At 34.1% G+C, this 144,179-nt stretch overlaps 8 protein-coding genes and 1 pseudogene across 8 annotated transcripts; 8 read left to right on the top strand and 1 right to left on the bottom strand.

Annotated features, from left to right (window-relative positions):
- The first annotated feature begins 14,549 nt into the window (after positions 1 to 14,549).
- On the top strand, positions 14,550 to 15,678 carry LOC100619374 (olfactory receptor 8K3-like). The gene has a single exon (XM_056801752.1). The coding sequence runs from the start codon at positions 14,550 to 14,552 to the stop codon at positions 15,498 to 15,500; it is 951 nt and encodes a 316-aa protein (XP_056657730.1). The 3' UTR covers positions 15,501 to 15,678.
- A 3,037-nt stretch (positions 15,679 to 18,715) lies between these two features.
- Positions 18,716 to 19,436, bottom strand: LOC100619410 (transcription initiation factor IIA subunit 2-like; annotated as a pseudogene).
- Positions 19,437 to 39,366: 19,930 nt separating this feature from the next.
- Positions 39,367 to 40,317, top strand: LOC100023288 (olfactory receptor 8K3-like). The gene has a single exon (XM_001374838.4). The coding sequence runs from the start codon at positions 39,367 to 39,369 to the stop codon at positions 40,315 to 40,317; it is 951 nt and encodes a 316-aa protein (XP_001374875.4).
- Positions 40,318 to 56,883: 16,566 nt separating this feature from the next.
- LOC100619499 (olfactory receptor 8K3-like) lies at positions 56,884 to 60,010 on the top strand. Its single transcript, XM_056803692.1, has one exon. The coding sequence runs from the start codon at positions 57,040 to 57,042 to the stop codon at positions 57,988 to 57,990; it is 951 nt and encodes a 316-aa protein (XP_056659670.1). The 5' UTR covers positions 56,884 to 57,039; the 3' UTR covers positions 57,991 to 60,010.
- Positions 60,011 to 74,880: 14,870 nt separating this feature from the next.
- Positions 74,881 to 90,458, top strand: LOC100619532 (olfactory receptor 8J2-like). The gene is made up of 3 exons (XM_056803759.1): positions 74,881 to 75,819; positions 76,616 to 76,648; positions 90,360 to 90,458. Exons 1-3 carry the CDS (start codon positions 74,881 to 74,883, stop codon positions 90,456 to 90,458), a joined length of 1,071 nt encoding a protein of 356 aa, XP_056659737.1.
- A 2,009-nt stretch (positions 90,459 to 92,467) lies between these two features.
- LOC100023370 (olfactory receptor 8K3-like) lies at positions 92,468 to 93,418 on the top strand. Its single transcript, XM_001374897.3, has one exon. It carries the CDS (start codon positions 92,468 to 92,470, stop codon positions 93,416 to 93,418), a length of 951 nt encoding a protein of 316 aa, XP_001374934.3.
- A 12,882-nt stretch (positions 93,419 to 106,300) lies between these two features.
- Positions 106,301 to 107,501, top strand: LOC100023396 (olfactory receptor 8K3-like). Its single transcript, XM_001374916.3, has one exon. It carries the CDS (start codon positions 106,527 to 106,529, stop codon positions 107,499 to 107,501), a length of 975 nt encoding a protein of 324 aa, XP_001374953.2. The 5' UTR covers positions 106,301 to 106,526.
- A 16,902-nt stretch (positions 107,502 to 124,403) lies between these two features.
- On the top strand, positions 124,404 to 125,351 carry LOC100023423 (olfactory receptor 8K3-like). The gene has a single exon (XM_016423634.2). It carries the CDS (start codon positions 124,404 to 124,406, stop codon positions 125,349 to 125,351), a length of 948 nt encoding a protein of 315 aa, XP_016279120.2.
- Positions 125,352 to 140,670: 15,319 nt separating this feature from the next.
- Positions 140,671 to 141,612, top strand: LOC100020154 (olfactory receptor 8K3-like). The gene has a single exon (XM_056803690.1). It carries the CDS (start codon positions 140,674 to 140,676, stop codon positions 141,610 to 141,612), a length of 939 nt encoding a protein of 312 aa, XP_056659668.1. The 5' UTR covers positions 140,671 to 140,673.
- The last annotated feature ends 2,567 nt before the right edge of the window (positions 141,613 to 144,179 follow it).

Below are 144,179 nucleotides of genomic sequence, written 5' to 3'. Positions count from 1 at the left end.
TTACAGAACAATGATGTTTTAATTTCACTCATAGCACTCTATTTTCTTTTCCCTAGCAAAGAATCTCATGTAATTCTTAATGTTGGTGACATTTACCATGATATTTTATTGGAAACTGGGACTTCCAGGTGTGTCTTAGGGAGCAAACCTGATTATGAATGTACCTTCATCTGGTCTTTAATAATACTTGGAGTGTCAGGAGAACCTCAGAATGTCTATGAGATTTCTCTTTACCTCATGTCCTTTGGGCCTTTGATAGTAGAACACTTATTCTTCCTAAAGCCTGAATCTTCTATGAATCCCTTAAGAAGAGATCTCTTGTGTAGACCAAGAGCCATAATATCTTGTTCTCATGATGCCTCCTTGTCTCTACAATTGCCTCTACAATAGAGAATATTTTTCACTCTCAGTTCCTAAAGCTTATTCCTGAACCCCACCCTCCACAGTTGATAGAATCATTAAAAAGGAAATAATTGCTCCATATCAATCTTGATATAATACACCCATTCATCCCGTAAAAAAGCCAGTTCCAAATAGGAAGTGTGTTTATCATTTTGTGTAGAATTTTTGTGCAATTAATTCAAATGAAACACCTAGGCATCACTTGTTGCCAAACCCTGCAATTAACATCTCCTCAGTCCCTAGTGAGGCTACACATTTTATAGCCATGAATCTCTTCTCTGCTTTCTTTTCTATCCCTGTCCATATAAATTCTAAGAAAATATTTTCTTTCACCTAGAAAGGTGTTCAAAGTGGGCATGGACTAATCTGACTCAGGGGCATATACAGAGCTCAACTTTATTCTCTTCACCTCTACAGTGGGACTTAGCTATAATCTTAAAAGTGCAATTTTAGCTCAATAGGTAGATAGTCTGCTTTTCATAGCAGAGACATTCCAAGAAGACAGTATATATTCTCTTACAGCACCACCAGAAATGCCATTAGTCTCTATCCAAAGGTATAGTGGTGCCATCTACAGGGAAAATATTTTGGTTTTATTTTAGCTTCTGTAACCTGCTCCATTTCTGACAAATTCATGTTGTTCAGCAATTGTCTGTTTCCTTCTCAAAGAACCAGGTTAGCAAAATTCTGGGAGTCACTGGAGCTACTGGATTCTATAGACAATGGATCTTTGACTATAGGGAGAAAATATGTTCCTTGTAGATATGACTAATATTTTAGCCTCTGAACCTCTTAACATGTGTCAGCTCTCACAAAACTGAAACATGGCATTCTTTCTTTTCCTGCTCTAGAAATTTCAAATTTCAGAGTTATTCACAATGTATGTTCATATACATAGGAGGGTGGCTTCTGGAGGCCTTTGGGACCCACACACAATCCCCTGTAACCTACTATTCTGTACAGCTAAAAAGTGTGGATGCTGGAGTACCACACTGCCTGTGTCAGCCAGAACACCCTTAGAAGAGAAGGCATATGATATACATTTGGATTCTTTAACTGTACACTGTCCCCCATGTGGTTAAGGTATTTCTATTCCAACACAGGTCACAGGCTTTTGCAGGTCAAAGATTTGCCAGATATGAAGGTAACATTTTTTAGGAAATAATAGCACTACCTTTAACTATTTTTCAGTTCTTAATTCTGCAACATCAGTTTCTGATTACTGATTCACAAGAGAATAACTATATGACTTTATATCTATAGTGTACATGAGTGAAAAGTTCCATGGTGTTCTCTCTTGTTTCCTTTTAGAATACTCTGTTTTCATTTTCTACAATTAAGGCTCTTCTTGTATGAGAGAAAGCACACAGACACATTAATGTTGCTATGGTTTCAGACCATGACATCATCTGAGTGAGTTCATTAATCTTCAACTTTTAATGTCCAGGAGGCTGAAATGATGACACTAAAAAAAAAAGCATAAAACCTAGCTAAAGGATAAAAAGGAACAACTTACAAAGAGTCAAGGTTTACTTTGGGAGTCTGTCACATTGTTCAGATGTTCTGGATGCAGGAGAGTTTCCATGCTTCTGTTGGCATGACATTGAAATCAGAGAGATTATTAAAGAACTTCTAACTGCTCTTAAAAACCCTTTAGACTTGGTTATGATTAATTGATCTGCTCATACAGGTGGAACTGATCCTCTATATAGGAGAAATCAGTGGACAGGTACTGCAGCCAATCTTGTGCAAGTCAGCGAGGTAATTTTTATTCAAACATCTAATGATGAACTAGATTTTACTGTCTCCTGTGATGAAAAGGAATTTTAAAAGGGGAAGCAGATGTTTTAAGCAAAACAAATTAATGAGGTTTACATGTATTCAGAATGAAAAACCCTACTTCCCTGGAATTTCTACAACCAGATTTACCTAACTTCACAGGAATGGTCACTTTGGTCCTCAGCAAATTTTAGATTCTATTACAAGAGTTTGGATAGCCCCAGTCATTATCAAAATAGCCAATCATGTGTGTGCATCTTATCTTACCTGCCAAGCCTGTAATCATCATGCTTTCTTTGTCAAAGGTGAGCAGCCCCTGGATTATATGCCATTTGAACATTAACAAAATGATTTCATCAATATGCTTAATTTTGGAAATAATAAAATTTGTATTTTTATACTAGATTGACTTACTAGATGGATAGAAGCTTTCCCTGGTACTTGTGCCACTGAAGCTTTTGTTGATAAAATGCTATAGTGATAGAGATTGTTCCCAATTTTCCCACCAACACAGTGAATCAGATAAGAATATTTTTATTACAGATTCTTTTTTATTAAACATTTTTACTCTTTGGAATTTTTTCCAAATTCCATACAACCTGCAATCCTGAGAGTTAAAACAAGTGGAAGACATGAATAAAGAACTTAAACACATAATTGGCAAAAGTATTCACTGACATTTTTAAGTTTCCTGAAATTATCCCCTCAGTCTTATTCTGTCTTTGCATCCAAATCAGGGAGAAATATACACATTTATATATTTAAAATGCTTCTTAAACATCCCACTGCTCTGGCCTTTTGGCTTATACATACATCATTTTATCAAAATTTGCACTATTACATGAAAGAGTTGTTAGAGACAAAACAAAGAATTATACAATATTCACAAGAGATAGAAAAGCGTGATATAGAGCAATACAGGAAAAGTGTGCCATAATCTCTGAGTTTTGCAGAGAGAATACGTGATCTAGAAGCACTGATTGATTATAGAGCAAGGAAAAGGAAATGACATTCAATTATTCTGTCCCTCATCTTATTCAAATTCTAATCTATCTTTCTTCACTGGGTGGTGGTGGTTTTCTTATAATTGTTTTAATAAATAATCTAAACACTTTGTACTCAGACTGGACCAGTGGCTTTATGTCTGCTCACAGTGATATACATCATTAATTCAAAGAGTTACCTCTGTTGTTTCCTACATACAAGAATTAGAGTCTTGATTATGTAAACTTGACAAATCTGGTGCAGGACTACAGGTGACAGGATCCTTGGACTTCTCATTTCATGATCAATACCCAGGAGACAAGTTATATTTAAAGAACTTTTGGTGAACTAGGGGGACCCCACTTGCCTGGGAAGGCCTCTTCCAAGTGTTCATGACAACTGCCATCCAAGTTGGGGAAAAGGATTCTTTGAATTCATTGCTTTCATGTACAATCAGGATAATATATTGTCTTTGGATAACATATCTTGTCATAATAAATTCTATGCCCAGATTTCACTGAGAGAAAAACTTAAGTTTATGTGTACTTATAATAATAATGATACTACAGATCTAGTAGATTTAACATTTAATCTATATCTTTAAAATACAATGGTTTAACTGTTACTTTGTCTAAAGGACTTGGGAAATTATTTTTCTAAATAATTTGTTTAATGTTAATTTAAAATATGATTCTTGATTTGAGTTTATGGCTTTTTATCTGGTATTTGGTACTGAAAGATCAGTTGATAATGACTAAAAACCCTGATAATTTTGCATACCCCCAAACTTAGATGATTGAATACTTCCATATGTGATTATCTCTTATGGGACTGTAACTGATGTTCTTTGAGTCTGATTTCAGATATAATAACAAGAGACTGCTATAAATTGATGATTACAAATGCCATCATCCCCTGGGGTATGAAATATATAAGTGCCAAGGTGGCAAGAACTCTCTTAGAGAAAATCAGTAGAGTGATTTTAGCAAATTCTAAGATGGGCTTTTTATAACTTAATTTTCCAGGTAGGACATCTCCTCTGGAAGGGGAATTTTGTCACCTACTTCTGTCTCCAGCTTGCTATTCCTATGACTTTCAAATGGAGTTGACATCAAATTAGGTATTAGACTAGTGGATCAGGTTCCCTTTTTCATATTCCTGTCCATCTTTTTCTTTGTGATGTCAACTTTATATAGTTATGGAATATTATAGGTAATTTCAATATGGTTCCTTGCTTATAGGATATAAGCCACTTACACGAGAAAGTGAATAAGTACAAATGACTTGCTATAATTTTTATATATTCTTATTTTATTTTGATGATTTATTTAATTCATTGTTAAATATTTCACCCAATCATATGTAGATCTTGTGCCAAATCTACTGTAAAATATTTTATGCTTTTTGAGAACATTCTTCTATGTTACCCTCAAATGTAAATATATGGGTCCCTGTTTATAACAAATGTTGTTAGCTATTGAATTAGGTGCTCAGCAGTATCTTACCCTTCTGAAGATGAAATGAGATGCTATCTTAAAGGTTATATTCTCATAATTTTTTTGTAATAAGATCTATTTTTAAAATAAATTTTAGAGAAAGAAGTGACCTGGGACAGAAGAAAGCAGATCTAACAGAGAAACTACTCTAAAGATTAGTATGATTCCAAAGGTCCTAAAAACATGACAATATTAGAAGCTGTACAATGGGAACAAAAATAATACATACTGAAACCCTGTGCAAGGCCCTGGATATAATAATCTGAACCATGGATGTTGAATCACACATCTCTTTCCCATGCACTATTTTGTTTTCAATGTAAATTTTTGCCAAATGGACAATGCCCACTAATGGGTCCCTGTCAATGCATATGCCACTCACTTTTACATTTATTTCTTAAGTTTAATTATTTTTTAAACAATTACATGTAATAAATTCCACATAAGTTTTCTTAAGTTATTTGATACAAATTGTCTTTCTCCCTTAATTCCCTCAAATGTCTCAGAGCTGGAAAGCAATTTGATCTGGGTTTTACCAAAATCATCATATAAATTATTTTTAATATCATATTAATGAGCAACAAGTACAGTTAGATCCTCTGTGAAATATATATTTGGAATATTATCTTAGAGAAGCAATCCTGAAATAGATAGATTAATTTTGAATTGGTTTGGTTTTGTAAAATTTTATCTTTAGATCACTAAGTAACCCTTTTTGATTAGAGAGTTATAGTCTCTCCCTCCAGGCTGTGAATCTGGCTTGGGTTCTCCTATTTTTGTTTTTTAATAGATATAGATAAAGATATGGGCATAGATATGTATATTTAGGATAATTGGTTCAAGGGTGTCTTACTAAGCTAGTTTTGGTTACTGGCAAGGTGTACAAAAAGAACTCTCTTTGATGTTAGTCAGCTCCAGATGCCAGGTTGGAAACTATGGTGGTTCAACCACATAACAAAGAGGAATATGTATGCTGGTACCCTTTAGAGACCTGTGTCTTTCTGTGATGAAGTGGTGAAGGAATGATTGAGGTCTTTTAGGCTATGTTCATTCTCACTATTTTCCATGAGAGATGTCCTAGGTTAGGATTGGATAATGATGTCACAAGGGGTATATAAGGCATTGGTTTTGCTTTTTCTGTCTTCTATTTCCCTCTCATCTCTAACTATTGTAGTTTCCTCTTAGAAGGTGAAATTTTGTATGCACCTGTAGATAGCAGATTTTAGAGATACAAGATGATTATGTTAAATGATTAGTTGGGGAGACTAGTATCTCAATCATCATCAGGGGGAGTGTGAAATTGATATTAACTCCACCATACTTATTCTTTAGAATTTTAGACACCAAGAATGTAGACACCCCACTTAAGGATTAAGTGTGTGGGAGGAAGGTCTATGACCCATGTGTGCTAGCAAATGACAAATCAGAAACAAGTGACAGCCTGCTGGGCAAGGCAAAGCCAAGATTAAGCCACCATTGGTACATGTAAGACACAGGAAGTGACACAACAAACTATCTTTAAATTTTGTAGTCACTTCCTGTGAGGAGGCTTCTCTTTGGAACTTGACAGTGGAAGATCTCAGGCTTGAGATCTCAGATTGATTCCCTTTGGACTGCCACATGGTAAGGGAAAATGCTGACTCCCTTTTCTAGGCTTTTTCTGGAGGCACCAGTCTCTGAAGAGGTCCATCGACTTGGGATTCCTTTTCCCTTTGCTTTCTGGAGGCACTAACTTCTGGATAGGCTCCTCATCTTGGAGGAGTCCTCCATGCTAGAAGCCATGTTAAATTTATTCCTCTGCCCCCATCCCCCTTGCTGGGGCCTCTGAAGTCCTCCCTGGTTCCAACCAGGTTGGAGAAGCTATCTCTCTTTCTTTCTCTCTCCAATTTCCTTAATTTCTTCTCTCTATTTGTAAATAAAATACCATAAAAGCCATTCTGATATCAGTAATTCATTGCAATTTAGTAATTAAATCTCTGTAAACTAACTCTCAAATATTCAGTCCAACCATGACTTTTACCTTTTACAATGTGCCCAAGAAATTTGTGCTCTTTTGCCCCTCACTTCTGGACACATTCTCACTCTTTCTTGGCTAGCCTAGCTGCATAGCTGCTCACTCTTATATCTCTCTCTTTGGCACAGATTTCTTGAGCAGTTGTACATATTCCTTTGGTTTCTTCTAGGACTATGGAGGAAGTGCTCTGGCTAGTTAGATTTTTCTTGAGTGGCCAATAACAAATATTTTGAAATTATATACATTATATATATATATGTATATATATACATACATATATATATATAACCACTGGAGAATTCGATTCATTACAAAAGTTTGAGAAAATTAATAGTTTCACACAGAAATATTGATAATATATAATACAAATCAACATTAATTTTCTTCAATCCACTGTGAGGAGTAGAATGTAAGGGGTTAATATAAAAATTTGCACTGGATTACTTAAGAATAAATTCACCAGGAATATAGTTAAATTTCCAAAGAGATTTATTTTAACTCTTTAGTTATAAAATATAGAAAGTGTGAAAGTAAGAAAATTAGAGAGAGCATGGCATAAGCTATCTGGCCTACACACTAAGTATTTTTCTCTCTAAGGAGGGAAGGGGGTTAATATTTAAAGGGTTGGACTTGGTTATTTAAGAGTTTGGTCACCAGGAATTTAATTAATTCCAAAGATAATTTATTTATTATTTCATTATAAAACGTAGAAAGAGTAAAGCAAGAAATCAGATAAAGGATATGGTAAGGAATCTAATCTAAACACTAAATAATTTGTCTCTAGTAACACCCCTTTCCCCCAGGCAGGGAGAATTAGTTTCAGCCAACCTAGGATAAGCCGAGGACCCAGGAAGTATCTCTCAAAAGTAGGTCTCTCCTGAGGATAGTTTTTCAGAAAATCCAGCAGTTAACAGTCAGCTTTTCTCTCACCATGTGTAAGTTCACTCAGCAGATTCTTTTTCCCTTCCTTACCAGACTCAACTCGAAAGCATGAAAAATTGAATTCTCACAGGAAGTAACAGCTCCATTTAAAGATGTTTTCTCTTGTGTCACTTCCTGTGCCTTCCCCTAATTCTGCATTTACCAATCACAGTTGACCCTCTGTTCTAGGCAGGGCTAATTAACCCTTAGTCAGAGGTGCATCAGCCTTGAGCTGGGGCCTCTCTTAAAAGGGTAGGTCTCACCTGAGGTTATTCCCTTTAGAAAATCAAGGAAAGGAGTCAACCTTTTTCACTCACCCACATGGTACTTTGAAGGAAAGCAGAACAAGGTAAAATGTCTTCACAGGAAGTTCTTGGCATTTTAAAGACCACTCTTTTTTATCACTTCCTGTGACTTCCTTCCATTTTATATGTACCAATTACAGCTAAAGTTTTGTTTAGGACTGCCCAGGGAGAAATCAAAAAATTCTGATTTGTCACCCACTATCACATACGTGTGTCACATACCTGCCCTCACTCAAGTATAAATGGGGTGTATATGCTTCTGGTGATTAAATCTAAAAATGATCAGGGGAGAGTTAATTTAATCTTTACACCACACTATATTTCTGCAATACATAATCTCTTTTTCTTTGTCATATTTTTTTTAAACATTATTTTATTTGGTCGTTTTCATACATTATTCACTGGAAACAAAGATCATTTTCTTTTCCTCCCATACCCCCCCCCCCCCCCCCGCCTTTCCCTCTCCCATAGCCGACGCATGATTCCACTGGTTATCACATGTGTTCTTGACTCGAACCCATTTCCCTGTTGTTGGAATTTGCATTAGAGTGTTCATTTAGAGTCTCTCCTCAGTCTTATCCCCTCCAACCCTGTAGTCAAGCAGTTGCTTTTCATCGGTGTTTTTACTCCCACAGTTTATCCTCTGCTTGTGGGTAGTATTTTTTTTAGATCCCTGCAGATTGTTCAGGGAAATTGCATTGATACTAATGGAGAAATCCATCACCTTCGATTGTACCACAATGTATCAGTCTCTGTGTATAATGTTTTCCTGGTTCTGCTCCTTTCGCTCTGCATCACTTCCTGGAGGTTGTTCCAGTCTCCATGGAACTTCTCCACTTTATTATTCCTTTGAGCACAATACTATTCCATCACCAACATATACCACAATTTGTTCAGCCATTCCCCAATTGAAGGGCATCCCCTCGTTTTCCAATTTTTGGCCACCACAAAGAGCGCAGCTATGAATATTCTTGTACAAGTCTTTTTGTCTCTTTGGGGTACAAGCCCAGCAGTGCTATGGCTGGATCAAAGGGTAGACATTCTTTTATCGCCCTTTGGGCATAGTTCCAAATTGCCCTCCAGAATGGTTGGATCAATTCACAACTCCACCAGCAATGAATAAATGTCCCCACGTTGCCACATCCCCTCCAGCATTCGTTACTTTCCTTTTCTGTCATGTTGGCCAATCTGCTAGGTGTGAGGTGATACCTCAGAGTTGTTTTGATTTGCATCTCTCTGATTATAAGAGATGTAGAGCACTTTTTCATGTGCTTATTAATAGTTTTGATTTCTTTGGCTGAGAACTGCCTGTTCATGTCCCTTGCCCATTTGTCAATTGGAGAATGGCTTGATTTTTTGTACAATTGATTTAGTTCTTTATAAATTTGAGTAATTAAACCTTTGTCAGAGGTTTTTATGAAGATTGTTTCCCAATTTGTTGCTACCCTTCTGATTTTGGTTACATTGGTTTTGTTTGTAAAAAGACTTTTTAATTTGATGTAATCCAGATTATTTATTTTGCATTTTGTAACTCTTTCTAATTCTTGCTTTGTTTTGAAGTATTTCCCTTCCCAAAGGTCTGACATGTATACTATTCTGTGTTCGCCTAATTTTCTAATAGTTTCCTTCTTTATATTCAAGTCATTCACCCATTTTGAATTAATCTTGGTGTAGGGTGTGAGGTGTTGATCTAAGCCTAATCTTTCCAACACTGTCTTCCAATTTTCCCAGCAGTTTTTATGAAATAGTGGATTTTTGTCCCAAAAGCTGGGATCTTTGGGTTTGTCATATACTGTCTTGCTGAGATTACTTGCCCCCAGTCTATTCCACTGATCCTCCTTTCTGTCTCTTAGCCAGTACCAAATTGTTTTGATGACCTCTGCTTTGTAATATAGTCTGAGATCTGGGACTGCAAGACCCCCTTCCTTTGTATTTTTTTTTTTCATTATTTCCCTGGATATCCTTAATCTTTTGTTCTTCCAAATGAACTTTGTTATGTTTTTTTCTAAATCAGTAAAAAACATTTTTGGAAGTTCCATCGGTATGGCACTAAATAGATAGATGACTTTGGGTAGGATGGTCATTTTTATTATATTGGCTCGTCCTACACATGGGCAGTTAATGTTCTTCCAATTGTTCAAGTCTATTTTTAGTTGTGTGGAAAGTGTTTTGTAGTTGTGTTCATGTAGATCCTGTGTTTGTCTCGGGAGATAGATTCCTAAGTATTTTATTTTGTCTAGGGTAATTTTGAATGGGATTTCTCTTTCTAGTTCTTGCTGCTGAGCTGTGTTGGAATTATATAGAAATGCTGATGACATATGTGGGATTATTTTGTATCCTGCAACTTTGCTAAAGTTGTTGATTATTTCGATTAGCTTTTTGGTTGAATCTCTAGGATTCTTTAAGTAGACCATCATGTCATCTGCAAAGAGCGATAATTTGGTCTCCTCCTTGCCTATTTTAATGCCTTCAATTTCTTTTTCTTCTCTAATTGCTACTGCTAGTGTTTCTAATACAATGTCAAATAATAGAGGTGATAATGGGCATCCTTGTTTCACTCCTGATCTTAATGGGAATGGATTTAATTTATCCCCATTGCAGATGATATTAGCTGATGGTTTTAGATATATACTGTTTATTGTTTTTAGGAATGACCCTTCTATTCCTATGCTTTCTAGTGTTTTTAGTAGGAATGGTTGTTGTATTTTATCAAAGGCTTTTTCTGCATCTATTGAGATAATCATGTGGTTCTTGTTGGTTTGCTTGTTGATGTGGTCAATTATGTGGATAGCTTTCCTAATGTTGAACCAGCCCTGCATCCCTGGTATAAATCCTATTGATCATGGTGGATGACCCTTCTAATCACTTGCTGGAGTCTTTTTGCTAGTATCCTATTTAAGATTTTTGCATCTATATTCATTAGGGAGATTGGCCTATAATTTTCTTTCTCTGTTTTTGGCCTGCCTGGTTTTGGAATCAGTACCATGCTTGTGTCATAAAAGGAGTTTGGTAGAACTCCCTCTTTGCTTATTATGTCAAATAGTTTGTATAGTATTGGGATTAACTGTTCTCTGAATGTTTGATAGAATTCACTGGTGAATCCATCAGGCCCTGGGGATTTTTTCTTAGGAAGTTCTTTGATGGCCTGTTGGATTTCTTTTTCTGATATGGGATTATTTAAGAAAACTATTTCTTCTTCTGTTAGTCTAGGCAATTTATATTTTTGTAAATATTCATCCATATCACCTAGGTTGGTATATTTGTTGCCATATAGTTGGGCAAAGTAGTTTTTAATGATTGCATTAATTTCCTCTTCATTGGAGGTGAGATCCCCCTTTTCATCCTTGATGCTGTTAATTTGCCTTTCTTCTTTCCTTTTTTAAATTAGATTAACCAGTACTTTGTCTATTTTGTCTGTTTTTTCAAAGTACCAGCTTCTAGTCTTGTTTATTAGCTTAATAGTTCTGTCACTTTCTATTTTATTAATTTCTCCCTTAATTTTTAGGATATCTAGTATGGTTTTCTTCTGGGGGTTTTTAATTTGTTCATTCTCAAGTTTTTTTGATTTGCATTTCCAATTCCTTGGTCACTGTCCTCCCTAATTTGTTAATATATGCACTCAGGGATATGAATTGTCCTCTAAGTACTGCCTTGGCTGCATCCCATAAGGTTTGAAAGGATATTTTGCCATTGTCATTTTCTTCAACAATATTGTTAATTGTTTCTATGATTTCTTCTCTAACTATCCAATTTTGGAGTATCATGTTATTTAATTTCCAATTAATTTTTGATTTGGGTCTCCATGTACCCTTGCTGATCAATATTTTAATTGCCTTGTGATCTGAAAAGGCTGCTGTTATTATTTCTGCTCTTCTGCATTTGAGTGCCATGTTTCTATGACCTAGTGTATGATCTATTTTTGTGAATGTGCCATGTGGTGCTGAAAAGAAGGTGTATTCTTTTTTGTCCCTATTTATTTTTCTCCATATGTCTATTAACTCTAATTTTTCTAAGATTTTATTCACCTCTTTTACCTCTTTCTTGTTTATTTTTTGGTTTGATTTATCTAAATTTGATAGTGGTTGGTTCAAGTCTCCCACTAATATGGTTTCACTGTCTATTTCCTCCTTCAATTCTCTTAGTTTCTCTATTAAAAATTTGGATGCTATACCATTTGGTGCATACATGTTGATTAGTTATATTTCCTCATTGTCTATACTCCCTTTTAGCAGAATATATTTACCTTCCCTATCCCTTTTGATCAGGTCTATTTGTGCTTTGGCTTTTCAGATATCATGATTGCAACTCCTGCCTTCTTTCTATCAGTTGAGGCCCAAAAGGTCTTACTCCAACCTTTAATTCTAACCTTGTGAGTGTCAACCCATCTCATATGTGTTTCTTGAAGACAACATATGGTAGGGTTTGGGGTTCTAATCCAATCTGCTATTCATCTACATTTTATGGGTGAGTTCATCCTATTCACGTTCAAAGTTATGATTGTCATTTGTGGACTCCCTGGCATTTTGATAGCCTTCCCTAATTCTAACCTTTTCTTCTTCGGCTCTTCCTTTTAGTCCAGTGATTTCATTTCCAAACATTATTCCAAACATTATTCATTGGAAACAAAAATCATTTTCTTTTCTTCCCCCCCCTCCCACCACCTCTCCCATAGCTGGCGCATGATTTCACTGTGTATCACATGTGTTCTTGACTTGAACCCATTTCGGTGTTGTTGGTATTTGCTCTAGAGTGTTCATTTAGAGTCTCTCCTCAGTCATGTAATCAACCTCTCAACCCCTGTAGTCAGGCGCTTGCTTTTCTTTGGTGTTTTTACTCTCACTGTTTATCCTCTTCTTGTGGATAGTATTTTTTAGATCCCTGCAGATTTTTCAGGGACATTGCACTGTCCCTAATGGGGAAGTCCATTACCTTCAATTGTACCACAGTGTATCAGTCTTGTGTATAATGATTTCCTGGTTCTGCTCCTTTCCCTCTGCATCACTTCCTGGAGGTTGTTCCAGACTCCATGGAATTTCTCCACTTTATTATTCCTTTTAGCACAATAGTATTCCATCACCAACATATACCACAATTTGTTCAGCCATTCCCCAATTGAAGGGCATCCCCTCGTTTTCCAATTTTTGGCCACCACAAAGAGCGCAGCTATGAATATTCTTGCACAAGTCTTTTTGTCCATTATCTCTTTGGGGTACAAGCCCAGCAGTGCTGTGGCTGGATCAAAGGGCAGAGAGTCTTTTATCGCCCTTTGGACATTGTTCCAAATTGCCCTCCAGAATGGTTGGATCATTTCACTACTCCACCAGCAATGAATTAATGACCCAATTTTGCCACATCCCCTCCAGCATTCACTGATTTCCTCTGCTGTCATGTTGGCCAATCTGCTAAGTGTGAGGTGATACCTCAGAGTTGTTTTGATTTGCATCTCTCTGATTTTTATACCTCATTTCTTAACATTTACTCCAATCCTGTGACACTGGTCTTCTGGTTGTTCCATGACAAAGATACACTATCTTTTATTTCCTGGTACTTTCTCTGATTCTTTCTCATGCCTTGAATGCTCTCCATCTCTACTCTAACTAGTTACCTCCATGAATCCTTTTAAGTTTAAAAAATAAATTTCCATCTTCTACAGGAAACTTTTCCAACTCAGTTTCAAAAATTTGCTTTTTAAATTATTTTCCTATTTATTGTTTTTGTAGATTACATTTATGTATTTTTTGCATGTTGTCTCCTCCATTAAATTGTAAAACTCCCTCAGAGCAGAGACTATTTGCTTTTAAAAAAAAAATCAAATAATTAGCATAGTGCCTAGCACATTGTAAGAACTTAACAAATGTTCATTGAATTTAAGTTAGCATAAACTTCGTGTTGCTGTTTCAACCATGCTCAGCTCTTTGTGATCCCAATTGGAGTTTCTGGGCAAAGATATTAGAGCTGTTGGCAATTTCCTTCTCTAGCTGATTTACAGATTTTACAGATGAATAACTGAGGCAAACAGAATGAAATGACTTGCCCAGGATAACACAGTCATTACATGTCTAAGGCCAAATTGGAACTCCAGAAATAGAGCATTGCTGAGTTCAGTCCATACTAAACTAAATAGATGCTCTTAAGCTTCATGGATAAGTCCATTAATATGCCTAAATAGGACAAGAATAGAAAATACCTAGACTGTCAATACCTGAAACTTCATAGTTTAACCAGGAAAGGATTCTGTCAGTGATAGGAAAAACCAAGAGGAGAAGATGTAATGAATATGGAGGTCCTCATTTTTTTTAATGTCACACTGAAAGGCTTCAGATAAACCCCAAATAAGTAACCTCCCCCTCATCCAATGTAAGCACTTACACTCAAAAGAACTTATTTATATTTTAGCCCTACTCTATTTTCTTCATAAATGATTCCATAATTAACCAATTATATTTACTATAAAATTTCTGTGCTCAAACACTGTTTTTTTTGTTTGGATTAAAGAGAGCTGCTGTAATATCCTGGAATTTGTTAGAAGAATCAGTGTTCACTTTCTGGACAGCAATATCACATGCTAACAACCCCTGTCGGTGGTGGAAACAATTTTAAGAAAGAGCTTGTGTTCTCTTTCCAAGGTAGAATCCCTACATAGAAGAAATGGACAGAGGGAACGAAACCACAGTCATCCAGATTACTGAATTTATTCTTGTGGGGCTCACAGACAAGTCAGAACTACAAGCCCCGCTCTTTCTGTTGTTCCTCCTCATCTACACTGTGACTGTGGTGAGAAACTTGGGCATGATCATCCTAACCAAGATTGATTCCCATCTGCAAACTCCCTTGTACTTTTTCCTCAGGCACCTGGCACTTACTGATCTTGGTTATTCCACCTCTATTGGTCCAAAAATGTTGGTCAATTTCGTAGTAGAAAAAAATATCATCTCCTACAACTGGTGTGCAACCCAGCTCTTTGTCTTTATGACATTCATGATCAGTGAATTTTTCATTCTGTCTGCCATGGCATATGACCGCTATGTAGCTATCTGTAAGCCCCTACTCTATATGGTCATTATGTCAGATATTGTGTGTTTGGCCTTGGTGGCCATCCCTTACATTTATAGCATCTTTGTGTCATTGCTCATCGTAGTTAAAATTTTTACTTTATCCTTTTGTGATTCAAATGTAATCAAGCATTTCTACTGTGACACTCTTCCCATATTGTCCCTTCTATGCTCGGACACACAAGAAATAGAATTAATTGTATTTATTTTTTGTGCTTTAAATTTGCTTTCCTCTCTCATGATTGTTCTCATATCCTACATTCTCATCCTTGTGGCCATCCTCAGGATGAATTCTGCTGCGGGCAGGCACAAAGCTTTTTCCACCTGTTTCTCCCATCTCACTGTCGTGGTTGTGTTCTATGGGACTCTTCTCTTTATGTACTTGCAGCCACAATCCAGCCACTCCTTTGAAACGGACCAAATGGCTTCTGTGTTTTATACCTTGGTCATTCCTATGCTTAACCCTTTGATCTACAGCTTGAGGAACAAAGAGGTGAAAAATGCCCTTAAAAGAACCATAGAAAATCAATGCAAATTCATTCTGTAATATACCAAGAAGAAAAAAAAGATCTTGCAGTTTAAAATAGGCAAGCACACCTCTCCCATCTCCTTTTAAGCAACTTATGTGTCTGAGGGGGAAAATTCTCATCATTTTCTCCTGAATCAAATAGAATATCATTAGTTATAATTAGTAACTCATTTGCTTGAATGTTTTTGCACAAATTGTGAGTTCATACATTATCAAATTTAAGAGGGACCTCAAAGACTATGTAGTTCACACTATTGCTTTGAACACAAGTCCTTTCTACTATGATGCACTTGAAAAAATGACTCTCAACCATTTGTTGGAACCTCAAAGGAAATCAAAATAAAACAAAACATTATTGTGTACTACAGCAATTCTTTCTGTTGTTCATAATTTTAATGTTGGGGAGTGTTCCTGGATACAATGAGTTATTTCCCTTATTGAGTTCCTCTTGTTGCTACTAATTCTGCCTTTGGGAACCAGAGAAAGTAAATCTATTTTCATTTTTTTTGTGACATCCATAAAATCATCTGGATCGTTTTCATACCTGCCATTTTACTGCAGCTCAAAACCTTGATATTGCTCTCACCAGGTTAACTCACCAGATTCAATACTTTCAACCAGTCTTCCTATGGTAGAAAATCTTTCCCAATAGAATTGACCTATCTTTGCTTTCTATCTAATCCTTGTCCACAAAATGTGAAACTTAGGAGGAAATACATATATTTAAGTGAATCATCTGACATGGTACTTATTGATTTGAATCACTAGTCTAGGAGATGGTATATCTCTTAAAGCAAACTAAGATCAAATTAGTTTGAATTACTGATACTTCAAAATGTTCATATTAATAATAATTAATAAAACTTATACAATGCCTTGTTTTATAAAATGTTTTACATGTTATCTTATGTAATCCTCAAGGTAAGATTATGTAAGGTTATGGTAAGGTTAGTGCTATTAGTGATCCCATTTTGTTGATGAGAAAACTGTGGTCAAGAAAAATGACATGTCCTGGCCATGGTCAAGCATGCCTGATATAAGATTTTAAAATAAGTATTTTGATCTCTAATCCAATTTTCAATCCACTTTGTCCCCTCTTTGTGTATAATATGAATGTAATCATGTACATCTATGTCCAGAACTTATTTCAAAATAACTACCAAGTCATCTTAGACTAGTGAAACTATAAGTTTTCACCCAAGCTTAGGGCTTTAATATATCAGTGAATTTTCATCACATTAGCCTTTTATCTTTTTAAAGATAATTAGCATCTTTGTTCTGCAGTGAATAGACCTTACAAGTTGGGTACTGGAAGACCTGCAGTCAATTCCTACTCTGACATTTTTTTATATGTCCTAACTAACCAAGTCACATCACTGTCCTCCCTCACCGTTTCTTCATTGTACAATGGGATTTTAACAGCACCAAACAAGATTGTTCTGAGGATGAAGGATGTACCAAGATCTGAAAAAAGCTAAAGCATTTTACATTTTCATAGAAAAAAACTTCGGTAAAACTTTAGTAATATTGCATGTGGATGAGGAAGGTTGGAGGGAGACAGAGATATAGACAAATATAGATAGACAAAGCCAGATGCAGAGAAAGGCAGGGGAAACAGAGAATGCGTGTCTTGGTATGTCATACAGAGAGTTTGGAAAAGTTCTGTCTTTAAGACTAATCATTCCATGCCTGTTATTAAAAAGAAATAACATATTAAAATCTGTACTAATACTCATACTCATTTTTTATCTTTATATATATTTATTACGGCATGGAAATAGACAAAAATAGCATATTGGAGTGATGGCAAACCTTTTAGAGATTATGTGCTGTACCCCACAAGACACCAGGTTCTATGCCCCCCTAGATGCTGTACCACACACTCTACGTGCCTCCCCACCTTAACCCAGACAAAGGAAGAAGCACTCCCATTGGACTGCTGAGCAGAGGGGCTGGTGAAGTAAGGACATTCATAGACAGGGAGAAGGGAGTGACCTAAGTGCTCCACTCCCCTTCAGTCCTACCATATGAACTGCCCACCTTAACCCATAGGGGAGTGAGTTAGCACTCCCATGGGGATGCTGGGCAGAGGGACAGGTAAAGTGAAAAAATGTCCTCATGTCCAGTGGAGAGGGGAAAGATTACAGATCCACCAAATAGCTATGCCTTTCTGGCAATGAACTTTAGCAGGTGACAGTTCACATGCCCACAGAGAGAGCTCTGCATGTCCTATGCACATGTGCAATAGGCTTGCCACCAAGGGTATATAACATTCAAGAATAACTGCTCCTCCATGGTTACTTGGTTATATAGTTCTTCCCAAATACTTTTAGAAAGGGAATTCTTAAAGTTAGATATTGTGTTTGCATGTATTTGAACATCCAGAATTTAGCAGAATAAATTTAATAAGTTTTTTTTTATCATCCATTCATTTATTTTTTTTTCAGAATTTCTAAATCAAAGGAATTCATAAGCAATAAAATCTAACTCTGTATCAATATTTAGGCTTAACAACCAGAATAACTTTGGAAATAATGATTCAGGTTATAATGGGGGACTTGAATGACTCATACTTCCACTTTGTTTATTAATTACTTATGTTTCTGTGTCAGAGACCATATTTGGGGACAACTTGACCTGAAACAAGATAAGGATCTTTGGGAAACTGAACAAACAAGTTACCTCCTGAAAACAGGCGTCGCTAAGACCAACGGCCACAAACCATAACAATAACCATTCTTCATGTTCCCTCCTGGTACAAACCTTCTTTAATCACCACCACCCCCCTTTTACCTCAAGCATATATTTTCTTGCCTTGCACCTGCAATAAAAGGAGCCTTGACACTATCAGACTGACTCTGTCTCTCTATTATGTGCTTGGTCTCCCCTCTCTCCCACTATGGTCTTTTTTTAGGTGGCTTCTTCCCGGACCCCACCGTTGCATTCCGGCAGGCACGGATATTTCTGACTTGTATTTCACCTATACATGTCAGTGAGGGGGTGCTATACTGGAAGTCTCTCAGTCCCTTTTCAATTATCAGGTCAAGAAATACAAAAGGTCAGAGTCGGGCATAATTGCATCGACATACTAATGATGGAAAAATTATATGACTTTTGAACTGGGCTTATAATGATCACATCCGCTACAAATTATCTAGTCTTCATTTCATTACTGTCCCTGTCCATTAGCTCTTAGAGGCATCTTCTTTTTTTTTTTGAGTTTTTAAATAAGTTTATTAAAGAATGTTCATAAGAAGGCAACAACTTTTGATTTGTCATTTAAAAAAGGTATTTTTTCATGCTTTATAATAAAGGTGATGTAAAACACTACAGAAATATGCTTTCTACTAGCATTCTCAGAGATAGTATAGCACAGTGTATCGTATATCTGCATTGCTAGAATAAATTAAACAGTCTCTTCCTTGCTTCTCTTCACAAGTGCTGCATATTAACAGAAAATGGCAGACAATCCATTTTTCTATTCATTCTGCAGTACTGGAACCAGTGTTTTTACCATCACAGGCGACAATTTTCACTTTATCCACTTTAATAAGCTCTGTCACCTCAATGAATTCAACATCATTCAATACAAAAGTCCATACATTATCGCAGAATCTGTACATATTTAGAGAGCCCCTGAAATTGACTCTCTTCCTGACTCACTGAGCCAACGCTGAATTTATAGCCTTGTCAAACTGAAGTAGGACTTGAAGGGCAAGCTGGGGGGTGATCTGTTGAGACTGTATAAGCTCATTTAGGCTTTCCTGAAGGCTATTTCCCAAAGTGGTATTTCTATATAATTGATATGCCATGGTTTAAGAAGAATTCAAATTTTCTTATCATCCAGCTATGAAACTGCCCACAGATTTCAGGTTTTCATGGATATCCTGCGGGAAAATTGCCTTCCGCCGCTGAGCGCTGAGAGCCGAAGAGGCGTAGAAACCCTGTCAGGTACCTCCACTTGTCCCTGCTACCTTTCCGCCTCCCCAATCATCAGAAACCAAAGCGCGCGACCTGGATGTGCTCATGGACCCCAGAGGCATCTTCTTAACCTTCATGAGCTCATATACTGCTTAATTCAATTTAACAATTGTTTTCAAGGAATGAGATCTTATAATTCCAGGTTTAAAAACATAAGAATAAAGTCTGGAAGTACATAAGGTATATACTGAAATAGCAGTAAAGTTGCATCTAGTATTTAATAGAATTTACCAGTTGTACGAGGGAAATGGTCTGCTAATTTCAGAATTTAAATTCAGAATAGGTTTCAATTTTGCCTGTGTAGTCTCAAGTTCCAATAGACAAGAAAATGCAACTAATATTTAAATGATTAATCTTTCCAAAGGTGAGGAAAAATAATTATTTATTAATCATTTCCTAGGTACTGGGCACTGTTCCAAGGGTTGAGGGTACAAATTCAAGAGTCAAGAGATATAGTTCTTACCCTCAAGGAGAGTCTATTGTAAAAATATAATTTACAAAAAGGAACATAAAAGCAAAGATGATAGGAGAAAAGATACTCACTGGGATGGGGAAAAGGAGCCAGGTAAAATAGTTGAGAAATCCTAAGAATCCTAAGTAAATATCTGAGAATAAAACTTCATCATCTTTCACCCTTTTATAAATGGCTTTCTAGATAGGGACTAACTTTTATCCTTAAAAAATAAAAAAAAATGATACAATGATTGAAGGAAATAACTTCCAGGTAATTAAAAAGACATCAAACCTGCACATGTATCCTATCATAGCTAAAGTGAAGTTTCATTCACTAAATTAGATGAAAACCAAGGCAAAGCACATTGATTCTTTTTTTTTAAACATTATTTTACTTGGTCATTTCCAAACATTATTCATTGGAAACAAAGATAATTTTCTTTTCCTCCCCCCCAACACCTCTCCCATAGCCGACGAATGATTCCACTGGGTATCACATGTTCTTGTTTTGAACCCATTACCATGTTGTTAGTATTTGCATTAGAGTGTTCGTTTAGAGTCTCTCCTCAGTCATATCCCCTCCACCCCTGTAGTCAAGCAGTTGCTTTTCCTCAGTGTTTTTACTCCCACAGTTTATCCTCTGCTTGTAGATAGTGTTTTTTAGATCCCTATAGATTGTTCAGGGACATTGCATTGACCCTAATGGAGAAGTCCATTACCTTCCATTGTACCAGAGTGTATCAGTCTCTGTGTATAACGATTTCCTGGTTCTGCTCCTTTCGCTCTGCATCACTTCCTAGAAGTTGTTTTCTGTTTTCGTCTCCATGGAATTCCTCCACTTTATTATTCCTTTTAGCACAATAGTATTCCATCACCAATATATACCACAATTTGTTCAGCCATTCCCCAATTGAAGGGCATCCCCTCATTTTCCAATTTTTGGCCACCACAAAGAGCGCAGCTATGAATATTCTTGTATAAGTCTTTTTACTTATTGTTTCTTTGGGATACAAACCCAGCAGTGCTATAGCTGGAACAAAGGGCAGACAGTCTTTTATCGCCCTTTGGGCATAGTTCCAAATGGCCCTCCAGAATGGTTGGATCAATTCAAAATTCCACCAGCAATGAATAAATGTCCCCACGTTGCCACATCCCCTCCAGCATTCGTTACTTTCCATAACTCTTATGTTAGCCAATCTGCTAGGTGTGAGGTGATACCTCAGAGTTGTTTTGATTTGCATCTCTCTGATTATAAGAGATGTAGAGCACTTCTTCATGTGCTTGTTAATAGTTTTGATTTCTTTATCTGAGAACTGCCTATCCATGTCCCTTGCCCATTTATCAATTGGAGAGTGGGTTGATTTTTTGTATAATTGATTTAGCTCTTTGTAAATTTGAGTAATTAAACCTTTGTCTTAGGTTTTTATGAAGATAGCTTCACAATTTGTTGCTTCCCTTCTGATTTTAGTTATATTGGTTTCGTTTGTACAAAAACTTTTTAATTTGATATATTCCAGATTATTTATTTTTACATTTTGTGACTCTTTCTAAGTCTTCCTTGGTTTTAAAGTCTTTCCCTTCCCACAGGTCTGACATGTATACTATTCTGTGTTCACCTAATATACTTATAGTTTCCTTCTTTATGTTCAAGTCATTCACCCATTCTGAGTTTATCTTGGTGTAGGGTGTGAGGTGTTGATCCAAACCTAATCTCTCCCACACTGTCCTTCAATTTTCCCAGCAGTTTTTATCAAATAGTGGGTTTTTGTCCTAAAAGCTGGGTTCTCTGGGTTTGTCGTATACCGTCCTGCTGAGGTCACTGATCCTGAGTCTATTCCTCTGATCCTCCTTTCTGTCTCTTAGCCAGTACCAAATTATTTTGATGACTGCTGCTTTGTAATATAGTCTGAGATCTGGGACTGTAAGGCCCCCTTCCTTTGTATTTTTTTTTCATGATTTCCCTGGATATCCTTGATCCTTTGTTCTTCCAAATGAACTTTGTTATGTTTTTTTCTAGATTGATGAAAATTTTTTGGAAGTTCAATGGGTATGGCATTAAATATATAAATATGTTGGGGAAGGATGGTAATTTATATTATATTGGCTCATCCTACCCATGAGCAGTTAATGTTTTTTTTTTTTTCCAATGCTCAAGTCTAGTTTTAGTTGTGTGGAAAGTGTTTTGTAGTTGTGTTCATGTAGTTCCTGTATTTGTCTCTGGAGATAGATTCCTAAGTATTTTATTTTGTCTAAGGTGATTTTGAATGGAATTTCTCTTTCTAATTTTAGCTGCTGAGCTGTGTTGGAAATATATAGAAATGCTGATGACATATGCGGGTTTATTTTGTATCCTGCAACTTTGCTAAAGTTGTTGATTATTTTGACTAGCTTTTTGGTTGATTCTCTAGGATTCTTTAAGTAGACCATCATGTCATCTGCAAAGAGCGATAATTTGGTCTCCTCCTTGCCTATATTAATGCCTTCAATTTCTTTTTCTTCTCTAATTGCTACTGCTAGTGTTTCTAGTACAATGTCAAATAATAGAGATGATAATGGGCATCCTTGTTTCACTCCTGATCTTATTGTGAATGCATCTAGTTTGTCCCCATTGCAGATGATGTTTGCTGATGGTTTTAGATATATACAGTTTATTATTTTTAGGAACGACCCTTCTATTCCTATACTTTCAAGTGTTTTTAATAGGAATGGGTAGTGTATTTTATCAAAGGCTTTTTCTGCATCTATTGAGATAATCATGTGATTTTTGTTAGTTTGCTCATTGATATGGTCAATATGTGGATGGTATTTCTAATATTGAACCAACCCTGCATCCCTGGTAAAAATCTTACTTGATCATGGTGAATGACTCTTCTGATCACTTGCTGGAGTCTTTTTGCTAGTATCCTATTTAAGATTTTTGCATCTATATTCATTAGGGAGATTGGTCTATAATTTTCTTTCTCTGTTTTTGGCCTGCCTGGCTTTTGAATGAGTACAATGTTTGTGTCTTAAAAGGAATTAGGTAGAACTCCTTCTTTGCTAATTATGTCAAATAGTTTGTATAGTATTGGCATTAGCTTTTCTTTGAATAGTTGATCAAATTCACTGGTGAATCCATCAGGCCCTGGGGATTTTTTCTTAGGAAGTTCTTTGATGGCCTGTTGGATTTCTTTTTCTGATATGGGATTATTTAAGAAATCTATTTCTTCTTCTGTTAATCTAGGCAATTTATATTTTTGTAAATATTCATCCATATCACCTAGGTTGGTATATTTTTTGCCATATATTAGGGCAAAATAGTTTTTAATGATTGCCTTAATTTCCTCTTCATTGGAGGAGAGGTCCCCCTTTTCATCCTTGATGCTATTAATTTGCCTTTCTTCTTTCCTTTTTTAAATTAGATTGACCAGTACTTTGTCTATTTTGTCTGTTTTTTCAAAGTACCAGCTTCTAGTCTTGTTTATTAGTGCAATAGTTCTATCACTTTCAATTTTATTGATTTCTCCCTTAATTTTTAGGATCTCTAGTTTGGTTTTCTTCTGGGGGTTTTTAATTTGTTCGTTCATTAGTTTTTTGATTTGCATTTCCAATTCATTGATCTCTGCCCTCCCTAATTTGTTAATATATGCACTCGTGGATATGAATTTTCTTCTAAATACTGCTTTGGCTGCATCCCATAAGGTTTGAAAGGATCTCACCATTGTCATTTTCCTCAATGAAATCATTTATTTTTTCTATGATTCCTTCTCTAACTAACTGATTTTGGAGTATCATATTATTTAATTTCCAATTAGTTTTTGATTTGGCTCTCCATGTACCATTACTGATCGTTATTTTTATTCCTTTAGGATCTGATAAAGTTGCATTTATTATTTCTGCTTTTCAGCATTTGAGTGCCATATTTATGATCTATTTTTGTGAATGTGTCATGTGGTGCTGAGAAGGTATATTCCTTTTTGTCCCTATTTATTTTTCTCGATTTGTCTATTAACTCTAATTTTTCTAAGATTTCATTCACCTCTTTTACCTCTTTCTTATTTATTTTTTGGTTTGATTTATCTAAATTTGATAATAGTTGGTTCAAGTCTCCCACCAATATGGTTTTACTGTCTATTTCCTCCTTAAATTCTCCTAGATTCTCCATTAGAAATTTGGATGCTATACCATTTGGTGCATACATGTTCATTAGTGATATTTCCTCATTGTCTAAACTCCCTTTTAATAGAATATATTTACCTTACCTGTCCCTTTTAATCAGGTCTATTTTTGCTTTGGCTTTGTCAGATATCATGATTGCAATTCCTGCCTTCTTTCTATCAGTTGAGGCCCCAAAGTACTTATTCCATCCTTTAATTCTAACCTTGTGAGTATCAACCCACCTAATATGTGTTTCTTGAAGCAACATATGGTAGGGTTTGGGGTTCTAATCCAGTCTGCTATTTGTCGAAATTTTATGGGTGAGTTCATCCCATTCACGTTCAGTTATGATTGTCACTTGTGGCTTCTCTGGCATTTTGATATCTTCCCCTAGTTCTGACCTTTCTTCTTTAGCTATATCCTTTTAAACTAGTGATTTACTTTAGGTCAGCCCCCTTATCCCCTCCATTGATATGCTTCCCTTTCTAGCCCCTTCCTTTTTATGCTACTTTCCCCACCCCTTCTCCTTCCCTCTCTTTTTATACTCCCTCCCCTCCCCCTACTTAATTTTCCTTTCTTTCTTACCCTGTTGGATAAAATAGAATTCAGGATCCCACTGGATCTAGATGTTCTTACCTCTCAGAGTGGATTTCACTTAGAGTAAGGTTTAAGTAATACCACTTCACTCTCTCTTTCTCTCCTTCTCATATGAGAGTTCTTCTCCTCCCCTTCCTATGTGTATCTTTGTATGGGAAAGATTATTCTATGTAGTCAGCCCCCCCATTTCTTGAAGTAAATCTTAGTACCATCGACGATATTCCCCCTCCCTTTTTCTTTCTTTGCTCCACCTTTCACCAAATCTTCTTGATGCCCCAATCTTTCCCTATGCATGATTCTTCTAACTACTCTTATGATGCATACAATTTTTGAGAGTTACACAATACATTTCCCCCACATATTAATATATATAATTTGATGTAAATGTAGTCCTTATAGGACTGCATTTGATTTAAAGAAAAAGATGAGATTTTCCCCCTTTTCCCTTTTTTCATATTTACCTTTTCATGTTTCTCTTTCTTTCTGTGATTGGATATGAAATTTTCCACTAAGTTCTGGTCTTTTCTTAGTAAATGCTTGGAAATCTTCTATTTTGCTGAATGCCCATACTTTCCTCTGGAAGTATATAGTCAGTTTTGCTGGGTAGTTGATTCTTGGTTGGAGACCCAGCTCTCTTGCCTTTCTAAATATTGTGTTCCATGCTTTGCAGTCTCTTAGTGTGTTAGCTGCTAAGTCATGTGTGATCCTTATGGGAGTCACCCTATATCTGAAGCTCCTCTTTTTGGCTTCTTGTAAGATTTTCTCCTTTTCTTGGAAGCTATTGAATTTGGTGAATACATTCCTGGGAGTTGTCTTTTGGGGATTTAGTATAGAGGGTGTTCTATGAATCCTTTCTATTTCTATTTTGCCTCCTTGTTCCAGAACATGTGTCAATTTTCTTCTATAATCTCCAGTAGTATAGCATCGAGGTTTTTGTTTATCTTTGATTTTTCGAGTGGACCAATAATTCTCACGTTGTCTCTTCCTCTGTTTTCCTGGTCTGTGGCCTTTTCAGTGAGATATTTTATGTTTTCTTCTAATTCATTAATTTTTTGGCTTTGCTTTATTAATTCTTGCTGTTTTACAACCTCACTGTCTTCCAGTTGCTTAATTCTGGTCTTTAGGGACTGGTTTTGTTTTTCAACTTTGTCTGCCCTTCTATTAGATGCTTCCAGCTCTTTCTCCAATTGTGAAGTCTTGTTTATCAAACTGCTAATCAATTTCTCCCATTTTTTCTTTCCAGAAGGTTTCCATCTTTTGGATGAGCTCCAATTTGAGTTCATCCAGAGCTTGTGGATAATTTCCATTTTGTGAGGCATGTTTTGATTTTGTTTGGGTTTCCTCTTCTTTCTCTTATTTTCCTTGGGTACTCCCTCCATAAAAGTTTTCAATAGTCACTTTTATCCCTTTCTTCTTGGAGGCTTGAGCTTTGATGCACAAGTGTCTTTGTACAAAGAAAGACAATCATCATCCTTGGTTACCAAGAGACTACTACTATTGTAATCAATCCTTCTAGCTATGACAATTTCACCCTTAAACCTGTTGTCCATTTATTTATAATTGAAATATTTTGATGATTTCTTCTTTAAACTCAATCTCCTCTCTCCTCATCTTTATTCTTACTTGCTACTACTTAAGTAAATCCTAAGGATGGACTCTACACCCAATAGTATTTTTTGCACTAAATCACAGAGCTTTCTGTATGCCCATATCACACAGTTTTGACTGGGTGTTCATTCTTGTGCAATATATATTCTGAGTGAAGTGAACAACAAAACTGAGAGCTAAAATTTTTCTCAAATTCTCATATTATCTTAAAAATCTCTAAAACAGCAATTATGCACAGATAAGCAATTTAAGTTAGCTAAAGGAAATAGAACACCCAGACAGCAAACATGCTGCAAACCAAATGATAAAACAACAGAGAAGAATCTTTATCAGCAACATCCCATCCCTCCCCACCCATCATGTTCTAGGCAGCAGGGAGCCATCATACAAACAATATATTTGCAATAGAACTCATTATATCTTCACCCTCTTTCTATTTCTCTTCTGTTGAGATCTAAAAAATAGATATTTCTTCAATCTCTGATATTACTAAGTCTAAGGGAAAGGTTTCCCTGTAATGATAGATGCTATTCTGACCCTATCAATAGCCATTTGGTATAAGATAGAGTAGGATGGATTATAAAGAATTGAGACTAAAGGAAAACCATCATTCAAGGTGAGAAACACACAATATGAGGAAGAGGGATTCTCTTCCCTCTCAGAGTTGATTTCACTGAGAGTAAGGTTTAAGTAAAAACTTGCTTCCTCTCCTTCTTATTGGAGAATTCTTCCCCTCACCTTCCTAGGTGTATCTTTCTGTGAGAAATAATATTCTATTTAGTTTTTTTTTTCTATTTAATGGAGTATATCTTAGTACCATTAATGATTCTCCCCCTTCCCTTTATCTTTCTATCCCCTCACTTTCTCCATATCATCTCGTTGCCCCAAACTTTCCCTATGTGTGATTCTTCTTACTACTCTAATGATGCATACAATTTTTGAGAGTTACACATTACATTTTCCCCACATATTAATATATATATATACATATATAATTTGATATAAATGTAGTCCTTATAGAAGAGAGTTTGATAAAAGAAAAAGATAACATTTTTCTCCTTTTCCCTTTCCTTCATATTTACCTTTCCATGTTTCTCTTGCTCTTTGTGTTGGGATGTCGAACTTTCCACACAGCTCTGGTCTTTTCTTTACAAATACTTGGAAATCTTGTATTTTCTTGAATGCCTATACTTTCCCCTGGAAGTATGTGACAAGGAAATCACATTAAAAGACTGATATATATTAATTTAAGGTTGCCAAGGAATTCAGCTATGTAATTCCTAAATGATACTCAAGTCAGCAGTCAACCTTTTATGGAGTTTTTAATTACAAACAGGAGGAAGAAAGGTATTAGAGATAGAGAGAGAGAGAGAAAGGGGAGAGAAAGGAATAGGGCTTAAATACCCCCCTCTGTTTAGGCTGGGCCAAAAGGCCCAATCCCTTAGATAGCTGAGGCAAAGAAAAGAGATCAGTCCCTATCACTCACGTGACCAAAATGGAGAAACAGTCTCAGGGGCCTCCACCTCCAGCTTCCTTCAGAGCAAGCTTCTCAGAGCACAACCTCTCAGAGCAAAACCTCTCCAACCTCCTCAGAGCCACCTTGCTCAGAGCAAAACTTCCTCCCCTCTCTCCTCAGACCCTGCTATCTTTAAGGAAACCATTTAAGTTCCCTCCCCTTAGGTCTCACATCTACCAATCTCTGTCCATGTCTCCCCTGTTCCAATGGTGGTTCTAGTTTAACCCAGGACCGCCCAGAGGTCTGTGGCTTTGCACATGTCTGTTGAAGGTCATATTCTCAAATAATTAAATCTTGATCCTTTGCTGCAGCCCTTCCTAAATCCTGTTACTCTAAGTAGGGTAGAAATTGTATTTTCCAAGACCTGGTTCTGTCATTCCAAGTATCTCTATTGTATCAATTCTAAAATCAATCATGACTCAAAGAACTTCCTGTTCTATGCTTAAGCATAGGTCAAAGCACTTCCCATTCTTTAGCAAAATGTTTCTGTCCTAAAGTGGTCTTAGTTAGAGAAGAGAAGGACCCTCCCTACCTAATGTTGGAATTGGGGAAATTTCCAACATTCGTAAGTCTAAGAAATTTTAAGGTTTACAAGTATATAGTCAGTTTTGATGGATAGCTGATTCTTGGTTGAAGACCCAGCTCTCTTGCCTTTCTGAATATCATATTCCATGCATTATGATCATTCAGAGTGGATATTGCTAGGTCCTGTGTGACCCTGATTGATGTTCCTTTATATCTAAATTGTCTTTTTCTGGCTCCTTATAAGATATTTTCTTTTGCGTGGAAGCTTTGGAATTTGGCAATTACATTCCTTGGATTTGTCTTTTGTGGCTTTAGTGTAGAGGGTGTTCTGTGAACTCTTTCAATGTATATTTGGTATTGTTGTTCTAAAATCTCTGGGCAGTTTTCTTTGATGATATCATGTATTATGATATTAAGATTACTGTTTATTTCTGGCTTTTCTGGTAGACAAATGATTCTAACATTGTCTCTCCTTCCTCCATTTTCCAGGTCTGTCATCTTTTCAGTGAGATGTTTTATGTTATCTTCTAATTCTTTAGTCTTTTTTCTTTGTTTTATTAATTCTTGCACTTTTGCAACATTGTTATCTTCCAGTTGCCTGATTCTGACCATTAAATACTGGTTTTCCTTTTCAGTTTGGTCTGACCTGTTTTTTGAGGCTTTGAGCTGTTTCTGCATTTGCATATTTTGGTCCCTCAGAGTGCTGAGTTTCATTTGCATTGTTTCCATTTTTCCTGCCAGAAGGCTTCCATCTTTTTGATAATTTCCAATTTAATTCTTCAAGAGCTTGTGGAGAATTTCCATTTCTTTTGGAGCATTTATTTGTTTCCTCTTCTATATCCTCTGTATTTTTTATTTTTGGTCCATAAAATGTGTCCAAAGCCACCTCCTTCATTTTACTTTTCTTGGTGTTTGGAGGCTTTTGCACCTCTGTACTATTTGCCATCTCCAGGAATTAAAGCATGATGAAGAGTTCTAAAGAAATTTTAAAAGAAGTTTAACTAGTGGGAAAGGTGAAGAAAAATGGATGAGACCTCTCTTTCTATAGAAGCTCAACCTCCAGTAAGAATATCTAATTATATGGACAGGGGATACTGAGATTGGAATACCAGGCAGATTCTATTTTACAGAATAATGGGATTTTCTGAGTTTCCTAAGCAAGAAAAGTATAATAGAGAGGTCCACATAAAGGAAATATAATTTATGATGAATATTGAAGACAATTAGGTTTGGAAAGAAATTGATAAGGAAGGAAACCATTCCATGCATAAGGTTATAGACAATAGGAAGTGGGGAAAAAACCTAATGGATAATATGTGTTTCATATAGAAAGATGGGTTAGAAAAATGAGTTTTTAAGGATTTAAAAAATAATGAAGTTTGAATGTTAATAATTAGACACTAAACCAAATTTATTTTTTTGTCTTTTAATCTCTACTTTTTAAAAATTTAAAATCATTGACCCCATTTGTCAATCTAGTAAAACCTATAAATTTCTTCTAATACTGTTAGAAAAATATAATACTATATTGTGGAATGTTAATGGGCAGGAAGTAGAAAAACTTATTTTTACTAAAATTACATGTTTTATTTTAAATTATGACTGAAAGATTTATGTTATGTGTTGATATTCCCTGTCCTTAGCCTTTCCTTTTTCAAGAGTGGGTATGGGAAACAGAAATTTATTTTTTTGATTTCTGTTTTTAATTATTAATTTAACTTTCATTAAAATGTGATTTTCTTAAACATGGAGAACAAGAGAAAGCCATATGAAATTAACTTTTAATATGCATATTTTCTTTTTTAAAGTGTTTTTTTTCAACTTTAACAGGAGACTTTTTATACATTTCCTAATTTGTCCTTGTCATATTCTGAGCCTATTATTTTTGTTTAGATTTTATTCTTTATAAAATGTATATTTTATTGTTGTCTACTGCTTTTTAAATACCTATCCCTTCATAAAGTCTACCTTAATCAAAAGAAAAATGTTCTCTTAGAACAAATGGAGTGGATTACTTTAACATAATCTTCAAAGAAAAGATTACGTTTTTCATTGTTATTTGTCAGAGGTTTTAGAGGAAATGCAAACTTTTGTCAGTTATTTTCAGAGAAAGAAACTGAACCATGGAATGGAGGTAGGCAGTGGGCATGGCAAGAGTTTACATAAAAATGGCAAATTCATACATAGGCTATTTCTATTGCATGTAGGAGGGATCCTAAAAGCAAGACCAAGGAGGATTAACAGTAGCACTAACAAATCAGTCCTTGATGAGGTCCTGAATCAAGCTAAAGCAATTCTGAACCACACTTGGTTCCTGAATTGAAGTGATCAATACTTTCAGGGGATTGCAGAGGCATGGAGAAAGTGAGTCAGCAAAGAGGGTTAATCTCATATCCAGAAAAGGAGTTGAAACCCATCTATGATATTGAGATTGTCTTGAATGAATTAAAGTTTCTCTTCTCCTTGCAGCATTATGAGGACCAAGTCCCATTTCTTTTTTTATTGAAAATTGTATTCAGTTAATCTAGAATATTATTCTCTGATTACAAGAATCATATTCTTTCCCTACCCTACCCCTAACCCCTTCCTGTAGCCCATGCACAATTCCACTGGGTTTTACATGTGTCCTTGATCAAAACCTATTTTCATGTTGTTGGTGTTTGCACTAGGATGATCATTTAGAGTTTACATCCCCAATCATATGCCCTGGACCCATGTAATCAAGCAGTTGTTTTTTTTTCTGTTTTTCTACTCCCACAGTTTTTCCTCTGAATGTGGATGGTGTCTTTCTTGTGAATCCCTCTGAGTTGTTCAGTATCACTGCATTGCCACTAATGGAGAAGTCCATTACATTTGATTATACCACAGTTTATCAGTTTCTGTATATAATGTTCTCCTTGTTTTACTCCTCTCACTCTGCAACAATTCCTGTAGATCATTCCAGTACACATGGAATTCTTCCAGTTCATTATTCCTTTGATCATAATAGAATACTATCACCTACATATTCCACAATTTGTTCAGCCATTCCACAATTGGAGGGCATCCCCTCATTTTCCAATTTTTTGCTGCCACAAAGAGTGCAGCTATGAATAGTCTTGTACACGTTTTTTTCCCCTTATTTTCTCTTTGGGGTACAAACCCAACATTGCTTTGATGGATCAAAGGGCAGACAGCCTTTTTGTGTCCTTTGGTCATAGTTCCAAATTGCCCTCCAGAATGTTTGGATCAATTCACAACTCCATCAGCAATGCATTAATATCCCAATTTTGCCACATCATCTCCAACATTTATTACTTCCCTTTCCTGTAATATTAGCCAGTCTGATAGGTGTGAGGTGATATGTCAGAGTTGTTTTGATTTGTAACTCACTGATCATAAGAGATTTAAAACACTTTTTCATGTGGTAGAGTTTTGATTTCTTTATCTGAAAATTGTCTATTAATGTGCCTTGCCCATTTATCAAATGGAGAATGGCTTGATTTTTTGTACAATTGATTTAGCTCTTCACAAATTGGAGTAATTAGACCTTGGTCAGAGTTTTTTTTATTATGAACATTGTTTCCCAATTTGTTACTTCCCTTTGAATTTTGGTTGCATTGGTTTTGTTTGGATAAAAAATTCTTAATTTAATGTAATAAAAATTATTTACTTTACATTTTGTGATTTTTTCTAACTCTTGGTTGGTCTTAAAATCTTTCCTTTCCCATATATCTGACATGTATACTACTCTGTATTCACCTAATTTACTTAGTTTCCTTTTATATATTAAAGTCCCATTCTGAGTTTATCTTGCTATAGAGTGTGAGATGTTGATCCAAACCCAAATCTTCCCAGTACTGTCTTCCAATTTTCCCAGCAGTTATTTTTATCAAATAGAGGATTTTTGTACCAAAAGCTGTGATATTTGTGCTTATCATAGACTGTTGTGCTGAGGTTACTTACCCCAAGTCTATTCCACTGATCCTCCTTTCTTTCTCTTGGTCAGTACCATATTCTTTTGATGAGCACTGCTTTATAGTATAGTTTGAGTCCATTCATTTCTATATGTTATATTGCAATAAATATATTTGTAATTCAAATGTTATAGATCAGTTATTCATAATACTTTGTGTCAGGACCTTGGTGGTCTGGTGAAGTCTATGGATACCTTCTGGGAAAGATGATTTAAAATGGAACACAAGAGAGTAAGATTTACAAAGAATACCAATCCTATTGAAATATTAAATGGAATAAATATCATGAAACACAGGTTAACATCTCTGCCCTAGACACAACCTAATTTTATGTTTCCATATAAAGACCATAATAGGGGGCATCTGGGTGGCTCAGTGGATTGAGAACCAGACCTAGAGACGGGAAGTCCTAGGTTCAAATCTGGCCTCGTTCACTTCCTATCTGTGTGACACTGGGCAAGTCACTTGACCCCCATTGCCTAGCCCTTACCACTCATCTGCCTTGGAGACAATAAAGGTTTTTTAAAAAAATAAAGACCATAATAGCCATGCATAATATTTTTCACATCAACAATTTTCATTAAATATATATAAAAACATGCATGTATATTATATTTATATCTTTAAATATATATTGTTTTGTATATTGTAAAAATAAATAAAAAATAATATAGAGCTACACAAAATTTAGATTGAAAAAATTTTAAAGCTTTTTGGATACTTTTGATAAAGATAATCAAAAGTATCCTCACTGTTGAAGTGAAGCACAAAAGGGTAACTTCCCTTTAGGGCCAGCCAAAAGGATGCTTAGGAGAGTCTCATTAAAATAAAGTATATATTGAAATATAACAGTAATATTGGGTAAAACTATTTTAATACCAATCTGAATTTATAAAAGGAAAGGCTATACTTAGCTCCCTTGAGCAGATATTGATGATTAGTATCATCAGTACACAACTATTAAAAGATGCTTTCTGAACACATGAATGAGTAGCTGCATTACACTACCCCATTGGAGTATAATTTCCTTAGTTAACAATAGAGTTTGTCTCCTTTGTACTTATATTCCTCTCACCCAGAATAGAATTTAGCACATGGAATGCACTTAAGTACTTGTTGGCAGTGGACTGATACGTAATTGCTTTGCGTATTACACATATGTCACATGAATATCTTACTTAAAAGATATCCTTGAAGGTAGGGAAATACTGAATAGATTCTCAATTCACAAATATTAATTTACTAAATGATGATAAATTTCAAGTGAAGAAGTGAAAGAGACATATCAGGAAGGAAAGGGAAGTTAGAGAAATAGGAATAAATGAGTAATAAAGAGGATGAGATCAACCAGAAAAGGTCCTGGGAAGTCTCATATTGGCCCATGGGGTCAAATTTCCTCTATGTGTTAAAAATAAACCCTGACAATAATCCAATGAAAAAAAAAACAAAAACATTTGTTCAAACAATAACATTAATCCCTCAAATCATTTATATATTCATTTGGGAATCAGGAAGATATGGAAAGAGTATTCAGTAATGAGTCTCTAATATGATCTTGTGCTCCTGGGGAAAGGGACTATTTTGGACATTTTTAATGAATTATATGAGACTAAATATGTGTGATTTCTTACTTAACAGAGACCTTCAGTTGTTAAAACCCTGACAAGATTCATGGGGCTACACCATATGTGCTCAGGGTACACATTTTCTCCTCAACAAGTAAGTTGCCCTATTCCCCTATTCTTTTTGATTTGCTTTCATCACAGCAGACCAATGTGATCAAAAACATAATAACATTTAATCAAGTGGTCATTATGTTGCATAGAAAATCATCTTTCTAGGGGGCAGCTAGGTAGCTCAGTGGATTGAGAGCAAGGCCTACAGAAACTATGTCCAAGGTTCAAAGCCATGCTCAGACACCTCCCAGCGGTGTGACCTTGGGTAAGACACTTGACCCCCATTTCCTAGCTCTTACCACTTTTCTGCCTCAGAGCTAAAACACAGTATTGAATCCAAGATGGAAGGTAAGGGTTTTAAAAAAGAAAGAAAATAATCTTTCCATAGGCATGAATATTAGTTGTCTCTTTGGAGATAAGATAAGCCCATGGATGGAGCACGGGTTCAAACTGCTTTTCAAAGAGGCAAGTTATGGGTCTAACATAAGGGAAACTGCTTTTGAGATTTTCTCATTTCCATCTTGAGTGTTTTGCATTTTTCCCCAAAGCACTCTTTTCAGTTACCCTTCATATAACCAAAATGTTTATTTAAACTCTTAAACTCTAGGATATTAAGAGATAAAACAATTTGAGTTGGATCATAGAGTTAGTCAATGGTAGGAAAAGACTGTTTAGGGAGGAATTCTCAGCTTTGTGATAGCTTAATAGTAAGTTACAGTGTGACTCTGACTGAATTCATTTCTGTCATAGCATCTCTCAGATTAAAGCAAACAAGAAAGGAAATAAGGAATTAGTAACAATTCTTGACTACCTGGACTAAAGTACTGTAACTCAAGAAATCTAATAATTTCAACCAAATTTTGACTTCATGGATTTTCAATTTGGCTCCCAGTTACATTTTGCCTTTGAAGTTGTCACCATGGTACTGCTTTCTTTGAGTACAATGAATGTGATATATTATGTTTGTGTTCAGGAAGAGAAGAATTAAGAGTATCTGAAGAAGAAAAAAATGTATTTAAAGTTCAAGCAGGGAAATGCAAGTTGAATGTAGGTAAATGTAGCTAATACTAGAGGTTTAAAGAAGTATGTGTAGACTCCTGAGAATGAAGATTATATAGTGGCATAAAGATGATAGCATTCCCAAGATGCACTTTACTAGAGAACACGCTCTGTTGCTTTTTTAATTTTTATTTGGCCTGTGTTATAAATAAAAATTGATCTAGCAGCTTATTACCAGATTTACAAGCATTTAGTAGTAAAGAGAGAGGGATTGATGGAGATAGAGAGCTCTCAGTCTTTCTAAATTAAGATAAAATCAGTCCCTGGATTTCAGTACAGTGTGGTCCCCTCCATGGTTCACTGTTACATTGTGATAAGATAAGAGGCCTGAGCCCAGGGATTCAGTTAATGAGTGGAAGAAAAAATCCCACTGGCCTTCACATGATTGCCTTTGAAACCCCAATTAGCTCCTCTCTCTGTGAACATGCTGCAGTGACTCTGTTGCTCTGAACCTCCCACTGATGCCAGGAGATGTCAACATCAGGCTATCAGATAGTATAACCCATTTCTCTGTGACTCCTCTGTCCCAACATTGGGGTACTTGGGATAAAAGCTGGAATGGGGTTCTTCTAGATGTTTTACTTCACTCAATTCCCCTTCTGATTGTTTGGGAGACCATCATGTTAGGTCTCTCTACTCTTGGTTTTTCAGATCATCTGGGAGATTAACATGCCCATCTCCCCAAGGAAACATTCCACATATGGAGTCTATGAATTTAGGATTTTCTCACTAGTGGACATGTATGTTAGGCTTTAAAATGTATTTGTACTCTCCTGAGACTTAAGATTATATAATGGAGGTAAAGTATATATATATATATATACATATATATATGTGTGTGTGTATATAAGAAAATATATTTTACATTTCATGGGAGTTACAACAATTTGGAGGTAAAATAAAAGGAAAGAAAAATGATTGATGGGCTCATTTACAATTGACTCTTAGTGGTACTTTCTCCTTTTTACATAAATGTTTACCTTCAGAATAAATGGAGGACTCAACACCCCCTCAGTTCAATTCATTATATCCAAAAATTCACCCCAATTCTCCTGTTGTACTTTTGGTTTCTGCTAGCAACCTTATAGTATCTTCTTCAGAAGATCTGCTTTCCTGGTCCAGGAAATTGATCATTATCTTTTCCTATATTTACTTTAAAAGATCTTGGACTTTGAATTTAGGATAATTATGCAATCCCACCTCAGAAATATATACTAAGATTGGAATTGACACAGGATACTTGGATACATGTTTAAATTATAAGGTATATGAATCTATTCTCCTCAAAACAAGAGGAGAGAGAAAAATTAAATTAAAATATTTTAAAATCATCTATGTGTATAAAAGAGAATAAATTAACATTATAACAGGTCCTTGATTCACCATCAAGATCCAACTGAGGTAGCTTGCATCTTACAAACATGCATGACAGGTGCAACAATACTTATGTTACCCAACATACACCAGGACTACAGATATGGCACTTTACTTTGTGACACTTATGTCACATCTTCGGAATATTTGGGATCAAAGATGAATGGAGGTACTCAAGATATTTTACTTTACATATATGGAAATGGAATCAGTAATGTGCTGGGAAATGTTTAATAATTGATTCTCTGAAATGGAAATATACACATAATACATTTAAAAATTCAATTTATATTATTAATATTTCCCATCACTTTTACAAGTGTAAATAATCAACAAAACAATAAAATGGCTTTTAAATTGCCAATTTCCAAAGTGTGATGATTACAAAGAAAATTTAGCCATTTAAATGAGCAGTAGAGGAAGGTTTCATCAGATTTTCTTGTCAAATTTTCTCAGTTCACCATTATGTTGCTAATATATTGTGCCCACAAATAAAACAAAGTTAAGATATGATCAATACAGAAGTCACTATGATTCCTGCTCTAAGTAATTTCAAATATAATGTTTTCATCAATTTAGTCTTATTTTCTTCACTTTTGGAAGCATTCACATAACTATTATATTCTCATGTCAAGCATGAATTGAATAAAGTTTACGGGTATTTTTCTCCTATAGTAATTATTGTCTTGACAAATAAGAACACTAAAATATAAAATTGATTTATTTCCTAAGAAAAGAGTAATTTGTCAATCAAATGGTCAATAAACATTGACTAAGAGTTGTGTCAAAATCATTGCAATTTTGCTGGGGATAAAAAGAGAGGCAAAAGACACTGCCTGTTCTCAAAACAGCAAGGTCTCATCAGGGAAACAACAATAAAAATGATTATATAAACAAGGAATAAATAGGATGAATTGTATATGAGAGGAAGGGTATTAGAATTAGTGGGACTCAGACCTATTTTCAGACAGACTGAGTTATCGACCTCAGATGACGGCTCTTAGACCTTTGCCTTAGATGAACTCTCAGTTACCAACCTCTAATAGATTTGTCAATAAATATTTACTAAGTATTAATTATGTGTTAAATATTCATTTCTATGTTCAAGGTACTGTGTATATATGACATCACACAGATATATCAGATGTATATACTATGGATATATTTATATGGAAGCATATGTAAATATGTATATATTTATATGTGATATGTCTCTACATGAGATAGAGATAAGATTAGTCTCTTGAAAGTTTTGAATAGTCAGGACACTCGGGTTGACAGAAAGTAAAAAGCAACTGCTCCAAATGTCCAAAGTTATTTATATAAATGAAGAACAAAAAAATCATTCATGTTGGGGTCTTCAATTGGGAATAATATCATCTTTGAGTATCAGTGCATCTCTGCATGGGATGAGAATGATTAATCAGCAAAAGAAATGATCTAAAATGTCAGGTAAATGCATTGATTCCAAATAATTCAGGCAACCTCTCTAATGACAATAGGTTATTTGTAAAGATTCTCAGTGTTTTTTTTTTCCAGTTATGCCATAAATTTTAGAATTGGGGACAGCTGGGATGTTTTTAAGAATAAAAACAGTTATTAAAATGAGATAAATATTACAGACACCCAAGGAAGAAAAGTTTATCAGTTTTATTATTCGGTCAGTGCAAAAGGCATTTTGGAAGTTGTATGGCAAAGTCTATGGAGGGGAAGTTCAATGTGTCAGTTAAATTTCCTCCCTCATCATCCATCCTTTTGAAGGTCCAAGTGATAACCTTCATTTCTGAGTCTTAACTTTATCCATCTCAATCTTATACATAATCTAATGAACAAAAATGTTGAACTGACTTCAAAAGATTGTCATTGAAATGTATAATAGCTGCCACTTAGGGAATAAGAACCCATTTCATAGAAGGTGAGATTGAGTGACCTTTCCATAATCCATCTAATTTGCATGTCTGAACACTAATCATTCTCTTGTGTTATGAGGCTTTCTGAGATAGATTTATGTTGACAGTAATGATGATGAGAAAAACTTGCAGGTACATGTGTGGACCTTTAATATTTCTTTCCCTACATAATCTCATTTGATTCTCTCAATCACACTGTGAGTCAGTTGATAAAATTATCTTCTTTTTCAAAGTTATTAAACAGATTGAAAAGGGTTAATGACTTATTTATGGTTACATAACATGTAAATAATTTACAAAATGCCAACATTGAGAGTTATTTAAATACATCAATCTAATTAAATATAAGAATAGAGGGAGACTATTTTAAGGAATTTTAATTAAAGGAGATGATTCTTTAGGCAAACTGCTTAGACACCTTTATACCTAAGACTATATTCCTCTCCAAATACTTACAGTTGTCATAGTATTGATTAGACTCCATTGAGCTGGTAATCCAGAATATACGAGCCACTCCAAGTTCTGAAACTAGGATCTTTGGGCATATTTCAGATTATAAGACAATTGAACTGATAAGGGATCTTTCTTGAGTCCACTTCTTACACAAATAAATTTAGAACATTGTTAAACCTTTCCATTTCTCAGAGATGGAATTCTAGGCCTGATAGCTGTCACTCCAATAGCTGAAGTTACAATAAATTATATCGAACCTCTGTGAGAATAACACAATTTTATCAATTTCTTAAATGGTGACAAAAGGTTATTTTTGTTTCCATGACATATGAAGGCTACTGTAAAACATATTAGCCATAAATAGTTTGATATCTATCATTGAAGAGAGATAGAAATGGGAAATAGTCATGAAATATATCTAAATTTTGCCCAGAGACACCAAAGAAATCTGTCTCTGGTGCAGATAATAAGGAGACATGCTGGGAAGTATGGAGATCTTTGCTGAATTCCTCAACTTCATACATAAAGTCAGAAAATATTCACAAATATCATACACACAGAAATTCCTATGAGAGATGCACCTAGACTCAAAATAATTTTCTCTTTTCCTTCTCAGACTGATTTCCCTGGATGGAAGAAATGGATAAGTGGAATGAAACTAAATGGACTCAAGTAACTGAATTCATTCTCAGGGACATCACAGATCTTCCTGAACTGCAGATTCCCCTCTTTATTTTATTTCTCATCATCTACACAATCACAGCTCTGGGTAATCTGGGCCTGATTATCTTGACCAAGATTGATTCTCATCTGAAAACTCCTATGTACTTTTTCCTCAGGAATCTGGCATTTATTGATCTTGGGTACTCCACTGCTATTGGACCAAAAATGTTGGGTAATTTTGTAGTAGAGAGAAATACAATCTCCTATGTTGGCTGTGCAACCCAGGTAGTTCTCTTTATAACATTCATTATAAGTGAACTTTTTATGCTTTCTGTGATGGCTTATGACCGCTACGTAGCCATCTGTAACCCTCTGCTCTACATGGTCGTCATGTCAGACAGATTGTGCTGTCTTTTGGTGGCCATCCCATATCTCTACAGTTCCTCTGTAGCACTGGTGATCACAATTAAGATTTTTAATTCGTCTTCTTGGAAATCTAATGTCATTAGTCATTTCTACTGTGATAGTATCTCCCTATTAAGTATTTTATGGAATGATGCAAAAGATTTGGAATTAATGATTCTTAGCATTTCTGTGTTTAATTTAATCTCCTCACTGCCAGCTATTCTTCTTTCATATGCTCTCATTCTTGTGGCCATTCTCAGGATGAACTCTGCTGAAGGCAGACGCAAAGCTTTCTCTACCTGTGGCTCCCATCTCACAGTGGTGGTTGTATTCTATGCAACACTAACTTTTATGTACTTGCAGCCCAAGTCTAGTCACTCTTTTGACACAGATAAGATGGCTTCTGTCTTTTATACTCTAGTCATTCCCATGCTCAACCCTTTGATTTATAGCTTGAGAAATAAGGAGGTAAAGGGGGCCTTGAAGAAAGCTCTAGAAAATCGATTCAAATGTGTTCTTTAATATGCCAGGTTTATTAAGATACCACTTGGTTATTGGAAGCAAACAAGTCTTCCTCTAGCATGTTCAGCCAACTTTGGCCCAAGTCTCTTCTTTTCAAAATGCAATCCTTCTTCTTTCATTTTTTCTCTTTTTTTTCAGAAATTTTCATATTCATATTTATGATGTTGATGTTAAGGCAAAATCTCTCAACCATGGAGTTTACTATTGAGGATATGAACACAAACCTATTTATAATTAAAATTTCTATGAATGGCATATATAATCTTATTAAAATTTTAATAGTGTTCTCTACAAAGACCAGAAGTTCCTGAGAATGTCCACTTTACTTTGGAATAGCTTTAATTCTTAGAAAGTTGTAGTTTATCATTGTTTTTTAGTTGTTCCATTACTACAACTTAAACATTTCCGTTTCAATTCTCTCCATTTATTCTAATTTCTGTCCTCTGTAGTGAATCAGAATAAAAATTTCCCATTCAATGGTTGTCTTGTATATAAATGAAAACCACTATTGTCTCACATACACAAATTCACATTTCTCTTCTCTTGACTAAAAACCAGAAGTATCTACATCTATCTTCATAAAATACTTTCACAAATTCTGATTATGGTAAAGGAAAAATTCCTATTGTATTTATGTCAAACTTAAAAAATCCTGCCTAAGGAGGTAAATATTTTCCCTCATTGAAAAGCTTGAAGAAAAATTTTTCTGAGAATGATTCGATATATCCTTGATGGGATCATGTTCATGAAAGGGTTTATCTTTATTTTAATTTGATATAATTTGAAATAAAGATACAGAATCTACCAAGTTATGTTTTATTGAACAAAGGATTTAAAAGTCTTTCTTTTGTAGATCTCAATTTTATTTTGTTCACCTTTACCTCCTTTTCTTCAGTAGAAATATGTATTCTACTCTAAAACTGGTAATGTTGAGTGTCAGATACCACACATTTGTCAGTGTTTAACTCTTTTAGAAATCCCTTCCTACCCTCTGAAAGTTGATGGGGAAGTGATATGATGAGAAGTAATTGAAGAGCTAATGGACTGAAACAAAATGTATGGTAACTCATGTAAGATGGATTGATGAGTAAACATAAAGTGCTAAGAAGATATCTGCTGGGTATTATGCTGCTGAGGTCATTGTTATTTTTAACCACTATGTTCCTCAACTCCTCTGGCACAGGTTATACCCCCTTTTGTCAACACCTCATTTTCTTTGGGTTTTTGAAAAATAATTATTTCTGCTAACTTGTAGATAATGATTTCCAATGTTCAGAAATGATGACTTCTATCATGAAATGCATGACTTCTATTCTGCTTTTGTTTCTGTCAACAAACTTTATTTAATAACTCTCTCATCAGCAGTTTTGATCCCCAGAAACAAATGCATAGGGCACATTAATGGTATTCACATTAGAAACTATCCTGTTTTATTCATATTTGTAAATTGAGTTCACTAAACAGAAAAATAAAAGCAATATAAACAGAAGGGTTATACTCTCCTGTCCTATATTACCTCATAATCATGAGGATTTGGATATAGACTAGTTTGAATTCACTAATTTATATTTTCTCTTTCCTGTCTGCCAATATCTACCTCATTTATTTCATTGATGTTCACTTCTGTATCAAAATGAAGGTATTTTTCTTTCTATGATTTTAAAGTTTTTCGTCAAAGGTGACTATAGCATTTCTCATGAAATTTTAGGAGAAAATGATATTTTTCTTTTAAAAATGCTAAATTATGGAACCCCCATTAAAAATCTTTCTCAAGATTCCCTTTCCCAGTTTAGCACGTTATTTTTCCTCCCTATAGTTGTTCCTCAATATACCTCAAGATCTAGAATGATTTGAGAAAGAGAGAACTGAAGAGATGAGGTGATTTCCTGTCCTAATCTTTGGGAGGTTACATTATATAGCATTTCAGAAGAGGGTATAAGAATACTTGCCTGATCAGAGAGTATGAAATCCTCAAGAGAAGGGTAGTTTGAAATGTATATCAGCAGGTGAGTCATTCTATTTGGGGGAACTGAAAAAAATAGGCTTTAAATAAATTGAGTATAAAGAGCAGCTAAGCAATAGAGATTTTGATCTCACTAAAACTACTAATGCACATGTCATAAGCAATCATTTCCTGTCCCAATTCTCCCTAAAAATAAGACACTCTTTTTCCTAGCTTCATCCAGACTTGGCTCTTATGGATGTAGAACAGTTGAAATGTATAGCTGTAACTATTTATATATTTTTGAAGTGTTGTAAAAAAAGGAAAAGGAAAAAGATGAAAAAGAGAATTAAAAAAATTAAATGAGACAGGGATATGGAAACATATTTCCTGGCTTCTATTTTGACATCTACTGCTTGAGATCTTATAGCTACATTACAAGAAATTCCTAGGATTCTAACTCAAAGAACTAATAACACCCCAATCCTAGAGGATCAAAATGTTGTTGTGGTTGTTCTGTGAAAGATCATATAGCAATGGAGTGAAATAGAAAGAATCAGTGGTTTAGAAACAGAAGCTAGAATAATAATTGAGGTTCTCTCACAGTTGGTATTTCTCCTATTTATGAACATAGAGGTCCTCAGGGGAATTGCAGAAATTGCAAAGGATGCGACAGGAATCATGATTTATCATGGTGTGAGAAGAAGATAGGAGTTTGGGATCTGAGTGTAATGACTTTTCTTTACAGGACAATGATGTTTTAATTCCACTTATTCCAGTCTAATTTCTTCCCCCTAGCAAAGAACCCCATGTAATGCTTTATGTTGGAGACATGTACCATGATATTTTATTGGACACTGGGACTTCCACGTGTGTCTTAGGGAGCAAAATTGATTATGAATGTACCTTCATCTGGTCTTTAAAAAATGCTTGGAGTGACAGGAAAGCCTCAGAATGTCTATGAGATTTCTCTTTACCTTGTGCTTTGGGTCTTTGACAGTAGAACACTTATTCTTCCTAAAGCCTGAATCCTCTATGAATCCCTTAAGGAGAGATCTCTTGTGTAGACTGAGAGCCACAATAGCTTGTTCTCATGATGACTCCTTGTCTCTAAAATTGCCTCAACAATGAAGAAGATTTTGACTCTCCATTCCTAAATCTTATTCCTGAACCCCACCCTCCACAGTTGATAGAATCATTAAAAAGAGAAAAATTACGCCATATCAATCTATATAATTCTCCCATTCTTCCAGTAAAAAAGCCAGATCCAAATAGGAAGTGTGTTTATTGCTTTGTGCAGAATTTCTGTGCAATTAATTCAAATGTAACACCTAGGCATCAAGTGGTGACAAACCCTACAATTATCATCTCCTCAGTCCCTAGTAAGGCTGTTATGGGGTTTGGATGAGTACCCCTGGGGTTTGGGAAGGATACCTTTTGCAAGAAGGCAAGACTCCAAAATTTAGCTTAAAAACAGAAAGAAAAATTTATTAGTTTAGGGAGTAATGTTGAGAATGGCCAGGAGGATAGCAAGGTGGAACAGCAAGATGGGGAGCAGTTCCTTGGGAGGACAGCATGAAAGGAAAGACTGTTCCTACATGGGGACAGCATGGATGGAGAGGCTGTCCCCCAGACAACATCAGTTTGGGGGATTTTATACTCTTTACAATAGATGTTATGTCATGGTGTGGACATGACCTATAGAGTGTTAGTCCCTCAGGCATTTGGTGGAGTGGGGTGGTCATCTGACTGGGGTTTGCCTGGAGGCATAAAGATTCATTTCTTTGTCCATCTAAATTCTAGAGGACAATCAAAGAGGATAAACATCTCAGGATCCTGGGGGGGGGGTCATTGGGTGTTTCTAAGTTCAGAGTCATGAGGACTCAAAGGCAAGGGAGATTCCCTGATAATAGTTTGCCTGGGTTTCTGGGGGTACAATGCCCATGTTTTTTTAGAGCCGTTGGCTCTGCTTTCTTTTCTATCCTTGTCCATATGAATTCCAAGAAAATATTTTCTTTTACCTAGTAAGGTGTTCAAAGTGGGTATGGACTAACTTGCCTCAGGGGCTATACAGAGCTCAACTTTATTCTCTTCAACTCTACAGTGGGACTTAACTATCATTTTAAAGGTATGATTTTAGCTCAATAGGTAGATAATCTGCTTTTAATAGCAAAGACATGCCAAGAAGACAGTGTATATATATATATATATATATATATATATATTCTTTTATAACTCCACCAGAAATGCCATTAGGCTCTAATCAAAGGTATAGTGATGCCATCTATAGGGAAAATATTTAGGTTTTATTTTGGCTTCTGGAACCTGCTCCATTTCTGACAAATTCATGTTCTTCAGTAATTATCTGTTTCCTCTTGAAAGAACCAGGTTAGAGCAACTCCGGGAGCCACTGGAACCACTGGATTCTGTAGACAATGGATCTTTGACTATAGAGAGAATCCCTTGTAGATATGATTAACATTTTAGCTTCTGAAGTTCTTCAATTAGATTCCTAACATATGTTAGTTCTCACAGAAGTGAAACATGGCATTCTTTCTTTTTCTGGTAAAGAAATTTCAAAATTCAGACTTATTCACAATGTATGTTCATATATATAGGAGGCTGGCTTCTGGAGGCCTTGGGACCCACACACAATACCCAGTAATCTACTCTTCTGTACAGCTAAAAAGTGTGGATTCTGGAGTACCACACTGCCTGTGGCAGCCAGGACCCCTTTAGAAGAGAAAGCATATGATATACATATATACATATATATGATATATATATATATATATTGTGAATCTTGAAATTTCTCAGACTTATGAATGTTAAAAAATTCCCCATTGGGGAATTCTTCATTGGGACAATTCCCTATTGGGACCATTCCCCATTTGGACAGTGAGAACTCTACTTAGATCAGAAATGTGAAGACCTCTACTCCACCCATACTTAAGCCTACTTTAGGGGAAAAAACTCCTTGCTGAACAATGAAAAGTACTTAAACCCATAATTAAGCCATGCCTATTTTTAGAATTAATACAAAAGTTTGCTAAGTACCCATAAAGGACAAGCAACTTGTGAATTTACAAGGAACAAAAAAATTGGAAACTTAATCAGAGCTTTCCTGGTGTGAATTACTCAAAAATCCACACCTTCTTAGGTGTGGACTAAGAATGGTCTATCCTTTGAAAAATGTCTACTGTTATTGGTAGATGTAAGAATTTAGGGGAGGTGACAAAGGAAAAATTTCCCTTTATAAGGAAAGGAAAAGCTGAAAAACAGCATCTCTCAAAGACAGACTCTAAGGAGGTTGTTGAGAGAAGGACAATCTCTAAGGAGGTCTCTCAAGAGAGGCTGCCTCTGGCTGGAACTCCCTCTGGGGAGACTCTGTCCCTCTGAATCCTTGCTTGAACAGATCTTATGGTGAGTGATTAAGATATAAGGACTGACTGATCTTTTCTTTTAGGGCTTAGGCCTGGGTCGGCCTATTCTTTTCTCATTTATTTCCTCTCTCTCTCTCTCTCATTCTTTGATTCCTCATTGTATTATTAATTAAATCTCTATAAAACCAGTTGACTTGGGTATATTCATAATTGGGAATATTTCCCTGGTGACCACCTTATATTTGATTTAAAACAAGTCACTGTGGTGAAAACATATTTCCTGTGGTCACAATTTACTCACCCAGTCTTATATCTACAACAATTTAGGACTTGCACTATTTTAACTCTTACAGTTTATGGCCTTCAACCATTTTAATTCTTACAGTTTATGTCTCCCCCTCTTTTAAATATAACAATATGATATACATGGGGTCAAAGTATTTCTTTTCCAACACAGATCACAGCCATCTGCAAGTCAAAGATTTGCTAGGTATGAAAGTAACATTTTTTTAGGAAATAATGGCACCACCTTTAAATATTTTTCAGTTCTTAATTCTGCAACATCAGTTTCTGATTAGTGATTCACAAGGGAATAACTACATGACTTTATAATCTATAGTGTACTTGGTTGAAAAGTTCCATGATGAATGGGCAAGGGAAATGGATAGGCAGTTCTCAGATAAAGAAATCAAAACTATTAAAAAGCACATGAAGAAGTGTTCTAAATCTCTTATAATCAGAGAGATGCAAATCAAAACAACTCTGAGGTATCACCTCACACCTAGCAGATTGGCTAACATAACAGCAAAGGAAAGTAATGAATGCTGGAGGGGATGTAGCAAAGTAGGGACATTAATTCATTGCTGATGGAGTTGTGAACTGATCCAACCATTCTGGAGGGCAATTTGGAACTATGCCCAAAGGGCGATAAAAGAATGTCTGCCCTTTGATCCAGCTATAGCACTGCTGGTTTTGTACCCCAAAGAAACAATAAGTAAAAAGACTTGTACAAGAATATTCATAGCTGTGCTCTTTGTGGTGGCCAAAAATTGGAAAATGAGGGGATGCCCTTCAATTGGGGAATGGCTGAACAAATTGTGGTATATGTTGTGATGGGATATTATTGTGCTAAAAGGAATAATAAAGTGGAGGAATTCCATGGAGACTGGAACAACCTCCAGGAAGTGATGCAGAGCGAGAGGAGCAGAACCAGGAGAACGTTGTACACAGAGACTAATACACTGTGGTATAATCGAACGTAATGGACTTCTCCATTAATGGCGATGAAATGTCCCTGAACAACTTGCAGGGATCCAGGAGAAAAAAACACCATTCATAAGCAAAGGATAAACTATGGGAGTGGAAACACCGAGAAAAAGCAACTGCCTGAATACAGAGGTTGAGAGGACATGACAGAGGAGAGACTCTAAATGAACACTCTAATGCAAATATTATCAACAAAGCAATGGGTTCAAATCAAGAAAACATCTAATGCCCAGTGGACTTACTCGTCGGCTATGGGGGGTGGGGGGGAGGAAAAGAAAATGATCTATGTCTTTAACAAATAATGCTTGGAAATGATCAAATAAAATATATTAAAAAAATAAAATAAAAAGTTAAAATGAAAAAAAAAGAAAAGTTCCATGATGTTCTCTCTTATTCCCTTTTAGGATACTCTGCTTTAGTTTTCTACAATGAACATTAATGTTACTATGGTTTCAGACCATGATATCATCTGAGTGAGTTCATTAACCTTCAATTTTTAGTGTCCAGGAGGCTGAAATAATAACACTAAAAAAACATAATACCTAGCTAAAGGATAAAAAGGAACAACTTAGAAAAACTCAAGGTATACTTTGGGAGTCTGTCATATTATTCAAATGTTCTGGATACAGAAGAGTTTCTAGACTTTTGCTGGCAAGACATTGAAAACAGAGAGATTATTAAAGAACTTCTAACTAATCTTAATAAAACCCTTTAGACTTGGTTATTATTAATTGCTCTGCTCATACAGGTGGTCCTCTCTCTAGGATAAATCAGTGGACAGGTACTGCAGCCAATCTTGTGCAAGACAATGAGTTAATTTTCATTCAAACATCTAATGATGAACTAGATTTTTCTGTTTCCTGTAATGAAAAGGAATTTAAAAAAGGGGAAGCAGAGGTTTTAAGCAAGAAAAATTAATGAGGTCTACATGTATTCAGAATGAAAAACCCTACTTCCCTGAAATTTCTACCACCAGATTTACCTAATTACACAGGAGTGGTCACTTTGGTATTCAGCAGATTTTAGATTCTATTACAAGAGTTTGGATAGCCCCAGTCATTATCAAAATAGCAAACCATGTGTGTGCATCTTATCCTACCTGCCAGGCCTGTAATCAGCATGCTTTCTTTTTCAAAGGTGAGCATCCACTGGATCATATACCATTTGAACATTAACAAAGTGATTTCATCAATATGCTTAATGTTGGACATAATAGAATTCGTCTTGTTATACTAGATTGACTCACTAGATGGATAGAAGCTTTCCCTGGTACTTGTGCCACTGAAGCTTTTGTTGCTAAAATGCTAGTGATAGAGATTGTTCCCAATTTTCCCACCAACACAGTGATTCAGATAAGAGTATTTCTTTTAAAGATTCTTTTTTATTAAACAATTTTTCTCTGTGGATTTTTTTCCAAATTCCATACAAACTACAATCCCGAGAGTTAAAACAAGTGGAAGACATAAATAAAGAACTTAAACACATAATTGGCAAACTATTCACTGACTTTTTAAAGTTTCCTGAAATTCTCCCCTCAGCCTTATTCTGTTTGTGCAGCCAAATCAGGGAGAAATCGAAATGTTTATATATTTAAAATGCTTATTGAACATCCCCCTGTTCTGGCCTTTTCCCATGTACATATATCATTTTATCAAAATTTGCAGTATTACATGAAAGAGTTGTTAGAGATGAAACAAAGAATTATACAATATTCACAAGAGATGCAAAAGTGTAATGTAGAGCAATAAAGGAAAAGTGTGCCATAATCTCTGAGTTTTAGAGAGAGCATACCTGATCTAAAAGAACTGATTGATTATAGATCAGGGAAAAGGAATTGACCTTCAACTAGTCTCTCCCTTATCTTATTCAAATTCTAATCTATCTTTCTTCATTGGGTGGTGGTGGTTTTCCTATAAATCTTTTAATACATAATCTAAATACTTTATACTCAGTTTAGAGCAGTGGCTTTCAGTCTGCTTGGAGTGATATAGATCATTAATTCAAAGAGTTACCTGTGTTGCTTCCTACATACAAGAATCACAGTCCTGATTATGTAAACTTCAAAACTCTGGTGCAGCACTACAGGTGACAGGACCCTTGGACTTCTCATTTCATGATCTATATTCAGGATACAAGTTATTTTTAAAGAACTTTTGCTGAACTAGGGGGACGCTACTTGCCTGGGAAGGCCCCTTCCAAGTGTTCATGACAATTGCCATCAACATTGGGGAAAAGGATGCTTTGAATTCATTGCTTTCATGTACAATTAGGATAATCTATTGTCTTTGGATAACCTATTTGTTTTTATAATAGATTCTATGCCCAGATTTCACTGAGAGAAAAACTTAAGTTTATGTGTACTTATAATAATGGTAATTCTACAGATCTAGTAGATTTAACATTTAAGTAATCAATCTATATCTTTAAAATACAATGGTTTAACTGTTACTTTGTCTAAAGGACTTGGGAAATTATTTTTCTAAATAATTTGTTTAATGTTAATTTAAAATATGATTCTTGATTTGAGTTTATGTATTTTTATCTGGTATTTGGTACTGAAAGATCAGGTGATAATGTCTAAAAGCCCTGATAATGCTGCATATCCCAAAACTTAGATGATTGAATACTCCCATATGTGATTATCTCTTATGGGACTGTAACTGATGTTCTTTGAGTCTGATTTCAGATATACTAACAAGGGACTGCTATAAATTGATGATTCCAAATGCCAACAGCCCCTGGGGTATGTAATATGTAAGTGCCAAGGTGACAAGAACTGTCTTATGGAAAGATCAGTAGAGTGATTTTAGCAAATTCTGAGATGGGCTTTTTATAACTTAATTTTCCAGGTAGGACATCTCCTCTGGGAGGGAAATTTTGTCACCTACTTCTGTCTCCAGCTTGCTATCCCTATGAATTTCACATAGAGTGGACATCAAATTAGGTATTAGACTAGTGGATCAGGTTCCCTTTTTCATATTCCTGTCCATCTTTTTATTTGTGATTTCAACTTCTTATAGTTATGAAATATTATACATAATTTCAGTATGGTTCCTTTCTTATAAGATATAAGCCATTTCCATGAGAAAGTAAATAAGTACAAAAGACTTGCTATATTTTTTACATATTCTTATTTAATTTTGATGATTTGTTTAATTCATTGTTAAATATTTGACTCAATCATATGTAGATCCTTTGCCAAGTCTATTGTAAAATATTTTATGCTGTTTGGGAACATTCTTCTTTGTTACCATTAAACATAGATACATGAGTCCCTGTTTATAACAAATGTTGTTAGCTATTGAATTAGGTGCTCAGCAGTATCTTACCCTTCTGAAGATGAAATGAGATGCTATATTAAAGGTTATATTCTCATAATTTTTTTGGTGATAATATATATTTTTAAAATAAATTTTAGAGAAAGAAGTGACCTGGGACAGAAGAAAGCAGATCTACCAGAGAAACTGCTCTAAAGATTAGTATGATTCCAGATGACCTAAAAACATGACAATATTAGAAGCTGTACAATGGGAACAAAAATAATACGTCATGAAACCCTGAGCAAGCCCCTGGATATAATAATCTGAACCATGGGTGTTGAACCACACATCTCTTTCCCATGCACTATTTTGTTTAAACTGTAAATTTTTGCCAAATGGACAGTGCCCCCTATTGGCTCCATGTCAATGCATCTACCACTCACTTTTACTTTCATTATGTTAAATTTAATTACTTTTTAAACAATTACATGTAATAAATTCCACATAAGTTTTCTTAAGTTATTTGATACAAATTGTCCCCCTCTCTTAATTCCCTCAAATGTCTCTGAGCTGGAAAGCAATTTGATCTGGGTTTTACTGAAATCATCATATAAATCACTTTTAATATCATATTAAGGAGCAACAAGTGCAGTTAGATCCTCTGTGAAATATATATTTGGAATATTATGTATCTTAGTGAGGCAATCCTGAAACAGATAGAATTGATATCTGTAATGATTCACCGGGGAGACTATATATTCCAACTTATCAGAGAGCAGGGGATATGACAAATTAATTTTGAATTGGGTTAGTTTTGTAAAATTTTAACTTTAGATCCCTAAGAAACCCTTTTTCATTAGAGCGTTATAGTCTCTCCCTTCAGGCTATGAATCTGGGTTTGGTTCTACCTTCTTTTGTATGTATAGATATAGATATAGATATAGATATAGATATAGATATAGATATAGATATGTATATTTAGGATAATTGGGTTAAGGGTATCTTACTGAGCTAGTTTTGGTTACAGGAAAGGTATAATAAAAGAACTTTCTTGGACATCAGTCAGCTCCAGATGCCAGGTTGGAAACTATGGTGGTTTGACCACATAAGAAAGAGGAATGTGTATGCTGGTACCCTTTAGAGACCTGTGTCTCTGTGATGAAGTGCTAAAGGAGTGATTGAGGTCTTTTAGGCTACCTTCACTATCACTGTTTTACATTGAGAAATGTCCTAATGTAGGATTGGATAATGATGTCACAAAGGGTATATAAGGCATTGGTTTTGCTTTCTCTCTCTTCTATTTCCCTCTCATCTCTAACTATTGTAGTTTCCTCTTAGAAGGTGAAATTTTGTATGCACCTGTAGTTAGCAGATTTTAGAGGTACAAGATGATTATGTTAAATGATTAGTTGGGGAGACTAGTATCTCAATCATCATCGGGGGGAGTGTGAATTGATAGTAACTCCACCCTACTTATTATTTTGAATTTTAGACACCAAGAATGTAGACACCCCACTTAAGGATTAAGTGTGTGGGAGGAAGGTCTATGACCCATGTGTGCTAGCAAATGACAAATCAGAAACAACTGACAGCCTGCTGGGCAAGGCAAAGCCAAGATTAAGCCACCATTGGTAGATGTAAGACACAGGAAGTGATACAACAAACTATCTTTAAATTTTGTAGTCACTTCCTGTGAGGAGGCTTCTCCTTGGAACTTGACTGTGGAGGATCTCAGGCTTGAGATCTCAGATTGATTCCCTTTGGACTGCCACATGGTAAGTGAAAATGCTGACTCCCTTTTCTAGGCTTTTTCTGGAGGCACCAGTCTCTGAAGAGGTCCATTGACTTGGGACTCCTTTTCCCTTGGTTTTCTGGAGTAACTAGCTTCTGGAGAGGCCCTTCATTTTGGAGGAGTCCTTCTTGCTGGAAGCCATGTTAAATGTAATCCTCTGCCCTGCCCACCTCCTTGCTGGGGCCTCTGAAGTCCTCCCTGGTTCCAACCAGGTTGGAGAAGCTCTTTCTCTCTTTCTTTCTCTCTCCAATTTCCTTAATTTCTTCTCTCTATTTGTAAATAAAATACCATAAAAGCCATTCTGATATCAGTAATTTATTGGGATTTAGTAACTAAGTCCCTGGTGACTAACTCTCGAATATTCAGTCCAAAATTGAATTTTACCCCTTACAATATGCCCAAGATATTTGTGCTCTTTTGTCCCTCTCTTCTGGACACATTCTCAATCTTTCTTGGCTAGCCTAGCTGCATATCTGTTCACACTTATACCTCTCTATTTGGCACAGATTTCTTGAGTAGTTGTACATATTCCTTTGTTTTCTTCTAAGACTATGGAGGGAATGCACTGGCTTGTAAGATTTTTCTTGAGTGGCCAATAACAAATATTTTGAAATTATATACATATATACAAATTGAATTCATTATAAAAGTTTGGGAAAATAAATGGTTACACATAAGTATTGATAATATATAATACAAATCAACATCAATTTTCATCAATTTTCATCAATCCACTGTGAGGAGTAGAATGTTAGGGGTTAATATAAAAATTATATTTTATCATTTAGGAATAAAGTCACCAGGAATATAATTAAATTTCCAAAGAGATTTATTTTAACTCTTTAGTTATAAAATATAGAAAGTGTGAAAGTAAGAAAATTAGAGAGAGCATGGCATAAGCTATCTAGGCTACACACTAAATATTTTGCTCTGTAAGGGGGAAGTGGGGTCAATTTTTAAAGGGTTAGACTTGGTTATTTAAGAGTTTGGCCACCAGGAATTTAATTAATTCCAAAGATAATTTATTTACAATTTCATTACAACATGTAGAAAAAGTAAAGCAAGAAACCAGAGAAAGGATATGGTAAGATATCTAGACTAAACACTAAATAATTTGTCTCCAGTCAGACACCTTCCCCCCACCCCCCGGCAAAAAGAGTTAGTTTCAGTTGACATAGGAAAAGTCAAGGACCCAGGAAGTATCTCTCAAAACAAGGTCTCTCCTGAGGATAGTTTTTCAGAAAATCCAGCAGTTAACAGTCAGCTTTTCTCTCACCACATGTAACTTCACTGAGCAGATTCTTCTTCCCTTCTTCATCAGCCTCAACTCGAAAGCATGAAGAATTGAATTCTCACAGGAAGTAACAGCTCCATTTAAAGACATTTTCTTTTGTGTCATTTCCTGTGCCTTCCCCTAATTCTACATCTACCAATCACAGTTGACACTCTGCTCTAGGTAGGGCTAATTAACCCTTAGTCAGAGGGGCATCAGACTTGAGCTGAAGACATGGTGTTGCTGAAAGCCTCTCTTATGAGGGTAGGTCTCTCCTGAAGTTATTCCCTTCCTTTCAGGAACAGAGTCAACTTTTTTCACTCACCCACATGGTACTTTTAAAGAAAGTATAACCAGGTAAAATCTCTTCACAGGAAGTTATTCACATTTTAAAGACCATTCTTTTTTGTCACTTCCTATGACTTCCTTCCATTTTACATGTACCATTTACAGCTAAAGTTTTGCGTAGGACTGCCCAGAGAGCAGTCAATCAATTCTAATTTGTCTCCCACTATCACATATGTGTGTCACAGACCTACTCCCACTCAAGTGTAAGTGGAGTGTATATGCTTCTGGTGATTAAATCTAAAAATGATCAGGGGAGAGTTAATTTAATCTTTACACCACACTGTATTTCTGCAATACATAATCTCTTTATCTTTGTCATATATAATGCTACATGTTCTTGAAATTTCAGAGTATTTCCCATATCCTGAATTCTATGAGAGCCCAGCTTTCCATTCACTTTGAAACTTAGTTTACTTTTTGTTTCTGGAATACACTAAATTTAATACTATTATATACATTTCCAACCAAATAATATTATCTCTTTGGTAATATTTCATTCTTTTCTTTGTATTCCAGTAATTTATATAACATTTGAATTATATAATAGGCACTTGGGAAAGAAGGAAAGAAGGAAGGTAGGAAGGAGGAAACGAATGAACGAATGAACGAACGAAGGAAGGGAGGAAGGAAGGAAGAAAGGAAGGAATGAAAGAAGTAAGGAAGGAAGGAAAGAAGGAAGGAAGGAAGGAAAAAAGAAAGAGAGGAGGGAAGGAAGGAAGGAGGGAAGGAAGGAACAAAGGAATGGAGGAACAGAGAAAAGAAGGAAGGAAATCTGTGACTTTTCTGTATTTATGAGTTTTGGTCTTTTAAATTTCTCTTCACTAATCTTCTACTTCCTTCTACATTACCTGTATACAAAGGAAGAAAATCAAAAGTTTTCTGATAAGGCCACAGGCTGTGCTGATACATGTGTCTCCAAGAAGCACAAAAATAACCAAGGGTACCTAAGGATCATAAAGATTCAACAGGAATATCATCTATTGAGGAACCAAGAATTTTTACAGTATTCTATGCTCATCTCATCTGTCCCATTTTTTGTCATGATTAAATAGGTGCTGGAATATATAAAAGTGAGACACAGACTAATTACAGTTGCAAACATCTGATGGTTTCCCTAAGGTAATAGTAATTTATGAAACTATTCTACACTTTAAGAGTAATGACTCAGGGGACCTAGTAAAGAATATAAAAAAAAAAAAAATCACTGCCAGCACTTGTTAGTGGGAACAAGAAGAGTAAACCATAGTAGATGTTAAGTTCCAGGTAAGCAATTAACATGATTTTTTGTCATCTGGACAGTTATTTTCCTCAGTGTACTTCTTTAAGCAAAAGCAGCTATTGAGAGCTTCATTCCCCATTTAAGTATACTCCAACTCCTTTTCTACTGGGTCATTTCATATTGCCTATAAACATGATCATTAAATGTCTCCTCTCCTGAAAAAAATCCTGAAAAAAACATTTTATCCCTGCAACATATCCTATTTCTCTTCTGCCCATTGTGGCTAGATTCCCTGAAGAGACTGTATACAATAGGTACCTCTACATTCTCTCCTCACACTCTCTTCTTAACAGCTTACATTCTGGTTTCTGGCATAATCATTACATTGAAAGTCCTCTCTCCAATGGTATTAATGATCTCTTATTTGCTAAACCCGGATACTTTTTTCTCAGTTTTTATCCTCCTTGGCCTCTCTGAAGGCATTAACACTCATTGTTCACTTTCTCTAGGTTTTAGGAGCATCTTTTTTCTCCTTGTTTTCCTTCAACTTATCTGATTATTCTTTTTCTATTTCCTTTGTTATATTCTCATCCAGATAACATCCTCTAACTAGCTGTTCCTGAGGATTTGTCCTGTCTCTATTTTTCTCCTACAATGCATCACTTGGCATTATCGTCACCTACCATAGATTTAATTATCATCTATTAGGCTGATAATTCTTAAGTCTACCTTTCCCTTCTCTAGTTATTTAACCTATTATCTTACATCTCCAACTTCTCTGCAGCTTTTTTGATTCAATAGACAATAGACATCTTAAACTCAATATATCCAAGACAGTAATCTTCATCTCATCCCCCCCTTAAACTTTCTCTCTTTCTACTTTCCTTATTCCTAAGGACAAGTGTGCCTTTCAGGAGCAAGTCTAATTATGATTCCTTTATCCCCTGCTTAATCAATTTCAGTGGCTTCTTATTGCCTCAAGGAGGTAAGACAAAATGTTTGGCATTCAAAGCCCTTCATAATTTAACCCCCTCCTTCGTATCCAGTCTGCTTTTACCTCATTTCTTAACATTTACTCCAATCCTGTGACACTGATCTTCTGGTTGTTCCGTGACAAAGACACTCTATCTTTTATTTCCTGGTACTTTCTCTGATTCTTTCTCATGTCTTGAGTGTTCTTCTCCACTCCAACTAGTTACCTCCACGAATCCTTTTAAGTCTGAAAAATACATTTCTGTCTTCTACAGGAAATTTTTCCAACTCTTAGTTCCAAAATTTTACTTTTTAAATTATTTTCCTATTTATTGTTTTTGTAGATTACTTTTATGTATGTTTGCAAGTTGTCTTCTCTGTTGTAAACTGCCTGAGAGCAGAGACTATTTGCTTTTTGTTTAAAAAAATCAAATCATTAGCATAGTGCCTAGCACATTATAAGAATTTAACAAATGTTCATTGAATTTAAGTGAGCATAAACTCCGTGTTGCTGTTTCAACCATGCTCAGCTCTTTGTGATCCCAGTTGGAGTTTCTGGGCAAAGATATTAGAGCTGTTGGCAATTTCCTTCTCCAGCTGATTTACAGATTTTACAGATGAAGAACTGAGGCAAAAAGAATGAAATGACTTGCCCAGGATAACACAGTAATTACATGTCTAAGGCCAAATTTGAAATCCAGAAGTAGAGCATTGCTGAGTCAGTCCATACTAAACTAAAAGATGCTCTTAAGCTTTATAGATAAGTCCATTAATATGCCTAAATATGACAAGAATAGAAAACACCTAGACGGTCAATATTAGAAACTTCATAGTTTAACCAGGAAAGGATTTGGTCAGTGACAGGAACAACCAAGAGGAGAAGATGTAATGAATGTGGAGGTTCTCATTTTTTTTAATGCCACACTGGAAGGCTTTAGATAAACCCCAAATAAGTAACCTCCCCCTTATCCAATGTAAGCACTTATACTCAAAGAAGTTATTTATATTTTAGCCCTACTCTATTTTCTTCATAAATGATTCCATAATTAACCAATAATTTTTACTATAAAATTTCTGTGCTCAAAAACTGTTTTTTTTTTTTTTTGGAGTAAAGAGAGCTGCTGTAATATCCTGGAATTTGTTAGAAGAATCAGTGTTCACTTTCTGGACAGCAATATCACATGCTAAAATCCCCTGTCAATGGTGGAAACAATTTTAAGAAAGATCTTGTGTTCTCTTTCCAAGGTAGAATCCCTACATAGAAGAAATGGACAGAGGGAACGAAACCACAGTCATCCAGATGACTGAATTTATTCTTGTGGGGCTCACAGACAAGTCAGAACTACAAGCCCCACTCTTTCTGTTGTTCCTCCTCATCTACACTGTGACTGTGGTGGGAAACTTGGGCATGATCATCCTAACCAAGATTGATTCCCATCTGCAAACTCCCATGTACTTTTTCCTCAGGCACCTGGCACTTACCGATCTTGGTTATTCCACCGCTATTGGTCCAAAAATGTTGGTCAATTTCGTAGTAGAAAAAAATATCATCTCCTACAACTGGTGTGCAACCCAGCTCTTTGTCTTTATGACATTCATGATCAGTGAATTTTTCATTCTGTCTGCCATGGCATATGACCGCTATGTAGCTATCTGTAAGCCCCTACTCTATATGGTCATTATGTCAGATATTGTGTGTTTGGCCTTGGTGGCCATCCCTTACATTTATAGCATCTTTGTGTCATTGCTCATCGTAGTTAAAATTTTTACTTTATCCTTTTGTGATTCAAATGTAATCAAGCATTTCTACTGTGACACTCTTCCCCTATTGTCCCTTCTATGCTCGGACACACAAGAAATAGAATTAATTGTATTTATTTTTTGTGCTTTAAATTTGCTTTCCTCTCTCATGATTGTTCTCATCTCCTACATGCTCATCCTTGTGGCCATCCTCAGGATGAATTCTGCTGCGGGCAGGCACAAAGCTTTTTCCACCTGTGGCTCCCATCTCACTGTTGTGGTTGTGTTCTATGGGACTCTTCTCTTTATGTACTTGCAGCCACAATCCAGCCACTCCTTTGAAACGGACCAAATGGCTTCTGTGTTTTATACCTTGGTCATTCCTATGCTTAACCCTTTGATCTACAGCTTGAGGAACAAAGAGGTGAAAAATGCCCTTAAAAGAACCATAGAAAATCAATGCAAATTCATTCTGTAATATACCAAGAAGAAAAAAAAAATATCTTTCAGCTTAAAAGAGGCAAGCACACCTCTCCCATCTCCTTTTAAGTAACTTATGTGTCTGAGGGGGAAAATTCTCATCATTTTCTCCTGAATCAAATAGAATATCATTAGTTATAATTAGTAACTCATTTGCTTGAATGTTTTTGCACAAATTGTGAGTTCATACATTATCAATTTTAAGAGGGATCTCAGAGACCATGTAGTTCACACTATTGCTTTGAACACAAGTCCTTTCTACTATGATGCACTTGCAAAAATGACTCTCAACCATTTGTTGGAACTTTGAAAGAAAACTAAATAAAACAAAACATTACTGTGTACTACAGCAATCCTTTTTGTTGTTCATAATTTTAATGTTAGGGAGTGTTCCTGGATACAATGAGTTATTTCCCTTATTGAGATCCTCTTGTTGTTCCTAATTCTGCCTTTGGGAACCAGACATTTTCATTTTTTTTGTGACATCCATAAAATCATCTGGATCATTATCATACCTCCCATTCTACTACAGCTCAAAACCTTGATATTGCTCTCACCAGGTTAACTCACCAGATTCAGTACTTTCAACCAGTCTTCCTATGGTAGAAAATCTTTCCCAGTAGACTTGATCTAAGTTTGCTTTCTATCTTATCCTTGTCCACAAAATGTGAAACTTAGGAGGAAATACATATTTTTAAATGAATCATCTGACATGGTACTTATTGATTTGACTCACTAGTCTACGAGACAGTATATCTCTTAAAGCAAACTAAGATCAAATTAGTTTTATCGACTGATACCTCATATTGTTCATATTAATAATAAACAATCAATAAAACTTATAAAATGCTTATTTTATAAAATTTTTTACATGCTATCTCATTTAATCCTCAAAGTTAGGGTAAGGCCAATGCTATTAGTGGTCCCATTTTGTTGATGAGAAAACTGAGGTCAACAAAAAGACATGTCCTGGCCATGATAAAATAGATTGTAAATGACTGATAGGAGATTTCAAAATACTCATTTTGGTCTCTGAGTCCAGTATTCAATCCACTTTGTCCCCTGTTTGTGTATAATAAGAATGTGATAATGTACATCTACATCCAGAACTTATTTCAAAATGACCGCCAGGTCATTTTGGACTTGTGAAATTATAGGTTTTAACTCAAGCTTAGTGCTTTAATGTCAGTGACTTTTCATCACATTAGCATGTAGAGGGAAGGAGGGAGACAGAGACAAATACAGACAGACAAAGGCAGACACAGAGAAAGGAAGTGGAAGCAGAGAATGTGTGTCTTGCTGTGTCAGACAGAGAGATTGGGAAAGTTCTGTCTTTAAAACTAATAATTCTGCATGAGATGGTGTTCTGTATTATTCTGTTTTTAGTCCTCAAATATGTTACCTTTTTTGATAAAATAATAGGAGACTTTAATTATGAATTGGCAGGAGTGGTTGGGCTCAATGGGAGTATGTAAAATAAAGAGAAGATATGGCTTCTAGTTGCCTGCTGATGGGATGTGAAATGTGCTAATAATAAGCTCTACTGGAATGTTTCACTTCATTTTAGTGTTGTTTTTTTAATGCTCATGCTTCTGTCCTTGGGAACTACAGAGACCCCTCACAGTCCCCCATGCATACCTTCCCTAGAGTCTGATAAGAAAGCTAATTCATTTAGTTAATAACTCAATGTCATTAAAACCGGTAACTCTATTATTCCCTATATGGTTCCCTTGTCTAATATTCATTTGTGTTCTGTAGTTGGCAACATTCTCTCCAATAGTTGTTGTTGCTCAGCACATCAGTTCTTTTGTTATAAATTTCATTTTAAAGCATTCCAATTCATTGTACTTATTGGAAAAATAGTATTTTAAAATATTTAAATTTCCCCCATATAGAAATCCTTTAACAAACCAGAAAAAGCAATAAATTATAGACTAGTATTTGAATGCATGGCCAAATAACCTTCCCAACAATCAAAATGTGTGAGCAATAAGAACTTATATACTTCTGTAATTCTTTACAAGTGATAGTATACTAATTATATCATTTGAGCATCATTATGCTCCTGAGAGTTCACCTCTTCCCCAAGGTTTCCTCCAATGCATTGATAGATTAGTAGATGACATTTAGTAGTGGCTTTCTACCAAGATATATTTCCTCCATCTTGTAGCCATGCTATTACTTATGCCAGCCCATTAGGTCTTAGAAACTGGGTGTCCATGTTTTGTGGATAAGGAAGTCAAGAGTGAAAAGGATCTTATTTTTTGTCCATCGTATGATGGTTTATATGGATAAGAGGAAATAATTGAATCTAGTTTTCTGATGTCAATTTTAGAACTTTGTGCATTATTCCATGCCTGCTATTAAAAAGAAATAACATATTTAAAATCTGGACTAATACTCATACTCATTTTATTTATCATTATATATTGTAGAAAGGGAACTTCTTAATGTTAGATATTGTGTTTCTTGTATTTGTATCCCCAGAATTTAGCAGAATAAATGTAATAAGTTTTTGATCATCCATCCATATATTTATTAATCAGATTTTCTAAGTCAAAGGAATTCATAAGCAATAAAATCCAATTCTGTATCAATATTTAGGCTTAAGAACCAGAATGCCTTTGGAAATAATGATTCAGGGTAAAATGAGAGACTTGACTGAGTCACACTTCCATTTTGTTTATTAATTACTTATGCTTCTGAGTTGTACTCCACCTATAGGTGTCACTGGGGGGCAGGGTGTGTTGCTGTACTGGAAATCTCTCAGTCTCTTCTCAATTATCAGACTAAGAAATACAAAAGGTGAGACAGGATTTCATGCAAATATTAGTGATGGAAAAATAATATGACTTTTGAACTGGGCTTATAATGATCATATCCTCCAGAATTTAGCTAGTCTTCATTTCATTACTTTCCTTGTCCATTAGCTTCTAGAGGCATACTTCTTAACCTTCATGAGCTCAGGGTCATGTGTACATTATAATTATACTGCTTAATTCAATTTAACAATTGTTTTCAAGGAATCAGATCTTGTAATTCCAGATTTAGAAACATCACAATAAAGTCTAGAAGTGCACAATGTGTATACTGAAAGAACAGTGAAGTTCCATCTAGTATTTAATAGAATGTACCAGTTGTATGAGGGGAATAGTCTGCTATTTTTTGGATATAATTTTTGGTTATATCTATATCTATATCTATATCTATATCTATATCTATATCTATATCTATCTATATAGATAGATATAGATATATCTTCTTGTCTTCTATCCTGAAGGGGACAATAGAGATGTAGTGAGTGTGGACATCTACTTATCTACTTACAGGATGTCTTGACATCTAAGAATAGGTTTCAATTTTGCCTATGTAGTTTCAAGTTCCAATAGACAAGAAAATGCAACTAATATCTAAATGACTACTTTTTCCAAAGGTGAGGTAAAAAATATAAGTATTTATTAAGCACTTCCTAAGTACTGGGCACTGTTCTAAGAGTTGCTCATACAAATAAAGAGTCAAGAGAGATAGTTCTTATGCTCAAGGAGAGACTATTGTAAAAATATAATATTCAAAAAGGAACATAAAAGTAAAGATGATAGTTAGGAGAAAAGATACTCACTGGGAACGGGAAAAGGAGAGAGGAAAAATGGTAGAGAAATCATGACAATCCTAATCAAAGATCTGAGAAGAATAAAACTTGGTCATTTTCATCCTTTTTTAAATGGAGGTCTAGGTAGGGACTCACTTTTATCCTAAAAAAAATAGAAAAATGAGATACAGTGGTTGAAGGAAATTATTTCCGGGTAAGTATAAAGAAATCAAACCATATCATAGCTAGAGTGAACTTTCATTCATTAAATTAGATGACAACCAAGACAAACCACACTCATTCTTAATAATTATTGTCATTTCTCCTGTACAATACCATGTTCATTTTCCACAGGCATGAATTGTTTCTTGATCTTGGATACTCTGCAGATTTAGCTGCCAAAAATGCAAGGAATGTATACACCCCCACTTAAGGATTAACTGTGAGGAGGATGGCCTATGACTGACATGTGCTAGCAAGTGACAAATCAGAAACAACTGAAAGACCCCCTGAGCTGTCATAAGCCAAGTTTAAGCTACTATTGGTACATGTGAGACACAGGAAGTGATGTAAAGAACAGTCTATATATTTTGCATCATTTCCTCTTTCTGGCCTCTCTCTCAGAGACTTGGCTCTCTCTCTGGCTTGTGTGGCTTGTGAGAGCATTCTGGGCATCTTGGCAGTTTGGTGCTTTATGGCTTGCAGATAAGGTGACTGGCAAAGCTCTGTAGCATGAGTTAGGCATCTTCCCTGAGGGACCTGGATGAGTGGTTAGGCTGATTCCTCTTTCCCTTTACCTCCTAAAGCATTATCCTCTTAGGAGACCGCCTCATCTCAGAGTAGACCTTGTGGCTGGAAGCTGAGCTCGTTTTAGTCTTCTGAGGAGACTTCATGGTTGAGTTATATGAACTTCCCTTGGCTTAGGCTAGGCTAGAGAAATCTTATACCCTTTTCTCTCTCTTCTTCTTCTTAATTTCTTCCTTCTCTTGTAATTAAACCACCATAAAAATCCCAATTGATTTGAGTATTTTTATTGGGATTGAATTAATCACTGGCAACCACTAGTATAATATATTCAGTCAATTTTACCACTAACTAATTTTACCACTAACAGTATAAGATAGAGTATGATTGATTATAGATAATCTATCATGGAGGGGTAGTGAAATGATTTGAGATACAGACTCCAGGAATCCATCACTAAAGGTGAGAGACACACAATATGAGCAAGAGGGGTAAATAAATGGAGGAGATCATGATTAAGAAATCTGAGGAACAATATTTTTAAATATATTTATCATACACAGAGAAACCAACAAAGAACATATTAATAGAACAAGGGGATCTAGAGGTCCATGCAGTGGCTTCTCTGAGGAACCAGGGTTGCTTGCCCAAGTATGACATCATAGTGAGATAAATGAGGTGAGATATAACATGCATTCAGCCCATGTACACAGGCATCTCACAGAGTTCTCTGCCATGGTGCCATGGCATATTTATATTATAGGTTTTTGGCACACACACATAATTAATTTTCTACATAGATGACATTCTACAGTTTGATTGGATATTATCAAATCACCTCAACAACACACTTGTGATGTTACTACAATAAAGAATTCTGTGATCATTTACTAGGTTTCTACAACACTCAGTGATAGATATTATTGATGTGAATAAAGCTATTTGTAGGTTAGTACACCTTGACTTGCTAACAGAATCATGGTGCTTTTGGTTAGCTTTTACTTAAATCTCCTTCACGCACAAGTGTCTTTGTGCACACTCATCTATCAGATGAAAACGCACAAAGACAATCGTCATCCTTGGTTACCGAGAGACTACTACTCCCACTATCCATCATTATTGCTTGGGAGATGAACAAAACATATTTGTATCTAGGTGTGAGGACTTTAGGCTGACCAATTTTGGGGTTTTCCTCAATTTACAAGTTCTGTTTTTCTTGAGTTACTTTGAAATGACTAGCGACTCTGCTTGTCTTCTGTTCCACCAAATTCATTTGAGTGTGGAAACTGTAGTACCAGGTTTATTATAGTACTTAAGCTTTCATCTGGTGTGTATTATAGGGTGTTTGTGCTTGAGAAAGGAGGGATCATGAACAGTAATCTTTGAGCTTTTATTCTGTAATTTCAATTTTTGGGGGGCAATAATCTAGGGGGCTTAAAGTAGTGGTATATATTTGTTGATCCTATAAGTATTTGTTCTCATGTTATTTCTCCTGTATTGGGGAGAGAATAATAATCATAACAAGTCCACTAGTGGGGAAAATTTGGGGAAAGAAGTCAGGATCAGCAGGGGGCCCTCATTCTGGGGTCTGTTTTGCTGACCTTCCTTCCTTGGACCATGACTTTGTCAAATGGTCAGGATATGATGGCAAGGGGTTATGGACTTCAGTTCAGATAAAAAAACAGATTTCAGATATATATGTGAGAAAAGAGAAAATAGATCAAACTGACAAGATAGAGGAAATTGTTCATTCCCAACAGATCATAGAACCATAAGAAAAATGTCCCAGTGTTTGACAGAAGGAATAAGAATTGTGCAAGGAAAATACATGGTTTGTGTAGGAAAAAAATCAGCACAAAACTATAAAACTTGAATCTATGGCAGCAAATCTCACCAAAGAAGTCAAAGAAAGGATAATTTATTGGCAATGTAAATACATAGTAGTTAAGGATAATCTGAAAGAAGAGGACAAAGAAACCCTGAAGGAGGAATAAGTTTCTAAAGCTTGAGAATAAATTCAGTCACTTGGATCACCACAGCATAATTCCATCTATCTAGCACTGCTTTACAGAGAGTAGGTATTTTATCTTCTGCCATGTTTGGGTAATTTAAGGCATTTATTTATGAAGTATGTTCTTATGAAAGTTCTTTATTGCATAGTGTAAATATTAAAGAAAATTTATATCCAGGATAATTTTAATGACCAGTACTTATTTACATGTAATGTTTGAATTCTCCAATTCTCCAATATAGGTCAAATATATTTATTCATCTTCTACTATCCAGCAAGTACTATATTGAACTCTAAGAATCAAAATAAAAATTAAAAACATAGTTCCTGCAATTGAGGATGTTACAATGAAATGGGAGAAGAAAAATTAAAAAGTGAGGATGGGGATGGAGAAGATATAGGAATAAGGGCTTGATGAAGAGTTCTTTTTTTTTAAATCCTTTTCTTCCCTCTTGGAGTCAATACTGTGTATTGGCTCCAATGCAGAAGAGTGGTAAGGGCTAGGCAATGGGGGTTAAGTGACTTGCCTATGGGCACACAGCTGGGAAATGACTAAGGCCAGATTTGAACCTAAGACCTCCCATCTTTAGGCCTGACTCTCAATCCACTGAGTCACTCAGCAGTCCCCCTCCCCATCTTGAAGAGTTATAAAGAAATTTTAAAAGCAGTTTAACTAGTGGGAAATGTGCAGAAAAATGGACAAGACCTCTCTTTCCATAGAAGCTCACCCTCCAATAAGAAAGTCTAATTATATGGACAGAGGGTACTGAGATTGTAATACCAGGGAGATTCAATCACACAGAATAATAAGATTTTCTATAATGAGTTTCCTAAGCAAGAAAAGCACAATGGAGAGGTCCACATAAAGGAAATATAATTTCTGATGAATATTGAAGACATTAGATTTGGAAAGACAGTGATAAGGAAGGAAACCATTCAATGCAAAACGCTAGGAAGAATAGGAAGTGGGGAAAAACACTAAAGGAATGTAATATGTGTTTCATCCTGAAAGATGTGTTAGAAGAATGAAATTGTAAAGACATAAAAAATAATGAAGTTTGAATGTTAATACTTAGACACTAAACCAAAGTTATTTTTTAGTCTTTTAATCTTTAAATTTTTAAATTTAATATCATTGACCCTATTTGTCAATCTAGTAAAACCGATAGCCTTGTTATAATACTGTTTTTAAATACACAAATATAATACTATATTAAGAAATGTTAATGAGCAGGAAGTAGTAACACTTATTTTTACTACAATTATATTTTTAAAAGTTAAATTATGATTGACGGATACATGTTATGTGTTGATATAACCTTTCCTTAGCCTTTCCTTTGTCAAGAGTGAGTTATGGAAAACAGAAATTCATTTTTTGGTTTCTATTTTTAATGATAAATTTTGCATTCATTAAAATGTGACTTTCTAAAACATGGAGAACAAGAAAAGACCACATAAAATTGTGGACTTTTATTATGGATATTTTCTTTTAAAAAATTTTTTTAAACTTTAACAAGAGATTAAAAAATTTTTTTCCTGATTTGTCCTTGTCGTATTCTGAGCCTATTATTTGTGTTTATATTTATTCTATATAAATCATATGTATTTTATTGATATTTACTGTTTTTTACATACCTGTCACTTTATACTGTCACCCTTAAATGAAAGAAAAAATCTTCTCTTAGAATAATATAGTGGAGTACTTTAATATAATCATCAAAGAAAAGATTACATTTCCCATTATGTTATTTGTCAGAGGTTTGAGGGGAAATACAAAGTGTTGGCAGTGATTTTCAGAGAGAGAAATGAACCATGGGATGGAAGTAAGGGTTGGGCATGGGAAGAGATTACATAAAAATGGTAAATTCATACAGAGGTTATTTCCATTGCTTATAGAAGGGATCCTAAAGGCAGGACCAAGCAGGATTAACAGTAGCAGTGACAAATCAGTCCCCGATGAGGTCCTGAATCAAGATAAAGCAATTCTGAAACAAACATCGTTCCTGAATTGAGGCAATCAAGACTTTCAGGGGATTGCAGAGACATGGAAAAAGTGAGTCAACAAAGAGGGTTAATCTCATATCCAGAAAAGGAGTTCAAACCCATCCATGAGATTGAATTTTTTTTAAATAAGTTATAGTTTCTATTCTCCTTGACAGCATTACGAGGACCGAGTCCCATTTTTTTGAAAATTTTATTTAATTACTCAATTTAGAACATTCCCTGATTATTCCACTGATTATTCCCTGATTACCACAATTATATTTCCTCTCCCCTCCCCCTCTCCCTTCCCATAGTCCATGCATAATTCCACTGGGTTTTACATGTGTCCTTGATCAAAACTTATTTCCATGTTGTTGATATTTACACTAGGATGATCATTTAGAATCTACATCTGCAATCATATCCCCCTCATCCCATGTAATGAAGCAATTGTTTTTCTCTTGTATTTCTACTCCCACAGTTTTCTCTCTGAATGTGGATGGTGTCTTTTTCTTAAATCCCTTTGACTTGTTCAGTATCATTGCATTGCCACTAATGGAGAAATCCATTACATTCAATTCTACCACAGTGTATCAGTCTCTGTGTACAATCTTGTCCTGGTTCTGCTTCTCTCTGTCTGCATCAATTCCTAGAGGTCATGCCAGTACACATGGAATTCCTTCAGTTTATTATTTCTTTGAGCACAATAATATACCACCAACAACATATATCAGAATTTGTTCAGCCCTTCCCCAATTGGAGGGCATCCCCTCATTTTCCGAATTTTACCACCACAAAGAATGCAGCTATGAATATTCTTGTACATTTTTTCCTCATTATCTCTTTGGGGCACAAGCCCATCAGTGTTGTGGCTGGATCAAAGTGCATATATCCTTTTAGTGCCCTTTGGGCATAGTTCTTAATTGCCCTCCAGAAGTGTTAGATTAATTCACAACTCCATCAGCAATGCATTAATGTCCCAATTTTATCACATCCCCTCCAACATTTATTATTTTCCTTTCCTGTCATGTTAGCCAGTCTACTAAGTGTGAGGTGGCACCTCAGATTTGCTTTTATTTGCATCTCTCTGATTATAAGAAATTTAGAACACTTTTTCATGTGATTATTAATAGTTTTGCTTTCTTCATCTGAAAATTGCCTATTCATGTCCCTTGCCCATTTATCAATTGGGGAATGGCTTGATTTTTTGTACAACTGATTTAGCTCTTTATAAAATGCAGTAATTAGACCTTTGTCAGAGGTTTATGTTATGAAGATTTTTTCCCAAATTGTTACTTCCCTTCGAATTTTGCTTGCATTGATTTTTGTACAAAAACTTCTTAATTTAATGTAATCAAAATTATTTATTTTACATTTTGTGATTTTTTTTTCTAACTCTTACTTGGTCTTAAAATGTTTCCTTTCTCAATGATCTGACATGTATCTTATTATGTTTTCACCTAATTTACTTATAATTTCCTTCTATATATTAAAGTCATTTACACATTCTGAGTTTATCTTGGTATAGAGTGTGAGATGTTGATCCAAACCCAATCTTTCCCATACTGTCTTCAAATTTTCCCAGCAGCTTTTATCAAATAGTGGATTTTTGTCCCCAAAGCTGGGATCTTTGTGTTTATCATATACTGTCTTCTGAGGCTACTTACCCCAACTCTATTCCACTGATTCTCCTTTCTTTCTCTCAGCCAGTACCATATTGTTCTGAGGATCACTGCTTTATAGTATAGTTTGAGTCCATTCATTTCTATATCTGTCATATTGCAATAAAGATATTTGTAATTCAAATGTCATAGATGAGTTATCCATAATACTTTGTATCAGGACCTTGGTGGTCTAGTGAAGCCTTCCTTCCTGGAAAGATGATTTAAAGTGTAAAATAAGAGAGAAAGATTTACAAAGGGTACCAATCCTATTGAGAAATGGAATAAATATCATAGAACTCAGGTTAAGATGTCTGCCCTAGACACAACCTAATCATATGTTGCCAGATTCATATAAAGATCATAATAACCATGTGTAATATTTTCACATCAACTATTTTTATTAAATATATATACAAACATGCATATATATTTTATTTATATCTTCATATATATTGTTTTGTATATTGTAAAAATGAATAAAAATAATGGTGAGCTTCACAAAATATAGATAGAAAAACTTCAAAATTGTTGGGATACTTTTGATAAAGGTAATAAAATGTATCATCAGTGATGAAGTGAAGCTCAAATGTGAACTTCCCTTTGCAGCCAGGCACAAGGATGCTAAAGAGACTCTTATTATAAAAAATAAAATATTTGTTGAAATATATAAGGATAAATAAAGGATTTCTAATTCTAAGGGATTCTACCCAAAAAAATCCATCCAAATAAACTCCCAGTTTTCACAAGGAACCACTTCTCCTGTGGTTCACAGGCTACACTAATCCTTTCTGATCTGACTAAGCCAAATTTATACTATCTAAATAAAAACTACCACTATGATCCTTATAAATCTTAACTTTGCCTCCAAATTATAAAATAACAAAGGCTAGCTGGTTGAATCTCAACAAGAATCAATTTAGAACTGAGTCTGTTAAGAGTCTGAACCAAAAACAAGGTTTTTCTTTTGTCTTCTCAGAGTTAAACAATCTATAAAAACTATAATCGATATTCTATAGTGTTTCCCAAGTTGATAAAGGAAAACACTGAACTCCTTCTGCTCTTTCCCTCAGACAGAGAGAGAGACAAAGATGTTACCTCCTCCCACCCTGAGAGAGAGTCTCAGAGTTTGTCTCTGCCAACTGTCAGAGAGATTAACTGACATAGAAAAATAGTTATAACTGTCACATCTGAAGTTAACATGCTCTCTCAGCTCTGCTTCAAACTCTAGTTCTTTTCTCAAGTCAGACACTTTACTTCTTATCCCTAAACTAATAAACAATACTTATTTTCTAATATCATCCTTGTAATTTTACATAAGATATGCTATATAAGATATGTATCATATAACAAAATTATGTCATTGTATAATATGATCATGTTACATATATAGATATAAACATATAAACATAATATATTTAAAGAAACTTAGTTTTCTCTACCTTGAGGAGATTCCATTCAAAATTAGTGCCATCTATACCCAATAGGCATTTAATAGATGTTTTCTCAAAACATGAATGAGTGGATGCATTAAATTGATGTATTTAAATGTAAGCTCATTGCTAATAGAGTTTTAAAATTGTTTTTGCCTATATTCTGTCACATATCATAATACATGGATCATAGCAAGCATTTAATAAATATTTGTTGATTGATATATGTCATAATACTTGGATCATGTAGCCATAACCAAAACAACATAACCTTGTCATTGAAAAGTGTTGAAAACATTCTGAATCTACAAACATTGAAACTGTCAAAAATAAAAAAAAACCTTGGAACAAAGACATTTATTATCAAAATGTAGTAAAAGTAAATTTGAAAGTGGGAATTAATAAAGAATACATATTATTAGATCACCTCTATTAAGGTCCATGGTACCTAATATTGGATCAATGAACCAAATTTTCTTTGTGTTAAAAATAATAATCCTTGACAATATTCCACAATACAAGATTACATGTAAAAGTAACAACTCTCATTCACAAACTCTTCTCATTAATTCACTTGGGGACCAGGGTGAAATGGAAAGGAGGTCTTAGTAATTAGTCCCCAAAGTGTCTCTTCTCCCCTGTGCAAGTGGCCCTGTATTGGGTATATTTTAACGTTATATGTAATACTTGAGTCTCCAAATTTGTCACACATCCAAAGTCTCCAGATATGTCCATAACAAGCAAAACTCCTCAAAAAGATCTATCGGCATAAACCATATGAGTAAAGGACAACAATTCGTTTGGCATAGGTAAGTCATAACTGCATTTTTTTTCTCAGCAGACCAATGTGAGCAAAATCCAAGCAACCATCATTGCACTACCCAAGATGGCTTTATCTACTCTAAAGGCTCTAATGGCTCTATTGTAAATACATCATCTACTCTTAGGGAAAAAAATGTTATTTCTCCTTTTCTGTGGAGCCTGGGCAAGCCCCTTAAGCAAGAGCTCTTGAAATTCCTTCTAAGGAATGAAATTATGAACCTAAAATTGAGAAGATAGTTGTGGTATTTTCATTAGTTTTATGTTGAGCTCTTTTTATTTTTTTTATATAGAAGTCCCTTCATACATCCTTAGGTCTTGTTCAAAATCTTAGACAACTGTCTAAAGCACTGAGCGACAAAACAATTCACTAGGTGTCACAAAACTAATACACATCACAGGCAATGCTTCAGCCCAAGACTTCCTGATTTTTAAGTTCACTTTTTTATCTTCTGTCATGGTTTTCTCAGGGGATAGCAGCCTTAGGAAGCAAATTAAAGAAGTAAGGAAAATTGTTGTCTATTCAGACTAATATTAGAGTTTAATTTAAAATTTAATAATTTCTGTGGAATTTGAGGCACTATATTTGGAAAGAGTTTTAATCCTATGTTTTTATTGGGCCATTGATACCATGATATTCTCCTCTTTTGAGTCAACACACCCTAATACATGGGTAAGCAGGCTGGAGGAAGTGGATATTTAGAACAGTGATCAAGATAATAGTATGACTGATCTTTATGCTTAATGTTCAAGCAGGAAAATTAAATCCAATTAAAAATGGCATATCTATTGTTGGTCAACTAATGATGTGTTTGGAACTAAAGAACAATCAAGATTAAGTAATCACCAATGAGATTAAACGTTTTTATTTATTTCTAAAATCATTTGCATGTGCAATGATAATATGAGTTGCAAGAACATTTGGATTAAAATCTTCTTTCCCAGGACTTGGGAGTTTAGCTGTTGAGAATGCATCATTATTAGAATATTTTGTAGGCATTAAACACCAAAAAGAGTTCCAGAGAGTAGAATACTGGGAACCTCTCCCTAATTTTCTGATAAACAGAAGGCTGTATTTGTCTTTTCTGAGTGAACGAAGTAGACTTGCTCAGTAAAGTATAATAACATTGTATTTTAAGTTAATCTATTCCACCAATTATTTCATTTTCTAACAAAGTATAATTTATTTAACAAGCATTAATAAACTTGAGCTTGATTAGAGATTATTTCTGACCAGAGCAGACAAACTTGAAAGGAAAAAAAAGAATATATTTTAAAAATTAGTGAAAAGACTGACACAACTACTAAAAGATTTGGGTTCTGGATAAAGAGAATCAATCACTAATTATACTTTTCAAATATTAAGGCCCAATGAACAAATATGGTAAGAGGCTTAGGCTTCATAATGTGGCAGAACATTTCAACTAGCAATATATTTGGAATGCATCAGATGAATAGTGTTCAAAGAGTATTCCAGGGATGTTGCCTAACAATATCATAAGAAAGATAAGATGAGAGACATTCTCAGGGGTTTCTGTCCCCCTCAGTTTCATAGAACCTTTTCCCAGCAGCCTTTAGTTTTACTTAGATTTTTTCCTAATTATTTAGTTCCTACACCTTTGATTAGTGTCTCCAATGATTGCAATGGCCATTGTTTCATATGATCAATACAATTCAAAAGTCACTTGGTTTAAAAGTCTTCATCTGCTTTAATTGTTGTGGTGGTTTTAGCCATATCACTGGATAGTCAATGTTGGTGGAATTTGAAATTTACTCTCTCAGATTCACCCCACTATTCTGACTTGTTCAGTGCATCACAAATTGGTTAATATCTTGCCAAAATATTTTATTTTAGTCATTGCTATAAATTACTCATGTTTGTCCAGGAGGAAAATGACACTAATGAACTGGTGCAATTATTTCTTAAAGTGATCCTAAAATTAAGATTGTATATCAGAGGGGATGCATTTATAACAAAGGTGATCACATCTTAGTTCATGTGCATTTGGCTCAAATGAAGTTGGCATTTTTCGTGACAAAGTTTGTTCCGAAATTTAACGCCCTACTTTTCTAGAAATTCATTGCTTTTATGATAGCATGCATGCTCAGCATGCTGAATACTAATCTTTCTTAGGCAAAATGAGAGACAAACACCTGTAATATAGAAAATAGAGAGAAAACTGTTCTATTACAACAGAAGGAAAAGAACTAGTAATGAGTAGAAATTGTAGGTTGAATGATTTCATTTCAAGAAAATGAAATGTAGTCATACTGGAGCTGTCCAACAATGGAATTTTCTGATGCTTTAAAAGGTAATGCATTTTTCATTGCCAACATGGAATCTAGAAACTAGTAAGATCTGATGAACCCCAAGTTGACACCATCAATGGTAGAACTGGATGAGGAACAGTGAGCAACCCCCTCTCACACCTTCTGTCAGTAGATGGGATCTTCACTCTATGGAAATTTAAAAGTAGATAGCTTCCATTTTCTACTTTTCCAAGTCTAAATTTCTTTGGAAGAGGTTTTAAATGTGATTGTCTTTGAATAGTGGCTACTACAACCACTCAACTGCCCCCCTCCCATTCCAAAGCATGCATTTCTCAATGCCATGGAGAATATGCAGTATCTTTTCCTAAATATCTCTTAGTGGGAACTTAAGGAAAAAAATAAGATTTTTTTTGCTAACATACAGGTGCCCTGTCCTTTGGGGCATGCAATTTGGAACCTATATAGAATAGTCTATGGCCTAATTTACACAACACAAATAGTTAAAAAAAAGTCTGCCAATTGTAAAATAGAGATCCCTACAACTAAAAGGGACATAATACTCAGAATTGGAACTTTTTTAAGTTCCATTTATGCTTTTACATGGTCTGATGGTGCCTGGGTTTCTGCTGTAAACCCTAAGTACTCTAATCTATAAAGCTTCCTTCCTTTCATTCATTCACTTACATAGACTTGGTATGTACTTTTCTCCTAAAATAGGTTTTGTGCATTCTCATCATTAAATGTCTCTTATCAGCAACTTCTGTTTGAAGAACTATGTGCTATCATATTCAAACATTTGTATTGCTTACTATTATTTTCCTATAATTTATTTATAATTTAGTTGTCTGTGGTTCATTGAGCTCATCTTTACTTTTTGTTGTCCTGTTGTTTCAGTAATATACAATTCAACTCATTGGAGACTGACTTAGAAAAGCAACTGAGTGTTTTGTCATTTCCATTGCCAGTTAATTTTTACAGACAAGGAAATGAGGCAAACAGTGTTAAGTGACTTGCTGAGTGTCACATAACTAGTGTTTGAGGCTAGATTTGAACTCAAAAAGAATAAATCTTCCTGACTTCAAACCTAGAAAGTCTTCTTTTGTACCATCTTACTTCCCCTTATTTTTATTCAGATAAACCAAATAGAACAAATCCTTATTTTCAATGATAATTCTTAAAATACTTAAACGTAGCTATTTTGCTCACATTCAATTGCAAATCTCTTCTTCACCTGTGTAATCAAGTTTCATTGTTTTGACTAATCTTTATAGGTAATGTATCAATTGTTATTGCCACCATTATCTTCCAGATCATCAATTGGCTTTCTTAATGGTTGTGCCCAGAATTGAACACAAATTTGATGTTTGATAATGGAAAATGAAAGAAGGATTGATGTCCTTTTGATTTTTTAATGTAACCTTTCTAATATTTTTTTACTTAATATAGGGGACTACTATGAAATTATTATTTACTACTATATAATTTGTATTTCCTATCTACTCAACTTTAAGATTTTTTTCCTCAGTTAAATAATTACTTTTTTGCCAAACAGAATTATTGGAGCTGACTAAATACTGACTAATTTTCTTAGAAAAGCAGGAATTTTTAGTCAATAAACATTTAATCAATATCTGCCTTGTAAGACATTCTATTAAGTATTATGCATATAAAGAAATGGAAAAATAAATTCCTGATCTCAAGGAGCTCAGTTTCATGAGATAATAACATGCAAATACCTTATTAAAAACAAACTAAGTATAAGAGAAATTGGAGATCATCAACAGAAGGAAAACATCAGAATTAAGGAAAGTGGGGACAATCTACCTGTAGAAATGAAATGTAGTTTCTAACAAATATTTTATGAGTGTTTTTCTATTAACTCAAAACTCTTCTAATTCTGTGTGATAACAAAGAGTCAAAAGACTGAAAACCTTTGAATTATTCCACTATTCATATTCTTAATACTTAATGAGGAAAAATCTAAAGATGAAAGGGCCTTCATCAATTATCAATCCAATTATTTTTTTTTTCCTTCATGAGGAACCTTACTTCCAGTGATATTGTGCAGTTTTAAGCCCTCTCATTAGATTCCAGTACTCAAGCTTTTCCTATTATTGAAGAATACTAAAAGGAAAATAATGCATTTCTCACCAATAGCTTTGGAATCTGGTTCTTTTTCATCTTTATTCATAGCTTAGAATTCATGTAACATATCTCTCCAAGTCTAAGTCAGGCTTTTCCAAATACCTAAATGTAATAGTGTAATAGATTCTAGGAAATTGTTTTCTAGTCAAGATGCTACTTTTGGAAAATTCATCCTAAGGTTTCAAAACTATCTTCTAATTCATTCCCCAAACAGATAAAGTGAAAAAAATAAATGATTCCAGGAAATTTTTCCCATGTAACTGCATTCATCCTCATTGGAGTCTCAGAGAATCCAGAGCTTCAAGTTCCCCTCTTCTTCATCTTCTTAGTGATCTATGGAGTGACTGTGACTGGAAATGTGGGGATCATCACACTTACTACTATAGATTCTCGACTTCAAACTCCCATGTACTTTTTCCTCAGACACTTGGCTATCATCAATCTTGGCAACTCCACTGTCATTGCTCCCCAGATGCTGGTCAATTTCTTGGTGGAGAAGAAAACCATTTCTTACTATGGGTGCGCAACCCAACTGGGAGGCTTCTTAGTCTTTATTGTTGCTGAGATTTTCATGTTAGCTGCCATGGCCTATGACCGCTATGTGGCCATTTGCAACCCCCTACTCTACATGGTTGTGGTATCAAGAAAGGTTTGTATACTACTTGTGGTCCTAACATATACCTACAGTTTAACTACAGCATTGACTGTCACTTCCTGTGTTTTTTCAGTGTCTTACTGTTCTTCTAATATAATTAATCATTTTTACTGTGATAATGTCCCCCTGTTAGCATTATCCTGCTCTGACACCTATGTCCCAGAAACAGCAGTATTTACATTTTCAGGGACTAATCTCTTTTTTTCCATGATCATTGTAATTGTGTCCTACTTCTACATCATCTTGACCATCCTGAGGATGCGCTCAGCAGAAGGAAGACGGAAAGCCTTCTCCACCTGTGCTTCCCACATGATGGCTGTCACTGTTTTCTATGGGACACTACTTTTCATGTACTTGCAGCCCCGGTCAAACCATTCCTTAGATACTGATAAAATGGCCTCTGTGTTTTACACACTAGTGATCCCTATGCTGAATCCTATGATCTATAGCCTGAGGAATAAGGATGTGAAGGATGCTCTGAAGAAACTCCTCAGCAACCCTTGCCAAACTTTAAGAAAACATATAAATTCATAAGTATTCATGTTAGATTCCTTATATTCACAAGTTCAGGAATGAGCTGTCATGAATGAATAATTAAAGGTCCAGGAATGGAATACAATTAGATATGCTGTCATACTCAAATAAGAGACCCTACAGGTATTTATTGACTTAGAAAGCCACATATTCACAAAATTTAATTTTATAACATGTATTTAATATAATAATATATTAATAAAAATAATAAAATGTATAAATATATATATGCACATACAGAAACATAGATGTGTGCTTAAATATAAAAATATGTACATACACATATGTGTGTATGTGAATAGATAGATGTAGAAAATGGATAGATAGATAGATAGATAGATAGATAGATAGATAGATAGATAGATAGATAGATGGATAGAAGGATAGAAAGATAGAAGGATCGATATTCCTTTCACATTGTGGGCGGTATGGTTGAATGTCCCCATGTTCTGGAAAGTTCATTTAAAATTTTTGACCCTCCTTTTGAAGTAACAGAGAAAAAGTATGATTTTTAATATTTTGAGTGTTTAAAGAATGTCATTATAAAATTTAGTTTAAGTATGCATTTCTAAGTATCTAGACTTTTTTTTTGTAATCTGCTGGACTTGATATGTTATTTGCTATTTCTGTAAAATTTCCCCCAAAATAATCCTATATGCTCTGATCCTGATATAGGTCTTAATATGAGGACTTTAGTTTCAGAAATCTGCTTAAAGCTACATAATTATGGGGTTTTTTTGTTCATTTTGAATGCTCCAATGATATTACAAATTCATTTGTGCTCTCATTTATGAGAATTTGTAAGCTTATGGTAAAATGTTCTATTTTTTTTTAGTTAGAAAGCATATATTAAGTGTCTACTAAGTACCTAGCACTGTGCTAATTGTCAAAGATACAAGGAAAGACTCTTTATTTTGAAGCTCAAATTCTAATTGGGAAAGGAACATCAGATTCTTGAGAACTGACACTGAGTCACCTTCTACAAAATTTTTGATGGATTAATTCTAATTATCTAAATTGAGGTACTCTGTGATCTCAGCTAGGCAAAGAAACAAACCCTTATTTACAATATTATTTCAAGTGAAATAAATTACAGTCAGAATATTATTTGACCATCATTGCAACCAGTGACAAAGTATGGAAAAGGTTCCACAATTCAGTGAAGGAGGAATTGGATGAGTTATAATCTAGTGGAAAGAAAATATGACTTTGATTCAGAAATACCAGATTTCAAATCATATATCAAACACTGTCTCTCTGATCCTTTGACCATTCTTTCAATCTCACTTTTCTGATCTATAAAATGAGAAGACAGGATAACAGTCACATCAACAGTCTCTTCTGCTTCTGTTATATTACTTGATAGAACCACTTAATTCCATAATCTTTGATCTCCAAGTAATGGTACACTTTGGTACCCTTGCTTCTTCTAGTTCTAAATGTTAGACTTAATATAGACATAACATGGTGATCATTGAAGTTAATAGTGTAATTATACTTGAAAGAAATTGTTCTGTTGCATTTGAGAGGATTTCTAATGTAATGTATTTCCATTTCTGAGTTTTGAATTAGAGATTCACATCAATTTCTCAAATCCTTCTTAGTTCCTAAGAACTTCAGGAAATGCTGCACCCAAAGAATTTCCTCCACTGTGGGAAAGATAGGAAAGTTATGTCTGTCTTGATCAGTTAATAAGAACTAGCCTAGGCCAAATGTTTGTTATTGTCATAACCATATCTTTGATTATTCTAAAGATTAACATTGGATGCCCCTCATTGGGCAGAAGTAAATTTCTCTTTCTAGACATTGAGGTTATGGGCCTACATGTGTCATAATCAACAGTTAGTCACAAAATTGAAGAGGGAATTGAGAATTTGTTGGACTATCTCCCTATTGACTATTCATAAGTCAGAGATGTCTTGGAATGTCCAGAGGAGGCCTGAATAATGAACTTTCAAAATTGCATTTGTGGATCCCTGCAATAGGACTTCAAGGTCCAAGAGAGATCACTGTCTAATTGATTTGTTGATTATTAATAACCTAAAGAAAAATAAATTTTCTAACTCAGAAACCAGTCTTTAGGAATGTTTAATATTCACAAATAATATTATGGGGGAGAAACCTAGAGAAGAAAATAGAAAAAAATCAATTTAAAGGTAGATATAGAAAAGCAGAGAAGGGTTTAGACAAATATGATTAATGTTTTTAATTTTGAAAAGAAATGTAACCCATACATAATGAAATTTTATTTCATTTGTGATTTCTTTTGGAATTACTTCTTGAAATGATAATTTTGTTGATTTGATAAATCCAGAATTCTTTTTAAAAGGTTTGAAAAAGTAAAAAATAACGTGACCTCCCCAAGCCACCAAAGATTTCTTAGTTGCCAAATTAGTTTATGTTTTCTCATTTTTCTTTCTTCTTGCCAATTTTCAAATGTTCCTCCATGTTAGTCATCCATCCCTGGATATACCCTTCTTTCTGAGATTACTCAATATTTCTCTGCTGTTCTCTTCCTATATATGTGATCTTCATGTCTTAGTTTCCTTTGTCAATTTACTTTCCATCCTCCATCTCCTATGCAAGATATCAAGATATGTACCACAATCTTTCTTTGCCTCTTTTTCCCCCCTACCTACTCTCTCATGATTTTCTTATCAGTTTTAATATTTTTAGCTATCATGACTTCCAGATGACTTTAGGAACTACCTAGGTTTCCTAGGACATTCCACATTCATCATCATCAAAAAATAAATCAAAACAAAACAAAATGCTCATCCCATCCTCTAGAACATTATTTCTTGCAAATTATCTATCTATATGGAAACACCAACATTCTTGCAATTGCCAGAGCTTGCAAACTAAGAGTAATGTTTTAATCTGTTCTCTTATCTTAGTCCTATTTAATTTCTGAGTCCTCTTGATTTCAAATCCTCAACATCTGTCACCATATTGCCATTTAGCCAATACCTACAAAAGCTCCAGCATATATTCCCTTTTACCAGGACTGTTAGAAAAACCTTATAGTATTTTCCTGTTTCCTTCTTCAATTCATGCTCCACACAGCTGACAAAATTTTGTTCCTAAACAGTCAGTCAATAAGGATTTAAGTACCTATATGTTCCAGATACTGTTTTGTGATATAAAAAGTACTTACTGTATTAAGATTTACTAAAGGGGGAAGAGTACCTACTACAAAGGTGTTAGTAATCAAAGAGGGGAGACAGCAAGAAAACAAATATGCACTGTCTCACAATATATAAAATAAGCAGGAAATAATTAAGAAGGAAAACTTTAGAATTTAGATGGTTTGAAGAAGACTTCCTGTAAAAAATAGAATTTTCTTGGGCACTTAAAAAGAAGTGAGGAAAACTCATAGGCAGAAATCAGGAAGGAGAGTATTTTAGGCACGATAGATGGGGTGGATCCATTGCTAAGAGATAAATCGTTTTGCTTAGGAATGACTAAGAGGTCATTCTCTCTGGAATGAAGAGTTTTACCATAGGGAATATGGTTTGGGGATTAAGTTGTAAAAAAATTGGGAAAAGATTAAGGGGCTAAATTCTGATGAATTTTGAATGTCCTGGAGAGGATTTTGTATTTGATCCTGGAATGAATAGAGAAACACTGGCATTTATTAAGTGGATTTTTTAGTGTGTGTGTGTGTGTGTGTGTGTGTGTGTGTGTGTGTGTGTATGTTGTATGTGATTTTGGTGGCTATGTGGAGAATAAAATACATTGTAGTGTGCTATGAAAGTTCCTGCTCATGTTACCTAAGCCAGTAAGAGTTTAAATGACTATGCTATGAGTAAGTCAAGAAAGTTTATTGCTTTTATATTTTGATTAGCTTCCTTGGATAGAAAAGATGACAAAGATAAAGCACATAAAAAATGATGATTGAATTCATTCTAATGGGCAACCCAAATCAGCTCAAATTTCAGGATACCTTATTTGTATAAGGCTGTAGAAAGAAAAGTGATACAGGTTGTCTTTCTGGACGTGATATAGTTTAAAACCAAAGAAGTGACAGATGAGTCTATATAGGGGCCTTTAATTTAAATTGTTTAGGACATTTTTAAGGAGGAAATTCCATTCATCACCACTATGTTTTTTAGATATGTTTAATGTAAACACAAATGTATATATTTATGTGTGTGTGTATATATTTATATGTGTGTGTGTATAATTAGTTTACTTGATGTTTTGATTAAATGGCCCTAGCAAAATTTCTAGTAAAATTATCTTCATTAAGTCAGTTTCTATGTGTCCCCAAAGTGAGCATCTCATATTTGTTTAAAGTGTTCTTTTTTGGGAGATGCAAGTAATTAAAAAAAACATGTAGAAAATCCTTTTACTTGGTACTTTGCTAAGAATTGGAACTAAAAATATGAACAAAAATTGGTTCATGCCATCAATGAACTTAGATTTTTTTGGAGGAAATAATACTTGACTTGGTCACTTGGTATAAGGTGAAAAATTCTACCATATTCAGTCATGTTAATTTTAAGCATCTTCCTATTTCATTTCCCATACCTTCAACCTTTTAGTACTTGTTAGATACAGAAAATATTTCCATTATATTCATGATCTGTGGATCTTAAGAATACTATTGTTACCTGTATTTGGCTTGGATGAAGACTGAAATAAGGTAATTCCATAGTGAAGTGATCACCACATCAAAGAAATGCAGAATATCTGGTGAATGTGGATTGAGAAATGACATCTTGTTATGGAGTTCAAACAACACATGAAAGGTTTCCTCCAAATATTCTGATATTTCCTAGAATGTCTGCTAGTGTGGAGATAAATGAAAATAATAACTGGAAGCTCTATGATCCTCCTAGGAATGTATTAAAGCTTAAGATTCTTTAAAGAGACGTTCTAAGTACTTGATAGAAGAAAAATTATCTTTATAAAATCCCATATTTAAGGAATAGATTGCTACAAATAGCTAGTAACTCTGGGAACTCTGGTATGTGGAATAAAAAGGAGAAATATACCAATAAATAGGACATTGAAATGATAGTTTAAATGGAAGTATTTGTTCTATGTTGGAGAAGAACTTAGATTTTATTACAAATGTTGGAATAGAAGTATGATAAGGGGACCACTTATCCTGCTGATAGGAATTATAGTAGCCAACATACTGTCCCAAGATGCTGTTCTTGCAAAAGGTTTGTTCAAAAACACTGAAATGATATGACATTGTGAGGGAATCTTAAACATATAAAAATATCAAGGATTATGTTCAGAAATCTGAGATTAATTTGAGATATTGGACAAAAGTATTTTGATAAACAAGGCCATGGACAGGAACTTTTTTTTTTTCATTTAGGACCACAGAGACCAGTTTCAGTCATATGTGAGGTGCAACAAAAGAGAATAATAAGTAAATTCTACCTAGTGTCTCCCATTATCAAAATAGCATGACATGCATGATTCACATATGAGTGTGACAGAATAAAATGTAATAATAAATATATCAACGATATAATTATAATTGTTAATTTAAAAAGAAGAAATCACACTGCAAGGTGAAAGGCCATTAGGATAACGTATTTTGAATAGTTAACAAATAATATCATTGGGATAATAAAATGAACCAAAATTTTACAAATAAAGTAATAAAATCTAAAGTAAGTATGAAGCCAAATGGAGATTTGGAAAGCAGGTTATTTCAAGTCATATCTTTTTCTTAAATATGAAGAAAGGCATCAGTGGTATCCTGAATAAAGCTGGGGTTAGTATAGTATGACATGTTTGAGAAACTAATAGTGAGATGTCACCAAACTTCCATTTAAGACATTCCATTGTTGATTAAATAATCTCTTCTCTTTCATCTACATTGATGGGGGTTATAGTTGGAGATGGAGTACAGAAGTATCTTTACTTGTACAATTTTTAAATTTGTTTGCTTATGGCAAAAGTACAACAGGAGAAGAATGATTTTTGATTCTTCTTAAGAGTCAAATCAACAGAAGCATTAACTACTAGTTAAATAATACAAAAGTAGATAACTAGAAATTTTTATATAAATTATAGGTGTGAAGAATTGAGCTCATTAGTTCATTAGTTCAATGTTGAATAAATTCAATAACATTATTTTATTTTTTAAACTCCTTTTTTCTGATTAAAAAAATACTGTGGAGAGCTCCAAAAACATTTGTTTGCAATTATATTATGAAGGAGAAACTAGATAGCACAGTACATAGAGGAAAAGGAATGGAGCCAGAAAACCAGAGTTCATTTCTAGCCAAACAGTTGCTAATTGTGTGACCCTTGGCAGATCTCTTAAGCTAAGCCTCAGTTTTTCATTCTCAATTTACTCGCAGTAGCTTTGTTTTTTTCCTAAAACATGTCTATTTTGACTTTATGTTCATCTTCATAAGGTGAGCAATGTTGATCTATGTCTAATTCCTGTTAAGTTGTTTTCCTAGAAGACTTTGTTGAATAATGAGTTTATACCATCAAACTTGTATTTTTAGATTCCCAAATAATAATTATGGTAATTTAGTCAATGTATTGTAAACCTTATCTATTCTAATGATCAACAACTCTATTTCTTATCTAGTAAAACATTTAAATTTTTTTATTTTACAATTTTTTTTCTAGATAACATATCAACACATCTTAATTTTTTATTTCTGATATTTTTAATCCATGTTCTTTCTTTTCTTCCCACTCCTTTCCCCTGTCTAAGAAGTTAGGTCATATGATGTTGGTCATACAAATATTGTCATATAATACATATTTTCATGTTACTTAATTTGTGACAATACATTCATATTGTGTACACTAGAAAAATGTCATGGAACAAATAAAATAAAGAAGGGCATTTTAAATTTGCATTCATATTTACTGTGTTCCTTTTATTGTGGTAGATATCCTTTTTTTGTAATGAATTTATTAGAGTAGTCCTGGATGCTTTATAATAGCTAAGTCATTCACAATTGATCATTACACATTATTGTTACTATATACCACATTCTTGTGGTTCTTCTCACTTCACTTTGCATCATTTCATACAAGTCTTTCCAGGTTTTCTTTTTTAAATAATCATCTTGTTTGTTATTTCTTATGGCACTATAGTATTCCATTCCAAGCATATAAAATAATTTGTTCAATCATTCCCCAATTAACAGATACTCTCTCAGTTTCTAAATCTGTGCCACCACACACACACACAAAGTTGCTCTGATTAATTTTTTACAATTAGGTTTTTTTCCCTAAGTAACCCATTTAAAATTATTAGAAATCAGTTCTTTATAACTACAGATCTAGTGTTCTCTGTCCATTGCAATCACCATCTAGATCCTTCTAAAAGAACATAATTTTCTAAAGACAATCTAGCCTGTTCAACTACCCCGGTTATTTTTGGTGCCCAATGCAAAGTCTACTTGTATCTATCTATCTTTGGTAGATATCTAAAAAAATGAACTCTTCATCTTATCAATGCAAATTTTTATGTTCTGAACATTAGATATTCTTCATCTACCTGAGCTTTAGAAAGTGGAAGGTTAACATGAATTCTTTTGATTGCCTACAGATCTATCACATACGTTTATATATTATCTTTGAACTTGAGGCAAAAAAAAATATGTATCACCAACAAATAGGAGACTGAATATGGTGAGTATTTAATAAATATGTCATGGAATTAGATAAACTTAAAAAATCTTATATCTAAGTCTTGACCATTTCTATGACATAATGATATGAAATTCATTAAAATTATTCTGTGTTACAGAGACTTGGCCTCATGGGGAATGAGAAACCCATAAATTCCTCCCTCTAGCAACTGGCAGTACAGATAAAATGAACAAGCCAAATAAGAGTCTTTCTTCTAGATAATAAATAATCTTCTCTTTTGTGATCTCAATGCAAAAATTTCATCTAAACTAATTAAGGAGTTCACTTTTCTTGAATCTGGGTAGCACACTGACCACTCCCTGAACATACATTGACTAGTTAAAAAAGGTCTTAATATTTTACAGAAAAAAAAGATGGCACTGTAACTTAAATCATTGTGAAAGGAGTCAATAAGGGTAATCATAAATGTGAATGTAATTGGAATGAACTTACCCATAAAATGGAAGTGAGAAGCAGGGTGGATTAAAAAACAGAATCCTACTATATATTCTTTATTTAAGGAAGGTTGATATAGAGAAAGTCAAGGCAAGAATCTAGAACCCTGAGACAAAAAGAGCAGGGATAGCAATCATGATCTCAAACTAATGTAAAAGCAAAAATAGGTCTGAGATAAGTAAGGTAATTATGTCTTGGTAAAAGATAATATAGACACTGAGATAATATCAGCACTTAACATATATGCACCAAATGGTATAGCATCCACATTTTTAAAGGAGAAACTAAAGGAGCTTAAGGATGAAATAGACTATAAAACTATGCTTATGAGGGAATCTCAACTTTCCCTTTTCAGAACCAGATAAATCTACCCAAAAATAAACAAGAAAGAAATAAGAAAGTTAAGAAATATTAGAAAGGTTAAATTTAACAGATAAAATGGAATATGGTTGAAAAGGAATATACCTTCTTTTCAGTAGCATATGGTACATATACAAAAATTGACCAAGTACTAGGGCATAAAAACTTCACAACCACCTGCAGAAAATCAAAAATAATAAAAGCAACTTTTTCAGAGCATAATGAAATGAAAGTTATAATCAATAAGGGTTCACAGAGAGGCAAATTAAAATTAATTGGAAACTAATCAAATTCTTCAAAACCTGTGGGTCAGAAAACAAATCAAATAAACAATCACTGACTTCATTGAAGAGAATGACAATGAGGAAACAATGTATCAAAGTTTATGGGATACAGACAAAACAGTGCTCAGGGCAAAACATATATCCCTGAATGCTTATATCAGTACAATAAAGAAAAAAGTAATCATTTAATTGGTTATACAACTAAAAAAATACTAGAAAAATAAAAAAATAAAAAAATCTCCCATTAAAGAATACATTAGAAATACTAAAAATCAATGGATAAATAATAAATTTGAAGGTAAAAAACATATTGAACTGATAAATAAGAATAGGAGCTAGTTCCATAAAAAATAAAATAGAACATTAAATTTATTTTGAAGAATGATGGAAAAGAATAAAATTACCAGAATCAAAAAAGAGAGGAGTGATTTCACCTCTAATGAAGAAGAAATTAATGCAATTTTCATGAGGTATTTTGTTCAATCATATGTTAATAAATCTGATAATCTAGGTGAAATGGATGAATATTTACAAAAAAATTAATCTACCTAGATTAACAAGAGGGAAATGCATATTTAAGTAACTCCATCTCAGAAAAATAAACTAAACAAACCATCAATGGACTCCCCAAGAAAAAATATTCCAAGCATCAAATAGATTTACAAGTGAATTCTATCACATATTTAAAGAATAATTAATCACAATATTATACAAATTATTTGGTAAAATAAGTAAAGGAATCCAACCAAATTATTTTTATGAAACAAATATAATGCTGGTACTTAAGGCAGGAGGATCAAAAATAGAGAAAAAAATAAAGACCAATTTACTCAATGAGGATTGATGCAAAAATCTTAAATAACATACTAGCAAAGGGACTACAGCAGTATATTACAAGGACTATTCACTATGACAAGGTGTGACTTATACCAGGAATATGAGGCTGGTTGAATAGTAGGGAAACCATCCACAAATTGAAGGAATTGAAGTAGGCTAAGGAAGTTCAAATATAATAGTTTGTGGTGTAAAGGTTAAATTTAGGGTAGAGACTGAATGTAATAATTATTGGTCACCAAGGATTTAATTTCTTAAATCCTAAATGAAATACTCAAGTCAGGATGGGATTTTTTGGTGATTTAGTTACAATTGGAGAAAGAAATTGAGAGAGAGAGAGAGAGAGAGAGAGAGAGAGAGAGAGAGAGAGAGAGAGAGAGAGAGAGAGAGAGAGAGAGAGAGAGAGTTAACTCAAACTGCTCCAGCTCAGGTTGAGCCAGGAAGGAGTTCAAGGTCTTAGCTAAGGTCAGCCTTCCCCTGAGAGCCAAGGGAAAGGGGAGTCAGTCTTTGTCACTCACCAAGTGATCGCCCAAAGGAAGCTGTCTGAAGGAGCTCCTCCAAGCTCTACTTCCAGGATCGAACTCTGCTCAGCCCTCATCACAGGAAGTGATGAGAACTCCAAAAGCAGTTCTATACATCACTTCCTGAGTCTCACATGTGCCAATTGTGGCTCAAGCTTGGCTTAGGACAGCCCAGGTGACCATCAGTCTGTTTCTGATTTGTCATTTGCTAGCACATGTCAGTGTAGTATAGATGTGTACATCCCTGGGTGCTAGACTAAGCAAGATGTGGAAAAATATTGCTATCCTTTCCACATTGTGGGGCTAGTAACTGGTGACTGCCATTTGGAATATCCCCATAAAAGTATTTTTGCTTTCCCTTTGCATCAAAGAAGTCTTAATTCCTTTTTATTCTTTTACATGGTATTTATATTTTAGGTTAAATGTTAATTTTGGTGTTTCTAAATATTTTCTGTGTTCTCATCTGGCCTTTATGTGTCATCTGTGGCTCCAGCAAAACTCTCAGAAAATTCTCATTTAATTTTTCATGGCAACAGGTGGAATATATTGAAACTTTTATGAGGAAAGTTGCATTGTGGAATGGATAAGTCTATATCTCTCTGATGAAAAGAATACACATCAGGATTGACATAGATGAGGGATGCAAACACTTTTAATTTCCCTGAAGTGATAGTTCAGAAGTCATTAAAACCCTCCCACACTTCAGGAATAATTTCTCAGAGGGACCTAGAAACCTATAAATGCTCCTTTCATCAGCTGGGAGAAGGAATAATATAATCAAGCCAAAACAAATGTGACATTCCAGGAAAGCAGGTAACATTATTCTTTGTCTTCAGAACAGTCCTATAAATGCTAAAGACTTCCCAGACTCACTAGCTTCAGATCTAGTACTATATAATAGATCCTTAAATCTCTATATTTAACAGATATTAATATCTACTGCTAATAAAAATTAAAGAAATCTAGATTTTCAATGAAACAAGTGATACAGCATTCATTAATATAGAAACTGAAAGATCAGTCAGAAAAGTCCATGAAATATTTCACTCTTAAAAATTTCCAGGGATATTTTGGAGTGTATGTGGTAAAGTCAATAGAGGAGAAATTGAATGAGTTACAACATAGTGGAGAAGGGATTGTACTTTGATTCAAGAAGACCTAAGTTTAGCTTAATGTCTCAAACACTATGATGTTTGACCTTTCTTTCAATCTTACTTTACTCATTTATAAAATAAGATGATGGGACAAGACACTTCCAAAATCCCTTCTGCTACTGAATGTATGATTTGATATTTTCATCATTTCACAATCTTTTTGTTCCAAGAAAAGACATTCTTTGGCTTTTCATAAGTAGAGGCATTGCCTCCACTAATTCCAAATGTTAGATTTAATGTGAAGAGTATCAAATATATCCCTGGCATCATCAAAGTTCATACAGATGGCTTAATAACATTTGACACAAATTGCTGTATCATATTTTGCCATTAAAGAAAAAATTCAGAGTAGAGAAAAAAGAGAAAAAATCCAAAGAAAAGGTTTAAAATATGCTGAATTTATTGTATAATATTGAAAAGAAATGAAAGTTAATATAATGGAAAGTTGTTTAAAAATTATTTCTCTTAGGCTATCAAAAATCTCTTCATTGCCAAGCTGGCTTATATTTTTTTATATCTCTTTGTTCTGGATAATTTGAAAGTATTCTCTTACATTAATCATCTGTTTCTAGATACACACTCATCTTGAGCTTACTTTACATTGCTCTGTTGTTCTTTTTAAATGCAGGACCATTCATTCTTAGTTTACTTCTTAAATTTATTGTTCATACTACATTGGCTATGTAAAATGTATTTATGGATCTGTCCTGAGCCTCTACTTTTTCTCCCTTCTTTCTCCTAATCTCATTATCTGCTTTAAAATTTTTCATCTATCATAACTTACAGACAACTATCAGTACTATGTAGCTTTCTCAGGATATCCCAAACTCACCATGTCAAAACAAAACAAAACAAAATCCTCAGATCATTCTCAATGAATTATTTCTGATAATTTTTAAAATTTATGTACAAAGATGCCAATATTCTTGCAGTTGCCACAGTTTGCAACAAAAGAGTAATCTTATATTGTTCAATCTGATTATCCTACTAGGGATATTTAATTACGAAGTTCTAATGATTCCAACTCTTCAACATTGCTAACATCCATTGCTATATTTCTATACAACCAACAACCATTTACCCCTTTCACCTGGCCTATTACTATAGACTCAAGCTTAGTTGTCTCATATTAGGCTCTCCTTTCTCCATGCCATACTCCATATAGCTGACAATCTTTTATTCCTATATATGCTCAATCAATAAGAATTTAAATCCCTACTAAGTGCTAGGTACTATGGCTAATAGATTTTGATACAAAGAAAGACAAAAAAGACTACCTACTCCAAAGAGTAAATAATCTAATGAGGGAGAAAATTACCAAAGAAATATGTACACAAAAGCTATATGTAGGATAAAAAGGAAATAAGAAGGAAGAAACTAGAATTAAGAGGGGTCAGGAAGTCTTCCTGTGGAAATATATATATGTTTGGATCTTAAAGGAAATATTTTAAACATGGTGGAAAACTAGAAAATACCCATATTTAGGAGACGAAGTGTCTTGTTTATGGAAGAGCTGGGAGGTCATTGTAATTGAATCAAAGAGTTTCACTCCTGGGGAATATGTTTTGGGGGTCAAACTATAAAAATATTAGAAAATATGAGGAGGGTAGATCATCTAGGATTTTTAATTTCCAAGAATATTATGTTCAATCTTTCTTAAAAAATTAGAATCATTATAATCAATATTATATATTGGTTCCAAGGCAGAAGAGTGGCAATTGGTGGGCAAAGGGGGTTAAGTGACTTTTCCAGGATCACATAACTAGGAAGTTAATCTAGGACCTCCTATCTCTAGGCCTGACTCTCATCCACAGAGGTACCCAGTTGCCCCATTTTCTATTTGATCTTAAAAGGAGTAGCAAGGTAATGGAGTTTATGAAATAGGGAGTGACAAGTTCTAATCTGTTTTGTGGGTGAATGGAGGATACATTGCATGATGGAGAGTTTTGAAATAAGGAAACTCACCCAAATGTTATTGTGGTATCTACATACTTGGTGGTCAGGGATTGCTCTAGACCTGTGACAGTGGCAAAGGGAAAAAGGGGACATATGGTAGAGATATTGCAAAGGATGAAAGTGATAGACAACAGGCATTGTCATGGAAGAACTTGATATTATCTTGTTCAGGAGCGTGTCCACTTAAAGAATTACAAAACACTGAGAATCTTTAAAAATACAGGAATGTATTGAATGAATGGCCAGGAGGCAGCCTCCTTTGGGATAGGGGGTCCAGGATTTTTATATCTTAAAGGAACAGAGATTACATTGAGCAGGAAAGGAAGGTGAGGAAGGGAAAAAAGAAGTGACATTCTCCTGTAAGGTACCTTGTTGTCTGTGATAGAAGCACAGATATAAATTATTTATGATATATTGAGTCCCAATCATGAAGGTGAGTGAGTTGCATATCTCAAAGAATCCAGTGATGTTTTAGGTGAAAACAGAAGGTATACCTCAGTGCTCAAACTCATCACAAAACTAGGCAAAATGTATCTAAAACAAAAGGAATTGTAGCTCTCAGCTAATCCTTTGTTCATTCAGTTGTCTCTTTGGTTGCATCAGAGATGGCTTTCTTCCACCAGCAGCATTCCTGGAGTCCAGGATTGAGGAATTTCAAAGGTACTCTTTTTGATCTGGGATTCCTCTAGAGCAGTGGTTCTCAACCTTTTTAATGCCGTGACCCTGCAATACAGTTCCTCATGTTGTGGTGACCCCAAACCAAAAAATTATTTTGGTGGCTACTTCCAAACTGTAATTTTGCTACAGTTATGATTCAGAATGTAAATACCTGATATGCATTCTGTATTCTCATTGCTACAAATTGAGAGGTTGATAACTGCTGCTTTAAAGACTTGTGGTCCCCCAGGGGACCCTGCACCCCCTATTCCAGTGCATAACAGTGAGGAATTGATGACTCTGATATAGTAAAATATGGGATATAGATGTGTAAATATACATAAACATATTACCTACTCTTTGCTAGGCATTGGAGTAAATGCTTTACAAATATTTTATCATTTGATCCTAACAACATCCCTGGAAGTAAGTGCTATTACATCTTTAGTATATCTGGTAGTTACTTTATTATAATTCCTATTTGATGCTATCATAACAAAGATCGGTGTAACATGGATTAAATAAGGAATAAGTAAGTCCGACTGACCAAGTAGATTATAGAACTTAACTACTTAAATAATCAGCAAAAAGCTTCCATACTATTTGCCATTGTCATTGGGACATTTGCTGATTGAAATGTCATAGTTGCACAACCATACCTATCCCTTTAGGGTCAAGGTTTCCATGTAGAGGTGATTGAATGTGTCTTCGGTCTGAAGAACACTTGGGCTCAGAAAAAATATGTCATGACCACTGGGAACAACCTCTGACATCTAGCAGTACAGAATAATCAAGGACATGTAAACAGTGGAAAGAGGCTAGGAGAGAAAGCAAAGATGTAAAATGCTGAAAGGCATGTATGAGCAGAAGAGTAGCCCAACTAGTTAGAATACAATTCTGCAGTTAGCAGTAAGACACATCCACTGCTCTGGTCAAAGTTGGAGCACTTCAGTGACTGTTCTTTGCTTACCAGCATATTGTCCGTTTGCTGGTGAATTTGAAAGTAAATGATCATGCAAGGGAAGGAAAGGCTCAATAAGGAGGATTCAGGCTGTACATTCCATAAATGGGAGATATGGTAAAGATTCTGATCAAGAAATATATGATAAGGTAAGCTAAAGAATCAGAAAATGTTCATCGGGAAATTAAGCAGTTTCCAGAAAGAATAAAGGTGAAGTGTAGGAAAGGAAATATAAAAGGGATCTGTGACAAAATTCAGTAGTATGACTAATAATATTAATGACAATGCATGGATTTCCCACAGTATATTGTTTGCTGAGCATATAATTTATATCATCTAATTAATATGACATCACCATGTGAGGAGATACTTCAGGTGTGATTATTCAATTTCACAGCACTGGAAAGTGGGGCCATATGTGGAGGGAGACAATTGACCACTAGGTGTAACAAGAATGTTATTTGCCTTGATTTCAACTATATAAGCATAGATTTTTTTTTAATTGACATTTTCAGAGTATATGAATTGCTCATTCAGTCTTAAAAAAGTCTTTAAATCGCCTTAACCATGTTCTCCACCTCCAGTGTCCACAAGGGCCTTTCTTTAAAATTCAACAAGTATCTCTGAAGCCCTTTTGTATCTTTCCCATAGAGTATTATACTGATTTTTATTGAGTAGGTGATACATGGTTATAGGCCTAGATCCATTGCCTTTTAGAATATCATAACAAATTATTTCTAATATGTAAATGTAGAAACTTCTAGGTACTGTGTAAGCCTGATTGTGGTTTTATAATATTTGATTTTAGGAGATTTTTTTCAATTTCTTTTTTCTCTACTTTTTTAGGAATATTCATGCTGTTTTCCCTGATAAATTATTTCAATATGGTATCAAGGTTCTTTCTTTGATGATGGATTTCAGGCAATCTAATGGTTCTTAGATTATCTCTTCTGGATCTTTTTTTCCAAGTCACTTGTTTATTTTTAAGAGATAAATTTCAAATTTTCTTCTATTTGTTTATTCTTTTGATTTTTAAAATTTAATTGCCAAAGGAAGCTTCAACTGTCGGATTTTTTCTTCCCAAATGGATTGGTGGCAGCCATTGAACATTCAGTGTTAGAGATTTTCTTGTGGCACTGAATGTTCATAGATTTTTCAGAGAGTTTAACAACTGGCATGTAAAGATATCTTAATACAAAGTCTTAAAATCAAAATTCTCCTGTTATTCAAGAAGTTTTGTTATTCAGGAGCATTACCAAGATTATTTAGAAAAGCTCCAGAATAAAAGCTCCTATAATCCTTCATAGTATTCTTATATTCAACCAGAAAAAAGTTAAATCAATGAGTAAGTGATCACTAAACTATAGGAGTCCCTAGACCTTCAGGCTGTATGCTGAGAAATTGGGGAATTTCATTAAAAATAAGAGTCAGGAGGCAGCTAAGTGTCTCAGTAGATTGAGTGTCAGGCCAATGGATGAGAAATCCTGGGTTCAAATTTTACCTTAGGCACTTCCTAGCTTAGTACTTACTACTTTCCTGCCTTAGAACCAATACACATTATCATGTACTATAAAAGATAGAAGGTAAGGGTTTAAAAATAAAAATAAAAATAAATTTTATTAACACAATTTCATGTCTTATTAATGACGTTTTGATTATAATTTCCATAGAGATAAAAAGGCATATATATAATTATTTGAAAATTTTAAATTGTTATTTAAATTGTAGCCAATTTATTATTAATAATAATAAGTGTATCTTTATAGTTAAGGAAGTATCCTTCCTTTTTTTCCAGGATATTTTCTGTATCTGAAAGAAATGGAAGGAGGAAATGAAACTTCACTGACTAAGATTACTGAATTTATTTTCATGGGTGTTACAGATCATCCAGAGCTACAAGTTCCTTTGTTTCTGGTCTTCCTTCTCATCTACACTGTTACAGTGGTGGCAAACTTTGGCATGGTCATCCTAACTAAGATTGATTCTCGCCTGCACACACCCATGTATTTTTTCCTCAGGCACTTGGCACTCATTGATCTTGGTTACTCCACAGCCATTGGACCAAAAATGCTGGTCAATTTTGTAGTGGAGAAAAATATAATTTCATACACTGGTTGTGCAATACAATTATTTGTCTTTGTGACACTAATCATCAGTGAACTTTTTGTGCTGTCAGCCATGGCCTATGACCGTTATGTGGCTATTTGTAAGCCTCTGCTCTACACAGTCATCATGTCTGACAAAGTGTGCTGGATCCTGGTGGCTATCCCCTACATCTATAGCATGTTTGTTTCCCTAACAATTGCTATCAAGATTTTTAATTCATATTTTTGTGGATCTAATGTAATTAGACATTTCTACTGTGACAACCTCCCATTGTTGTCCATGATTTGTTCTAATACTAGTGACATAGAATTAATAATTTTGTCCCTTTCTGCTCTTAATCTATTCTCCTCTCTTCTGGTTGTCCTTATTTCATATGTGTTTATTCTTGTGGCCATCCTCAAAATGAACTCTGCTGAGGGAAGGCGCAAAGCCTTCTCTACCTGTGGCTCTCATCTCACAGTTTTAGTTGTATTCTATGGGACTCTCACCTTCATGTACTTGCAACCCAAATCTAGTCACTCCTTTGATACAGACAAGATGGCCTCCGTGTTTTATACCTTGGTGATTCCCATGCTCAACCCTTTGATTTACAGCTTGAGAAACACAGAAGTGAAAGCTGCCTTACAAAGAACCCTGAAAAATAGACAAAAATGTTTTATTTAATGGTAAATATACCAGATGTTTCTAATTGGTAATGAAAAGTTTGAAAAACATTCTTTGTTTTCTTACTCAACAGAAGTTCTATTCTCCTTTCCTTTATTGAAAGCCTCAGTCAAATTCTACCCTAGATTCCCCTTAGCTAAAGAGAACATAATTGCTCTAATCTATAGTTTCTGAATTTGGGTTAGATGTCAGAACATCAGCTTTTTAAGTGAATTAAGGAAACTAACTTGCTCCTACATACCTCCTCCAGTAAAACAGTGAAGTCCCAACAAATCTAAATGATGATCCTGAAATGAAACTAGAATTTCAATGACTTCTTCCACCCAGGAACAACATTAAAAATCAGGCAGAAGTCTTTAACCTGGTGATCTCTGATTCAATCAAACAGAGGCAGAACATATAAAGTGAGGCCAGGGAAAAAGAGAGCTTCCTTGAGAAATCCCTCAGAGTGTGAGAATGCAAGGTGCATTTGAAGTCCTTTGGAACTGAAACTGCCATCTAGTTGTAATATCAACCAAGATGGTGTCACGTTAACCTGATATTGACTATCCAAGTCCAGAGACTCTAATATTCACTTGTTTCTGACATACTCAGAAAGACCTGAAGTTCTGGATCTTTAAAACGACAGCATCTGGGAGTTAGAAGTAATCTCAAAAACACGGAGGAATTCTCAACCAAAATTGAGTATTTGGTTCAGTATCTCAACCAAAAATGAAGTAGCAGAATATTGGTCCTGACCCAAAGAACCAGGGAAGCAATTAACATTGGAAAGATGAATATTTTTAAAAATATTTGTCAAAAACTCAATTATAAATAAAGACTCGGGGGGGGGGAATGTATTTACCATATGGACTACATACACACTGAGAAAAATGAACTAAGAGACTAAAAGTGAAATAAAATTCTTTGGAGGAAAAATTTGGAAAATTACTAATTTAGAAAACCAGGTGATAAACCTTACACCAAAAAATAGAATCCATGAAAACAGTCAGAAATCAATAACTATATGAGGCAGCAGAAAATAATTAGAATAAAATCAATAATGTGAAATAGAATTTAAAAAAATAATTTGTAATAAAAATCTGACCAGGAAAAATTAAGAAAAATTCATTTAAGAATCATATCTTTCAGGGAGTCTAATGATCCATAAATTATCTCTCCTTAATGTTATGTTTTATTAAATTAAAATGAAAACCTCATGTATTTTTTGAATAGTAGGTTGAAATAAACATAAACTTCACTCCAAGCACTTCCTGAAAGAAGCACTGAAAAAAGAAGTATAAGAAATGTCACAAAGAAAATACAGAAATTTCTTGTGGAAGGAAAAGTACTTCAAGTGTAAAAGAAAATTTTAAAAGATTCCTTTTGAAAAGACCAAAATTAAGTATGAAATTTAAATAAAAATATAAGAATGAATTCAATGATGAGGATTTATTTTAATTGATTTTAATTTTTTACAAATTATAGATACAATTATTAATATTCTCTTTCCAACATATTGCAATCCATGTTCTCTTCCTTCTCCAACATCTCCATCTTCCCCAATATAGCAGGTAATATCATATAGGTTGTACATGTGTTATCAGCAAAACATATCTCCATGTTTGTCATATTGTGAAACGTATATTGCTCATGCTAGAGAAAAATTCATGTAGGAAATAAAGTTAAGAATGGTATATGTCAATCTTCATTTAGACTCTGTCTGTTCTTTCTATGGTATGAATAGCCTTTTTTAAATCATTAGTCCCTTAGAGTTTTCTTGGATCCTTGCATTATTTAAAATACTTAATTTATTTTCAGTTTATTATCATACCGTATTGCTATTATAGTATACAGGGTTATCCTGATTCTACCCATTTCACTTCATATTATTTCATGTAAGTATTTTCAAGTTGTTTATTTCTTTTGATCATCTTATTTGTCGTTTTTTATGGTCCAAGAATATCCCTTTATAATTATATACTACAAGTGGTTTAGTCATTTCCTAATTGATGAATATCCCTTCACTTTCCATTTTTTTAGAGTTGCTATAGATTATTCATTCATAATTTTGTCAAATAAAAATAAAATTACTCTCTATTTGGTCACAAGATAATGATAATATTAATGATTTTGATATGGTATAATATAAAATAGCATAATATGATATCATATAACAATGTTTGATAAGACATGACAAATCATATCTTAGCATAAAATCATATCATATCATTCATATATGCTATGATTTGATGAGAAAACTTGCACAGATGCTATTTAATTCATCTTATTGTCTTATGGTTTTACTAATATGTCAAACAATTATTAAACAATGTTTCTCTCTTTTCTTCTCAGTTTATGTTGCAATATTGTATGAAATGGTCCAAAACAATGACGATACAAAGTACTAGGTGACTATGTATATTATCATGGGCATTACAAGAAGTCGTGATCTATAGGTCTCTTTCTTTGGAGTATTGCTCCTCAAATACATTGACAGATATTTGGTGAATTTAAAAATTATCATACTGACCAAGATTGATCTCAGCTCCACAACCACATTTTCCCCCCAAGATACCTGGAAGATACCTGGAATTTCCTGATTTTTAGAATTCTTTTGTCATTGATCATAAAAATGGTTTTCCATTTCAGAGTAAAAAAATATCATTCCTTATATTGAATGCAGAACCCAATAAATATTCCTCGTGATGTTAATCATTAATTACATTTATCTTTAATGAATGTTTCATTCTTTTAGCCATGGTCTATGATTTAGATGACTATCTCTAAGAATTTATTCTAAACTGTCATCATATCTGGCAGGTTGTATTAGAGTCTGTGGTCTATGGCCTATCTGTATAGCATCAATGTATGATGTACTGTTAACAAGATTTTTATAATTTGTGCTTCTGAGGACCAAATGTAACTGGACATTTAGATAAAATTTAATCTTATTCTGTAACATAACAATGAAAGTGATGAAAATTATAAAGCTTGGAAAAACTTTTATAATCATCTGGAAAAATAGAAGAATAGGCAATAAATTTAAAAAATGAGAATTGTACCATAATAGTATAGGATTCTAAAAATAAACCATAAAGTACTTGTCATTTAAAAATAGATTACTAAATAAGAAATATAAGAGTTGATAAATAGTTGATATACTGACACAAAATATCCATTTGATAAACCTAAATATTTAGTTTTGGGGGCAAGGTTTCTCTATTCAATAAAACCTTCTGGAAAAACATGAAAACATTTTGGTAGAAACTTTATAGACTATCTTCTCTCACTGCATATCAAGATAAGATAAAATTTGATATGTTTTAGACATAAAGAATGATATCATAAGCAATTTAGGAAACCTTGGGAAAAAGCAACCAGTCAGATATGTGGAACAGAGAAGCTTTTATGACTAGATTACAATAGATAAAAAGTATAATTTTGATTATGTGAAATTAAATATCTTAATAAACAAAACTAATAAAGCCAAAGTTACACAATTATAGGAAACTGTTAAAAAATAGCAAATTTCTCTGAAAAAAGCTTCATTCCTCAAGCATATAGGGAAATAAGGCAAAATTATTTTTAAAAAATCATTCCTCAATTGAAAAATACTATAAGAACATAAAAACGCAATTTTCAGAAGAAAAGAGTTATTGATAATCACATTGAAATTCTCTAAAGTATTATTTTTTCAAGAAATTCAAATGAAAACAAATCTTAATTACCACTTCAATTTTTAGATCTAATAACATGATTAATAATAATTAATAATTTAAAAAAAACTTACAAATATTACAGAGGATGTGCAAAAATAGAATCATTGATTCATTGTAGGTGAAGTTATATGCTGGTCCAACCTTTATTGGGAATACTTTGGAATAAGGCAGTTATAATATTAGACCTGATGCTCCTGAAACAATCATGGAATTTTCCCTTTAGTATATGCTTTAGTTTATAAAATCTCCACATTGCAAAATATTGGGAATAAGATATTTTAAACTCCTATCTTCTGTAATAGAATCAATATTATGTGGGTTCCAGAGCAGAAGTGTGGTAATGGCTAAGCAATGGGGGTTAAGTGATTTCCAAGGACAGTCCAGCTGGAAAGTATTTGAGACTAGACTTGAACACAGAATTTCTTTTTTCTTGATCTGGTTCTCAATCCACAGAACCACCTAAATGTCCCCAGGAATAAGGCTTTTAAGATTAATTCTTCTATGTGCTAAAAAATAAAAGCTTGAGAAATACCGGTTGGTCTTTCTGTAAATATGTCCCTCCAAATTCCCTGTTTGAACCATTGATATGTCAATGGATCCTGGGGGCTACCAAAATTAGAGTCCATGTATCTCACTCTCAGAAGGATATGATTATTAAAGTGTTGACACATTCTTCACAGTAACTGATGCCCTCAAAGATGACTTCAAAGACCACTTTAAAAAGATCCAATGAAAGTTAGAACAGAGGAACTTACAATTTTAAGTTAAAGTTCAATGGTAAATACGGACAGAAGAAATTAATACTTGAAAAATGTATTCAAATTACTAAAATTGACAAAACTTTATACAAAATATTAATCCATTCTCAATCAAATATAGAGTAGTGAAAGTTTGCATGGGGGAAATTTTACTAGCCTTTGTGTCTCTTTTTTTTTTCCCAATATGGGTATCAGTCTTGTCCTGAAATCAAGCTAGGTTTAGAGGAGCATGGCATGTTTAAGGAAGTAAACATCATTCATGTAGATATGGTTATAATCTAGGACTCATTCTATTGGGGATTGATTATAGTCTTTGCTGTTTGTATATTTATTTGCAGCTTGGAGTGGTGAAGAGGAGGATCTCCCAACCCCTCAGAATATTATCAACAGTACAAAGGAGAAGAGTAACTAGTGTATAAATGATTCCTCAGTTTTCTAGAGTCAAAGTCATCATGATCTTTCACTATTGATTAATGAATACAAATAAAATCTTTATAATAGCACATAAACTATAATAATGAGGAAATGAACTTGATACCCCATTGTTCAGTAAAGCAGATGAAATTAATTACTTTTTTGAAGAATTCCTTTTATGAAAAAAACTGGCAAAATTATGAAGTAGTTGTTAGAAATGAGATGTAGACTAAGGTGTTATATAGGGACATTTAGCTGACACAACCAATAAAACATGAGATTTGCTGCCACAAATACCTGAATTCAAATAAATCTTCAAATACTTACTAGTAGGGCCTCCAGGAACAAGTCATCTTCTTCAGTTTCCTGATGTGTAAAATATAATTATAGCAACCAACTCCTAGGATTGTTGTAAGGATTAAATCAGAAAATAATTGTAAAGAGTTTATCACAGTGCTTATATTTACATTTTAACCATCATATTATCATGTGAAAATTTAACACTAGCTTGTATCCCTTTCTTTTTCTTAGTACCCTAAGATCAGTCTTGGATCTTAAAGGGGAGTTTAGACTCTAAATTGGATTGGATTGGATTGATCTTCATTGGATTAGGCTATATCCTGACTCACCCTCTGATTGAATCAAGACACTTGGGGAGGAGACATGAAAGGGTTAATGGAGGCCTTCTGACTTCCTTGTATAATTGTAAATCTGTTACCCTAAAAAAAAAAACAAAATACTATATTTCCAGGGAGCCCATTGACTTCCTATCATTACTTACTTCCTAAAGACAGGGAATAAATTGAGTGGGCCATCCTAGTCAGGCTCTCTTTGGCTTGATTTTGTAAGCACGGTAGTGGCAAGCATGGGGGTTTGAAATGGCTAATTTTCCATGTGCATGTGGTTTTTATTTTGTATCCCTTTTTATTCCTTTATTTCTAATGATCATTAATAAATCTCCTAAAATATAATATTTTTATTATTGCACATGGCTTTTAATTTTTTCATCTTGGAATCTGGAAGACCTGTCTAGCTCAGAGCTCATGAGGTTGGAGTCCATCAATCAGAGGGGCTTGGTGAAAGGTGAAGGTGAAATATAAATTTGGGTCCATATGGGAAATTGGGGCTTTTTGGCTAGTGTAAAAATTGAGATTTGAACCCCAGACTTCAATCCACAGAAGTCCTTGGCCACTTCCCAGAATGCTTTGTAATCTCACTGCAATCTTCACCTGGGTGAGATCAAAATTCCTATTTAGCTGGCTGTAAAAGCCTACTGAGCTCTTCCTACTTCCACTTTCAAGGAGACACGTCTCTCATGATGTAAATGAAATTGAATGGGCCTTTTGGCCCTCCTAGGCACGTGCTTTCTTACTTGTATTTTCTCAAATTCTTAATCTTCAATAAACATCATAAAATATAATACTTCTAGCAGAGAAACTAATTTTAATCTTAACACTAGAAACTGGAGATGAGAAAGTTTTCATGGACATGGGGAAAGGAACAGTCAGACACATGTAATCAGAATCCTTTTCTTTCTCTAAGTAGTTTTATAAATTATTTAATAAAAACATTTTTATTAAATCTATATAAAATCTATAGAACATATTAATATTAATATTTCTGTTTAATAGGAAATGCAAAATGATTTTTGAAACTAAATATAAAATGACATCATTATACACAAAAAGAAAAAAAAAACAAGATCAATTACTTACAATAAAATAAAGCTGTCAACCAAGCAATTGACAAGAAGCAGGCATCTGGTCATATATATTATGCCAGTCACTTGGCCATAGAAAGACTAGGATGAGAAAATAAAGGACTACAGAAAGGAATGAATGTAATCATTCAATGCAGATGGTCATGTGTGCCAGAGATAGGACTTGAGATTAGAACTGGATGATTCAAAGGCCAGTCTGCCATTCATTATATAATAGCAATTATAGAACTTTCTTTTGCTCCCAATCATAGGTGCCAAATAACGGGGTTGGAGAAAGGATAATATTTTTCTGTGGAAACAGCAAGTCCTTTAACTAGAAATTCAACAAGGATGGGCACCCTAGAAACTCCCAGTGAATGTGTATGGATGGTAATGACATTACTAGACTGAACACTTGATGGTGTTACTAGACTGATTACTGATCACTTGAAAAGTTTGCATTTGGTATTAATAAAATTCTTTCATGTGCACAATGCAAACACTTTGAAACGATTTGTGGTCATTGTTAATGTAAGCAATTTGAAAATTGAAAAACCAATGATCCTTACTATTGAAAGGGCCAGTGATCTGCATTATTTATCTTTATGGGGAACTATTGGGTGTCTGTCTTTTGGAGAGTGTTAATTCACTGGTAAGACTGACAGTGAGAAAGAGTGTTGTTAAAGTTCTATGCAGAATTGCAGACCACACTTGGAAACCATTCTGATTATTATAAATATGCAAAGCTTTCTAATAACCATAAGTCAAAACATACAATTATTGTTGCTATTATGAGTTTCCTAATCAGCCCTCAGGGAAATAATGCTTCAATGCATATGGGAACATTTGTTAGGAAATAAGCTTTATCTTTATCAGAATAGAAGAGTTTACTATTCTTTGCATTTGAAATATTATCTCTTTAAAATAATTATTCAGAATCAAGATGAAATGTAAATAAACTCCAGCAAACTTCTGTTATGATTATTATCATTTGAGAAAAATCAAAACTTGGAATGAAACTAATGCTCTTACAGGACTTTTTTGGTTTTTAATTTTTCTCCCTCCCCCCCCACTTTTTTCTCTCCCCTTTAATATATGTCATCTTTTGCTTCACAAACTCTTCAAATTCAATATTTCTCAATAATCACTTATTAATCAACTAATATGTACTACTCTTAATTTTATTAGTTCTTTTATAATACCCATGACATATTGGATTTATAATCCACAAGAATCTCTGGGGTTTTTTTTTTGTTTGTTTGTTATTACAAAAAATACATAAAAATACACCTTTCCTATCCTGTTATGAAACTTAAAACAACAAAATATTTGAATTTACATTTGTCTCATTAGATTTCTTCATATTTTTTCATCTCTTCATAATGTATATCACATTTAGAAAATAAATTCTTGGCTTCTATGGGCAAAGAGGCCTATAGGAAAGACCATCTCAAAGGATTTTCTCACTGATTAAGAAACTTAGTGGTTAACATATATACTTCTTTTTGTTTTGAATTTTCACTCGATGGAAATTCTTCCAATTTCTTTCAATTTCCTTCCCCCAAAAAACATGAAATTCTACATTTGTCAGTATGATAGGTTCTTTTATGGATTTCTTAAGTCAAAACAATCTTTCAATAATTCTTTAATAAGAAACTACCATTGGTCCAAATTTAAATTAAGTATCACAAAAGAGAATCTCTGTCCTTAAGATGATGACAATGTTAACTCTTAAGATATTATGAAAAAACATGTAGAAATCAATTTATACCTATATTAGGAAATAATTATCAAAGGGAAATTACTTAAATAAGAAGTATTAAGGAACGTTTCCAATGATTGGTAAAATTTGGTACTTGAATTGGTACTTGAAACAATTGGTACAAAAATTTTGTACTTGAAACAAAGCCAGGCAGTTTTTACAGTAGAGAGAGGAGAAAGTTTGTTTTAGACATAAGACAACTAGTGAGAGAAGTCTTAGAACTGAGAAATGGAGTGTCTTGTTTTTGGGACAGTCAGTGTTTCGGAGCCATTGAGATGAAGGATGGCAGGGAATACAGTTTAAGAAGACTAGAAAGGAAGAGAGAGATTAGGCTCTGAAGTTCTCCATAGTTACTAGATTAAAAATATTCTGATAAAATGAAAGACTAGTTCCTGAAGTACATAGTGAGACATCAAAATCAATTAGGATTAATTAATAAAAATATAATTTTAAACCTTTATTCTAGGTAAAACCCTGGAGGAAATATTAGGGAAACAAACAGAAGTGAAAAGCAATCCATTCTCTCAAGAAGATACTATTTTAATAGGTGGAGACAATATTTAAAGCATGATTCAGGAGTAAATCAAATGGAAAGGGCTTCCATCTATACATAAAGCATCAAAAGAAATGATGGCACAGCTTATTTATTGTCATTTTCATCTTTCTTTGTTAGATTAATCTTACTTTCTAGAATTTTTTTGTGGATAAATTTAATCTCTGTGGCAGTGATCATGGCTATAGAAAATGTTGAAGAAAATGGCAGGTTACATCTCCAAAGGGACTTTTTCTTAAGACAATAGTAGAAAGTAGTGGTCTGAAATGTGATTAGTTCTCATGGTTACTGCTACTTTCCTCACTCTTTTGCATACCTATTCAGTTGGAAAGTGGTTATATATGGGTTTCCATGTGATGAAAAATATTGGATCATTCTCATCAGTAATTGATGCCCTCAAATATGATTTCAATACATTGAAAGTCTTGAAAAGAGGCTGATTATCTAGTTGCTAGATAAAATAATATCCACGAAAAAGGACTGCCTGATTCAATCTATCCTTCCAGTCTTTAGGACCATTAGTTACATAGCCTACTACCAATGACAACTACGTCTTCATGGTATTAGGATAGATTTACTTTCTCCCTTTCTCACTGAGCCATGCCAGTGAAAATGTGAAATTAGATATAAGGCTAATCATGGTGTGCACATTTTTGCAGTGTGTGTAGGCTTTTTCTTGAAGACAGACCACTGCAACAGCCATAGTCCATTGTTTGCTAGAAAGGGTTTCCTCACCTGGGGGATTGGGGGCATCTCCAAAAAATACATAGGAACCCATTTCACCAGTCCAGTTGTCTCTCAGCTTCTGGTTGCTTAGCCAATACTTTAGTACCTACTTGATGCTTACCATCCCCAATCATCAGATTGAATGGAGCCTATCATTGAGATTATTAAAATTTAGATTGCCAAATTTACAGATCATTTGAGTTTGCCTTGGACCAGAGTATTTACCCTATTTCTTCCAAACTTGAGAAAAACCCCTATTTGCAAGTTTTTCCTTTCACCCTTTTAGATTATCTTTGAAATCCAATGCCTCTGCATTTACAACATGGTAACCCTCTCAATCAAAGATTCTCTCTGTTTAATGCAAGAGAATCACTCCAAATCTTTGTGACTATGATCTTTGTGGTTGTCAGTCATTGTTTAGGAATCCATCCTGAAACTATTCTACTTCTTATCTAGGGCCTAGATATTGTGTCAATTGGAAAATACACTTGTACAAAGACACTATGCAACTGGGGTGAAAAGGATTTTACATAGTCATCTTGGTCTATTCCTCCAGCACAGAGATTAAAGTAGTTGACAACTCAGCACATTTACCAATGAGTATACTTCTTGATCTACTACTAGTGATCTTGTGCTACACAGACATTGGCTGTATATCTCACTCCACTTTTTGTTCAATATTATATTTTTACTCCATTGGTTTGTTTTATAAATATTCTTCTTGCCCTTTGTTATCTTCTCCATTGCATCTCTTTCAGCACATATCCCAGTGACCACATTGGACCCTGAACATCTTGTTAATATTTTTATTCCTTTTGTTTGTTATCTCCTTCTTGCTCACCAACTTGAGCTTCTGGTCCTATTAATTCTCTTTCATTTCCTTTTTGTCTTTTGTCATTTTAATTGTCCCTTTGTCTCTGGCCTTTAGCATGTTGTGATTGACATGGAACTTAATGACTGCAGAATCTGTGTGTTTAAAAAAGTTTCTTGTCTTGCTCCAGAATTACTCACCCATCCTATAAATCTGAATTACTCTATCTTTGGGATTAAGGTAATAAAAACAACCATGGTTCAACAGCACATAGACATGTTCAATGACTAACTTAGTAAATAAAGGAATTTGTCTTGCCCAAAAGGGAGTGATGTTGAGTGTAAATATCTTGTAAATTTTTTCCTCAATAAAACTTCCTACTTAGTTACTTTGATAGTCATTTTTATTGCAAGTTGATGACATGCATATCTCACACAGATCAAAGTTCAAATAATATGTTAGAAAAAACTTTCAAAGTTAAATTAAAGATGAGTATTTGAAAAGAAGAAAAGACAAGCTAAGGAAATATTCAATGTTAGATACATAGTTGAGAAATTATTTTCAAATACCTTTGAATTCATAAAAATGAACAAATATTTATAAAGAAAAAGCAAAGCATTCTGAAGCAAATATAAAGTTCATTGGAAGTTTGAGCAACAACAAAAACAATTTCGATACATTGTGCGTGTGTGTGTGTGTGTGTGTGTGTGTGTGTGTGTGCGCCAAGACAGGTATCCAGATAAACAAGAAGTGACTTCAAGAGTTTTCAGTCCTCAGGTGGTAAGAAGGTCACACAATTGGTCAGTAGAATGATACAATCATCCTTTTGCAAGCATTAGGTGCAGAGTTCTATTGCATTGTTAAATACTGTTCATAGTTTTGGATTGCTGTATCAAGGCAATCAAGGCAATACTTGCATACAAGTAATTGTGATGGCAGGGGAACTGGGAGCCTTGTCACAGAAGAGTGGAAGAAAAAGAGTACATATGAATGCTCACAGACCAGAACATAGGCCAGTAATGTAATAAATGGATTTCTCTTAGATCATGTCATCTTGTAAAAACTGAAAACATAAAGAAACCCAGAACTATCTCTCAAAAATGGCTACACAAAATACTAACTTTGAAAAGTATCTCCTTTACCCCAGTTGCATGGCCAAATTTAACATAAATTAAAAGCCAAGAAATAGACTGAAAAAAGGAGAAAATTACCCCCAAAACGACACCTGCAATAGAATAATATTATGGTGTCAGGAAATAGCAAAACACAAACCCAGAGGCAGACAATAAAAGAAATTATAATTTACTAAAGGAAATCCAACCTGCATGCCTCCCCCTGGTTATTTTTGGTGACCAATAATAAGTCTATTGTTATCAAACTCTCCTGGAAATGTATTTAAAAAGGCAAGCTCACTATTTTGCCCATACAAATGTACATTATATTTTGGGTACTACATATTCTTCATGTACTTGCACTTTACCATGGTTATGACTAAAATAAACTGTTCTGATTGTGCAGACCACTTGTACAAGCTTATGAAATTTCCATCAGTGTGAAGAAAGCATGGTAAATCAGCCACAAATAGGAACTTAGAATATGGTATTTAATAAATACTTCAAGGAATTAGATAAACTGGAAAAATCTCCTATCTTTATCTTGGCAATTTACATCATGTAATCATTTGAAATTCATTAAATTTCTCCAGTTCTCCAGAGACAGAAGCCTCATAGGGACTGAGAAACGCATAAAGTCTCCATCTAGCAGTTGTTAATAGAGATAGCATCAACAAGCCACAGAATATTCTGTCTTCCAGATAACAAGGTAATATTCTTTTTTTTTGTGATCTCAGCACAATAGCTAACAAAATATAGAAATCGGGCAGCTCAGTTCAAAAAGTTGATTGCTATGCCCAATGAGGGAGTGAATAGGAAAATTCAAGAGCCATGTAGTTAATGCACTTAAGTTGAAAAGACATAAAATCATTCTAGAAAATCAATCAGATGACAGTTCCTAGCTCTGACCAGTTTCACAAATGCTATTCTGAAGTCTTAATGAGTAAATACTATTTTTGTTAAGGGGCATTGATACCAAATAATACGAAAGATCAGGGTGATTATTTGAGATCAGTGGTCTGGAACAGGATATTGTCAGTACAAGCATAATGTGAAAAAAAAAGACCAAAAACATTACACTTATGTGAAACAAAAACGTATTTACTCATTCAGATTTCATGTCTTCTTACTTTTAAAGCCAACAATAATTCCTAAAAAAGGTGTTTTAATAAAGCTATACTTCTGTCTGCCATTATAATTCCCCAACTTTCTAATTAAATAAAAAATTTTAAATATATTCATAATATTATTATATTCAATATATTGGGGATAGGTAATTTCATAATACACTATTAAAAATAACCATATTCATGTTCCTCTTGGTGACAGGTTATTGATATATGCTATAGTATTATATTACATAATATGATATGAAATGATATATGATGTGATATGACTTCAATAAGAGGGAATTCACCACACAGCAACTAAATTGATAAAATAACATCATTGTTGGGTGAGAAAGTTTCTTTACTTCTTGTCAAGGATACCTCTACCAAATAATGAGATCATTATCTATTAAAACAACTAAAGGAAATTGTATTTCTTTTCTGCTCAGATTATTGTCCTTGAATGGAAGAAATCAAGTTTAATGAAACCACTGGGAGTCAGGCGACCGAATTCATTCTCATGGGCATCACAAACCGTCCTGAGCTTCAAGGACCCCTCTTTGTTGTATTTTTCTTCAACTACATGGCCATAGCACTGGGAAATCTGGGCCTTATCATCCTAACCACTTTTGATTCTCACCTTCAAACTCCCATGTACTATTTTATCAGACATCTGGCATTTGTGGATCTTGGCTATTCCACAGCAGTTGGTCCAAAAATGCTAGTTAGTTTCATAGAAAAGAAAAATATCATTTCTTATTATGGATGTGCAATACAGCTATTTTTTATTGTGATATTTCTCACCAGTGAATTTTTCAATCTGTCCGCCATGGCTGTAGATCGCTATGTGGCTATCTGTAAGCCCCTTCTCTATATGGTCATCATGTCTGACCGGGTATGTTGGATTTCAGTGGTTATCTCATATGTTTATAGTATTATACTAGCACTATTGGTCACCATAAAGATTTTCCAATCATCTTTTTGTAAGTCAAATGTATTAAGATATTTCTACTGTGACAGTCTACTTCTAGTGTCCATTATATGCTCAGATACAAGTGAAATTGAACTAATCATTATGACATTTGCTGCACTTAATATGGTTTCTTCACTCTTCATTATCCTTGTCTCCTACATGCTCATTCTTGTAGCCATTCTCAGAATGAACTCTTCTGAGGGCAGGCAAAAAGCTTTCTCTACCTGTGGCTCTCATCTCACAGTTGTGGTTGTGTTCTATGGAACACTTCTCTTCATGTACCTGCAGCCTCATTCTAGCCATTCTTTTGACACAGACAAGATGGCATCTGTGTTTTACACTTTAGTCATCCCCATGCTTAATCCTTTGATCTACAGTTTGAGGAATAAGGAAGTGAAAGATGCCTTGAAAAGACTCATTAAAAAATTGATGCAAACACTGTCTTTCATGACCAATGTAAAATAGTATTCCATTGGAAGCAAGTCAACTTCTATTAGATTTCTTCATCAATTTCTCCCAGATTCTTCTCATTTTTCCAATAGTTCTCCCAATATGCATTCAAAAATAATTATTTTTGGTTCATTGTTCAAAATTGTCAACTTTCAGTAAATCCTAGTTTAGTGGGTCACTTGATTTAATGGATCCTTTAGAGGATTAAGTATAAAATATTTCTATAAAAATCTATTTCACTCTATGCTATAATATTTTTTATACTACAATATTATACCTGCTACCTTTGGTTGAAGTTTTCTTGTGTAAGAAGGCGATTTAACAAGAATTTTTAAAAAGCTGCTGACAGGTTGTATTCTTTAGACACTATATAAATATATTATAAAAATTTTTGCTATCAATGGAAAAACCTTTACTGGAAAAACCATGTACATGAGAGCAACACTATCAACTGTAGCAGCAAATCTTCTGATGAATATCTTATTGATCAAGTTTATGTGCATTTTTTTACTTAAAATTTCCCCTCTATATCTTTGAACAATTGCTCTTGATCTTTTCTGTGCAGTAAAATACATTGTTTATCTCTTTTAATTATTCAAATTCTTGAAAGAAATTTCTAAATAAATCTTATCCCATCTTTAATCCTAGATCTTTCATCATTATGCTAGAATTGAGAGAATACTAGCTTATGAAGGATGCTCAAAAAATCTCAGAATAGAATTCAGTTTCTAAAACTTAAAATCAATTAAGCTTTTGGGAAGTTCTCTACAGTTACAGGATCTGGGTTTCAATAATGTCAGTTACATTTGACCTATGATATTCTGGACAATAATTGAATTCTCTATCACTCATATTCATCATTATAATGTGGTACTTTGATGACATAAAGTTTAAGTGCAATTCCAATTAAAAATCTATGATGCCATGAACCTGTTATTTGTAGCAACACTGTAGCATCTTCAACTAGTCCTCATATGGAATATTCTTACACCTCATGAATTTTATTGTTGCCTCCTTATAGTGACCCTGGAATTAATTAATGTCCACTTTGAACACAGTTGTCCAAAAGTAATCCAATTTTCCACATGTGGTCTAGTTAAGGAAGACTGCAAGCAGACTATCAGATCTAATGCACCAATGCTATGTCTATAATAGAGCTTATATTAGCTTCCCTAGATAGGATACAATAATCTGGACTCATATTTAAGTTGTAATCTCTTAATATTTCCAGGTTATTTTCAAAAGAATATCTTAAACTGCACGTCTTTCCCATCATTGACTCTTTTTTAAACTAACTCAAATATAAATCTTTACATTTCTCCCATTTGTCTTACTTTATATTTTTAATCTCTTGTTAATGTAGAAAAAATATCTTGACTTGTATGAGAAAGAGACAAAAAGGTAGGAACTCTACAAGTTTCATTAGATAATTAAGAAAGAGCCTGGTTAATAGATCTAATTGTTTTGATTTTTTCTTCTAACTTTTATCTCTTAAAAAGACATGTGCTTCTAAATTAGACAGTATGACACTCTGGTTTTCTTCAACGGGAAAGCACTTGGAGAAGAGTTTTGATCAGGACCTCTGGGGAGGAAATTAGAAATACTTTCCTGCCTAGATTGAGTCAGACGGAAGAAAGGCAATATTGACTTGTTTAGTGATTTTTGTGTGATATGCATTTAAAATGAATTGCTAATAATTGTGTTTTTCTAAACAATTTGTTTTTCTTTAAGATCACAAATCTCATAGCATAACATTTCTCTGGTGTATATATATATATATATATATGTATATATATACATATATATGTATACTATAAGGAAAACAGAATAATTTCATTAAAAAGAGTTTTATTACAACACAATTTGAAAATATAGGTTATTCAAAATAATCTTTTCTTTTTAAATCCTTTGCTTTCTATCTTAAACTTAAACATAGGTGTCCATTCTGAGGTAGAAAAGAGGTAAGGTCTAGGAAATTCAGGCTAAATGACTTGTGCAGGGTCACAGAGCTAGCAGTGTCTGAGATCAGTTTCACACAAAGGACCTCCTGTCTCCTGGTATGGCAATCTAACCACTGTGGCACCTAAATGTCCTTTTCATAAAAATTGGTCATTTAGCATTTTTATAATTTTTATTAAAAAATAGTTATCTACATTCCTCAACAGTAACTTGTTCCAACATCCACCCAAGTACTTTTATTTTAAACAACTCAGAGAATAACCACTCCCAATGGTGTCTTTTTAATTATAAATTAATCTTAGAGGAATTCTTGTTTTATTTTCCTTTGTCTTAGTTCTCTAATGTTTCCTATTAAGTAGACTATTCTTGAATGGTAAGAAAAATGTCAAAATGCTTTAATTATTCACATTTTAAAATAGCTGTAAGAAGAAATAAGTTTGAATATTAGTTTTCATTTTAGACAGAATTCATAAATATTACCTCATGAAGCCTTCACAACAACCTTCTGAGTTAGTTATAAATATATGTATATATATATACATACACAAATATATGTATATATATATATACATATATTTAACATCATTTAAAGAATAAAGATTTACATTTCAAACATTTTTTAAGTGCTGAGATCAAATAACTTTAAACACTGGAAGTGATATTGGAAACAAATCATGATTACATGCCCAATGTTCTGTATTTTATCTCTAACACTATACTACCTTTCAATTCAGGGAAATTTAGTTACTCAAGGAAATAATTATAATTATCATAATCATTATGATCACTTATTATCATCAAGCTTCCAGCCTTTTATCCTTTTCATGAATTTCAACATTATAATCAAATATCCATCCTGCTAACAGTTACTCTCATATCTATCCATTTAATTGGTCAGAGTAGTATATCCACAGAAATATGCTCAGTGATATGTATTTAAGGTATATTTGAAATTCAGAGTCCAAATGTATGGGAAGTGATTAAAATTGTGGTGAGTATTGGGATCTAGATTGATTCAAAGTGAAATCAAAAATATTCATGCATTAGAAAGTCTACATTAAGTGAGTAATTGATCAATAAATATTTAATTATCACCTAATGTGTCAAGCTCTCAGTCAAATCCTACTAAACATAAGAAAAGGAAAAGAAAATCTTTGTTGTCTTGGAGCTGACAATTGAATAATGGAGACAGTATAGAAATAACTATATAAAGATTTTATTACATATACATATATATGTAATTTGAATTAGGAGTATTTAATGCAAGTTTCCTATAAAAACAGGATTTTTAGGTTAAATTTAGAAAAAAAAACATGAGGCAATCATAGAAGTTCATAAGTAGAAAAAAATAATGGGAGATGATCCACACATGGGGAAATTGATGAAAGAATGCTTAGAGCCCAGAGATAGCATGTCTTGTTTGTAGATCAGCTAGTAGATCAGTTTCACTGGGTTGAAAAGTGGAAAGAAGTTCAGTTTAAGGAATTTAGGAAAAAGGAGACAGTTAGGACTTGAAATGCTTTAGAGTTACTAGATCCAAGATATTAAGATAAAATGAAAGAACATTTCCTAGAATAGGTAAGACTCTAATATAAATTTAATAAAAAGATCAATTTGAAACTTCTGCTGTATACAAAGAATTAGGCTGAAATTTTGGGAGATGAAAAGAAGTAGAAAATAACCCATACTCTTAATAAATTTATAACTTAATAGATGGGCATGACATATAAAGAGTGATTCAGATATAAGAAAAAAAGATCGCAATCCTTAAAATATGTCAACAAATCATATGGTGATATCTATTGTTAAATAACATATTCATGTCTCATACTTTCAAGAACTTTGATCATGGATCATTTACTTCTCTGGGTTAACAGTTATGCTACTGAATATATTAGAGAACATGCTAAATTAATCTGCCATTTCTTCTTCATTCATGTATGAATATATGTATATATATATGCCTTCTCTTTTTATGGTTTCAGTTATTAAACCAAATAACTATGATATATACTAGAAACACCATAATATTAAATATTTTGGAAGCTTATATACAATATATTTTTCTATTCATATTTAGTAGTTGTGAGGCAAAATTTTTAATTTAATATGTAATGTGTAATACTAGATTAAAATAAATTCATCATTATTAAAAATGAGAAGAATTTGGGGTATATATACAGATATAGAAGGGATATTATTTTGACATGAAAGTCCAAGTAATCCCTGAGTAAGGAGAAAACTCTTCCCATCACCAGTTTCTTTGAATTTCAGTCATATTAGGGAGAACAATAACTTGCAGAAGCATAATAATGAGCCCTCTTTCTACAACCTAACCAAGTTTCTCAAAGATTACCATTTATCTCCTGAAACTCTCATAAGTAGGCACTGACTTTGGGAGCTCAGATGTGGAGAAAAAGAGGAAAAAAAATAACCAAACAAATTATAAAAGTATGAAAATCATAGTTCATATAGGCAGATATATGCTATGTTCAAAAAGATCTCAACCTTTAATTTAACATGTTAGAACTGAAGCATAGAAGTGGATCTAATGTCTTGGCTATAGGAGATATAACAATCATGGCATTGTACCCTCATGTCCTTCACTTAGTGAGTTTTTTAAGATGCTCATGATAAAAAATTGATCATTATGATCATAAGTACTTATGAAGAAACTGTACTTGGAAAAAATCTGAATGGTGCAGTACCTAAATCTAGGATTCACCAGAGGTTGTTGGCAAAAGCATAGAGGAGGCCATGCACACAAAACATTTTATTTAAGTCTTCAGGTGCCAACTTTATGTCATTGGGTTAGGTATAGCATAAATATATTAATGAGTCAACTCTTTGGATGGTCTAACACTATCAGTGTTGTGTGGGGCTAGAGATTATCCCTTGATTTTTGGAGAGTGCCCTTTCAAGAATGACAGATACAAGTGGAACCTTTTAAAGATAGAGAGATTTGTTTAGGTTGAATGGGAGGGAGGAAGCAAAAAGGACCAACTGCCGCCCTGAACAAAGAAAAGTTTAGGACTTTTATATCCTAAAGGGATGGGGTCTGAGTGTAAGATAAAAATTTAATATTAAATCCTCCGAGTATTATATTTATAAAATTTATTAAGCCTCAGTAAAGAAAATAGATTCTTCCATGGCCAACCACACATGTGGAGCCACGAGAGAGCAGTAGAGTGTCAGGTAGAGAGAGTCAGAGAGGCAGCACACCAGGGTGGGAAGAAAACCCCACCTGAGGGCAGAGATACAGTACTTATCTATAAACATACGGATGGAAACACGAGGATAAGAGGAAAGGAATGCTGGGTAATGTAGTTCAAGGGTACAAAATATCTAGTTACACAATTTCCCCTGTGATACTTTGGGAGACCAGTCTCCCCAAGGCATCATATAAACATAATTTAAAACTCTAAAGATTTTTAAATAAAGGCATATACAATATTAAAGTTTTTAAAGGAAAGTTACAATAATTTTGGAATAAGAGGGAAATAAAAGAGAAAAAGTACAAAACCAATGATTGGAACATTGACAAAAAGTGAATTTGGGGACAGTTCCCTTTGGCATAATAGCATATATTCAAAATAAATGAATTCAATCCCCCATAATTCAAATTTACTCTATATCAAAGTTCACTCTGGATCTTTTGGTGCAGTGAGTGGTCTCTTCAGGTACCTTCTCCAAAAAGTTCACCTTCTGGATTCTAGGAGGTAGTCTCTTGTTCCAAATTAATATCAAATTCAAATCAAAGTTCACAACCATTTCATAAGTCCCCCCTTGGGAGAGCAATGAAACATAAGTGACTTGGAAAGGAAAGATGGGGAGGGGGATGAAAAATGGGAACAAAATTGGGGGTCAATCAAGGGAGAAGAGACAACAGAATAGTTGCCTTTGGGTCTGGGGGCTTAAACATAAGCATACATCATTTTTGAAATCTTGATCATTAAGATTGATTTGTGGACATAATACAAGTATACAACCTTTACAACATCCTGATCATGTTATCTATTTTGAGAATCCTAGGAATATTTGAGATCATAAGTGATGTTTACAATTTAGGGATCATAAAGGTGAAGACCTTATCTCCAGAAACCTATTGTGTTTGGGATGTAAACAAGAGGTATCTTCTTGTTCTCAGACCCTTATCTTAAAGCTAGTGTAAATACATCCAAAGTTTATAGGTGGAGGATCCTATGTTTGTTCAACTGCCAGTCATAAAAGGTGAATTTCTCTTATCATGAACTGTGGTCTCCCTAGAAATTTGGCATGTACTGCGGGGACCTGGTGCCCACCACAAATTGAGAAAATAATTATAAAACACATAAAACAGTATCTGTCACAGACTAAGTACAATTTAAATGTATATTATAAGAACAACTGCTACTACTCTTATTATGTTGATGATGATGCTATATTTCATAAGAAATAAAAAAATGAATTTAGAACCTAAACATAAAAGGTACATCATAAAACAAAAACAGAAGAGAATCAAATCAAATAATTTCAAAGATATAGCTGACAACCAAGAAATTAATAATAATACTTTTTTTAAAAAACATTTTAATGGTAACTGGGTATGCAAAGACAAGAATAATCAAATGAATAAAAAAAAAGAATATATGAAGTTAACAGAAGTGGTCATGTGTGCCTGATCCAGGACTTGAATTAACCCTAAAGTAGAAGCCTTCTGTAAGATTAAAAATTAATTTCCAAAATATTCCAAGTAATATATTTAATAAGCTTTATTAATGATAACTTGAAGGATAAAGGAAAATAAAAGGCTAAAGAAAAAGAGAGAGCTCATCCAGCCACACACGCAGGAAAAAGACAGCTAGAATGGAGTTACAGAACTATCTACATGCTTAACAAATGTAAATATGAAGACGATGGAAAAGGGATTCCAGGAGATGAAGTCCAAGTGTACAAAATTTTCTAATTACACATATTCCCCTGTGATCCTTTGGAAGACCAGTCTAACCAAGGCTTTGCTCACCTAGCATGTGAAGACTGCTTCGGTCAAACAGACAGAAGAAACCAATAAGAAGGTTCAATGGCTGAGATGGTGATTCAGCAAAGCACTGTGGAGTGCTTAGGGTGTGTTGGAGCACAAAGGACAACACGGCCATCTAATGCAGCTGAGGAAGTCTCCAGGTGTAACGACTTTTCATGCCACTGGACCCAGGCTTCCAACGCCAAGAGAGTGGGACTGTCTCTGTGCAATGACTTTTTCACTTAAATCTCCAGGCACAAGTGTCTTTGTGCACACTCATCTATACACCATAGATGAAAAAGCACAAAGACAAATGTCATCCTCGGTTACCGAAGGACTTACTACTAACAAAGAAATCATTTTAAACATAATCAACTTATAACTTTAACTAGTGATACATACTATATTATAGTATCTAAATGGGAAATAATAATAATATGGGAATAAAAGGGAAATAAAAGAGAAAAGGAACAAAACAATGTCAGGTGCATTGACAAATACCCAATTAGGGGGAAGTCCCCTTTTGGCATGAGTGTACATTCAAAACAAATGCGTTCAACACCCCCATAATTGAAATTCACTATAACTCAAAATCCACTCTGGATCATTTAGTGCACTGTGTGGTCACTGCTTCTTCGTGGTACCTTCTCCAAAAATTTTGCCTTCTGGATTCTGGAAGATAATCTCTTATTTTAAATTAGGTTCAAATTCAAATCAAAGTTCACAAGAATAACATAGTCCTCCATCCTGAGGAGGATAATAATACATTACCTCCTGTGGAGGACACAGGGATACACATAGGAATCACACAGGGATACATCATCGAGTCATAAAGCATGGGAATCAATTATCAAAAACATCAAAAAATCCAAAGAAATTTTAAAAATAATCTTTGAGTGAAATATAGAATATGAAAAACATGAAAAATGCTGAGAAGGGGAAAAATTCATAAATCACATCGGGTTCTTTAGCGATCCATGCCCCATAAGTCTGAAATGACAATTACTCACTAACCCAGTGTAGCAGTCTGGACTTCAATAAATTGCCACATCATAAAATAAAATAGAAAAAGAGACTAGATCTTAAAACAAATTGAAATACCATTCCTTGGTTTGACCCTTTTCTTTGTTTTCTAGGATAATAGAGTCTAAATAAGAGATGTAATACGCTTGATATAGAGTATAGTATGAGGAAATCCTGCATTTAACACATATTAAACAGCCACAACCTTGAGTTTCACACATTATGAAATCCTTGCCCTCTTTGTGCAAAATGTCATCAATCCCCATGGTATTGGTTTGGTCTCTTTTACATATGTGCTCATTTGGCACTTTGGAGGTCAACTTCTGTGCTCCTTTGTGGTCTGTTTCTCCTTGAATTTGACATATTCATCAAGCAAAAATCTCATAATATTTAAATAACTACTGACAGGTTGCCAGAGTCCAAAGATTTTTAAGAATGCATTTATATGCTAGGCAAATAGACATATTTGCTTATTATATTGCAAAAAGCAAAATAATTTAAAAATATTTTCTATACTGATGACATGTTTCAAATATAAAAAATGAGAGAAAAATCAAATACTGTACGGTATGGCACGTAGAAAAAAAAACAAATGTGTTAAATATGCATATTTCACAATATCAGAGGTAAAGCATAGAGGCCAATTTCCAAGAAAATAAGATTCATTTCCTCTTTAAATTGCCATGATACACAGTGTGAGTGCAAATGAAGTAGATAAAACAATATGAATGCAAATGACATAAAAAAGCACTAATACATTCAAGAAAATACAAAAAAATTACAAAAGGCACATCAAGTCAATAAGGTCACTAGTAAGGTTTTCTTTTTCTTCTTTTTTTTTTGAGGTAGTATATGCATTGTCATACAAGGGTAATTTGTTCAAGTAAATGGATTAGCCAAATAAAGTGCAACAAAATAGTACAGATCCAACAATAGGGAAGTCTCATCATGATCAATAATCAAATATAATCAGTACTGGCAATTATTCATTATTAACAGAAGGTATTCATTTTACATGGCTACAATGAATCCATCAGTCCCTCTACCTAATTTTAATGGCTGTAGGTATAGTCAATAGGATCTGGAATGGTCCATCATAAGCAAGTTTGGTCAACCCAGTGCATTTTAAATTCGTTAGGTAAACAGTTTCAACTGTGTTTAAATCATGAAGTGAAAAGTCTATAGGGCCTGTCTGAACAGGTTCTCTAGAGTCATGGAGTTCTCACAATTTCATTTGTAATTATATATATATATATATATATATATATATATATATATATATATATATAAATGGATAGATAGATATAGATAGATAGATAGATATAGACAGATAGATAGATAATAGATAGATAGATGGCAATATTTTAATCCCCTCCTAAGAATGATGTATAGGTAGGGGTAAATGGCTGTGCCTGAATGTCTAAATAACATCTCAAATGATAAGATGTGTAAATCAACTCTGGGTCTGGTTCTGAGATAAAATAGGGCCAGAGGTAGAACTTCAGGATGTTTTAAATGAGTGTGCATGCTTAATTTGACAATCACATTTTTAAGTTTTTTTAATCATTTTTTTAAACTGGCCAGAGCTCTGGGGATGATAGGGTGCATGAAATTTAGGAGTTATCTCCAAACATGAATGAATTTGTGATAAGACTGAATAAGTAAAATGCGTTCCTTTATCTGAGTCAATATGTGCTGACAAGCCAAAATGAGGAATAGTTTCTTTCAAAGGAACTTTGGCAGCAAAATCTGGTGTGGCCTAAGCAGTATGAAATGCTGCAGGCCATCTGGTCAGCTGATCAACTATGACCAGACAAAATTTATACTGTCCAGCTTTTGGCATAGAGATAAAAAATCAATTTGTAAATGTTCAAATGGTGTGTAAGTGAGAAAACATCCACCAAAGACTTTGTCACAAAAGGCATCTTGATTAAAGCCCTGGAAGGTAGGACAAGCTGTACATCCTTTGGAGGTACTTGTTCTTCCAGGTGCAATCTATACTCTTTTACCAGAGTCTACAAGATCTTGGGTGCCAAAATGACCATGTTTATGGATAGAGTGAAAAATTTAGTTATAGAAAGCTCTAGGGAGCAAGGGTTTTCTTTCAGATGACACCCATACTCCATTTATATGTTTTGCTTTTAATTTTTGCTTCCATTTTTCTACTTCCTTTTCATTATAGGTTATCAGTGGTTACTAATGTTAAAAATTAATTCAGGACCTTCTATGGCCAGTAGCTTTGCAGAAGTATCTGTTTGGTTATTTCCCCTATGAGATAGGGTCAGTGCTACATATGTGTGCAAAGCAATGAATGACAGCTATGACTTCAGGGAGCTAGAGGGCAGAAAGAAGTTCAGAAATAAGGTTTGCATTGGCAATACATTTTCCAGCTGATATTAAGAATCCTCTTTGAAGCCATACCATACCAAGGGCACGACATATGCTGAATGTGTTGTGGGAGTCTATGTAAATTGTGGCTGTCTTATCCTTTGCAATGATTCAGGCATGTTTCAAAGCTGTGAGTTCTGCACCTTGTGAGCTTATATTTGAGGGCAAGGAAGCTGACCACAGAGTAACTACCTCAGCTCCTGTATAAAACACACCATCCCTTATTAACAAAGAACCATCTGTAAATAGTAGTTAATCTGAATTATCCAAAGGGGCATCCAGCAAATCATTATGAGGTTTATCACCAATGGACACTAAAGATGTACAATCATATAAAGGTTCTCAGGAAATTTCAAGTTGGGGGGTCAAGGTTGGAGGATTAAGAACTTCACAGTGTTTTAATGGGATATGTTCATTATTCAATAAGTTTATCTGGTATCTCATAATCTTTTGATCAGCAAATTCCTGTGTCCTATGCCCTATTAATAATATCTCAAACTTGTGTGGGCACCTTGTGGTCAGATGGCATCCCAGTACTAGATCAGCAGATTTTGTTATTAATAAAGTCATGACAGCTACTCCTCTAAGGCATGGTTGTGCTCCAGCAGCTAAAACACATATACTACCTCAATTGCCTCCTTTGAGAAAGGGTACTGAGGAATGGAAGGAAGTGGGCTAGATTTTGTTTCAATTTGGACAGTGATAGCTGATTTAATTAGGCCAACAACAGAAGATGATATGGCCCCAAAAAACTCAGGTATATCAATTGGGATTTCAAAAGTGGGAGAGTCCTTCATCTCAAGACTGTCTTAAAGAAGTACAGGGAGAAGAGTTATAGATTCCTCAGACAATTTCAGGGACATGGAGACATCTTGAGAGCAAGTTATTGTGGCTCTAAGCTTGCATAAAAGATCTCTCCCCAGCAAATATATAGAGGAGTCAGGCATCAAGAGGAAAGAATGCTACAATTCCAAGGGTACCACAGACACCACTCTAGGGAAAATAATTATGAATCTTTAGGGGTATTCCCAATACCCCCACTACATTTACTGAGCTGATTGAATTGCAATCCGAATCAGGTGTATGCTTCCATACAGATATGGAGGCTCCAGTGTCCAAAAGATAATCATAATAGGTGTTAGCAACCTTTAATGTTATGTGGGGCTCATCAGTATGAGGGGAAGTGGATAGGGTAAGACATCATGATCTGGAAAATAAAAGCTTGTATCCCCTGATTCCTGTGTCCCAACCTCCCCCCCACCCTGCACACTTTCATAATCTTTGGATAGCTCCTTGGGCTCCCCTCTGATAGGGCATTAGCAACCTGAGCTCCACTTAACATATAATATTGTGGGGTTATTTGGTTTGATTCATCAATTGCTTGATTTGTTTTCATAGAATGGTTTTCAGTTCTAACGTTGCAATTCCTGAAATAATTATTGTAGTTATTATTTCTCTACATGTTTCTGTAATTATTATTTTCAGTGGATATTATTTCTGATTGCCTGGAACAAATTCCTATAGTTCATCATTATGTGCCCCTTCTTCTCACAAAAGTGACAGGTAAGGGAACAATAGTTAGATTCTTGGAGAGGGGTAAGTGCCATTGGCTGAGTATTATGCCCTTTTTCTCATTTATCAATTCTATCACCTAAATAGTCTAGTTTCTTCTGAATCATTTCCAGTAAATTATTAGTCTCTTCCTGTTTTTCTTTTTGGACTTTAGAGACATAAATAGCAGTTCTCATCAACTTATAAATATTCCTTCTCAAGTCATCTTGGGCAATGCCTTTTAAAATAATCCTGGACCACTTTGCAACATTTGTTGACAAAGTGTCACCTTATTTGCCACAATATTCCTTTATGCACAAAGATCAAGGTTCAGATATCTACCCCCAAGGTAAATGAGCCTTTCCATGAATTGGAAGGGTGATACATCATTGGATTGTTTAAGGTTTTCAAATTTGGTCCATTCATCCAGCCTGTCAAAGCATTCTCACATTGCTTTTAGAATGGGCTGCCTACAATGATATAATTGCAAATAATCCTAGGGATTACTATAATCCCATTCAGGATTCTTAAATGGCCATTGTTCTGTATTGTACCCTTGTATTTTAATAATATGAGAGATGAAGTTATTTTTCTCATTTTCTGTTAGAAAAGCCTGGAATGAATTTTCAGCATCTATATAAAACAGATTATATTGAAAAAAAAAATGTTGATCATTGTTTTCTTTACCACAACTGGTTCTTCTTCATAAATATACACATTACATTTCAATTCCTATATATCTTAGAGTGGGATGGTGTCTTAAGTTTACCACATCCCCATTACATCATATTGTGGGCACTTCCTTTGAGGGAAAAACGTCTTCACAGGAATCAGTCAGTGGTTGAGGTTTTTAGCAGTTGTCTGAGGGGATACCCAGGCAGCATAGGTACAAACAGGTATATTAGGATGATGAGGTTTCCTCAGGGCTGAGGTTGATTGTGGGGTTGGAGCAGGGACAGGAGAGGATGGGGCATTGGGAGAAGGATCAAGGGAGGTAGGTTTAGCCAGGAGTTGCGGATAATGAGAGAGGAAATTCTTCACCTGAAATATAGGAGAGGGTCCCTCTGCCTCTATTATTAGGAGAAACAGGATTTTGCTCTCTCAGTAGTTCAGGAACAGGTTTGCAAAAATCAGACATTTTTTGGATGGAATCCTCATTTGCCATTATACCATGCAAGAAGTCCTTGAATTTGTCCAACTGAATTTGCATGTTGGCATCAGTTTCAGGTTTAATTTTCCATACGGTAGCATGTGTTGTCTTAACATTTAGGATCAGGAAAAGAAAATTTCCTAGCAACATAAGGAGAAGGAGGCAATATGAAAATTTAAAGGTTCCAAATTGGGCAAAAGCCAGAAGACTTTCTTGCAGAGTAGCATTCATGTTACTCAACATTGTAATCAGAAGGGTAAATTAAAGGAAAGTGGAAAATAAAATACTTTTCAATATATTTTTATAATTTTGAAATACTTTTTGTTATTAGCGTTGGGGGTAGGGTAAGGGGTATTGGTATTTTGTCCCATTTTAGTTGATGTTATATAATTTTGTTAGATTTTATTTAAAAAATGTAATTTATTTATTTATTCATTTATTTTATTGTTGCTGCCCTCCTATGGCAGAAAACAGCCACTGCAGCTCATCAGAGAAAGAAAAAATTGAGTGTCTAATACTGGTCTCTAGTGGTCAAGAGGCAGGACTACAAAAGGGAGGGGTAAGGGACATGGTTAAGGTGAGGTTGGGAGTATGGGGTGTGGTTAGGATGGTCCTGTCTGCCACTAACCACTATGGATTTTCTGGATGCAAAGCAAGGGTGATTTGGGGTTTGTGTTTGTCCCAAAAGCAAATTCACTCCAGAGGGAGAGCCAGAAGCAAGGCAGGTTGGTGAAAGGAAAGGAGGGAGTTCTGGGAATCAAGCTAGGGTGGGTTGAAGAGGACCATGACCCTCCATCAAGGCAGAGGGTCCAGCGGGGTTTGCAGCCAACAAACTGCCTAACAAGGTAAAGGGACCACCCTCTGCTGGGCTAGGGCTGGGAAGGGAGTTTAAAAATTTACACATAGGAAGTGAGGCAGGCATAGAAGAAGCAGCAGGGGCAGGGAGGGCCACGGGGGCAGTGTAAGTTGCAGTAGAGGCTACTTCCATGGGAGGTGTGGGGGGGATTGGGGGGATTTTGAGGGGGTCAGCCAGTGTGCACTAGCAGTGGTGGAATGAGGTGTGAGATGGCGTGAATCTCATTAGCTTGTGAATAGCAGAAGTGTCAAACACCCTATTCCCAGGAAGTTCTGGGATTTGGAATGGCTGCAGCCTGAGGTAGCTGGAGTGACAGAAGCCAGTGTGGCTACAGCCATGTGGGCAGGAAAAAAAATGTAGCTTTCTTAGCGGGGCTGAGTAATGAATTCCTAAGAATTTGTGTCCCAAAGTGTGGTTGCCAAAAATGTAAGATTAAAAATTAATAACCAAAGTACTTCAAGTATTATAATTAATAAGATTTATTAATAATAACTTGTAGCTAAAAGGAAAATAAAAGGCCAGATTAAAAAGGAACTCACTTAGCCATGCAGGCAGGCAAAAAAGAGGGAACTAGCATGAAGTTACAGAACTATATACACATGTAACAAATGTAATTGTGAAGACAAAGGGAAAGGGATGCTGGGAGATGAAGTCCAAGGGTACAAAATATTTTAATTACATACTTCCCAATAAGATCAGTAGTGAAAAAGGATGCCCATTATCACCTATATTATTCAACATGGTACTAGAATCACTAACAGTAGCAATTAGAGAAGAAAAAGAAAATGAAGGTATTAAAATAGGCAATGAGGAGGCCAAGTTATCACTCTTTGCAGAAGATATAATGGTCTACTTAAAGAATGCTAGAGAATTAACTTATTTAACAAAGTTACAGGATACAAAATAAACCCACACAAGTCATCAGAATTTCCATACACTTAAAACAAATCCCAGAAACAAGTTAAAAGAGAAATTCCATTTAAAATCACCCTAAACAATATAAAATATTTAGAAATCGATTTGCCAAGGCAAACACAGGAATTATATGAACAAAACTAGAACACCCTTTCCCCACAATTAATACTAGATCTAAACAATTGGAAAAACATTAATTACTCATGGGTAGAATAAACTAAGATAATAAAAATGACAATCCTACCCAAATGAATTTACTTATTCAGTGTCATACATATCAAACAACCAAGAAACATTTTTTACTGAATTAGAAAAAAAGTTTTAACAAAGTTCATTTAGAAGAACAAAAGATCAAGAATATCCAGGGAAATAATAAAAAAAATGTGAAGGAAGGTGGTCTAGCAGTACCAGATCTCAAAATATACCATGAAGCAGTGGTCATCAAAACAATATGGTACTGGTTAAGAGACAGAAGGGAGACCCAAGTTTATTTCTACCCATTGTCCTAGAGATGCATCCATCTTGCCCATCCAACTTTATGCTCTATCCTGAGCACTCAATGATATTTGTCCTTTATATGTGGGAGGTTAAAATAGTCTTTTCTGATTGTCTACAGACCTTTCCTACAAACCCTTGCAAGGACCCTGAGCTTAAAGCAATACAGAAATAACACCATAGAGCATAGAAGTTATATAATGGATGCTTAATGGAATTAGATAAACCGATAAACATCGTCACTTATTACTGTATTCATTATTTCCATGGAATGATCATATGAAAGTAATTAAAATTGTCCAGTGCTCTAGGGACATGGCCTGATGGGAAATGAGAGACCCATAAAGTCTCTTTCTATGTTCTAGCAGTTCAGATAACATGAACAAGCTACAGAATATTCTACTTTCAGAAAAGTAGGTAACATTTTTCTTTGTGAACTATCCAGTGCTTTGGGTATTAAGTATATACAATCCTAGCAACTAAGTTCAAAAGATCAATTTATAAAAGCTATTTTGGGCGTGAATGAGACAACTAGGTTAGCGATTAAGTCATTCAAATGGAAATGATCAAAAATCACTTTAGGAAAGTCAGTAGATGATTATTCCTAGTTACTCCAATGTCACTGATGCTTTTCTGAAATAAGTGAAATAAAATATTTTTTTTGCCAAGGGGAACAGATATAATAGTAAGATATGGTATCCCAGTGATCTTTAAAGTTAGTGCTGTGTAGCTGACCATTATCTGAAGAAAAAGCATTTTAAATAATACCTTTCATTTCTCTCAGAAATCAAGACTTCAAAAATATATTAGTCTTATTCACCTGCCTAATCCAAGAAGAAAAATAATTTATCTTTGGAAAAGCAAAGGGAATTGAGAATATTGAGAGTGAATAGGTATATGGAATCTCTGTGGATTCATACAATTAATGAATGCATGAGGTACAGATTAGAGTAGATTCCACATCTTTAACCTCAGTGGTTTAGAACACTTCCAGAAAGGAAATTCCATATCTTAGAAATTCCATCTTCACTTTGCAATCAATAGCTATAGATGGTAAAACAAAAAGGAAGTTGCATATTTAGCACTGAATAACTTTGAAATGTGTTGGTTTTGGCTCTATAAATCATATCTTCTTAGCTTCAAAGGCTAACTTGATACATATTTCACCACCACTAATCTATAAGGTATTCTTAAGTATTTTTTCTTCTTTTAGTAACTCATTATAATTTTTTGACTCAGTACATAGTAAAAATATTTTTAAATTGTCACCATTTATTCCCATCTTTTGAGGATATATATTTTCATAATTCACTTTGTATTTTATTAAGGAAAATCACATTTGACTTCTACTTAGTGATAAAATGTTAATATTATTTGATTTGCTATGAATTGATATAATATGTTGTGATTCAAAATAAGTGAATTAAACACATGACAATAAAATTGATAAAATGGCACTGTAATTTGTTGGGATAGTTCCTATTCATCTTATTAAAGTCATTTTATTCACTAACTGCCTAATTTACTGTGCAAGCTACACTCAAAGATTTATTCCTTTTATCCTCAGATTATGTTCTTTGAATGGAAGAAATTATCAAGATGAATGAAACTACTAAAAGCCAGGTGACTGAATTCATACTCATGAGCATTACAAACCGTCCTGAGCTCCAGCACCCCCTTTTTGCTGTGTTTTTCCTTAACTACATGGCCACAGCTCTGGGGAACTTGGGCCTGATCATCTTAACTAGTGTTGATTCCCATCTCCAAACCCCAATGTACTTTTTTCTCAGGCATCTGGCATTGGTTGATTTGGGGTATTCAACAGCTATTGGTCCAAAAATGCTGGTCAGTTTCATAGAGGAGAAAAATATAATTTCCTATAATGGCTGTGCAGTACAGCTAGCATTCTTTGTGATATTTATCAATAGTGAACTTTTTATCCTGTCAGCTATGGCCTATGACCGCTATGTAGCTATCTGTAAGCCTCTCCTCTACACAATCATCATGTCTGATAGAGCATGTTGGATCTTGGTGGCTAGCTCATACCTCTATAGCATCATGGTAGACTTAGTGATGACAATAAAGATTTTTAAATCATCTTTCTGTAAATCTAATGTATTAAGACATTTCTACTGTGACAGTCTCTCTCTATTATCCATTATGTGTTCAGACACAAGTGAAATTGAACTAATCATTATGACTTTTGGTGTACTAAATCTGATTCCTTCCCTATTGATTATCCTTTTTTCCTACTTACTTATTCTTGTGGCCATCCTTAGGATGAACTCTCCTGAGGGCAGGCACAAAGCTTTCTCCACCTGTGGCTCTCATCTCACAGTGGTGGTTGTGTTCTATGGGACACTTTTCTTCATGTACCTGCAGCCACAATCTAACCATTCCTTTGACACCGACAAGATGGCCTCTGTTTTTTATACTCTGGTCATTCCTATGCTCAACCCTTTAATCTATAGCTTGAGGAACAAAGAGGTGACAGGTGCCTTGAAAAGACTTTTTAAAAAATTAATATAAGTTTTCTCTTTAGCCTTCATTGTAAAGTATGGTTCCAATGCATTATTAGAAGAAAGGGAATACTGCTAGCTATCTTTGTCAAGTTCTTGATTCTTCCCTCTGCTTTCAGTGAAAATTTAGAGAATGTAGTTAGAGAATGATATTTATGTATTTATTATCATTTTTTTAGTTATCAGCCTCCATTTTATCCTAGTTTAGTTCCTTAATTGAAAGTTCTTCTTAGAACATTTATTTTTAAAATTTCTTTTAATAAAAAATGCTATTTCATTATATTCATAATCAACACCCTAAATTGGTTGAAGTTTGCTTTAACTGACCTATTTTGAATATCTCTTATCATTAATGAATTTATACTTATATAAATGTCAGTTTCCCCTCTACCACTTTCAACAATTGCTCCTTGTCTTCTCTGTGAAGAAGAAGCCAATGATTACTTCTTTTTTATAAATATTGTTCAATTGCTGGAAAAAAGTTTGCCCATCTTTCCCAATCTTTTTTCTCAGATGATTCATACTTGAGTTAGAATAAAAATATTCATCAATGCAATTATTCAAATGTTTTATGAAGATTTAAGTTTATAAAGCTTAAAATAAATTAAGACTTTGGGGGACAATTACAGGAAGTGAATTCAAAGAACAGATCTGTTAATTTTTTAACTGCAATAATCTGTGAAATAAATTCATCCTCTCTTACTCATACTCATCTCTAAAATGTGAGAATTTGATAATATGAAGCTTACATGTTTACAAGTCATTTGAGTTTTGCTATTATGATTTTATTGAGTATTTATTTATATGAGTATTTTATATGAGTATTGCTATTATGAATGTGTACTTTGTACTAACAACTTAATATATTCAACTAATATTCAAATATGTGCTTTTTTTTGGTTCAATATAATTCTTCCCTCCCTCAATTCACTCTGGAACTTATTAATGACCTTCATGAATATTGACACTGGAAATTGAACATAATATTTCAAATGGGGTATTGTAAGGCAGAATGCAATTGGATTGTTACACTCTATGTCAGGATGCCATGTCTGTCTTAATGGAGATCATATTAGATATTCTTGTTGCAATATAATACCCCACATTCATAGTGGAATCTACAAAAACTCCATATTTTTTCTTCATTGAAATCCCTACAATCATTATTCTTTCCTACCCTTTAAGTCTGAATTAAAAAAAAAACTCAAATTTAAATGTAATACTTTAAATTTATCCCACTTGAATTATACTTTTTCCATTTAATTTAACAAAATTTTCACATTGCAATATCCAGATGTTCTATTTCCTATATTGATATTTTCATGCCAAAAACACCCTCTAACCCAATGAAGAAATAATTTTACATAACTTTAATATGGAATGCACTGGAAAACATATTGTCATTGCACCCAAGTTACAAAGAAAAAGAGATGACTAAACAATAGAAAAGCCACATAAAAGCTAGCTACAGGAATACTATGAAGAAGGAACAAATTAGATTCCTGAAGAATCATAGCGTTAAACTTTATAACTTGAATTCAATGGTAGAGAGCCAAACTAGTCAGAAAACAGGACCAAATGGAGAATTCCAACATAATACTTTGTAATAGAGTTTAAAATATGCATTTACACACATTAGCCTGATTTCTTTTATCTTTTAGTTTTAGATAAACATTTTTGAGACTTTATAACTTTTAGCATGTCATAATGCTAACATACTTTGATTTATCATGGTGGAATGGAAAGTGTTTGCTTTTTCCTATGCTCTTTCCTGCAAGATATCTTTTTTTATTTGCAAAACAAAATGAAATCAGTGTACTTCATAAGTACTCTGCATGGAAGACTCAATAAGGACCATCATGACAAAGAAACTCACTATGCTAACAGATAAATACCAATTGTGCAAAAGATGAAAATTTGAATGCTTAATGGGGAGGAACACAAAACCTTGAGAGTTTCTCCTCCCTCCAGATACAGAATCAAAGTCAGCATTTGCCTGTGCTCTGGGATCAAATATTGTAGAACATCATCTTCATCATTAGATACCATAAAAGTCATTGAGAAAAGGTTTCCCTTGCTACTCACTTTATTGATCAGAAAAGAGCGACTACTATCTGTTCTGGGAAACATCATTGGGACAATGGTATGTATGAAAAACAGAGGATAAGTTCTCAAGAAAGGTGTATTAAATATATGCCCCTTGTGTCTTCCTAAAGGACTTTCACAGATTAGGTTTGTTCCTTATTTGGAGATAAAGACACTACAGTTTCATCTAATCACTTCTGAAGACATTTAAAGAAATAAGATTCAGGAGACTCAGATAATTTGGAAGTAATTAAGCTATTAATTACACTATTTTTTACACACACACACACACACACACAAACACACACAAATCAATAAAGGATGACTTCAATTCTGACCCTATAATCACTTATAAATATTGATGATTTAAACTTTTTGAATGGTGGATATTTTAAAGATTATTATCAAATAAAAACATCAGGAACCCTGGAACAATGTTACTTATACTTTGTATAATTATATTTTAACACATGAACTTTACTAGAAAGAAATAAATGTCGGGAAAGAATAAAGTCAATATTTCAGAGAGATCACTCTCATCATAATGTATATCAGGTTTAGAAACTGGTAGGAAAAAATAGTTTTTGGCCTTTAGGAGCAAGGCTTTTTTTGAAGCATAATTGACTGATCAAATAGGAGAGCGCCTATTTGTTAGATCTAATTGTTTTAAATTTTCTCTTACTGCTTCTTCCAACTTCCAGAAGAAGACATGTGGCTCTACATTAGTCATCATGCCTTCCTCTTCTACTTTTTTTTTCAATAAGAAAAGACATGGGAAGAGTTTTGATCAAGTGCTCTGGGAGGGATCTAGAAATCCTTTCCTGAATATATGAAGTCATGAGGAGGAGAGAAATCACTAGGGAATTGCCATCTGATTTTTGGTGAATTAAAAAAAATAAAGTGGTGACATCTGTGTTTTTTCTAAGCAGCAAGTCATAATAAGTGCTGCACAAACCTAAACCTTGCAAAACAAGATTTCTCTTGATCTGCTATGAAATATGTAAAAGGAACTTCTTCCTCCCAGGATCATGAACTTTCTACTTGTCAGAGCCAGCCCATTGGTGACCCAGGACTAGGGGTTATGAGTCCAGGTCAGAGAGACTTTGATTGGTTCCTAAGATGTGGTACAAAAGCACAGAGGGAAAGGTCATGACATGGAGAATGAAGACTATAAAAATGAGACCATAAAGGAGGCTGGGCTCTTCTCTGGAGGTCTTTGGCTGGGGGTCTTTCTGGGATCCAATACTCTCCTGGGCTGGTAAGATGAGGGTGGTAAGCTAGGAAATATTATGTTTTTTCCTTCCCTCCTCATTTCTTTCTTAGACTATATTTATATTAAAATTAAATTGCTAAAAACTATTATCATCCTCTTGACTTAAGGTTTAATTATTTTTATAAATGATAACCACAATCTTTTTTTTTAACTAACATTATCTTTCTAAACAAATTTCTAAATATTACATTTAGCATAATACACTTGGTATAATATTAGTTTTTCAATATTACAAAAATAGAATTACTTAAGAATTTCATTACTAAAATATTTGAAAATATATACTTTGTATAACTTTGATGTTTCTCCAACTTTTACATTTTTTATACAAAATAGCTAATAATTATACTGTTCGCCAATAATGACTCATGTCCAGCTGCCCTAGAGATACCTTCTCCCTGTTGTATCCATATAATGGTAAATGTGGTCTTAATTTGTGGTTTTAATTTGTCTTATTTTTTTAATGTTTCCCCCTTAAATATATTATTCTATTATAGTAAGAATAATGTTAAAGTGCTTTCACAATACGCATTTTAAGATGTCTATGAAATAAATAATTATATGAGTAATAGTTACCATTTGCAAATAGAATACATAAAATTACTTTGGTGAAACTTCACAACAACATTCTAAAGTAGATGAAAAAAGATTTTTAAAACAATTCTACAGGTGAAAAATTGATCCCTCAAAAAAGTTTAGATAAATTGTGAGGTCATTTAACCCTTAAGCATTGAAGACAAAGTTGAAAACAAGTTTTTTTGATTATAAATCTAACATTATGTACTTTTTGGATATTAAGACACTACAATTTCATCTATTCACTACTGAGGAAGTTGTTTCATCTAATCACTTCTGAAGACATTTAAAGAAATAAGATTCAAAAGACTCAGATAATTCATAAGTAATTAAGCTATTAATTACACTATTTTTTTACACACACACACACAAAAAAACACACAAATCAATAAAGGACGGCTTCAATTCTATAAGTATAACAATACTTCCTTGTTACTCAACTCAGGGAAATGTAATTATTCCATATAATCTTTGTCATTACCACAATCACCATCAACATTAATCATCATCAATCTTCATCATTATTATCCTTTTCCTTTGTTTCATTATATATATTTTTCATCGTTGTCACCATCATCCTCAATTACACATTTCCACAATAATTATTCTGAGGTTCATCCAAAGGATCAGTCAGAGGGCTATATGAATGGACCTATCAAGGTCTCTGTAATAATATTTAAGATACTTATGAAAGTCAAAGTAAAAATGTACAGGCATATGTTGTAGGGAATATTCAGATCTACAATCAAAGAGAAACCAAATGTAGCTATATATTTTGAAGTCTTCAGTCAAAAATCAGTGAAGAAATATTTAATAAGTACCTACTATGTGCTAAGTCATTAGCTAAGTGCTGGGGTTAAAATAAACAAATCAAAAGATAATCTCTACCCCTGAGGGGTTGAAAATTGAAAGATGGAGGCATTTAGAAACATATACTACCCCAGCTTTATGTAATTAGAAGAGAAAATAATTATCAAAAGTAAAGTTCTTGAATTAAGAGGTAGTGAGGAAGGTTTCCCATTGAATACAACATTTTGGAACTTAAAGGAAGCTGAGGAGAACATTAGGCAGAACCAAGGAGGGAGATTATTCCACACATGGGTGAAGTGATAATATATTGTCCAGAGATGAGAGAATAAGCATCTTCATGTTAGCCAATAATTAATTCATTGGGAAATAGTTTTTATTTTGTTCAACTGGAAAGTAAGGATGGCATCAGGCTATAAATAGATCAATCATTTACTCCAGACAAAGCATTGGATTAAACATTTGGACAAGAATAGAGAACAATCCATACTTTCCAGGTGCTCACATCATAATAGGCCAAGATAGTACATAAAGAATATTTGAGCAGAAAGTCAAATGAAAAGAACTTTTAATGTGAAGATATGATAAAACATTGTCTTTAATGGCATTTTATGTCTCTTTCTTAGCTTGAATCATATTTTTTAAAAAATATTTATAGTGGATAAATTTTATCTCTGGCTTAATAGTTGGGGCCACAGGACTTAATAAAGTCCTGTGTATCCTTACTAAAGGATTCATCCCCACTGAAGCAATTTCTTGAGATGCTAAGGGAAAGAAGAGGTCTAAGACTATGATTGATATTCAGTGGGTGCTGCCACTCCGAAGGCTCTTTGGAGTACCAATTGCAAAGTGATAGGTGCTTGTAGCAATGAGATGTGATGATTCATTCTCCACAATAAATGATCCTATCAAAGATATCAGAGACCTAGCTTGAAATAGAACTAGTTTTCTGTGTACCAGATGTCGAATTAATATTTGACATATATAAAGAGACTACACAACTCAAAGCATCTTATCAGTTTGTTTGTTTTTTTTATTTTACCACTTACCTCCCATCTTAGAAGTGATACTGTATTAGTTCCAAGGCAGAAGAGTGGTAAAAAATAGGCAATGGGGGTGAAGTGGGTTGCCCAAAGTCACACAGCAAGAAAGTTTCTGAGGCAAGATTTGCAACTAGGAACTCCTGTCTCTAGGTCTGGATCTCAATCTACTGAGCTACCCAGCTTCCCTTTATCTTCTTCTTTTCTCAGTCTTTAAGAAAAGTATTTGAATATCTATCACCACAAAACAGTCTGCATCTGAAGTTTTGGTAGTAAAATACATGATTTTGTTCTTCAAACAGATACCCATTAGTGAAGTTGTGAATTCACACATGAGACCTCTATCTGACTTGGTTAAATTGCATTAAGAGAAAAATTCTACTAAGTCCATTACAAATACATTTTGAACTTCCCTTTATTTTATTTGCAATTCCTAACCCAATTAGACACTTCCACATATTCAAAATTTCAGAATATTTCATATACTATATTGTTATTATTTTACTTAAATTTTTGCATCAGGATTTATTAAGAAAATTGATCACATAAAGATAATTTTAGCATTGTGACTTAAAATAAAAATTTAGTTGATCACCAGGGAAAATCCCAAATAATAAAATACCCAAGTCAGCTGTAAATTTATTGTGATTTAATTGATATAGTGGAAAGAGATTAAGAAGGAGGAAGAAGGAAAGTAAGTAGTATTTTTCCCTCCTGGCTAGTGCTGGAAAGAAGACCAGAGGCTCTAGAAAGTAAGGAGGAAGGAATCAGCATGAACTCCAAAAGGGCTCAACCAAGATGTCTGAGCCTGAATCAAATCAAGGGCAAACTCACCTCCAAACCCAGACAAATAGCTGTCCCCACACCAAGATGTCAGAATGCTTAGCACGCTGCCAGTCAGAGTTGCCTCTCCAGGGAAGAGGGAGAGAGAGGAAGTGATGTTTCATATATAGATGGTTTTATGCCACTTTCCTGCATCTCATCTGTACCAATGATAGCTTAGCTTGACTTAGGACAGCCTAGGGATGTGTCTGCTGTTTCTGATTTGTCATTTGCTAGCACATGCCAGTGTAATGTGGGTGTGCACATTCCTGGGTGTTAGACCAAGCAAGATGGAGAGAATCTAAAAATCACAATCCCCCCTGATGATGATTGGGAGACTCGTCTCCCCAATTGATCACTAAACTTAAGCGTTCTGTACCCCAAAAATTTCTATCTGCAGGTGTATACAAAATTTTACCCTCTAAGAGGAAAACTACAATAGTTAGAGATAAGGGGGGAATAGAAGAGAGAGAAACAGCAAAAACAACATTTTGTTGGGCACATTGACAAAAGCCAATTAGAGGGGCATTCCTCTTTGGCATAAGAGTGTATATTCAAAATAAATGTCCAATCAACCTTCAGCTCAATCAACCACACCCCAAGGTTCATTCTGTATCTTCCTGTAGTGTAAGGGCTTAGGTATCTTTCTGCAAACAGTTCATTCTCTGGATTTAGGGGTTAGCAAGGTTCTTCTCTGAAGATCTTTCTCAAACAAAAATTTAAATCGTAGATTTTATGAAAATACAATCCCCCTTGAAGAAGGTGTTGAAAAACATCCAGTTCAACTCAGGACACAAGGTTTGGTTATGGGGGTGTGCGAGTCAATTTAAAAAAAAGCAAAAGCGAAAACATAAACAAAAGAAAAAATTGAGAGAAAAATTAAACTCTTTTATTTTATATTTTACTCTCTATATATATATATATTTAAAGAAGCATTCAAAATCAGTATCAAAATATCAAAAATCTATGTATATAAAATTTTGAGTAAGCAAAAATAAATTTTTTCAGGCCCTAGTATTAGGGTTTAATAAAGTAAGCTCTAATCCCACAGGTCTGTAGGATAGAATGCAGTAATATTTCACTTACCCATTTGCAGCCATGGCTACAGGAAGTTGCCATACTATAAGAGAGAAAAAAAATGCCAGATTTTTATTTTGATAGGGAGGTGTCATTCCCTGGTCTGATTTTACCTTCATTTTCAGGGATAGAAGGATCCAGGATGACAGCCAACCTTTTGTAGTTGTCTGTAAGTATTTGGGAAGTTCCTTGGTCACCCCTCTGAAGGGCACTCCTCTGAGGGGCATTAGGACCTTGAATATTTTTTGGACGAGCACCACTTAAGTTATATTGTTGTGGAGCCATTTGGATTGAGTTTTCATTTTCCCAGTATCTATTCGTATAGTTATCATTCCTAAAGTTGTGGTTTCCATTATCATTATTATAGTTATTTCTATAATTATCACTTCTGTAGTTGTTATTAAATTGCGTATTCCTTCTGATAATCTTGACTAAAGTTCTACACTCTATCATTTTGTGGCCTTTCTTCTCACAGAATTGGCAGGTAATGGATTGATAATTAGATTACTGGAGAGGGGCAAGTGTCATTGGTTGATTATCATGCCCACTTTCCGTTTTAGACATCTTATCTTTTAACTATTTCAATTCTTTCTTTATTTCCTCTATAACAATATTATTTTCTTCCTCCTTTTCTTTGTTTCCCATTGAAACATATAGAGCTATTTCCTACAATTTTTCAAGGTTCATCTCTGGCCATCTTGGGCAATGTTTTCTGTTCGTTGTTTCTGATTTGTCATTTGCTAGCTCATGCCCGTGTAATGTGGGTGTGCACATTCCTGAGTGGTAGACCAAGCAAAATGGAGAGAATCTAAAAATCACAATCAGTAATTTTCTTTTTATACTTTTGGTCTTCTTAGCTTAGGTATCAGCACCATATCAGTGTCATAAAAATAATTTGGTAGGACTCTGTGATGGCTTATTTTGTCAAATATTTTATATACTATTGAAATTAGTTGTTCTTTAAATGTTTGAAAAAATTCACTTGTAAATCCATCTGCCCCTGGGGATGTTTTTTTTTTTCCTAGGGAGTTCATTGATTACTTATTCAATTTATTTTTCTGAGCTGAGATTATTTAAGTAATCTGGGCAATTTATATTTTGTAAATATTCTTCCATTTCATCTAGATGGTCAGATTTTTTATCATATTCTCAGGCAAAATAGCTCCTAATGATTATCTTAATTTCCTCTTCATTGAAGGTGAAATAACCTCTAACATTTTTTATAATGGTAATTTTATTTTCTTCTTTCCTTTTAATCAAGTTAACAGATGCTCTATTTTATTGTTTATTTTTTCATAAAAACAATTCCTAATATTACTTCTTAAATCAGTGGTTTTCTTATATTTAATTTCATTAATATCTCCTTTAATTTTTAGAATTTCCAAATGAGTCCTTAATTAGAGAATTTTAACTTATTCTTTTTCTAGTTTTATTTTTTTAGTTGCATGCCCAATTCAATGATTTGCTTTTTCTCCATTTTACTGATATATACTTTTCCCTAAGAACTGCTTTGACTGGATTCAATAAATTTTGATATGTTGTTTCCTCATTTTCATATTCTTTAATAAAATCATTGTATATATTTTTTTCTTTGACACCCCTTTTTAAGAATGAGATTATTTAGCTTCCAATTACTTTTTAATTTGTCTTTCCCTAAGGATGATAATTTTTACTATTTTGTGATGTGATAAGGATGCATTTATTATTTCTGCTCTTGGGCATTTGGTTGCATATAAATGGAGATTTTATACCTTTGTACTTCATTTCCCAGAAGTTCCTAGTATTTCCCCCAAATTACCTTTTACCTGCATCCTTGCATTTTGCATGATTGTATTTAAGTCACTGCACCTCTTCCCTCTTGCTCTTTTTGACCTGTGACCAGGCTGAGTTGTCAGTTCTTTAGTTTTGGTTATTATTAATAAAATTTTATAAAATATATTTAGTTATTGTATATTAATTTTAATCTTTACAATTTTGGCTGACCATGAAGGGATAGAATTTTCAAATATTTTAAAGATAGAATAGATATATATTTCAAGCCTGAGCTCCTGCCCACCCACCCACTTGCTTTCATGTCATTGTGGTCACAGCACTCTTTCAGCTGCTGATTTAGCATGAGCTGTCCCTGCCCAGTCTCCAGCCATCCAACAGCCCACAACCATACCCACCAGCCATTCTGAGGCACATGATGATTTCTTTTTTTTCCCCACAGAGGGTGATGTATAAAAATCTTACCACCCCAGTGCCTTTCCTCTCCCCACATGGGTTTTGATCCTGTGCTAGCCATTTTTCCATTCAATGTCTCTTAGAGAAAATTGCTATTACAAAGAATGCTTGAAACTCTGAAACAACAGTTTGAGTTTGAAGAGCTAAAAAGTGCAGTTTGGATCTGCTTAATTCTTTTCCTGGGAGTTTTTATTTTCATTGGAGATTTCCTACTTTATTTCCTTCTGCTTGCACTACAAACCAACCTGAAATATTTTGTCAAAGCTCTAAAAGTCTTAACTTCTCTCAACATGCAGAGTGGAGATTCTGCCCTGTGCATCTATGAGGAAATTCAGAGCTCTGACAAAAGAAATCTGAATGAATTATAAATACTGCAGGAGGGGAAGGAAACTTTAAAAGAGATCTGGAAGTTTATTGCTAACTATTTTAAGTTTATTCTCCTCCTATAATATAGAATAAGTCTATGGATAGATGAAAAGGATTTTGACTTCACTGCCTGCCTGTACCTTCTCATTTGCTTATATTGTGATATTTACTGATTGTTTTATGGTTTAATTTTTTTAAAGTTTATCTGTATTAATCTAGTTGATACCTTTCTGTAATACTGAATCATTTTAATCTATGTTTTGCCTATATTGATCTTTAATTTGTACCTTTACCTTTGCTTAAGAACAAAATACTGTATAAGTCCATGAACATCTTGCCCCAAACCCTTCCCTCTAGATCCACTGAAGATCACATGTTGCCTTTGTTAATTGTCACATACATGATGATGGACAGATTTCAACAAAACTTGATAAATTGTATGCAACCATTGGAGAGAATTTAATGAGCTAAGAATTTAAATGGTATTTCTAGGGAGTCTTCAGAAATAATTTTACTTAAATATTGGTGTCTGAATGGATGGTATTTTTTATATTTATATATGTATATATAATAAAGAATTTTATATATAAATAAGGAAGTTCAAAAGAGCTTCTGTGCATGCATAATAATTTAAATCTTCAGTTTAATTTACTTACACCAGAACAAGCTAGATGTCTTGGTGATATTCTATACCCAAATAAGTTTTACTTTGTTTAAAAATGTTTGCCAAGGTTGAAAGATTTGCTACATCTGTAAAAAATTGTGACAAATATTCATCAGTTCATAGGCATATTTTTGTTACATAGCAACTTATATAAAATATGATAGTGGGTTTGTTTGATACCATAATTAACTGGGGTATTGTGAATTTTGGGAACTCTGGAACCTCTTTGAATGTGCATTATCTACTGTATTACTGTTTTATTCTGAAAATTACTTGTACTCACAGTGGTTCAGGGCCAAGTTAAACAGGAAATGGATCTCATTTTTTGGTGAGAAACCTTTATATTCTACCTCTCCTTGAATGACACAGTGTGTCTCTGATTGTAAGCTATATATATATTTTTAATTTTAAACCTTTTATTATTATTGTTTTTCCTTGCATGTGCAATATAGAATCTGAGTTTCATTTTTTCTCTCCTTTTTCATTTGAAGTACATCAACAGTATTGAGAGGATTTTTCTTTTTTTTTTTTTGATTTTGCAGTAATATAAGTTTAAAATACATTTGGACTAATGTCAATTCATACACAAAAAAGCTTTAGACTATAAAAATGATATCACTGATTGTTTAAAAGAATTATGAGACTTTGCTTAATGATTTTGTCTGATTCCAGAAGAGAAGGAATACAAAAAGAGCCACTGTACAGTGCTACAGAAGCACAGAGCGCTTGCATAGTGCTAATCAAGTATAAGGTCAAAGAGACCAATCCCAGTGGGATTGATGTACTTTTGAGTGAAGACAAGAGGACTTAAACTTGTTTGAGGCTCGAAGTTGTGACTGCTTAACATGTGTTAAAGGCAGGACTTCCTTGAGCCACATTCTATCAAGAACCTCATTTTTGCTGCCATCCTGGCTCCCATTTGCTGCTGAAATCTACTCCCTTTTCTGTCTTTCATGGTATGGCAAACTTTCTGTAGTCCTGAATACTGATTGAGTAAATGTGTAATTGCTTAAATCATTTTAATTGAGCCCTGATTCAAGGACCTGTTATAGATTTGTTTTTCCTTTACTAGATTTTCTAGTCATAAGACTTTAATATTTTTACATTTTTATCCATACGTTATTGTTTTCTTTTTTGGGGATTTTAAAAAATATTTTGGATTTTCTTTTGCAAATTAATTCATATACCTACTAACTCAGCCATGTATCCCAGTATCCTCCTCAGAGGGTAATGTATTATTATTTTCCTCAGGTAGGGCTATGTTATTGTTGTGAACTTTGATTTGAATTTGAGCCTATTTTAGAACAAGAGACTACCTCCCAGAACCCAGAAGGTCAACTTTTTGGAGAAGGCACTGTGCAGATGCCTGCACATACCATATGCTGCACCAGAAGTTCCAGAATGAACTTTGGGATGTGAATTGGACTATGGGGGTTGAAATGCATTTATTTTGAATGTATACTCTTATGCCAAAGGGGACTACCCACAAATTGGCTTTTTGTCAACCTAGTAATCATTGGTTTTGTTCCTTTCTTTCCCTCTTATCCACAAATTATTGCAATTTATATTAGTTATGTTTCCATGGTCCTTTTGGGGAGACTGGTATTCCATCAGGATCATATGGCATATGTATAAATGGCGATTTCATACCTTTCAACATCATTTCCCAGAAGTTCCTAGTATCTTCCAAAAATTCTCTTTTTTTTGCATCCTCACTTTTTGTGTAATTGTATTTAAGTGACTATAACTCCTCCCTCTCGCTCTTTTTGACCTAAAAGTGGGATGAGTTCAGGAAGTTCTTTTGTTTTAGTTATTATTAATAAAACTTTATGAAATGTAATATTTAGCTATTGTATATTAGTTTTTTATCTTTACAGTTGTGAAGCTTTTCTGGCATAGTACGTAAATAAGAACTGTCTCAAAATGAAGTGACCTTCCGCTAGAGTAATGGATTTAGTTCTTTTAATACTACTCTCTTCCATATTTAAACCTAATATAACATGTATAGGATAGTGATATTTTAAAAGATGGGCTTTTGTCAAAAAGTTTTGAGTAAGGAAGAAAACAAAGGATACATGTATTAAGTGTCAACTGAGTACTAGACACTGCATAATAACCTTACAAATAATAAATTGGCCAAGGCACAGTAGCAGTAAATATTTAAAATCACATTTGGACTTAGGACATCCTGCCTCCAGATCAGTCATATATCTAGTAGGCCATTTATATGCCTGATTTAAAAAAAATGGATCCTTTGGAAATGGCAGGGGAATTGAAGGGAGATAACTTTTATCACCATTATAGATGTAACAAAATGAGGAAAGAGGTCAAGCTACTTACCAAAAAAATCATAGAATAAGTATGTGAATCTAGATTTCAGTTGGGATCTTCTTGTATATGAGCCTTGTATTCTATCCAGTAACCACCTAAGTCTGGGTAGATGATCACTTGTTTTTAATTCTTAAGGCCAATCTAATGTACTTACTGCCTCCTGGTCATTTCAGAAATGAACACTGTGTCCATATCCACAATCTTTTCCAGTTATGCTTAAAAGGCACTCTCTCCATCATACTCAGCAAACATTATTATAATTTGGCCTTTAGATATTTTTCATATCTTTGGCATTTAGTGTATGGCAGGTTTAAATGAACTTTTCTAATTGGATACTTAACTCTACTGAAACCAGTAAAAGGTTTTGAAATGAAAGGGCTTGATAACAATTGGTATAATATAACCCATAAATAGAAACCTAGCTCGTCATCTGGCCTCAGAAAACTATTAGTAATAATTATTAGTAAAGGACCATGAAAAAGTCACTTAACCTCTATTTGCCTCAGATTCCTTATGTGTAAAATGGGGTTAATAATAGCATCTATCTCCCAGGGTTGCTTTGAGTATTAATTAATATCCTAGTTATAAAGCACAAAAGAAAATATATAAATGTTAGCTATTATTATTGAATAAATACTTCATGGAATTATGTAAATTGGTAGACAGTTGCTCAGTACAAAGACTCATTAAAGGAAATTTTATAAGAATCAAATATTCTAATGAATATTGGTGAAAACATTTTAAAATTTCATGAGTATGGAATTCATTGAAGTTCTCCAGTACTTCAGGGAAATGGTATCATGGGGATTGAGAAACCCATAAAATCTCCCTCCTGTAACTAGAAATAGGGATACCATGAACAAGCTAAAGGAAATTCTACCTTCCAGGTAAGCAGGTAAAATTATTATTTTTTTCTGTAATCATCTCAGTGCACAGGTTTCAAAACAATAACATGGGGTTCAACAAGCTCAGTTCAAAAAACCAAACAATATAACTACCAGGTATGTAAATGAAGTCATTTTCACTACTCGTTAAATGTTATGAAACATTCCCCAGAAATTTTTGATGAGAGGTGCTATCTCAGACCAATGTCACAGATGCTTTTATATAGCCAGATGAAGAAAGTAGCCTTGGTCAAGGAATATCAGTCATTAATAATATAAGAAAGCACAGAGATCTTTGAAGTATAGTATGTATAACTAAATATCTTCATGAATTTAACATTAAAAAAGCTATACTCATGTTTCTAACAAAAGCATTCATTAAAAATTTCAAAATTTTAAGCCTAGGTAATCTTTAAAATATTGGTAATAAATTATACTCTCTATGATTGGGCACAGGGAATTATGGTCATAGGAAATAAACTGATATAGACAGTCTCCCTGGATGTCGTATAGGTAAAAATCACAGATGTATATATATATATATATATATATATATATATACACACACACACACACACATATATATGTATATATGAATATTTAACTTCAATTGGCTCAAATATTCCAAAAAAGGAAATTCCATTTATTACAACTGGCTATTTATATATTTTTTCTACAATTTTGGGCAACCTGTTGTATGAGTAGCAGAGTCACACAGATGTTTTAGATATAATTCTTGAACCCTAAACTTCTAGTCTCTAAAGATAAAACTTTTCAGTATTCATTTTAGGTATTCTTACATACCCTAAGTTCCTTCAGCATCTCATTATTATTCCTCCTCCCCACTACTATTGAATATTCTAAAAGTCATTCCTTATAGTGTCCTATCAAAAAACTTGGGTTGAAGAATTTAATGATTTATTTCTAATTTAGCTAAATAATACTTTAATTACTTTCCTTTTCATGATAAGGTAGTGAGAGTATAATATTATTTATATTTTATAATAGGATACATTATAGAATCATAACATGATATATGAATATATGATGATGTAGTCAGAAAGTTCCTGCTTATCTGGTCTAAACCATCTTAAGTCATTCACGATTTAATTGGATATGCCAACACTACTGGATGAAAACTTTTCTTTTTATTCTCAGATTGTCTTCCTTCAGTGGGGGAAATGATCAAAGTGAATCACACCATAGGAAACCAGGTGACTGAATTTATTCTCACGGGCATCACAAATCATCTCAAGCTTCAGGGCATTCTCTTTGCCTTGTTTTTCCTTGACTACATGACCATAGTTCTGTGGAATCTGGGCCTGATCATCCTAACCAGTGTTGATTCTCACCTGCAAACACCCATGTATTTTTTTCTTAGGCATCTGGCATATGTTGATCTTGGCTATTCTACAGTCATTGGTCCAAAGATGTTGGTCAGTTTTGTAGTGAAGAAAAACAGCATTTCCTACAATGAATGTGCATTACAGCTCGTTTTCTTTGGGATATTTATCAACAGTGAAGTCTTCATCCTGTCGGCCATGGCCTATGACCGCTATGTGGCTATCTGTAAGCCCCTCCTCTATACAGTCATCATGTCAGATAAGGTGTGCTACATCTTAGTAACTGTCACCTATATCTATAGCATTATTGTATCCTCACTTGTTACCATTAAGATTTTTCAGTTGTCTTTTTGTTGTTCTAATGTAATACAGCATTTCTATTGTGAAAGTCTCCCCTTAATGGCTATTGCATGCTCAGACACAAGTGAGATTGAATTAATCATCATGACCTTTGCTGCATTTAATTTGGTCTCTTCTCTTGTCATTATCCTTGTCTCCTACATGCTTATTCTTTTCGCCATTCTCCAGATGAATTCTTCTCAGGGCAGGCACAAAGCCTTCTCTACCTGTGGCTCTCATCTCACAGTGGTGATTGTGTTCTTTGGAACACTCGTCTTCATGTATCTACAGCCCCAATCGAGTCACTCCTTTAGCACAGACAAGATGGCCTCTGTGTTTTACACTCTGGTCATCCCTATGCTCAATCCACTAATATACAGCTTGAGGAACAATGAAGTGAAAGGTGCATTGAAAAGAGTCTTTAGAAATTTGATGTAAGCATTTTCTCCATGTTCGAATTACAATATGGTTCCACATCTTTCTTTTTACAGAAAACAACTTCTCCTAATAATTACATAAAGAATGACTGCAGATTTTATGTCAATCTCTAATAAATATTAGCCTTCTAGAATTTTTGATTGAAAAGACCTAAGACATAATTTAGTAAAAATGAAATAAAATAAAAATCTAAATATATAACAATGAAGAGATAATCTTAAATTGGCTGAAATTTTATTCATGGAGAATCAATTAATTAAAATTAATCCAGAAAATGCTGGTATTAAGTACTCTGTAAGGCATTGTCCCTGCAAAGAAGAACCTCAAAATTGCTTCTTTCCTTCAGTGAACCTCGATTTTTTAAAGGGAAATATTTGGTTTAGTTTCCTGGTACTTGTAAAAAATTCTACCACAGCAGTATATTTCTTAAGACTTGTCCTATCTCATTTCCCATGTCTATCACCTTTATAATCTTTTATGTAACAGAAACATTCCTTATATATTTCTGATCTGGGGATCTTATGTAAAATATATACTTCCCATATTTAGACATTTAGACAAAGAATGAAATAGGATAATTCCAGAATAAATTGATTCTATTAAGTCAAAGACTAGGAAATATTGGGTGGGTATGGAGTAAGGAATAGTATAGAGTCTTAGTAGTTCTCATTACCTCAAAAATGGGTCATCCACTTTGATGACAATTTCTTTGAATTTCTACAAATGAAGATATATATGAGAATAATCACAAGTAGGAGCTCAATGACTCATTAGGACTTTATTAAAGCTTCATCCTCTTTGAAGAGGTATCCAATATCATTCATAAAGGATACCTCATCTTCCCCAAATCCAGATTTGGAAATATCTAACCAATGACTGGGTGCTCTCATATAAGGAATATATAAAAGGAGAAATATACTAATAAAAAGGAGATTGAAATGATGGTTTTCTTAAAAGAATAGTCTGTGCCTCAGAAAGAGGATGCTTACATTATAAAAGCTAGAAATTAAATGTAGGAAAGGAAAACTTACCCTGCTGAAAGAAGGAGCAGAAGACAAGAAACAATTCTCTGATATTCTGTATCTAGAGGGTTTTTGGGACAGAAAGCGAGAGGATATGGTACTGTAAGGAATTTCTTATGAAGAAAAATATAATACTGGCTACATTAAGAAATCTGAAATTGGCTTGGGATGCTGGAGAGAAGTTTTTTTTTTTTATTATGACAAAGAAAATGGATACAAGCTTTTTTCATTCAAGTAAAGGAAGGCCAGTATAAGTGATAAGATATAACATAAAGAAGGTAATGAGCAATCTCTTTCCAGTGTCTACCACAATCAGGAAAGCTTGTCATGGGGAGAAGCTAGGAAGCACAGTGGATAAAGCACAAGATCGACTGTTTGTTAGGACCTTGGTTCAAATGTGATCTCAGATGGTTTATGTTACCTTGGACTAATTTATTGGAATAAAAAGGATTATTATTCTTGTACAATCACATCCAAATTTTCTTGATATATTTTTGTTTATTTTTTATTTTGGAGGAAAGTTAAATGGAACAGTTTATCTTTCATTTGCAGCTCATTTTACAGATGAGGAATTGAGGGAAAGGGGTTAAATGGATTGTGCAGGGTCACAAAGCAGGGGGATGATTCTAACTCAGGAAGAGAAATCTTCCTCAATTCAGGCTTGGTAATGTCTCTGCCACCTCACTTTTGTGGACTTTATGTATTCAAAATATAAGATTATCAAATTTGATATAAATATATATATATGTAAATATATATATAATAGATTGCTCTATAGGATGTAATTCAAATGAAGTAACATTGCATAAGTGTAATATGCAATTATATTACAATTGCATTATACATATAACATATATGTACATTGCAGTATAAATTTAATCAAATGTGACTTCTAAGGAATATATTCCATTTCTTCTAAATTCCAGGAGCAGAGTCCCATAGTTTCTGTTGAGATACTAATAGTGATCATTCAAGGAAAAGCCCAAACAGATATCCTGACCAGATCTTCTAATGAAGGGATCCTCAGGCCCAGTCCTTTGAAGCTTTGACAACCTGACAATTTGGTATAGATATGTGTACAAGCTGACTCAGGTGTCTAGAACAGATGTTCAGCCCAGATTTCTAACTCTCCTGAAGAATTCTGGTAAAATCCTAAATAGCTATAGATTCCTCATGATAGAATAATTTTTTATAACACAGATTAAAACTCATCACTCAGCAAGTTCTCACTTTGAGAAATTTCATTGACCTTTTGTCTATTCTAAGGTGATGAAATGCCACTGTTTTTTTTCACTCAATCATAAATAAATACTCAAAATATTGTGATATTTTTGGTAAAGGATTATGGTTTTAACAGAAAACGAATTATCATTTTCAACACTGACCAGAGAGAGAGGAAACTGTTTCTGAAGAATGATGCTTGATCTTTGGATAAAGATTCAACAGATTTGAGTATATCAGACATGTTCAATAAACATGTGCAGACGATTGCTAGACGGATCCCCTATTAATTTGAAAACTTACCATTAGTCAAACATAGCTTAG

The sequence above is a fragment of the Monodelphis domestica genome, chromosome 6 (assembly GCF_027887165.1).
Source record: "Monodelphis domestica isolate mMonDom1 chromosome 6, mMonDom1.pri, whole genome shotgun sequence".
Classification (NCBI taxonomy): domain Eukaryota; kingdom Metazoa; phylum Chordata; class Mammalia; order Didelphimorphia; family Didelphidae; genus Monodelphis; species Monodelphis domestica.
The sequence above is the reverse complement of the archived record's forward strand: the minus strand, read 5'-3'. Positions and strand labels throughout refer to the sequence as shown.

Excerpts from the sequence above, each read along its gene's own strand:
- LOC100619374 (XM_056801752.1), top strand. The coding sequence starts at position 14,550 with ATGGACAGAGGGAACGAAACCACAGTCATCCAGATTACTGAATTTATT.
- LOC100023288 (XM_001374838.4), top strand. The coding sequence starts at position 39,367 with ATGGATAAGTGGAATGAAACTAAATGGACTCAAGTAACTGAATTCATT.
- LOC100619499 (XM_056803692.1), top strand. The coding sequence starts at position 57,040 with ATGGACAGAGGGAACGAAACCACAGTCATCCAGATGACTGAATTTATT.
- LOC100619532 (XM_056803759.1), top strand. The coding sequence starts at position 74,881 with ATGATTCCAGGAAATTTTTCCCATGTAACTGCATTCATCCTCATTGGA. Across the intron at positions 75,820-76,615 it reads ACCCTTGCCAAACTTTAAGA|GTGCTCTCATTTATGAGAAT; the intron begins AAACATATAAAT and ends ACAAATTCATTT. Across the intron at positions 76,649-90,359 it reads TGAGAATTTGTAAGCTTATG|GGTCAAGGTTTCCATGTAGA; the intron begins GTAAAATGTTCT and ends CTATCCCTTTAG.
- LOC100023370 (XM_001374897.3), top strand. The coding sequence starts at position 92,468 with ATGGAAGGAGGAAATGAAACTTCACTGACTAAGATTACTGAATTTATT.
- LOC100023396 (XM_001374916.3), top strand. The coding sequence starts at position 106,527 with ATGGAAGAAATCAAGTTTAATGAAACCACTGGGAGTCAGGCGACCGAA.
- LOC100023423 (XM_016423634.2), top strand. The coding sequence starts at position 124,404 with ATGGAAGAAATTATCAAGATGAATGAAACTACTAAAAGCCAGGTGACT.
- LOC100020154 (XM_056803690.1), top strand. The coding sequence starts at position 140,674 with ATGATCAAAGTGAATCACACCATAGGAAACCAGGTGACTGAATTTATT.